Source organism: Juglans microcarpa x Juglans regia, chromosome 7D (assembly GCF_004785595.1).
Source record: "Juglans microcarpa x Juglans regia isolate MS1-56 chromosome 7D, Jm3101_v1.0, whole genome shotgun sequence".
In the NCBI taxonomy this organism is placed as follows: Eukaryota; Viridiplantae; Streptophyta; class Magnoliopsida; order Fagales; family Juglandaceae; genus Juglans; species Juglans microcarpa x Juglans regia.
In genome coordinates, this window is record NC_054606.1 from 22,609,402 (window position 1) to 22,733,331 (window position 123,930).

General features: G+C 36.5%; 8 protein-coding genes across 11 annotated transcripts; 5 read left to right on the forward strand and 3 right to left on the reverse strand.

Annotated features, from left to right (window-relative positions):
- Positions 1–6,710: 6,710 nt before the first annotated feature.
- Positions 6,711–19,510, forward strand: LOC121239158 (protein VACUOLELESS1). Its single transcript, XM_041136299.1, has 15 exons — positions 6,711–7,694; positions 7,772–8,062; positions 9,498–9,637; positions 10,937–11,042; positions 11,136–11,228; positions 12,593–12,682; positions 12,767–12,880; positions 13,070–13,177; positions 13,258–13,331; positions 16,379–16,433; positions 17,127–17,308; positions 17,569–17,698; positions 17,905–18,007; positions 18,945–19,042; positions 19,180–19,510. The coding sequence occupies exons 1-15, from the start codon at positions 6,894–6,896 to the stop codon at positions 19,342–19,344; spliced, it is 2,550 nt and encodes an 849-aa protein (XP_040992233.1). The 5' UTR covers positions 6,711–6,893; the 3' UTR covers positions 19,345–19,510.
- An 880-nt stretch (positions 19,511–20,390) lies between these two features.
- Positions 20,391–21,152, reverse strand: LOC121238211 (F-box protein At4g18380-like). Its single transcript, XM_041135044.1, has one exon. The coding sequence runs from the start codon at positions 21,150–21,152 to the stop codon at positions 20,391–20,393; it is 762 nt and encodes a 253-aa protein (XP_040990978.1).
- A 5,817-nt stretch (positions 21,153–26,969) lies between these two features.
- LOC121238851 (serine--glyoxylate aminotransferase) lies at positions 26,970–31,892 on the reverse strand. Of its 2 annotated transcripts, none has more exons than XM_041135913.1 (6): positions 31,769–31,892; positions 29,666–29,950; positions 28,849–29,133; positions 27,839–28,205; positions 27,464–27,674; positions 26,970–27,284 (listed from the first exon to the last, which is right to left on the reverse strand). In XM_041135913.1, exons 2-6 carry the CDS (start codon positions 29,868–29,870, stop codon positions 27,147–27,149), a joined length of 1,206 nt encoding a protein of 401 aa, XP_040991847.1. In that variant the 5' UTR covers positions 29,871–29,950; positions 31,769–31,892; the 3' UTR covers positions 26,970–27,146. The 2 variants fall into 2 exon arrangements, with proteins under 2 accessions (XP_040991847.1, XP_040991848.1); XM_041135914.1 differs by having other exon boundaries at positions 29,666–29,964; positions 31,769–31,877.
- Positions 31,893–33,328: 1,436 nt separating this feature from the next.
- On the reverse strand, positions 33,329–81,655 carry LOC121238850 (protein CHROMATIN REMODELING 5). Of its 2 annotated transcripts, none has more exons than XM_041135911.1 (31): positions 81,308–81,655; positions 79,537–80,411; positions 79,376–79,443; positions 76,781–77,218; positions 73,389–73,613; positions 73,167–73,250; positions 67,295–67,354; positions 67,080–67,183; positions 66,678–66,729; positions 60,201–60,264; positions 56,008–56,101; positions 55,625–55,712; positions 55,399–55,533; positions 54,414–54,605; positions 54,247–54,314; positions 47,376–47,469; positions 47,145–47,269; positions 46,985–47,048; positions 41,230–41,442; positions 40,229–40,471; positions 39,991–40,101; positions 39,713–39,799; positions 39,313–39,495; positions 38,965–39,045; positions 38,587–38,823; positions 36,996–37,151; positions 36,706–36,883; positions 36,426–36,607; positions 34,871–35,221; positions 34,664–34,757; positions 33,329–34,434 (listed from the first exon to the last, which is right to left on the reverse strand). In XM_041135911.1, exons 2-31 carry the CDS (start codon positions 80,282–80,284, stop codon positions 33,938–33,940), a joined length of 5,316 nt encoding a protein of 1,771 aa, XP_040991845.1. In that variant the 5' UTR covers positions 80,285–80,411; positions 81,308–81,655; the 3' UTR covers positions 33,329–33,937. The 2 variants fall into 2 exon arrangements, with proteins under 2 accessions (XP_040991845.1, XP_040991846.1); XM_041135912.1 differs by having other exon boundaries at positions 81,209–81,655.
- An 11,191-nt stretch (positions 81,656–92,846) lies between these two features.
- On the forward strand, positions 92,847–101,563 carry LOC121238853 (phytochromobilin:ferredoxin oxidoreductase, chloroplastic). Its single transcript, XM_041135915.1, has 8 exons — positions 92,847–93,226; positions 96,196–96,312; positions 97,982–98,076; positions 99,610–99,703; positions 99,826–99,957; positions 100,193–100,297; positions 101,126–101,176; positions 101,257–101,563. The coding sequence occupies exons 1-8, from the start codon at positions 93,020–93,022 to the stop codon at positions 101,440–101,442; spliced, it is 987 nt and encodes a 328-aa protein (XP_040991849.1). The 5' UTR covers positions 92,847–93,019; the 3' UTR covers positions 101,443–101,563.
- Positions 101,564–103,344: 1,781 nt separating this feature from the next.
- On the forward strand, positions 103,345–104,647 carry LOC121238854 (F-box protein At3g07870-like). Its single transcript, XM_041135916.1, has one exon. The coding sequence runs from the start codon at positions 103,392–103,394 to the stop codon at positions 104,514–104,516; it is 1,125 nt and encodes a 374-aa protein (XP_040991850.1). The 5' UTR covers positions 103,345–103,391; the 3' UTR covers positions 104,517–104,647.
- A 2,633-nt stretch (positions 104,648–107,280) lies between these two features.
- On the forward strand, positions 107,281–115,327 carry LOC121238855 (pseudouridine-5'-phosphate glycosidase). Of its 2 annotated transcripts, XM_041135917.1 has the most exons (13): positions 107,281–107,500; positions 107,695–107,806; positions 109,033–109,143; positions 110,008–110,090; positions 111,291–111,350; positions 111,482–111,542; positions 112,081–112,187; positions 112,301–112,378; positions 113,393–113,438; positions 113,533–113,653; positions 113,768–113,853; positions 114,060–114,134; positions 115,059–115,327. In XM_041135917.1, the coding sequence occupies exons 1-13, from the start codon at positions 107,426–107,428 to the stop codon at positions 115,079–115,081; spliced, it is 1,038 nt and encodes a 345-aa protein (XP_040991851.1). In that variant the 5' UTR covers positions 107,281–107,425; the 3' UTR covers positions 115,082–115,327. The 2 variants fall into 2 exon arrangements, with proteins under 2 accessions (XP_040991851.1, XP_040991853.1); XM_041135919.1 differs by lacking the exon at positions 107,281–107,500 and having other exon boundaries at positions 109,004–109,139.
- Positions 115,328–120,353: 5,026 nt separating this feature from the next.
- LOC121239498 (scarecrow-like protein 3) lies at positions 120,354–122,723 on the forward strand. Its single transcript, XM_041136754.1, has 2 exons — positions 120,354–120,526; positions 121,043–122,723. Exon 2 carries the CDS (start codon positions 121,068–121,070, stop codon positions 122,478–122,480), a length of 1,413 nt encoding a protein of 470 aa, XP_040992688.1. The 5' UTR covers positions 120,354–120,526; positions 121,043–121,067; the 3' UTR covers positions 122,481–122,723.
- The last annotated feature ends 1,207 nt before the right edge of the window (positions 122,724–123,930 follow it).

The window sequence follows — 123,930 nt, forward strand, 5'->3', positions numbered from 1 at the left end:
AGCACAACTCTGTTCCTAACAGAGTTCACAGTAACCAAACATAAAACTCCATACCCAACTAGGTTGAGTATGGAGAAACCAAACCCCAACATCACCGACTAAGCGGAGGGGGGACAACACCCTTTGGACCTAAGTCCGAAGGGACAAATGTTTTTGGGTTTTTTTGTTTTCTTGAAAATAAAGACAATGCATAAATAAATAGAGAAAATACTGCAAAAAGGGAAAAACAGTGCACAAAAAACGCCTCGGAAGGGAAAACCGACGGTCGGCCTTGGGAGATCCAGAGTTGCCGGTTCGGGAACTGCCGCGCGTTGCAACGGCATAGAGCTCCTTGGTGGCGCGTGAGGGCCACGCGCTGACGAGCTTCGGGATTTTCGTCCCGCGCGTGCAGGCTACTCTCCACTCCGGTTGGGGCCGTGTTCGGTGGACGTGTAGATCGGCGGCTGGGCAACCTCCTGGTGAGGCGCGTGTTGGCTATAAGAACCCCGAAGACCACGAACGGCGATTCTCCCTTTATTTGGCCTGAAAAAATAAAAAGAAAAAAACAAAATACAAAGAAAAATCAGAGAAGTAGAGGGAAAGAGTGAAGGGGGAGGGAGAAGTAGATCGAAGGGGTCATTGATAACAATAAGATGGCAACGAATCAGTATGAAAAGATAATATATGGAATCAATAAAAGAGATAATATAATATAATATTCTTAATAAACTTGGCTTTGGAACCAAATTAATTTCAATAACATGCAAAATTGGAATTAAAGAAATTATAGAAGCTATATCCCTAGTTTTTTATAGTATTGATGAAGAAAGTATGTCATCAAGCTGCCATTATCAGCAAACCCAATTATCTCTAGCTCAACAGGTCTCTCCTACCCAGCAAGCCTCTCATTCACAAACTTCTTCTCTTTGATAATTAAGATTACTCCAAGATTGTAACGCACCGGTCCAGAAGGTCTGGAGAGTTAACTCATACCATCTAAAATCATCTCTAATAATACTATTAAAATAAACCAGAGTCTCAATGACATATTACCCTATTTGTTCAACACACATATCCATGTTCCTATATAAGGGCACATTAGTGGTGTCTCATTAATATACATAAACTTTCCCACAAAGAGTATGAATATCCATTACTCAATATACCAAAGCCACATACAATATTAACACTACCAAAAGACTCTCCAACAATCATTGTATCCTAAGGCACTTAGTCTTCTATGATCAACAAACTTGCAAGCACTCCCTATTCTGGATTTCCAGTTGTTGCATCAAAATTATCTGAAACATATTATGGAGATAGGGGGTGAGTTATCAACAACTCAGTAAGCAAAGAACATATGCTAGTATGCAAACATAAGCATTTACAGAGTTCAGAATGCAGAACAAAACACTTTTTTATTTTCAAAATGCAGAGTCAGAACATGTTGTCGAAAATATCAGAGCGGAAGTTTAAAATATTCTTATTAGAAATTCCCTTGGCACAGCATAACTGAAACATCATATCAGAATAGGATTCCATGTTTAATCCCCGTGATAGGGTTGTGCAAACCCCGGCGGCCAATTGAGCAGAAACAGAATGTGAATCTTCCCCTTATTATTCTCGAAGCCCCGAGTGTGCACATAGGAAAGATTACGCAGAAAATCACTTTGTTTCCAAAGTGGGTGCACCAGAAACAGAAAAGTTGATACCAACCCAAATAGAGGCCACAATTTTACACATGTGGTAAGGTCAGAACAGAAACAAAATGTCATGCCAGAAGTTTCAAAAATCACATTAAACCATATCAGATTACAGAACATTTTCAGAACAGAACATAATCAGATCACAAAATTATAATTTATGCACCAATTTCATATTCGTTCTCTTTTGCACAGTTCAGAAACAAAATGTCAAAATAAACTCATGTCTATACTAGTCATGTCAAAAAATATTTCTTTGTTATACAGAATTTCATGAGTAATGCAGAATAAATAACTGAGATCAGTTTCAAAATTTCTTTTCATAACAAAAACATGCATATTTTCAAAAAATCAATCTCAGATCATTTTATTTTATACAAAATGTAGCATAGAAACTCCGCTTACTTGGACTCATTAGTCTTTCAAAAATTTTCTTCAACAAAGCCGAACAAATATTAATCGTCGCCTATAAAAATCACGTAATTCCCGTAAATTTTCAAACAATCACGTGTTTCGATATTTAAACCTAAAATGCTAAAAGAATCTATTTTAAAACCTCAAAACCTAAAATTCTCATAATTCGTAAAATACCATTATTTTCTAAAACCATCAATATCCACTTAATCGAATTTGTATCGAATAAGAGGTTTAATCGAACGAGAATTGAGACAATTACAGAATTCAATAAAAAGTAATTTAAAAATATCTAAAGTACCAATGACGCATTATAAATTAATAAAATACTTAAACTACTTAAAAAATCTTATAAATTACGCCATGAAAAACTTCTCTCTTAAAAATAGGTTTACTTCCTTTAGTTAACTATGTTATTAAAATATTTTCTACACAAAAATAATGTTTTATGAGACTTAAAACAAAACTCATTTTAACATAACTAAAAAAAATACCTCTCATCCAAAACATATTTCTGGAAAGTATAGGGGTAAAACTAGTGATAGAACTCAATTATCAAGTTAACACTTTATATTTATAATATATATTATGTACGTACCTCACTTATAAGAATAAAAACCAGATGAACAAACACTACACGGGAATAATACCCAGCATGCAGTGGCAGGGGCTTACCCAAGGGAAATCGTAGCACGCGTGGAGGGGTAAGGCACGACGGGGCTGGCTAGAGGGGCTGTGGTGATGCGGCAGGAGAGCAGGAGTGCTGCAGAGCTTCCGTCAAACTACGCTGAGCACGAGAGAAAGAGAGGGAGAGGTGAGCGAGAGAGAGAACGGCGGGAGACAAAACACGGAGACAGAGCTCGGCTTACCGAGGGTGGTCACGACGGACCTGGGCGTACAACCGGCGTCTTTTGGTTGTTCCCGCTTGATGTTGAGCAGTTGGATGGCGGCGCTAGGTTCACTATGGAGGAAGGTTGGTGCTCTATTTTTTTTACGGTGGTGCAACAGAGGTGGTGTTTACACGGAGAGGGTGGTGGCGCACGGCTTGAGTAATGGACTATGAGAGGCGAAGGTACCGGCGCGAACTGTGTTTGGTAGAGTTACGACAAATGGGTTGGCTTTGGAGGTGGTGGTTTACTGGATGTAAACCAAGCCCTTCGGTTAGTGTTTTACGGAGAAGGTGGTGGCTAGTTGCGGTCTGTACTAAGGTTCACGATGGGGGAGTGGAGACTCAGATAAGTTTAGATGACTGAAAAGTGTGAAGAGAGGGCAGCGGCGCTGAATCTAAGTTGAGGATGCTTAACACATATATATATAAGATATATATAGTAAAGAGGTAAAAAACCTAGAGGAGAGGATAGAATGACTACATGAAAAAGGAAATTGAATGCAAACCGTGCGATAGAGTCTGAAAAACGATTCTACTGACTGGGTTCTTACGTCTAAAAAGAAAAGAAAATAAAATAAAAGAAAATAAAATAACATAACATAACATAACATAAAGTAAAAATATACTTAGGCTCACGTCTTGGACCCTTAACGAGATTATTGCATGGCTTTTATTTAAAGTTTTGAGTCTCTACTCAACCTAAAATAAATACACTTATCCCATAAAATTTTTCTGATGAACATTCACTTGATCCATTAAAAATTTTAAAACTTAATTATCAAACCTATTGAAAAATTATACTCCGTCAAAAATATCTTAGGCCCAAACTCTCTTCTAAAAAAAATTTTACTCGTAATCTTAAACGATTTTTTTTTTTTTAACTATAAACCCAAAATTTTGTAGAACAACTTGACTGGCTCGGTGTTACAAAGATGCTCAAGACTTACTTGATCAAGACTTTTCAAATTATAATCCACATCTTGCGCCATAAAAGATAAATAAAGATGTAGGATCTTCAATTATGAAATCTAGGGTACAATTATTCAAGTTAAATAAGACATCTGGACTAAAATAATTATCATTACTGTTGCCTCCAATGCATCAATACAAAATAACTTTTGAAAATATTATCAAGTTACTGTACCACTTTTATTGTTTTCACCGATGTATCGTGACAAAACAACTTTCAGCGACCATTATTATAATACTATACACCTTTTACTATTTTTGTCAGATGTAATTATCGAATGCACTAGTATAATGCCTATAAAAGGAAGGTTTGCGAAGGGAGATAGGGCATTCAGAAATCTTCTCTCTTGCATCATTTCGAAGGAAAAACATTTCCTTCCTATCTTCTTTAGTAATATCTTCTTCAAGTCCCCATGTCTTCCATTGTTAGTACTCTAAAAGATTAATCTCCTTATAAGTATGTTTAGTTTAATAATAATTTTGTTTACAATTTATTATCTTATTTGCTATGCACCTTTCCTTTTTACCATCATTTATCTTTATACCTCTATACTTATTATTCTATATATTATTATATGTCCCAATACTCATTTTTAAGAAGAGGTTGAGGAAGGAGAAACTACCTTAGAATATGTATATAATTTAGAAGAAGGATTTGTAGAGGATAATGGTGAGACCTGATTATAAGAATGTCATATTGGTGACAGTGATCCTAACATTGTATGAAGTCTTGGAGTTGCAGAAAAATATGGTAAAGGATAACGGGAGATGGTGGTATAACATATGAATATTTGGATTTTACTTAGAGTTTCGAAGACAATATTATTTTCCTTGTAAAGATTCTCAAGAGAGAAAATTAGAAAGAGAATTAGGTTATCCTTTAATATGTTCAATATCTAAATCGAAAATACTTAATACAACATGTCATCTAGCAAATAAATCAATTAAAAGTAAAACTTTTGATTTAATAAATCATTTTGAAATTTAGAAATGCACAATAAAATGGCTAGAATTTCTTTTTTTAATAGTGTTGTAATTCTTTTGAGCATGATTCTAACATTTCGCTGAAATTGAATGATTCCACACATATAAGATGAGATAAAAGTTGAAAGTTAAATAAAATATTGTTATAATATGATATTTTAATATAATTTTTGTTTTGAGATTTGAAAAAGTTGAATTGTTTATTATATTTTGTGTAAGAGTTTGGAAAAGTTATAATGATTATATGAGATAAGATGAGATAGTTTGATTTGTAAAACCAAACCAAACCTTAAAATTCCTCCATTACCAAGGACAAAGGTATTAGTTTCAACAATCTTTTAAATATAAGAAGATAGTCCCTAAACGAGGGAGTTGTTTAACGTTTATTTTTATAATATTTGTATGTTTTTCTTTCTAGAGAGACATATTCGTTTTTAATCTTTGAAATAAAGTTTTATATAATGGTCTAAAATATTAGTAAAAACCATATACATAATTAAGGTTTCCTATAAATATTTGAACTAAAATATTTGATGTTTTTAGTGTTACTTTATTAACGAAGAAGAAATTAACATATTATCAATGTAGACAATTGAAAAATGAGTAAATATCTCATTCACAATATTTAAATTTATTAGAGGCATTTTTTCAATGCCAATTACATGACATATCATTCATAATGTCTAATGAGATTGTAAAAGTTATTTTCTAACCATCTTGTTTATTAATTTATATTTGTCAAATGAATAATACTAAAGAGAACTTTCTAATACACAAATTTAAAATTTGTGTATATCATCACATTTTATAAGAATATAGTGATATTATATATGCGGGATGTTAAAAAATAAAATATTCTTCTTATCAATTACTATTTATTACTTCATACCAATGTTTTGAATACTGTACTGGACGCTGTACTGATCAAGACACTAGAACGAAATATTTTGATATCTTTATTATTTTGTGTACTGTTTCGAGATAGTTGATATATGAATAAATTATATATATAAATATATATAAAAATTATATTCTAAAATAATAGTTTATATATGAATAAATTATATATTTAAATTATAAATAACTCAGTTTGAATTTAGGGTAAAAAAATGAGCTTGTAGTTTGAAAAAATGAAAAAAAAATTAAAAGTCGAAATATCGACCGGTACGGGCTAAAATACAGGTCGGAATATAGGCCGGTATAACCGATACCAACCGGTACTGTCGGTATTTGGGCTGGTACGATACGAAATTTAAAACAGTACTCCACACTCCACATCTTATGAAAAATACTTCTACATTCTATGAAAAAATTGTAAGTATAGAATGTGAGAGTGAATAATAACTGATGAGTAGAATTTCTTTATAAAAATTAGGTGATAGTTGTATATCATTATTTCCTTGCAATTAACCGATGAAAACTCTATGGATAAAATGATAATATAAACAAGGGGACTGAGGGCAAAATACAAAACAAAACAAGACAGAACTATTGTATATTAATAAATTAATAATAAAAAATGCTACTCTTACCGTTATATTCTACCGTTTTATTATATCACTATAATTTTTTATTTTAATTTTTCTTAGAAATATTTTTTAATAATATTATATATTTTTTAAAATATTAAAAAAATATATATTTAAAAAAAAAAACAAAAACTCAATTTGACGTAGCTCCCAGCAGGAGCTGGAAGCGGTGGACGACGTCCCATTAATAATACAGTCGGCATAAAATGTATTATTCAAAAACTATTTTTTTTTCCTCGGCTCAATTTTTCGATTCCAAATATGATTAGAACTCGAGTCCGAACTGAATTTCATCTCTAACGGCTTAAAACACCTCAAAAAGAAGGAAGAAGGAAGCCAGAGAACCGAGAAACCCAATCCATGAATCGAAGCTCTCCCATCAAGCCTTCACCCTAATATTTTCGATCCCCCTTTCCTTTCCTACAAATGGCGAACGTCTCGGTGGCCGCTGAGTGGCAGCTCCTCGGCGATCGCTATTACCGCAAGCCTGATCTCTACCACCCGTTGCGGTGGAAGCACATCGACCTTAGTCGTAATAAGGTCGCCTGCGCTCCCTTCGGAGGGCCCATCGCCCTCATCCGGGACGACTCCAAGATCGTCCAGCTCTACGCCGAGTCTGCCCTCCGCAAGCTCCGCATCTTCAACTCCGCCGGTGTCCCACTCTCCGACACCATCTGGAAGAACCCCGGAGGCCGACTGATCGGCCTCTCTTGGACCGACGACCAAACCCTCGTCTGCATCGTCCAAGACGGCACCGTTTACCGCTACACCGCCCACGCCGAGCCCCTTGAGCCCAACTTCTCGATCCTAGGGCAAGAGTACCTGGACGAGAACGTGGTCGAGTGCGTTTTCTGGGGAAACGGTGTCGTCTGCGTGACGGACGCTTGCAAGGTCTTTTCCATTGCTGATTTTAAGAGCAAAAGCCCGAGGCCATTGAGGCTTGCGGACCCGGCACCGGAGGGGATCGAGGAGCTGCCGCATTGCGTCGCCGTGATCGAGCCCCAGTACACCATGTCCGGGAACGTAGAGGTTCTTTTGGCGATTGGCGATGGGGTGGTGATGGTGGAGGAGGACGAGGTACAGCCGTTGCCATTGCCACCCGGCGATGGACCGCTTCAGAAGATGGTGGTCTCAGGGGACGGGAGGTTTGTCGCGTCTTTTACGCACGATGGCCGAATGGCGGTGTACTCTACGAGGTTCGAGAAGATCTTTGAATACGAATGCGAGGTTCGTGGCGTCATCTTTTAAACAACGATTGTGTAGCTTATTTGAAATCTTTATTTATCTTGTTTTCGTGGGTACAGTCAGCTCTTCCTCCTGAGCAGCTAGCATGGTGTGGTTTAGACAGTGTGCTACTGTATTGGGATGATATGCTTCTGATGGTGGGTCCTTCTGACGAACCGGTGCGCTACCTGTATGATGAACCAATAGTTCTTATCCCCGAGTGTGATGGAGTGAGGATATTGTCTAACTCAAGTATAGAATTTCTACAACTGGTGCCTAATTCCACTGTATCCATCTTTAAGATTGGGAGTACATCGCCTGCTGCTTTACTGTATGATGCTTTGGATCATTTTGACAGGCGCAGTGCCAAGGCAGGCTTCTCTCTCTCTCTCTCTCTCTCTCCCCTCTCCCCCAACGTTTTCAATAGGCAAACATAATGGCTAACTTCATTTTACATTTATTTTGTATGATTTCATTTGCTTGGTTACTATGTTTCTTTATTCATTCACCTCTTCATTGGAAAACAAAGATTTGTCTTCCTTTTATTTTTTGACAAGTAAAATAAAGTTTTAGTAAGGCTAAAACTAGGAAACGCCCATGCACATAGGAAGTATACAGCAAAGAAGAACAAGAGATGAATACAAGGTAATCATGAAAATTGGCCCCATTGAAAACAATAGCATGGCCCCAAGACATAAGGAATGGAAAAAGAAACATCTAAGGTCTTCCTTTTATTTTGAGTTGTCAAAAAATAAAAGAAAGCGTGGAATGATTGTTATGGAGTGGTGCTTCATGTGCAAGAAAGCTGCAGAATCAGTAGATCAACTACTTCTACATTGTGATGTGACTAAAGTGTTATGGGATGGTGTGTTTAGAACATCTGGACTGACCTGGGTTATGCCAAAATCAGTGGTAGATTTACTTGCATGTTGGACTAGAATTCATACTTGCTCTCAAGTGGCAGCTGTGTGGAAGATGATTCATTTGTGCATTATGTGGTGCATTTGGTTGGAAAGGAATGTGAGGTGTTTTAATAATAGGGAATGCAATGTAGAAGAACTCTGGAAATTTTTTATGTGTTCCTTGTTTAGTTGGTTTTCAGCTTTTGTACTTAATGGAGGGGCTGTCTATGAGTTTTTGTCCTCGTTTTTCTAGCATTAGAATGTATTTAGGCATTTCTTTTGTATACATCATGTGTACATGGACTTCGCCTATTGCATTTGATGAATAAAATTTGTACTTATAATAAATAAATAAATAAATAAATTGAAATAGATCACATATAATTTGTCAATACCAAAAAGATGGGCTGTCAGACATAATATTGCTGCTATATTTAAGAAAAAATTTCAGCAGCCATTGTGCTTAATGGAACTAGTGTTCGTGACTTTCTGTTTTTAATTTATGGTTCTTGGAATGTATTTAGGTGTTCTTTTGTATACTTCCTGTGTATATGGGCTTTGCCTACTTCATTCGTATCAATAAAATATGAGATGTTTAAATATACCAAGTTAGACCAATTTTTCTTATTTGCTTGCTGTTGGACAATGTTATGAATGGTTTACCTGTTGGTGCCTCTTTCAAACCTACTACATATGTAATTTCCAAAAGCAATATGTCAATTGATTGAGTATTTAACATTCATGCACCGAAGTTTTACTCATTCTTTTGTCCTTTTTATTTTTATTGGTCTTGTAAAACAGTGTAGAAAAAGAACTAGACAAGCACTTTTTTTATAAGTAGAACCACATAAGCACTTAGGGGTTTATTATATTTTGGTGTGTCTAACAAAGTATTGTTTGCCAGGCAGATGAAAACTTGAGATTGATAAGATCCTCCTTGTCAGAGGCTGTTGAAGCATGTGTTGATGCAGCTGGTCATGAATTTGATGTTTCACGACAAAGGACACTGCTAAGAGCTGCCAGCTATGGCCAAGCCTTTTGCAGGTGTGTTTGGTTTGCTGATGCAGTGGCATTCCAAATGAGAACAGTTTTAGACGTTATTAGCACTTGACATCATTAGTTGACTACCTTGCTCATACTATTGTATCTTGTTACAGAATACATACGTTTCAGCTTTAGTTATAGGGGAATCCACGCTTAGACATGGCTGGATGGGGATATATATATATATATATATATATTTGTGGCATCAGAACTTATAAAAAAAAAAAAAAAAGGAAAATATTTGTGGGATCAGATCAGGTCCTCAGGATATAGCTAAACTAAAATCACGTTTGGGGCAGGTTCAGCTGTGTGATTTCTAACCATGCGACAGTTTGGTTGGAAATGCCTGTCTCAGACCTCTCCATTATCATTCTTAAGTACAAACTTTAAGATCAACATTAATTGCTTCACTGTATTTTTTTTGGCCTCATTGTCGTTGGGTCATATGGAAATGTAAAGTTCTTCTCTTGCACTCTTGCTCCCATTTTGCATCTCAGTCAACATTGAAACAAACAGTTTCAGTGATCCAAATTTACTGCACAATTGGGGTGAGAAAATATTGGGGGGAAGAGGAAGTCAAGGAGTGTCTGAAGGCTGGGACATATAAGACTATGTTTTGTACAGACTCCTGTCTAAACTGGTTTACACGGATTCTTTTTATATATTTGGATTCATGTGAGTGCTGTGTTTCAACTGGTTTATGGAGTAGCTGAAGGCTGGTAGATGCAAACCAAGTTTCATACAGAATTCTGTCTCAACTGGTTTACGTGGATTCCATTACATTTCTTTTCTTGGGGGTTGGGGTGGATGTGTGCGTGTATATATATATGTATATATATATAGATATATCCATAGGAGATGAAATAGAGAGATTTTGTCATATTTTCCCTTCTTGTTCCTTCAAGTAGTTGGGATTTATGGCTTTGTTGAGTTTGTGGTTCTTAACGTGGAGGTGACCTAGGTAGCATGCGAACACATGGTCTTTTGAATGGCTGCTCACATGCTTAATGTTGTTGCCTGAGTTTATTCTCTGTGAAGTCTGTATTTTTGTTTTATAAGTAAGAAGTAATTTTATTAGAAACGGATGTGTGAAGTCCGTATTTGGTGATATCTTACTAGTTTTGAGCATATCATGGTCTCGGTTGCCTGTATTTTTTGCAATTAAGATGAAATAATTCCTTTTTACCTATTAAAAAGTAATTCTTACTCTGTTAATGGCATGTTTTTAAAGTCTTAAAAGAACAAACATATTTTCTGATTTTTTTGCTCTCGGTAATGATATCCAGTTGGCTTTGGCAGCAATTTTCACCGTGACCGTATTCAAGAAATGTGTAAAACTTTGCGAGTCTTAAATGCTGTGCGCAGCCCTGAGATTGGCATTCCTCTCAGTATCCAGCAATATAAGGTTTTCAAAATTTACTGATTTTTGTTTAAAATTTCAGCATTGAACTTTTATGCCATTTTGTTGATTTTAACACTGAATAATTTGCTGCCCCAGCTACTTACACCGTCTGTTCTGATTGGTCGTTTGATTAATGCACACCAACACCTTCTTGCCCTGCGGATATCAGATTACCTTGGAATGAATCAAGTAAGTTAATATATTCAAATAGACTTTATAAATATGATAAATTTGCACTGTTGCTTTTATAAATTAAGATCTGTATGATATGATGTTGTGCACTGGAAACTTGTGAAATTGTGGTAATGTCAAATTGAAGCATGAAATTATTAGCAATTCTATAAGATCCATCTGAAAAGTAGTGAATCAAAGATCTTAACTTATTCTTTTACTAATCATGGTGAAGAGCAAATTTTATTTTTTTACTTTTTGTTGGGGAGGGGCGTGGGGAGTAGTGCTTGCTAGCGGGTGAAGATGCTCTTTGAGAGATGAAGGGTGACATTGGCACAGATGTAAGATGAAGTCAGATGTAAGAGAGATGTGCTGATTGTGAATATGTGTTAAGAACTATGACAGTTAATTAACAACTTAGAGACATGAATCTGTGGAATTATTGTTGAGCATTGAATACTCTTTTTTAATTTTTGATAAATAATATGTAATTTTATTGCTATGAGAAACTCAAGTACACAAGCATACAAGAGAATACCTTTTAACCATTGATTTCTCTGCTGAAATTGATGTCCATCTACCGTGGTCATAAAAGTGTAGTTTGAAAGCAGTGGAGACCTAAATAAATATCTAAGTAATTTGTTTGTAAATTTTAACAGGAGTTTTGGTTTGGACAGTTATTGATAAGCTTCTAGTGTTAACAATACAGTTCTTTTCAGAATTTTATAAAAAATATGTTTTATTCTAAAGTTGTACTTTACTTGAATGAAGTTCTACTTTGAGATCAGTAAAGTAGCCGAGACAAATTTTTGGGGGAAAAGAAGGTACTTGAGGTAGTGATATTGAAGATGTTCTAAGGAAAAAAACTTCTGAGATGAACCTCTTTCTTTTATTCCCTGGAACATTCAGCAGGCTGTGACAAGAACTGTATTATATCCAGACGAAGCTACTGAATTAACAGCACGAGCTTAAAATGTCTGTTCCATCTCTTTAAACTCATCTCTGGCACCTTTAACTACAAAAGCCCTTTCTGAAAACCAAGAAAAAAAAATCTGACAAAATGTTTATGAGATGAGATATTGAGGTTACTGATTGGACGTTCATGTCCTGATTCATATGCCTGAAAATGATAATCTTTTCTATGCAGTGCCAATTTATATACTGAGATAGCATTTGAATATATTTGTATATGTCCATGTTCTTGATGCTTCGTTGGATCTGTTCCTGACTATTGACTGTCATATTCACTAGTGTCCCATTATTATTTTGTCAGCTACTGATTTTTTAACCTCGATATGGTTGCTGCCTTATATCTGAGAATTGAAAAAGCATAAGTCCATGTATATGTTAAATCCTTTTTTTCCTAATTTGGTTTGTTGTAGGAGGTGGTGATAATGCACTGGGCATGTTCAAAGATAACTGCTTCATTAGCAATCCCTGATGCCACTCTCCTTGAAATCTTACTGGATAAGGTTGTCAATTACTCCAAAACTTTACGTGATTTATGTTCATTCATTCCATATAAACATCTTATATCATGTCTTTTTGAGTTGCAGTTGAAATTATGCAAAGGAATATCCTATGCTGCAGTTGCTGCCCATGCTGATAAGAATGGCCGCCGGAAATTAGCTGCTATGCTTGTTGAACATGAACCACGTTCCTCAAAACAGGTTTTTATTCTCTTTCCTTTTCTTTCATTTGATTGAAGTGCACTTGCGGGGAAAGATCTCCCTCTCTCATTGACTAAAAAATCTGCTAAGTTTTGAATACCCCCTCCCCCAACAAAGAAAAAAAAAAAAGAAAGGAAAAAATGCTGCGGCATTTTATGGAAGTTTCTTATTATGATTTTTTCACTTCAGGTCCCTCTTCTTTTAAGCATAGGAGAAGAAGATACAGCTTTGATTAAGGCAACTGAAAGTGGTGATACTGACCTTGTTTATCTTGTTCTGTTCCATATCTTGCAAAAGGTAACACTTCAACAGAAACAAAAAGTTCTATTTGTAGTCATATACTAGATGCTATTGATAGGCTCTTCTATTTGATGCAGAGGCAACCGTTGGAGTTTTTTGGAATGATACAGGCCAGAACCCTGGCACGGGATTTATTTATAATTTATGCACGGTATGTATAAACTATTTTCTGATTTAGTGTATATTTTTATTTTAGTTATCAAAAGTTATATATATATTTTTTGATAAGTAAACAATTGTATTAATAAAGGATAGGCAAAGCCCAAGTACACAAGATGGTATACAAAGGATTAGGCCTATCTAGGTCATTACAGTGGAAACAAGAAAATCCTGAAAATTTAGGCCATTAAAATCAACAGCTAGAGCCTAAAGAAATAAGGTATGGAAAAATAAAGGTGTAAGCTCCTCTAGTATCCGCTCATTACATTCACACCATAGGCACCACATAATGCATGTAGGTACCATCTTCCAAACGGCTTTGATTTGTGGAGCACCATCTGGAATTGTCCAGCTGGCCAATAAATCTGCCACTGAAAATGACATCACCCAGCTTAATCTAATTGACTGAACACTTCACTCCACACGGCTCTCGCTATCTCACAGTGTAACAAGAGATGATCCACTATCTCGCCAGTTTTCTTGCACATACAACACCAATCTAAAATAATTACCCTACGCTTTCGCAGATTATCAATTGTCAATATCTTACCCAAAGCTGTTGTCCAAGTGAAGAAAAGAGCTTTGGGGGGTGTCTTATTCCTCCACAATCTTCTCCAAGGGAAATGCGTATTTGGAAGAGCGGTAAGGACCTTACAGAAGGAACCAACCGAGAAAACGCCCTTACCCACAGGTTTCCACCACAGTTTGTCAGCTCGCAGTCCGTTCAGTCTCACAGAATAAACAAGTCTGAAAAAAGTCTCAAAACTGTCTAGTTCCCAATCTTGAGCTGCCTTATTAAAAGTGACATTCCATTGGACTTGGTTCCCTAATCGAACTATAAGATCCACCACTAAAGCTTCTTGGTCGCATGCCACTCGGAATACGGATGAGAAAGAATCCATTAGGGCCTCCTCCCTGCACCAAATATCTCGCCAAAATTTTATGCGAGCACCCTCCCCCATCACCAGTTTAGTATGGCGAGAGAACAACCCCCACCTCTTCTTATATGCTTCCAAACCCCCACACCATAGCTCCCATTCCCCTTTTTAGTACACCAACCCCCCCAACCACTACCATGTTTGCAATCGACCACCATTTTCCAAAGAGCTTCCGGTTCCATGTTATATCTCCAAAGCCATTTCCGGAGTAAGGCCCAATTAAACGTTCTCAAGTTTTTTATCCCCAAACCACTGGAGGGAATTGGCCTACACACCTTAAACCCAGCTGACTAAATGAAACTTGAATTCATCCCCCATCCCACTCCATAAAAAGTCTCGATAGAGTTTTTCAATCCGTGCCGCCATGCTAGCAGGAATAGGAAATAAAGACAAAATAAGTTGGTAAGTTAAAAAGAGTACTCTTAATAAGAGTCACCCGGCCTCCTTGTGACAAGTACACTTTCTTCCACCCTGCCAATCTTTGTTATATCTTTTCAATAACAGAGTCCCAAACAGATAAAGCCTGAGAGGCAGCCTCCAACGGCAATCCCAAATATGACATAGGAAGAGAAGCAACCTTACACCCAAGTGTGCTGGCCAAATGCCGAGTGATACTAACATTACCGACTTTTACTAGCTTTGATTTCTTCCTTGTAAGTTGTCTTTGCTAGGTACTTTAGTTTCCAAATGTGAGTGAAAAGATTATGGTTATTAGAGTGTTGACACATTAGGCATTAAAGGTTGCCTAGAGCTGCATGCAGGTTGAACTTTCTGAACACATCTTGGAAAAGTAATGCACATGATGTAGTGACACAAATTCTTGGAAATGCACATGAAGAAAGGCCATCGTGGGGGGTCTAAAACACTTTTCAGAAAAAATAAATTCTTAAAATATATTTGTGGAAAAATGAAGATATAACACGCAACTAGTTTTTATGTGGCTTTTAGATTTAAGAGAACGTTTATACCTGCTTTGAGATTTAAATTCTCAAGTCTCAACTGTAGCAAACAGCTGAGCTGAATATGGTAACAGTATTTCTAACAAAGCCCACCATAGAGAGAAGACACCCGTCAGCACTGGGGTATGTGGGCGGGGTATTGTAAGGCATGGCAGAACTTTATATTTGATCTTTATGAACTAATTTGCCTTTGAACTCAAACGTTAAAATAGAAAATTATGTTAGTCTTACTTATTCAAGGATATTATCATTAACCACTTTCAAGAAATTGGACTTTTTAGTTCAGTAGAAAAGATTGGCGACAGGTTTTTGAGCTGATGGAAAAAAAGAAAATATTTTTACTAATAGGGGGGAGGAGAGGGGGCAATAAGGACATTAATATTGACTAGAATGGGAGGGGGAGAAGATGACAATGGATACGATGCAAAATACCATATTTAAAAAAAGGTGAAACGAAATGAAAATATTGGAACTATGCTTTGTTCATCTTTTGTTCAATCAGAGAATACAAACATGTGTGTTCCGTAAACCTTACAGCATGAGTTAGTTAATCGCTGATTTTGCATAATACGCATGTGGTGGAAGAATAAGCAGATTTTAGCTTAAGAGTGCGCTTACTGCTGTGCCCTGAAAATTACTAAAAGTATGTGCAGATGTGTCGTTTAGGCTAGTTGAGGGCATGGCCTCTCCTGATGTGGAGTGAGGCATGTGGGCTGCAACTTAGTATGGATTTTCTAATATGCACTTTTACCGTAGTCAAAATAAATCGTTTGCTTTCAAGGATCTCATTGCATGTTGTCTGTTTTGTGCACATGTTTCTGATGCAGGATAAGTATTTCTTAATTTTTTGGTTTTCCTCCTGACTTTAGTTTCGTGTGTTTTCAGTTTTTCCAATAACTCAAGGATTTTGGTCTTTTACCATAAGATTGAGATTGATGGCATATAGTGAAACAAATTTCATCATTGAATCACTGAATAATTGAGATGGTTTTAGTAAAAGGAGTTTTCTTCTGTGCTCTTTTTCATTGTGTGTTCAAGGATTTAAAAGAGACATGTTCTTCTCTTTTCTTTTGCTTGTGTTACATCATTGAATGTGGTGTTTTGTGCTTGTGCATGAATGCTCACAATGTTCATTGTTTCAGGTGTTATAAGCATGAATTCCTGAAGGACTTCTTCCTATCAACTGGACAACTCCAAGTATGTTTAAATTCTTTGAGATTGGTGATTGATATTTGATCTACACAGACACACATATGTATTAAGTTCTTTAGAGAGTATATCTGTATTTGAAAGGTCGTGTAGAGAGTAGGAATCCTTAGGTCGGTTATTGTATCCTCTTTTTGTGATTACCATGAAAATGGAGTTTGGTGTCAGAAATGGCTCTGATTATTGGATTTAGGTCTTCCCGTTTCAAAATTCTAAAATATATTAATAGGTATGACAGGATGAGTGTGCCATCAGAAAAAAAAAAAAAAAAAAAAAAGGGTGGAATGCTCTAGGTAGCCGTCATTGTCATACACCTCCTGGTTTTACTTGAGATCACTTTATTTTCGCTTCCTTCCTTCCATCCATTTGATTTCTTAGTTTTATTTAGTATTTGTCTTAACACATTAAGGCCCCGTTTGGATAGTGAGATGAGATGAGATGGTTTTAGATGAAAGTTAAAAGTTGAATAAAATATTTTTAGAATATTATTTTTTAATATTATTATTTTTTTGGGATTTGAAAAAGTTAAATTGTTTATTATATTTTGTGTGGAAATTTGGAAAAGTTGTAATGATAAGATGAGATGAAACCATTTCTGTATCCAAACGGGGCCGGCCTAAATTTTCTGATGGTAATCTCTGTTTGTTGGAACATTAATTTTTATAATGTTTTCTGGTTTCAAAGGAGGTTGCTTTTCTGTTATGGAAAGAATCATGGGAACTAGGAAAGAATCCCATGGCAAGCAAAGGATCTCCACTCCATGGTCCACGCATAAAACTTACTGAGAAGGCCCACAATCTTTTCTCAGAAACGAAGGAACATACCTTTGAGTCAAAGGCTGCTGAAGAGCATGCAAAATTGTTAAGGTGAGAAAAGAATAACATTTTTTATTCGCACCACTAGATGCATCAAATAATTATTACTGTAAACCTGCCCTTTGTTGTATCAGGCTTTAAGACAAAGCATGCTATAGTTCCTTATGAGGTCATACTACAATAAATGTATGCAAATAATCACTTGGGGTTTAGACTTGGTTATTTACATTTTACACCACTACTTGATGTATGAAAAAACTATTGTGCAAAATGAAATTATTCTTAGTTCTGATTACTTCCTATTTTTCTAGAATGCAACATGAGTTGGAGGTGACTACAAAGCAGGCCATTTTTGTTGATTCAAGCATTAGCGACACAATTCGCACGTGTATTGTATTGGGAAATCATCGAGCTGCAATGAAAGTGAAAACAGAATTCAAGGTCTGTAAAGTTCCTCTAATGCCTCCTAGGGTAAAAGTGAAAAAGTGTTTCTCTTATGCCTAATTCCATGTTTTTCTAAAGCAATGAAGCTGAGATATTGGGCGCGACGAGATCAAGCAATTGTCAACATTTTTAGTTGTTTACATGCCATCTGTGTGGTCTACTAGATACAATTTGAACGTTACTGATGTTGTTACTTGTCTCAGGTTTCTGAGAAGAGGTGGTATTGGCTTAAGATCTTTGCTTTGGCCACGATCAGAGATTGGGATGCACTGGAAAAGTTCTCAAAGGAGAAGAGACCGCCAATTGGTAAGGTTTCCAACTCCTAATTTAGTTTTAGAAAGCAAGGTAAACAACAATACTGTTATAAAAAAAAAAAAAAAAAAAAGGAAAGCAAGGTAAAGAAGAAAACACATTTCGTTTACTTATAAAAAGAAGAAGAAGAAAACGCATTTAAAGTCTTGCTGCCTTTATAACGATTACGTTGTAGATTTATATTGTCGTTTACATTCAAAGAATATTTTGGTGTAGATGTCAACAATTATTAAGTTTTGCTTCCAATTATGTGTTATTCTGATTCGGGAGTATCTGAATGTTTGTATCTGATAGCTCAACTCAAACAATCAACAAAACATCGGACAACTTTGAATATTTACTATTTAAAATCAGTTTGAGTCTTATTAAATGTCTGCTACTGTAATAAATAAAGGAAAATGCTAGTTTGCTCCCTGGGTTTGACCGTTTGTGCATTTTTTTAAATGTTTAAAAAAGTTACTTTAATGAATGTGTATTTTTTTAATTTTTAAAGAATGTTTATTATTATTATTATTATTATTATTATTTAAAAAAAGGCAGAACTCCCAAAGGTCACACCCAGCGGTAAGTGCTGGGCGGCACAGTAGCATGGTCCAACAATAAATTATCTACCATCCAAGGTCACGTGCAAATTTTAGTGGGAGAGAACCCACTATATCCCAATATTGTTTTCATATTATGAAATCTAATGGATTCAGATTGTTATCACATCATATGCCATATCATTTCTTGGTCTTGAGCTTTTGTATTTTTTTTTTTTTGGTAGAAATGGGGCATTGAAAGTGTTTTGTAGCCACAAATTGCCAAAAACAGAATTCGAAGGCATATTTATTTTCCATTTAAAAGATGAAAAGTAGGTGTAGATCTTTTGTATGTTCTTTCATGACATACTTCATGAATCGATTAGCTAATTGTTCTTCGCTGCAAACAGGCTACCGTCCATTTGTGGAGGCCTGCATTGAGGCAGACGAAAAAGGGGAAGCTCTAAAATATATCCCCAAACTCACAGATCCTCGAGAAAGAGCTGAGGTAAATAAATCTGCAATGAATTCAATAATGTAGTGATATACCTCTGGCCAAACCAATTATTGCTCGCTCTGTGTTTGCATGCGTTTAATTTTTGCATACAACACCCTTACCTTAAGCTCTTGTTTGATATGAAACAGTCTTATGCTCGGATTGGCATGGCCAAGGAAGCTGCTGATGCTGCATCGCAGGCGAAAGATGGTGAATTGCTTGGTAGATTGAAATTGACCTTTGCACAGAATGCAGCCGCTTCATCAATTTTTGATACGCTTCGTGACAGACTTTCCTTCCAAGGAGTTTCTTAAACTTCCAACTTTATTTTTATTTTCTCATCTTCGCAATCTTTTCATCGGGGGCTTTTTTTTTTTTTGGTGCAATTTCTCCTTTAAGTAGTGTATATTTGCGAATGTATGTAGTAGAGACCGTAGTTTCGTTTCTCGAGATGATTAATGCCACTGAAAGTTCAGTCCACCATACCTGTTATTACACACATTTGGTGGAATTTAAGTGACTATTGGTTGAAGTTTAATTATCGAGAACTGTTACAGCCACAATAAATTTACAAATGTAAACTCACAAACTCATAATTTCATATGATATTTGGATTTACTTTATGATAATAAAAGTAATTTTACAATCTAATATACCACATCAAACAACTTTAGTATGTGAGTTTATTTTTTCAGGACGTCTGTTGCTAAAACAGCATAAAGGCATGCGTTGGTTTGAAATGATATTAAAACAACTTAGATTGGGTACAAATGAGGTGTTAGTAAAAGAATTAGTAGTAAATTTATTTTGATAGCAAGATGAGAGGACACAATATATACATATATATATATATATACATTGTATGACCTTCTAATAAAATATGTTTAAAATTATGGCCATTGAATATAAGCCAGAGTTCTTGAAGAGTTCATATGCTGAATTTATGAAAACTAGAAATACTATTTATCATTCCTGAGTATTTTTCTCGCTATGGAAAAACAAAAAGCTAACCTAATAATTGATGATAAGTAATGCAAACATGAGAATAAAGTGGAATGAAAGGGCTGCGTACTGCGTATGACCACAAAACTCCTGCGAGAAAAATACTCCTCTTCACAAAAGGAACTCAATTCCATCACAAACTTGGTCTTCCTCTTCACCATCTCTCCCACAGCTTCACCAAAAACTGCCTTATCTTCGTGATGCTCCTCTCCATCCAAATCACCCACCAACAAATCACCATCACTTTTTCCTTCTCCCCTCGTCACCCCTCCATTAACAGGCCTAATCAACGCAATTGTCACTCCTCTCATGACAATCCCCGATGCCAGAAACTCCATTACAGGCTCGTACCATAGCTTCATGCACGAATTTGGTATTGGAGTCCTCTCCGACAACATCCCCATCGAGTCATAGTAATAATATTCCTCAACTCAACGATATGTTCTTCAGCCATACAAAGCTTCCATTGCTTGCTTACATCCGTAACAACAACCCTTTGAAGCGTGCAGCACTTTGCAACAATCTCTTTCAACAAGTATTGAAAACATTCTTGTTCTTGTTCTTCTTCATCACGTACTTCGTTTCCAGTAGTACTGTTCGTTGATGAAAGTTTCTTCCTTTCAAAAGATGTTGCCCCAAGGATTACGCAACACTTGAGCTCTTCTCCAAATTCAGCTTTCCACTTGAGCAATCTTAATGAATGATCACCACCGTCAAATTCCATGTCACAGCCAATACAAGGTAGCTCTAAATGCAAAGTCTTTACCCCATTGAAGTTTTTCAAAACTCCACAAGGGGAATGGTATAAGAAATGGTTAGGCTTTAAGTTTTTAGCATGTCTAGCAGAAATGATATGGTGAAGAAATCGAACGTGTTTTGTGACCAAATTCTGCACAAAAACCTTGAAAACTTTTTTGGGTAAGCCACCCCTGGGTTTTGGATCAGGCACAACACGAGGGAGGGGAAGAAAAACAGTGTCAATTTGAGAAATAAGAGAAGCAAAACGCTTCGAGACTGAGAGGCATCTGATTAGAGTCTTAGCATCAAGGAGTTTATTGCATATGAGGAGGGGAATTGCATCTGGAAGACGATCAAAATGATCTTCTTGGTTGGAATCCATTGACTTAGGTTATAAGGGAGAGGCATAAAAGATCAAAAGAGTGGGAAAAGTTATATATAAAGGGTGCAAACAGTTTGGTGGCTTTTGTAAGAGAGAGAGGAGACTCTTGTCTGTTAGACCAAAGTCCATGGTACTAGGACACGGTTTTAGTAGGACCAAGTTTCTATGTTGATAGTATTAAGGAAGGTGACACAAATTATGGACAGCCCTGCTAGCCGAAATCTTTGTAGATGTTTTTTGTATTTAGAGTATAGCCGTAAATCATGTTATACACTTTCTATAATTGATTTCTTAACCTTGAATATCTTAGCCATTAAGTTTGTATATTTTCCTTCGATAGAATTGTAGTCATGTATAAACATTGTCCTTGAGAAATGAAACTGATGTGAAAAATTTCCATTGAAAACACTTGCAGTATTATTTCAACCGATGTAATCTCATTTCCAATCTAAAAAAAAACTCATTGGGTAAGGCAAGACAAGCTCATTCTCAGTGCTATTCTTGCATCTACCTCCACCTCTATCACTCCTCTCATCGCCTCTGCTAAAACATCTCATGAGGCGCAAAAAAAAAATGACAAATATGTATGCCAATAGATCGCGTACAAGGGCCATGCAACTCAAGGAAGAACTGACCTTGATCCACGTGAGAATTGCTCGATTCCAGACTATCTTCATGCTGTCAAAGCTTTGGTTGATGAAATAGCTCTCATTGATCATCAAATTTCAGACGATGATCTAACGCTATATGTCTTAAATGGCTTGGGTCCCGATTTTAGGGAAATCGCTACTCCTATTTGAGCAAGAGAGAAATCGCTGGCTTTTAAAGAACTCCATCGTCGGCCATGAGAGTTACTTGCGCTGTATGGAGGTCGCCGCTTAGCAGTTGGTCACTGCTGCCAATTTCACAACCAAAAAATCTGGTTTTCATGGAGGTCACTCGACAAAAGGTTCTAATAGGCCAAATGGGCCATCAAAGAATCAAGGCCCAGTTCGCTCAGGAAATGGCCAACCAAAAGACCAACGACGTAATTCCTCGGGCCGTTCCAAGTCAACTTAGGGACGCTTTCAACCCAAGTGTCAGTTCTGTGATCAGTTGGGCCACACAACCAAGTCTTGTCCACAATTACAATTAACTGAAATGTCAGCAAATTGTGCTGCCACATCAAATGCCCCAGAAACTAAATGGCTCATTGATTCTGCGGCTTCTCATAATATCACTGGTGATCTAACAAATTTGAACGTTCATTCTAAATATGATGGAATTGACAAAGTTATTCTAGGTGATGATACAAGTTTGATTGTCTCACATGTTGGTTGTTTGGTTTTATATTCACCTAAAAAGATTTTTTACCTACATGATACACTCTGTTTTCTCAATATTCACAAGAATTTAATTTCAGTTCACCACTTCACAAAACAAAATAATGTTTTTGTTGAATTTCATCCGTTTTATTTTCTTGTGAAGGATCAGACCACGGGGGCGATATTACTAAAAGGTGCGTGTGAAAATGGCGTCTACATGTTTCAAAACTCGCTGGTGGCTTTTTCATCTAATATGGTTGCTAATGTGCATGAACGAACTTCACTTGATGGGTGGCACAAACATCTTGGACATCTATCAATAAAAGTTGTTCAACACCTTGTTAATCATTTTTCTCTTCCGCTTATCTCAAATAAATTGCCATCTTCATGTACTTCTTTTTCTATTAATAAAGCACATCAACAACTTTTTGGTTCCACTAGTTTCTAAAGTCATGCTCCCCTTGAAATTATTTATACTGACGTTTGGGGACCCGCTCACTACACTAGTCTTGATAGCTCTCGGTATTATCTTATCTTTGTTGATCATCACACAAAATACATGTGGTTTTATCCAATGGTTGAAACCGGTGTGTCAAGTATTTTTTCCCAATTTAAAAATCTTATTGAGACACGGTTCAAGTAAAAAATAAGAAATCTATATTCTGACAATGGAGGAGAATTTCTAAGTTCAAAAAATACTTGTCCCTTCATGGTATAAGTCATTACATTGTTGCTCCATACACGCCTCAACAAAATGGTGTGTTTGAACATCGTCATCGTCACCTTGTGAAAACAGGCCTCACTCTACTTCATGATGCCTCATTACCTTTATCATATTGGCCTCATGCATTTCAAACCGTCACATATCTCATCAATCGTCAACCAACTCCACTTCTCCAAAACAAATCCCCATTTGAGACATTTTTTGGTCAAAGGCCCAATTATCACAAATTAAAAAAATTTGGATGTCTTTGTTATCCACTCCTAAAGCCTTATAATAACCACAAATTACAGCTTAAGTCCACTCCGTGCATCTTTCTTGGATATTCCCAAAACCAAAATGCATATAAATGCATAGACCCAATGACCAAAAAAGGTTGTACCTTTTGGACATGTTACTTTTGATGAAATGCAAAGCCTGATTGCTCCATCCAGCCCAAGCGGCCCAATTTCGAATGGAAGTCCATCTTCAGCAAGTCTTCCTTTCTCTTCCCATTCATCGAATTCGTGTCATCATCTTCTCCATAATGGATCCTCTGCTCCAGTGCAATCATGCGCCTCACCTCAGCCATCACCGCCACCAGAGAACTTGGAAACTGTTGCCATTGCTGTTGCATCACCTCCAGGTAATATTCCCTCTCTCTCTTCTCAAGATTTCTCTCATTCCAATGGTACCTAGGTGTTCATAATTTAAATTCGAGTCCAACTACATCAGAATCCTCTTTACTTGTCATACCCATACATTCATCATCCTTACCGGCACATGCATCAAACCAACCAATTGATTCCATGCGGCGTGCTTTGCCTAAAATTCCATCATCCCAAACGCATTCAATGACCACTCGGTCTATGAATAACATCTTCAAGCCCAAACAGATTCACTCTGTCACTAAACACCCTTTACCATCTACACTTGAACCCACATGTGTGATTCAAGTCGTGTCTCACCCACAATGGTGTGATGCTATGTCCAGTGAGCTCACAGCTCTTATGCGGCATGGCAAATGCGATTTGGTCCCCCCCACCCAAAAAAAAAAAAAAAATTATCATCCAGTGGGCTGTAAGTGGGTAGTTGGAGTGAAAAGGAAAGTCGATGGCTCAGTTGAAAGGTTCAAAGCCAAACTTGTTGTAAAGGGGTATACTCAACGTCCAGGGCTTGATTACAAGGAAACTTTTAGCCCTGTTGTTAAACCAGCAACAATTCGATCTGTGTTAACCATTGCAGTTATGAATGGATGAGATTAAGACAAATGGATGTTAACAATGCTTTCTTACATGGGAAGCTAAATGAAACTGTTTACATGGTGCAACCTCCTGGATTCAAGGACATCTCCAAATCTTATCATGTCTGCCAGTTGAGAAAAGTTATTTATGAACTCAAACAAGCCCCTAAGACATGGTTTTCAGCTCTAAAGCATGCTCTAGTCGAGCTTGGTTTTCAAAATTCAAATGCTGATACTTTATTATTTGTCTATTGCCATGGATCTATTACATGCTACTTTCTTATTTATGTTGATGACCTTGTTATTACAGGGAATGACAAAAGTTTTTTGGCATTTGTTATTGACAAACTTGGTGATCAGTTTTCATTAAAAGATATGGATTCTCATTTCTTTCTTGGAGTGGAAGTCATTCCAACTCGTGTAGGTTTATTCCTATCACAACATAAATATGTTCGTGATATTCTGAAAAGCACCAATATGCTCGGTGCCAAGGATGTTTCTTCTCCTCTCTCAACTAGCACCTCTCTCCATTTGGTGGATGGCACGTCACTACTACAGTTGACAACATTGAGTATCGGTGTGTAATTGGCAGCCTTCAATACCTCTCATTGACGCTTCCAGATATTTCCTTTACGGTTAACAAGCTATCTCAGTTCATACATAAGCCAACAATCACACATTGGACAACCACAAAAAGGTTATTGCGGTATCTAAAACACACAATCTTTCATAGAATTCAACTAAAAAAATACGCTACTCCATCTTTAACAACCTATAGTGATGTTGATTGAGCTGGGAACATTGATGATCGAACCTCAACTTTGGCTGACATCACGTTTCTAGGCTCTAATTGAATTTCATGGAGCTCCAAGAAACAACGTGCCGTTTCACGTTCATCTACGGAAGCTGACTATCGAGCACTTGCAAATGCAGCGTCTAAAACTATGTGGCTTCTAGCTCTCTTCCAGGGACTTGGATTCTCATTCAAGGCACCACCCTCTCTTCTTTGTGATAACCTTGGAGCAACTCACTCAAGTTCTAATCCTGTGCAACATTCAAGAATGAAACATATTCACATTGATCTTCATTTCGCACGTGATCTAGTTCAATGAGGAGTACTCACTATTTTTCATGTCCACACTCAAGATCAACTGGCAGATTTAATTACCAAACCATTGTCAAGGCAACGCACAGAATTTTTAAGGAATAGGATTGGTCTTGCTGATGGAAGCACAATCTTGCGGGGGCGTATTAAGGAAGGTGACACAGATTATGGACAGCCCAGTGAGCCGAAATCTTTGTAGATATTTTTTGTATTTAGAGCCTAGCCATAAATCATGTTATACACTTTCTATAATTGATTTTTGTAACCGTTGTATATCTTAGCCATTAAGTCTGTATATTTTTCTTAGATAGAATTGTAGTCTTGTATATACATTGCCAATGAGAAATGAAACTGATGTGGAAAAATTTCCATTGAAAACACTTGCAGTATTATTTCTTCTATATACTGAGGATGTTGTGGAAGAAAACAACCTTATTCGATTCTATTTTTGGGGAAAAAAAAAATAGAAGTAAAGAAAACGAGGCAACAACAAACTATGGTGCAGCCAAAAGTAAATTAATTTAGTGGATGTGTTGCGTGGCATGCTTATCCTAGGATGCCAAATTAGAAGGTAGATAATGATCAATGGCATGCCCCCAAATTAGGTGCTCTACTGGATATTATATTCGTTAATTGTGTCTGATATCCACCAGAGTTAAACATTATTGATCATTAATCATTTTATTCATTTTTTAAAAAAGATAAGTACTACAAAAATAAATAGATTACACAAAAGCAAACTCACAAAGTGACGTGACTTCATATGATCAGTTAGATCTATTTTACGATAAAAGTAACTTTATAATTTGATGTACCGTACTTCATCAAATCATGTCATTTTGTAAATTTACTTTTATATATTTCATATGTGGCTAAAGCATACGATCTAACGAATGGTTGATGAACAATATATGATGGAAGTAAAATCAGAGTGACATAACTTCGGGAAAGGAAAACCCAACTCTATAATCCCCGTGGAAGAGTTGTAACGTTTCTATGAAACAAAGCTCTATTTCCTTTTAAAGGTTATCTAAAATACATCCCTTTTGCCTTTTTTACTTCTTGAATTCTTGGAAACTGTGATTTGAAGGAAAAAGATGAAAAGAAAAAGACGTAGCCAAACAGACGAGGGGCTAAAATGCACTGCTGACGCCAAACATGCGATGATTAGGTTTTCTGCACAGGAATCATTGTATTGATGTTAGCATGAAGTGATTCATCATTTACTCTCAGCAGCTGGTAAAGCCATATTGCAGAAAGTTAATGAGTTGTAGATCTTGTTTACGCAGTGCCTTAATTTTTACTCCTACTTAATTTTTAGTTAATGAGTTGTAGATCTTGGTAAGTCACATTACTCCTACTTGTAGATCTTGAAAGACATTTTCTAATCTTTTGGCTGGCTTGATAAACGTTATATTTTTAGCCAAGTGAGTTTATAATGAATCTCATGTTCGGAACATAAAAGTAGAAAACATGATTGAACTTAAAGATGTGTCCAAATACAGGACAATGCAAAATGCATTGTGCACTAAATAGGGAACGTGGTGAGCCTCAAAAGAGTGCAAGTAGAGGAAATTATACATTTTATACAAGGAGATCAGCTGAAGCAAGCCATGGAAGAAGAAGTGATTATTACATGGACTCAAATCCTGGAAGGGATGAGTGGGATGTTGTTCTGCAAGTATGCACAAGCTGCAGCTACTCCACTACCTAGCTTAACCGGGTAGCCCACATCCTTGAGTATCATCTCCACACCAGCAAGACAACCCAATAATTGCAACTGAAAAAATGGAAAAAGAGCACCAGATAAAGCAGGGAAATTCACGAAGCAAATATGTGTTATGAAATGTAATTTATGATTGTTTAGGATGGAACTTTTCCAAAAAAGAAAAATATTTAGAGACAGAAAGAAACTGAGATAAGGGTTGTGAAAACAACAAGATTAGAAAATTAAAATACCTCATTCAGATTTCCAAGATGCCCTATTCTAAAAACCTTCCCAGCTACTTTGTTCAGGCCCAGACCTAAGCTTAAATTGTATCTCTTCCATCCCCTTCTAACAATTTCCGAACTATCAATATAGGGAGGAACTACAACTGCAGTCACTGTGTCACTGAACCATTCCTCCTTTTGGGTGCAGTTCTTCAAGCCCCAAGCCTCCACAGCAAGCCTGCATTTTTAGTTTAGAAGGACCAATCGGAATTTATAATAAAAAAAACAAATGGAAGACATACACCACAATGTTTTTCTTGCAAGTCAACCATCACATAGAAAGTGAGATTCTCAAATTATCACTTAGTTGCAAAACTGATAACGATTCAAAATATGCCTCACCTTGTTGCTTTGCCCAGACGGCTATGCCTTGCAATCACATTGTCAAGTCCTTCCTCAAATATGAGATCTAGAGCTGCTCTGAGTCCATACAACAGCTGGATGGAAGGGGTGTATGGCCAAAATGTTCCCATGTTGTAGAACTTCAAGTAGTCCTTCCAGTCAAAGAAAACTCTAACTGATTTTGCAGTTTTAGATGCCTCTAGAGCTTTGGGGCTTGCACAGACAAAACCAATCCCAGTGGGAAGAGAGAGAGCTTTCTGAGATCCAGTTATTGAAACATCTATACCCCATTCATCCATTCGGTAATCGAGAGCACCTATGGAAGACACTCCATCAACAAGGAAGAGGGCCGGATGCCTGTAGTCATCTGAGAGTTCCACAGAGAAAATAAGAACCATCTTATAAAGGAGAAAATCAGGAGATAAGGGATTAAGATATTAAAGGTGTAAAATGACAAGTAATTATATGAAATATCTCTATATAAAGATTTAATTGAAAAGGTGATGCAAACCAATTAAGTATTTATACTTCACGTACAGATTGTAAGAAGGGATCTGGACATACAGACAATTCTATACCCTAGAATTTGGACAAACGTGCAACCTGCTCTGGTTAATTTGCTCCTATCATCCATGAATTCATGAAACGTGCAGCCAGACACACCCACACAGAGAAATATCTATGATCTTAAAAAACATAATGCATCAAAATATGTCTACTCTTCTCAAGCAAGAAGTATCCACTAAAAGAGTTTGCATACTTGACAGAAGAAAACGCTTATCAGTCACCAAAAGTGTTCCAACAGAATATAGGTTATTTAACCTTTTTAAAATATACATTTTGGTTTGGGTTTGAACAATGAATGATACCATGCCAAAACAAAATTATCACACAATGATGCTTTCAGTTTGGCTGATTAAGCAGGTTCAAATGTTCATAACTCCATATGCAAAGGCAGCAATCTTTACAAATAATCTTTATCACAAAGAATTCTTAGATGATACACTTACCAAGGATTTTCCTCACTTTTGCCAAGTTATTAGTAACTCCCGTTGCTGTCTCATTGTGAACAATGCAAATTGCCTTTATGGTGTGTGCAGTGTCTGCTGCAAGTTTTGATGCCAGAATATCAAGGTTGGCACCTTGGCCCCACTCACTTTCTATGACATCAACATTGAAGTTAAGGCGCTGCTGCTGATCTATCCAGAGCAGACTGAATTGACCAATGAGGAAAGATACAATCCGATCTCCTGGAGATAACGTGTTAGTAAGTGCACTCTCCCATGCACCAGTACCTGAACAAAAAACAGCATCAATATTTACATTTATATACAGACACAGTAATCAAAACTCATAAAATTGCGACTGCTATTCCAACCCTGGCATGAATTGAGCGAGCTTGAAATCACCACCGACAATTTTTCTGGGAATATTACAGAATTAAAAGTATGGATTTGGTATTTTGGAAAAGCACATAGAAAGTACATTTCTTCCTTGAAACCAGAACAAATAGGACTTGAGGAAATTAAACAAGTTATTGTAAAAATTAGGTTACCTCTAGGAATGATGTAAACAATCAAGATAGCCAATTTTATAATTGCAAAGATGTCGTCACTCAAAATGAATTTAAATCAAATGAAATGACACATGTTTCCTTCTTTTGAGATATGGTCACGTTTTAATGCATTAGAAAAGTAAGCCAATCTGAAAATAGAAACTCAATCTTCATGCTGATTAAGGAATGCACTTCAATGAACATGAAATCTTTGCAAGAAAACCTTGTGCATGAAAAAATAAAATCTCTAAGGACGTCGATGAACACATTACCTGTGGTGGGGATAAGAAATGGAATCCCACTTGTAGTCTTGAAAATTTTCTTCACATCCTCGAGCAAAGTTTTTGTCAATGCAGGGATAGCTGGAGAGCGGTAATCCTCGTTATTTCTATTCATGGCCCTAATGACAGGTTCCGGAATATTGACTGGCCCCGGAACAAAGAGATGGTTCCTCCCTGGTCCATACACATAGTCCATCTTTCCACTTCTGAAACTTCAATGCAGTGGTATTGAGTGCTCAAAAATTCCTCACGCTTTCGAGCGCCAAAACACTACAACTGCAAAAACCAACCTAACAAATTAATCTTATATATCCTTCCATTATGCATTTTTCTGAAGTCCCAAAACATGCAATCAATTACATGCATAGGACTTTTTGATGCCAAATACCTGATCATCTATGTAAAAATCAACTGAAGGAAATGAAAATGGTCTATTCAATTGTTGAATTAGTTGTGAATAAGTAATGTTAAGAATCGAAATGGTCCTTGTTATTCATAGTTATGGAATTATACTCGGTGTCAGGAGTAATATACGGATTTAAGAAGAAGAAAGGCAGATATAAGAAAAGGAAAAAAGCGGCACAAACCACCCAATATTAGGATACAAGTAGGTTGATGAAATGATAAATTAATATCAGATGTAGGCGTACTCTTTTGAGTCTTTGTGACTATTTGAAGAAAGACTGAAAAATCTTGAAGTAGAAGAGAAGTTGATTACTCTTTCATAATTAAGTATCTGGAAAAATATACATTTGGTGACCCATATAGTCTAAGAAATGGACAGCTGCCTGACTTTTTACTTACTTGGGGGAAAAAACACATGGAGACAAAAAGTTAATTATAGTCGTGAATTTTTGTTTTCTCAACAATTACAAAAATCTCAAGAAATTTTCATATCCAAACAAGCTGACAAAAATCCAACATAACAGTGTTCCTACAAAAATACCCCTGGACTTGAAACATGGTGACAATAGACTGTAGTATGTAGGCAGTACCAAAAATACACAAGTGAGACACATGCAGGCACATACACACACAAAAGAGTATAATTGTAGCATTATAGAGGCCTCTGAGTTTTCCTTCGTCACCTCTTATTAATTAAGCTATTTGAATTCAAGACTGTAGTGGGAGATTAAAAACTAAATATCTCTAAATATTATAAGATCACTTATCACCAATCTTTACACCCAATTTAACTTTCCCCCTCAAAAGATATTAGATTCAGCCAATATGAAGAGACGACAATTGCCATAATATTACACTTGTAAAATAAGGATTGTATCTACGTTCAGCATCCAAAGGTTAATGGTAACAAAAAAATGGAAAAAATAATAGGATTTTAGTAAAGATAATTTTATATTGCTTACTTAATAAGAAAAAAGGATGATTTTATAGACTTCGGGAAGGAATTAGTTTTGTTTCAAAATACGTAGTAAGGGCAAGCAATTTTATGGAAGTGTTTTCCATTGAATAGAATAAATGACCTTAAGCGGAAGTATTTGAGTCACATAGGAAAGTATTAACGGAACTCTTTGTTTAGTTTCACAGCCTTTCAACTGAAACCTCCATTGAATAGATAGAACTAAAAACCAAAATAGATGATCGTAAAAAAAATAACTGAAGGACCACAGTTCAAAATGAACCAGCCCTTAATCTGCTCTTAACTTCTCCATTTCAATATACCAAAGAAAAAAAGAGTAAAAAAACAGCTTTTTATTGGAAAAAACACTGATGAAATTAGAAAAGTCCAATTTCCTCAGAAACATGTTTTGCCGTCCCTCTATTTGATGCTCCCCCAACTTCCTCAATAAGACAAAAAGTGGGAAAAACGTAACAATGTTTTTCTTTGTTTCCTTTTGTTTTTGACATATTTTGGAGTCAGTAGAACCATAAAATTTCAGACGGACAGAGGAAAGACACACAGAGACTCCCAGGTAGGTACTTGTAAATATTGTTGATCCCAAAAACTAAAAAAAACTAAGACCGTAATACACATATACACATGAACATGTAAGAACAGAAACATATATACATATATAACAAAACCCATATATCAGACGAGAATAGTTTGTGTAGAAGAACAAGTGGGATTACCTGTAAGATTGCACCAAATCAGTATGCCGGCCTGCTTTCTTTCTCTCCCTCTCTCACTCTATCCAAGTTTTGCAGAAAAGGGATACTCTGAACCTTACAATAAGGCAAACGTCAGAGAAATTTTGTTTTTATAATAGCGCGGGAGAGCCAATCAACATTGTCTGTGGACCCTACTTATGCTTCTGCGTGGCAGATAAGAGCACCCCGAATGACCTCATCTTGCGGCTAAGATCCTAGAGTGACATACAGACCCTCGAGTCTGCATGGGATTTGCACCTTATGATTTTACTTCACTCCTTTTTGTCTTTTCAAGAATTTCCCATGTGCCCCTGTAATTTCATTTATTTTCTTTTAGTTCTTATATGCACAAGATAAAGGAACCCACAACTTCCATATATATTTTCTTTTCTCTCTATATTATATACCATCCATGGAGATGGTTGTATTAGAAATGAAAAATTATATTTGCAAACTGGTTCTCACTTTTTATATTAGATTTAAAAATATATTTTTACAAATCAAACTTTGTTAGATTAGAGTATGAAAAGTGTGTCTATCCTCACTCTTAACTAATTGAATGTGATAGTTAGTAGTAAACAAATTTTAAAAAAAAAGGAGTTGTAGATTATTCTAAACACATTTTTCTTTAGGGGAAAATAAGCATTACACTGCATAATCAAGGCCTTTTCCTCCTCCTTAATGATTGATCATCCCAAATGGGTGGGATATTAATTGTATTGCTTTAAGGACTAGTGGAAGTAAATGGGTATGGAGATAGGAAAATAGAGGGGCGTCATATAATTTAAACAGAGAGAGAAACAATATGAAAACATTTTAAGTAGTTTAAAGGGAATTGGAGGTTTGAGGTTGGGAAAGCAATGTGAAGGATAAAGTGATAATGGACTGTCAACCACACCATCTCTTGTGGTAACCAAGGCCACACACCACAGCTCTTTGGATTTTATGCACTCCATTGAAACCACGTGGCATGCTTGTTTTCTTTATTCATTATCCTTTTCCTAGGGTCGTACTTTTATTCCGCGAGTGCAAATTATATTAAAAAAATTTTTTTTTTGACAGATTCAACACATCATTGAAATGATTTTGAGCGTAAATAATTGCCTGAGATTTGCATATCCTAAATCTGTATGTAATACTACTCATTCCACAATGATGAAAATTTATGTCTTCTAAATTTTCTATAACTATAATTACAAGTTGACAAATTTTGATGAGTTATTCATTACTTACGTATTGTTAAGATTATAAATGTCTCGAATGAATTAAATAAACTAATTTTCTAGTTGTAAAATGAACTACTTACACTATCTATAAGTTTAATTATTTTTCTCTCTTTTTTTTTCTTCTCACCCTTCAGACCATTGAAGAGATTAATTAGCCATTTATACGTACAGCATCAATATCTCCCCAAAGCATACAATAAAATGCCAGTAACTTTATGGTGATTCCAACATTAATGCTTGAAACCTGAGCTAGCCTCCAACCCTCAGATATTGAAGGGAGCATAAGTATTACAGTCGTAGTGCAGCAAGAGTCAGGTAAAACAAAGGCTTAAATAAAGATATTTAGATTACTAACAACCGCATGTACTGGGAAAGTATAGTTCTCACTTCTCAGTCTAGATCCTGAAAATGAAAATTCTAGAAGAAAATAACCACAGAAGTGTGTTCTTATGTGTATGGCAAAAAAAAAAAAAAAAAGCATGATTAAAAAGTCAAAAATTTCGAAAATTTGATCATGTACACTTTCCAAAGGTATATTACATATAAGATGTTCTTCTCATGTGTGTATATATTTAATGAGGTAAATCCTTTCTGATTATCAGCTATTTACGAAAACAAATTACTCTAACTCATCTTCAGCAGAAGAAAAGAATTGGTGGCAAGACACCATGAACCACCCCGCCTTCAAGAGGATTTTCCCCCCCCTTCCTCGGCAAAACCTTCATTGAAGGATGCTGCAGTCCCATCCCGTGAATACTTTTGGCCATCAGCTGCAAGCAGGATATAGGAATCTCAAAACACTTGTTCCCATGGGCGGAAAAAAAATAAAATCCTGTTGGCTGAAGCACCTTTCAGCAAGTGAGCCATTTGCCCTTTTTCAAATCAGCTGGTCTCTTTCCACAGTACACGAAGTCTAGTCAATACCTCATGGAAAACCTTGTCTTGGAGGGAAACCGGTCTGTCGTATCCTAAAAGGCTTCTCACCACCAAAGCGTCTATTGTCGGATGGTCCAGCCCCAAGAATCCCCAATGAATTTGGATCAGATAACCGAGCACCATTACTCATGGGTCTTGAAGGTGGAGCTTGAACTTGGAAATGATTATTATCAGTTTCCGCTCTTCTCCTTCGTTTCCATGCTTCAAATTTCCCCGTATCATGGCCCTTGTGAACTGGTTCGAGTGTTTGGTAGGTACTCGTACTGTTATACCCTCTTTGCCTATCAACATGGCGAGGGACAGGGGGAAAATAATGGGAATCACTGTCTCGGCCTATAGGACCAGGTAGGGAGCCATTGATATGGGAGGGGCCAACCCCTGCCTCCTCTTCCTGCTCCTGTTTAAGTTTTGAATAAATTTGATGAAGTCTCTCCCCCGAGAGATTTGAAAATGTAGAGACATACTTCCAAAGTCGCATGGTCATCCCTGTCAATCAAATAACCATATTGTTAACATTGTGGTTCTCTGCAATATATTGTTAACATTGGCTTGAATTTGAAACTACGAAAACAGATCATTTTTGGAACTACTATAATATGGAAACCCAATGAACCCATTATTTGAAAAAATAACTTTAGAAAGATTACACTATGCCCCGGGAGGATGAGAATTAGTAACAATAGTAAACGAATCGGAGAAGATAAAAAACACATACTATCTTGTTTATATGGTTCCTCCTCATGTTCTAAAACGATTTGGTCTATTCTTCGCCCCAGAAGCTGCAAGTAACTCCGAATTTTTGTAAGCACCTGAACAAAAAGAAAATGCGATACATCAATTAAAGAAGAAAATAAAGATTAATAACAAGAAAACAGCTTAATAAAATAAATAAGAAAGCCAAACAACCAGAACTAAAATATACCTTCTCCTTCGGAAGATCAGCACTAGTAGTCTGCAACCTCTGAAGACGTTTCAATGTCTTTATTTGGTCAACCATGACATCTTCACACCATTCCATCCATTTTACTTCCTTGAACTGCTCATACACCTCTTCATTGTCCGACATTTCACCCTCCTCTTTTACTAAAGGTTCAACTTTCATGGGTTTCTGAGATATTTCTTTCTTCATTTGAAAATTTACTTTAGGAGATCTAGTCCTCCCTTTCTTGTCCCGGCCGCGAGAGATTGAGGTGTTCAGAAGATTTCCCTTCTCCTTCTTAGAATCTTTCCGACCTGTTTTAGCATTTGCTTTCTTTCCGAGAGCTGCAAGTTCCTGGTGAGAGAAGCCCAAGTCATCACTTCTTGCAATTGACCCCCAAACAAATCATTGAATGATGCAGAATGCAAAAATCACTTGTAAAGGATATATCAACATAAATAGATAAGAAACCAAATAGAAAGGGAACAATAAGTGCATATACAGAACCTCAGCTTTGCACTATTGTTTTACAGAGTTGGACACATTCAAGCATGCAAGAAATAAATAACGGCAAGATGATATGTGTCACTGCATAGTTGTGCACAATTTATCTTTTTGGACTCATGCAAAAGCATGCTATGACAAGCCGTTGAGTCATTCATGCTCACTTTACAACGCCCAATTAGTTCGAGTGGGATGTCAAAATGTCTCTATTTGTACAGGTCTTATTGAATTCTTACATCAGGTGTCAGCTCGGTAAGACCCTCAATTATCAAGGCTTGAACAAGTTAAAAAAAGTGACAAGAGAAGAGTCAACATAATAAATAGCGAATACGTGTGAAAACTAAATAATCCCTTTAATTTTTTTTTTTTTAAATTTGTGATCCCTGAAATGTTAGAAGGTAAAAAAGAAGCACAAAGAAATAATGAACTGACTAATGCCCCATTTGGATAGTGAGAATGTTTCATCTCATCATTACAACTTTTCTAAATTCCCACACAAAATATAATAAACAATTCAACTTTTTCAAATTCCAAAACTATAATAATATTAAAAAATAATATTCTAATAATATTTTATTTAGCTTTCAACTTTCATCTAAAACCATCTCCATATCATCTCTCTATCCAATCCGCACCTAAGATGATTTATCCATGTATGTAATCATGCTTCTGAGACATTCAAAACTTTTCAGTCCAAAAGAACATTCGAGCTTGTTTAATTCCTCAAACAGCACCATGGGTCCATGAAAGCATAAATTCAATGTATTTTCTACTCCCCCAATGATTTTAATCTTAAAAGGCAAGAATCATATGCAGAAGCTAGATGGACATTGCAAAGCTCTAGAATGGGGCCCTTCATCAGCCCAACAGCACACAATTTACAAAACAATAAATTCTATGAACACTTTTTCTCTTTATTTAAAGCCAAACCAATATATCCATGATTGTGGCTCAAAGAAGGTAATTTATACACACGTTTATTTGTTGAGTAAATATGAACGGGACAAGTGCAATAAATGTACAGTCAGACTAAATTGTAGGGGATTTTGCCTACCATTTCCAGAAGTGCATTAGCACGGTCTTTCAAATTTGGGGCACGTGGTAAAAAGGTTTCATGGTGTTGAAGTTCCACTGGAGCAATCTTCTTTAAAAGGCCAAGCCTCTCATCTAACCTTATCTTTTCCCAATTACCAAAACCATGGCAATGTATTCCCAGAAGCAATCTTGCATCATCAACTACAAAGAAGTGAAAAAGAAGGATCAAGAAAAAATAATATTTTCATACAAGGGAAAGAACTCAATAGATAGAAGTACGCTTCAGGAGTAACACATACTCTGATTCCAGCCACAACCTTTGGACCAGGTTGAAGGTTTGAGGTATATCAAAACTCGGAATTGTGCAATGGGATCTTCATAGCGACTGATGCGCTTTGCTAGGACCTGAAGCTCTTGTACACGGGTGAGAAGATCATTAGCCTTGACAGGAACTCCAAAGAAATCCAACAAAGGGCCCTATGAATAATTACCATATAAACTTGTTAGAATACTAGAGTAAAAAAGAAAAAAAGGATGCAAACGTAGCATTCAACTCAATATATATATGACCAATAATTTTAAGACCAACCTTTGGGTCCAAATTTCCTCTTTCAACTGCTTCTCTACACCCATCAATCAAAGCATCGAAGAGTTCAATCTGTGATTCGGGTGGAGCTGCTCCAACTGCACCCCCAACCTCTGCAGCTATTAAGTCAATTTGGCTTTCATTCCCAAATTTCATGACCTAATTTGTGATGGAGGAAAATTCAACAATTAAAGCTCTGCAACAGATGAGCAAATAAATATATAACTTCTAGGGATCATCTTCAAAGATTATAATTACCTCACTCATTGCAAACATTTTAGCCGTGACTGAAATACTTTAATCTAGCAAGAAATTACCAAATTTTGCTACTACCCTAGCAATTTGTGATTCAGGATTGTCATTCCAAAATGTGGTTCAAAAACATTTTTGACGCCAGAAAACCATGCTCATGAGTAGGTGTATATTTTGTCTGTCGTCTCTCCTCATGATTACAACTAACTAGGCTGTCTGCATGTGATAGGCAGCGGTAACTATAACTGACAGATATCACCTCATCAACAAATAACAGCTACAACTAAGTCAAAAAGTTATGCTTTGCCAGCCAAATTGTGCCCATGCTACACACTAGTGCACATAAGAGACAGGCAACGATCCCTGCCCCGCCCCAAAAATCCCAAAAATAAAAAGTCTTGGACACCTGGATCATGGGCAAAAAGGTGGGGCAGGAGTGGAAAAGTCCAGGATTAAGAGATAGGCAAATGGCATTTTATATGTAGAAGTGCAGAGAGTAACTTAGTTTTGTCAGGTAAAAAATCTAAAACTCTGCAACAATAGAACCCCATAAACCCCACACAACCTTACCTTGCACAAACCCCACACAACGCTCTCCCCCACCCCTCTCTATCGTACTAGGAAACAATCAAGGCTGATTTATATACAAGACAATACAATTTAGTTGGATAATAACAAATAGAATTGACATAAACAAGAAGATGAAAGAAGCTCATTTAGCAAGGAATCAATCGATTTTTAATTTAAAGAAACTAATTCATCTGTCCTAAAATAGCAGAAAGTTCACAAATGACACATTTTAATGAAATAAACGGTCTTCCTAAAATGCCTTTAAACAGGCCAAAAAAGGTGGACCCAATTTCTTTTTAAAAAAAGGTAGATTCAACTTAGGTGCAATATAGGAAGTTAAACTGAAATATTTTAATTTTTCACACTCAAATCATTTCATGGCTGTCAGAAAGGAAGGACACCATTGATTGTAAATGGATGGTACAAATATGTTACAGATGGAATTTTAAACAAATAATCAATGCGTTGTTAGCTAGTATATCAATTTATAATAAATTTGTTAGCGAACATTTTTTTTTTTTTTTGAGAAGTAGACGAAGATTTTAAACAAAACGCATAGTCCTCACACATAGGAAGAATACAAAAGGAACAAATATATATTACAGCACATGCTAAAAAAATAAAAGGAAAATAAATCATGAAACTTTTTTTACTGGATAAATCCTATCATATCCTCAAGGAAAAAAGAAAAAGAAAAACTCTAAAATATATAGAATTCTAAGTGGTACACTGTCAAGGCAAAAAGGTAGTAAAAGAATCAATTTAACTTTACCGCACGGGAAAAACGTAATGCATCTCTCTTAGACAAATTCCCATAAGACCATCTTCTCACTTGAAAAGTTGCTCCTTCGATCATTGGTGCTGCTGGGACTAAATACTCAGCTTTACGGCGTTTCTGAGGACGCTCCAGAGGCTCAGGTCCTTTCTTTTTTCTTTTATTACTGGTCTCGGGTTGATGAGCCTCAGCATAGCTTTTGATATTCCTTGCAGCACGAGGTACTAGAGCTTCCTGAAGGGTAGAAAAACATCTAACTGTAAGAGACAGCATAAATGAATAAAGAATTGTAAACATAACTCGTGTAACTCAAAAGAGTGGGGGAACAACCATATCTATTGTGTATTAAGTAATATCAACATAACAGGTTCCTACCTCAGCTTGGGCTATTGCTTCCGGTCTTATCCAACGACTCCAAAAGCTCCCATCATCTTCAGCACTACCGAAATTGGCAACCTGGATATAAACAAATAAATACATAAAACCTTTTGCTCGGATTTAGAAGCACCAGCAAGTATAGATCAACCCACACGCTGCACCCCAATGTTAAAACCCTAGATGAAAGGGAAAACTCATTAAGGGATACTTTTTTATCCTTAAGTTAGAAAAATTATGCCCTCAATGAGTATTTGAGCTAGCATTCAGTGGCTGTACTAAAATGTAATACAGTTACATAACGGCAAAAGACAATTTCATCAACAAAACATGATTTTACAATCTTGCCTTAAAAGCACTCAACAATTCATGCCCCTCCTCTCCACCAGGTTCCTTCTCTTCAACCTTCTCCGCTCTTTCAAGAATTTCATCAATATCCATACTTAACAGTCTTTTCTTGCTTTCTTCATCATTCCTGTCTTCCTTGAAAAGCTCTTCCGCTCCAAATCTTAAGATAGCTGATAGCTCATTCTGCAATCATGAAATATAATATATTAACTGTCCCAAAAGCTGAAAAGTACAGTACGTCCCTACAAAGTAAAAATTTGTAAAATGCCATCAAGGCCCTAAATCGTTTCACCACAAATGGAAGCTTATAAGTGCAGAAATTTCTTTTGTTTCTTCTTTCAAGTTCCTACGTTTAACAATGAAGTTACCCTTGCAACCATATTTTGACAAATGTCCTTACTTTATCAAAGTAACTCCCTTTTTTGGTTTCTTTCTTCTCCAATCTGCCCTCCGCATTTAATTTTTGGATCACCAAATGGTCAAGAACCTAAAAAGCACACAAACATAAGAGAACAAGTAAAATTATTGACCTTGAATAGCCAAAAAATCAGATTCATGAGTAGTGCATTCACATAGGTACAGATTAATATGTTATATATGTTTCTGTATAAACCAAGGCAACTTAAAACCAATAACAAGAGACAATTAAACAAAAACAAACGTTTTTGTGCAGAATACCATTTTTTTCTTGGCTCTCTCCAGGATATCTTCCTCAACACTTTTGCTTGTAACAAATCTATAGATGTTAACAACTTCTTGTTGTCCAATTCTATGAGCTCTACTCATTGCCTAACACAATTTAAAAAAAAAAAAAAAAAAGAGTGAACAAGAGGATAGGTGATCATAAATAATAAGCATGAAGCCCAACAGTGCTAACCAAATGAAAGATAAAACACAGATTCAATCCGATATAGACCTGCAAGTCATTTTGGGGATTCCAGTCAGAATCAAATATTATAACGGTGTCAGCGGTTGCAAGGTTGATACCCAAGCCACCTGCCCGAGTGGAAAGAAGGAAGCAGAAATCATCACTACCAGGAGCATTAAAATGATCCATTGCCTGCTGGCGCAACTCAGACTTTGTGCTACCATCAAGCCTCTGGAACTGAAAACCTCTAAGTGACATATACTCTGCTAGTATATCCAGCATTCTAACCATCTGCAGTCAATCATCATTTCAACCAAAAACTCAATCACTCTGATGCACTAGTGTGAAAATTGAATATCACTCATATAGTCCACATTATAGCCTACAGTATAGCAGAAAATATTTCTGCTATACCGTAGGCTATAATGTGGACATACACATTATAGCACATACATGCATGTATGCACATACTGTAGCAGAAAATATACATGCATGTATGCACATACACACCCAGAACAAAAACACATAACAACTGACACAGTAATCATCAACGAAAAAAGACTCGAAATACAAGAAATTTATATATTATGAATGAATGTAGAAAGCAGCATAGGTATTGAACTTGTTAAGTTTCTAGTAAGTTAACCCAGATTCTAGAAGAACTGACCAAGAAACCAGGCCAGCAAATAACAGGTCTATAGGGATCTCAGGTAAGCTTCGTATCTTAGATGTCTCTAGGGATCTGCATAAGCAATCTGTCTATTATAGGTCACCCTTGAAACAGTTCCGGTACTTGATTAGTCACTTAAAAAAGAATAATCTAATACTTGATTTCCAAAACAATTTAACTAGAATCAAGCACCCACATAATTATCAGAAAAGAAAACATGCACCATTGTCAAAATGGGCCATCCTGTTGGCCAGCCTATGTGCATGCAAAAAGATGAAAGATCAATGAAACAAAATCAGTAGGCAAGTCTGGGAAAAATCCAAATCTTCCTTTTAAGTTCTTAAGCTACATATTCAATGAGGTGATAAGTGAAACAAACCTGCGAAAAAATCAGAACACGATGCTTTGTCTCATGCAATCTAACAAGTAGCTTATCAAGTATGACTAGCTTCCCACTGCTTAAGACAATTCTCTCCAGTTTACTGCTATCATTTGTGCTCGAGTCCCCACCATAACCATGGTCCGCACTCTCAAACAGGAAGGGATGATTGCAGCATTTCTTCAACTCTACTACAATATTTAGAAGTGACACCTGAAAAGGAGAGAAAATAGAAGGTTCCAATATAGACAATCAACAAGAGAAAATAGACGGTTCCATTAAGGTACACAAAATATGTTCTCTCCCCCCCCCCCCCCCCCCCCCCCCCCCCCCCCCCCCACAAAACAGAAAAAAAAAAAAAAAATTATGAGTGCTTAGCAATTATAATGGAAACTTCATATCATAAACAAAAAAAATGTACATTTTTTTGCAATAACAATAAATATTTTTTAAGCCTCAAACATATTTGGGCAATCCTAGTTACGTGCTGGCATATAAGCTCAAGGCTCTCAAGGAGGACCTGAAGAAGTGGAATGAGCAGATTTTTGGGAATGTGGAACACCGAAAAAAGACCCTCCTCGATGAATTACTGTGTTTGGATGTAACGACCCGATCCTATACTTTCACGAATAAATTACGGATAATTTTTTTTTTTTTTATAAGTAAGAGATAAATTTTATTAATGAAAAAGGCCTAAGCCATGTACACAGGAAGTATACCGCAGATCACCTAAATACATTCTAAGAGTGATGAACTAAAGACAAGAAGTCATGAATATTATCCCCAACTAAAACTATAGCAGAAAACCAAAGCAATAAAGTATTTAAAAAGAAAATCTTCAGCTCCACCACTGTACGTTCTTTGTCTTCAAAACAGCGCGCATTCCTTTCCATCCAAGTACACCACATGATATACAGTGGAATCATCTTCCATACTGCTGCCACTTGATGATCACCCTGCAAATTCCTCCAACAGCCCATCAAATCCACCACCCTCAAAGGCATTACCCAAGCGACATCAACCCTCCGAAAGATCTCATCCCACAACAATCTTGTTACCTCACATTGTAGTAGGAGATGATCCACCAATTCTCCATTCTTTTTGCACCGGATAATTTTATTAGGCTCAATAAATGAGTTAAAGCCCATAAAAGAACTTATCGGATAAGTTATATTTATTTTAACCTAGAGTTAAGCCTACATTATTTAAAAAAAAACAAAAACAAAAACTTCAAGCTTGTGAGTTAGGCTGTGTTTGGATGTTGAGCTGAGTTCAGCTGAGTTGAGTTCTTTATGAATAGTAATGAGTTGAGTAGTGGAGGGAGTTATGTGGGACCTATCTAAACTATGTTTAAAGTATGTTTGGATGATAAGATGAGTTTAATACTTTTTATGGAAAATTGAAAAAGGTTGTAGGTCCCACGTATAAAGATGTTTTAAGTTGAAAAATGTTGTGGGTCCCACGTGTAAGAAGGTTTTGAGTTGGGATGAGTTTAATAATTTAAGAGTTGAATGTTTGGATGTTAGACTCATCTTAAAATTTGACTAAACTCAGCTGAGCTTGAGAACCAAACGCAACTTTAGAGTCCAAACACTATTAACATTCTAGATTCCTCTTCATAATAAAACCCCTAACTAATTTCCACTCCCATGCACATGCACGTCTCTTCCATTCGTTTCTCTAGGGTTTTTATCAATTTTTTTTTCTTCTATATATATGCTCGTTACACAGTATCACACACACACCCTCGCGTAAATCACCTTCAACCTTTAGACTAGAGTTGCTGCCGCTCGTCCTCCTCATCACAGAAGGTCAAACCAAGACCTCCACTCCACACTGCAACACCACGTACCTAGTCAAGCCCCTTCTTTAAGCTCGGTGCCGACGATGGGGATTCCACCACCTTGTCGAGACTACATAGTAAGTCTACCTTTTATTTAGATTTCTGCCTTCCCCACGTTGCTTCCTCTTTATCCTAACGTCAAAATACACTCACGCACGCACAACACCCCTTTCACAAACCACCTCCCCTCAACTCTATAGCACACCGAAAACCACCCACCGGTGGTTGCCACCTCCTCTCCTCAAACCAACTCACGCCCCAAGCCGCAAGTCCGCCACTGAGACAGTCTCAGTTTTATCCACCTCCAAACACACAACCAACGCTCACCGTAGAGCAACCACGAGGACACCGCACAACCACACACACGGCAGTGCACCAAGAACCACCAGCCTTCCCACACGCAGCAACCATCACACAACAAACATTGTCATCCCACAGCCCACGTAAACGGCACCAACTACACCCCTATTTTTAGCCCCTCGAAACAGAGCATGCATGTCCCCAATGTGAGCCATTGCACACCACCCTCACCGAGAATTTCCTCCGCGTTGAGACCCCACAGAAACCGCCGCCAAGGGCTGTTAGGCACCCCCAGTCCATCGCAAGCCTCTCATGGCCTCACGATGGGTCCTCTCTCCCCTTCATGCCGTGCTTCTTTCTTCCCGTAATCTCTCTCTCTCATCACGTAGCCTCTCTCTCTCATCACTCTCAATTGCATAGTCGCCCAACTCGCCGTGAAGCACCACCACGCCCCTCCCACTTCCAGTCGCTGCTCATCCCCGCCAGAAGATCACGGCCAAAGCCCCACTGCCATTACCTCTCGAGTAAGGCCATTTCCTAAAGATTTTATATACCTATACAATGAAATATTATGAAGTGTTATGGTAAATTACAAGAGTACCCCTGCTCAATTAGTGTTGATAGAAGGGTGTATTTATTAGTGTGATGGGTTCCTATAGTAAAAACCAAGAGAAAATAGATGTTGGACGACAAGAAGTTTTTGAGTATTATTTCTAAGTGCCATGTTGATGACGGAAATCAAGATAAATAAGATACTTGGGCTTGTATTTTAAAGTTAATCATCTGATAAATTGAAAAATTATGCGGAAGGTAGAATAATTAGAGAGTGGCGATATTTTAGAGTTTTTGAGGATTTTAGGTTTAGGAAATATAGATTATTTTAGTAGTTTCACATGCCGAAAATAGTGATTAGCATTGCAAGGTAAGTAACATGATCATACCCTTACACGTATGTACGGTAAACGGCATGTCTTTCATAAAAATATGATGCACGTATGCCCTCCGTTGGAAGCCCCTTCTTACGTACCCTAATCATGATAAAATTATGAAAATCTATGATTTTATGTGAAGATTTATGCATTAAACTATTCATGAAATTCATGAGTTTATGAAAGAAATTATGCATTAAAAATAGTTATGAAAAGTCATATTTTATGCGAGTCTTATGCATTAAAATAATTTATGAAAAGCCATGCATGATTTTATGTGAAGACTTATGCATCAAAATATTTATGAAAAATCATGATTTTATGTGAGGAAACGTGTATCACAGAAATTTATGAAAGAATGCGATTTCGTTTGAAATCTATGATATGATATGACATGTATGTAAGCGATTTCTTTTGAAATCTATGATATGACAAGTATGCAAGTTTGATTATGATGAAGTATAAATGATAAGATATGTAACGCCCTATGTATGATATGAAGACGGAACAAATGTTATGGGCATATTGCATCGCTAAGTCGTACATGCTGGTAGTGCACCCAGTATGTCTTCTTTATGTATGGATTCCACAACCCGCGGCCAAGGGCAGAATCAGAATCTACTTGGGGTCAATAGTGGGTATCGGCCTATGATAAGTAAAATATAAGTTCATGTTATTTACGTATGTATTTATGACTATGCACATTTTTCAAAGAATCTTATGTTTATTATGTTTATTGTATAATGTGTTGCTTATTGAGTATTCGACTCATTTTAATATATTTTTATGTTTTTAAACCACCCCAGGTGATGACATTTATGAGGATGAGCCAGCAGGACAAGACTTGACATTGGGAGGCAAGGCAGAGGCCTAGATAGATTATGTTATGATTAGTTTTATGGTTTAAATAAATTATTCTGATAAGTACATGAGACTTCTGTATTTTTTTAAATAAGTGCTTCCATAGACTCTATTTCAGATTTTAAGTATTTCTTAAATTTCGTTTTATTTATAGAATCTTTCGCATCTGGCGCGTTGTTAAAAAGAAAAGTTTTAAGTTCAAGTTTAGTAGTAGCACATTGGCGCCCCGAAAATTCTAAAATGTCTTTATTGGGGAGCAGGGTGTTACATTGGAGGATGTGGAGGAGGAAAGGAGTCTCTCAGAAGAAGAAAAGACTCACAAAAAAGCAAGTGACCTCTGATATTGAAAGGATGGCATTAATGGAAGAGATTTGATGGAGACAGAAATCGAGAACTCTATGGCTAAAAGAAGGGGATAAATGTACCGTGATAGGATGACCACCATTGTCCAAAAGTGGTAGAGTTACATTGATAAAAAGTACTCTTTCCACCTTGCCTACTTACTTTTTATCTCTATTTCCAATGCAATGCAAGGTGGCTTGCCGGCTAGAGAAGTTGCAACGAGATTGCCTATTTTTTTTGGGGGGGGGGGGGAGATAGAACTCAAGTTTCACTTGGTGAATTGGGCTACAATTTGTACCCCAATACGTGAAGGCGGGCTAGGAATTCGGAACTTGTTGGTTTTCAATAAAGCTTTATTGGGTAAATGGTTGTGGAGATACCACAATGAAAGGGGAACGTTGTGGAGAGACATCATCGATTTAAAATATGGTGGATCGTGGGGAGGATGGTGCTCGAATGAGGTGAGCAGATCACATGGGGTGGGGCTTTGGAAAAACATAAGAAGAGGTTGGACCGACTTTCATCGATATACACGCTTTGCAATTGGGGATGGTTCTAGAATTAAATTCTGAATGACCTTTGGTGTGGAGACCAAAATCTTAAGGAAGCCTACCCAACTTTATACGGCATTGCACAACAATAGGAGGCTTCAATCGTAGAACTCATGGATCTATCTAGTGGTTATCCTCAATGGAATATCACTTTCATTAGAGCTGCCCAAGATTGAGAAATTAACACATTTACATATTTCTTCAATCTTGTGTATAACTATAAAGTAAATTGAGTAGCTGATACGATGTTGTGGTCACCATCCAAGAAGGGGAGATTTATTGTTCAGGCATACTATAAGTCGCTAAGACACATTCTACAAGAGTATTCCCATGGAAGAACATATGGAAAACTAAGGCTCCTTTAAAAGCTTCTTTTTTTGTATGGACAACTTCACTAGGGAAGATCCTCACCTTAGATAATTTAAGGAAATGCCGACTCATTGTATTGGATTGGTGTTATATGTGCAAGAAAAGTGGGGAGTCTGTGGATCACTTATTATTGCATTGTGACGTGGCTAGAAGTTTGTGGAATGATATCTTTGCTAGAGCGGGGCTCCATTTGGTGATGCCACGAAAGGTTGTTGAAATTTTGGCCAGCTGGCAAGGCCTCTTGGGCACCTCTCAAATTGCAGCTATGTGAAAGATGATACCAATATGTCTATGGTGGTGCATCTGGATAGAGTGGAATGGTCGCAGCTTTAAGGATCGGGAAAGGACAATGGACAATTTCATTGGTCAATTGTAATAGACTTTAATGGCATGAACAAACATGATTTCCTTGTATCTTTAGACACCCATGCATAGGTGTTGCTCTTGTATATGTCCTATGTACTTGGCTGCCTTTTTCAATAAAATTCATATTTACCGATAAGATAAGATAAAAAAAAAAAACCTCAAACATATCAATAATACTTGAAATGTAAAATAACCTGATTCCCACGAACTCCTTTGTTCAAGTCATGGAAGTTGCGTTCCAAAATCCATTTGTAGTACCTAGATAAATGAAACCAACACAAGATGTGCAGATGGTGAACTCACTGACATAATTGGAAGAGTATTACTTAATTAAAAACTGATAATAGCACTTACTGCTTCTGAAGAGGGGACATTTCAACCCGAAGTATACGCTCAATTTTTGGAGGCAATGACTTCTCGACATCCTTTATAACTCTTCGGAGAATATGAGGTCTCAGTTCCATATGAAGATTAGCAAGCTACATCAAAACAACCCAGACAATATTTTGGGTACATATAAATTATATATTTACAAAGACAAGTAGGATATGTAAGTGCATAAGTAATTAAAATTGTAAGTTGCACCTCATTCTCATTGAACGAGCTCAGATTCTTGTAATTCTGAACAAAATCATCTTTACTCTTGAATTTCTCAGGGTCAAGGAAGTGAAGCAGAGCCCTAGAGGCAACAAAGGGTGGAAAATATACAAAAACATGAATGACATATGATAAAATGACAACAAATTTCTACTTTGAATAAGAAATACTGATCTTTCAAAAGCAAATATCATACTGGCTTATGAATGGGTATAAAGAAAAAAAATTATCACACTAATGATATCTAATTCCCTATGCTCAGTCCCAAGTTCCAAAACAATAGGAAGAGGGAAATGAAAGAGGACAAGAAGGAAGAACAAGAATGAAAAAGTCAATGTATTTTATTGATGACCCTACAAGATTTCTAATAGTGGGGCAGGATAAAGATGTAATAAGGAAGGGGTGGATCTTTGAATTCAGTTCATACAACAATGCTATATATCCCCATGCTAGCTAGCACTCCTTTCCCATGAAAGAGCATTTGGAAAACTAAGGCGCCCCCCAACAGTGGTTGTTTTTGTTGGGATGGCCACTTTAGGAAAGACACTCATGGGGAAGATCTAATTAAACGGCATCCTATAGAGGTCTATTCGTCCTGTAAATGTAGGATAAGTGGGGAATCAGTTGACCATTTCCGGCTTCAGCAGTGGATCCCCTAACATGTTGGAAATGGGAGTTTGGGGAGCACCATAGGGAGCTCGTGAAACTTATTCCACCTAACTTAATGTGGCGTATTTGGAGAGAACGAAACAATTGGAGGTTTGAAGATCGTAGATATCTGTGGAGTTTAAGGCCCCTTTCTCTTTCTTGTTTTATAAGTAAAAGATATGTGTATTAATATGAATAGGCATAGCCCAAGTACACAAGGGATATACAAGAGTTTACACCTAGCTAAGAGAGAGAAAGAAACAAGAAAAGATGAAAATTTAATGCATTAAAATTTACAACACTCGCCCAAAGGAACAAAGTTTTAACAAAGAACACTCTTAACTCCTCCAATGTTTGCTCGTTACTTCAACACTCTAAAAATTTTAAATATATTATTAATACTTGTTAATATTCTATAAATTAACAACATTTTATATATATCTTCATCTAACCTATCACTATTAACAATATAAAATCTTAAATATGTTATTAACACTTGTTAATATTCTATCAATTAACTAATAAATAATATCAATTAGTTAATTATATAGTAATTATATAAATTAATAATGTAATTTTTATCTAATTTATTATCATTGACCATATAAAATATTTTTTTTATTGAGTTTGTTACATAATCCACATTAATAAGTCACTTAGTTTAATTTAGTATTTTAATTAAATTTTTTTTATTAATTGATTTAAAAAAAGAAAAGAAAAAAGTAATTATGCCGGACCCTATGGGTGTTCGGTCCATCATGGGACCGGACCGGACCGACCGAATTGCACCCTTACATACAAGGTTCTGAAAAAATCAGCAAAACTGTCAACTTCCCAAACATAAGTCACCCTCATAAAATTCACATTCCATTGGATTGAGTCACCCTATAAAATTCACATTCTTTGCCCTCTCTATCTCCTGTAGTTCCTCCATTAGAGACTTCTTCTGATCGCCTACATTTCCAAAAACTTGTGCATTCGATATCTTGAGATCTCTTTTTAAAGCTTTCAGCCTGCCTACAAAAACAAAACTTGGAGTGCCATGTGTTAGATAGGATGACCACCATGGCCTGATCCTTTCCACAAAACCCTTAGTTTTCAACCACATAATCTTGAATTTAAAATACCTATGCCATCCACAAATACCTCCACAATCTAGTAAGATAGGGAAATGATCTGAACAGAGGCGAGTTAGTCTTTTCTGACATAACTCCGGGAAATGGTTTTCCAAATCTGAGAAGACTAAAAATCTATCCAATCTAGACCACGTTTGATTATTTGACCACGTGTATGTTCCACCCATAAGAGGAATATCCACCAAACCCAGCTCAAATATAAAATCTGTGAATTCCGTCATTGTAGACCGAAGCCTACTCTCCCCTGATCTCTCACTTGGGAACCTAATAACATTGAAATCACCCCCTACGCACCACGGCATGTCCCACCAACTCTGTAACCCAGCAATCTCCTCTGATAGAAGTCTTCTTTAGCTGTCTAGATTTGGCCCATAAACTCCGACAAAGGCCCACGTAAAATGATCTTCCACATTTTTAAATAAACATGTCACTGTATACTTCCCAATGTAATCCTCAATTTTATTCACTACCCTTCGATCCCACATAACTAATACTCCACCTGAGGCCCAAGAGATGCGAGATACACACAATCAACATAAGAACAGTTCGAAAAGCTACAAACAATGCTTCTTGCAATAATTTCCATCTTAGTTTCCTTTTTTTTTTTTTTTTGAAAATTAATAAGTTTTATTACCAAGAATAGGCACAACCCAATTAGACAGGATGTATACAAAGGAAAAACCTACCACACTCTAGAAAGCATGAAAACTAAAACAGAAACAGATTGAGTACATTATCATCATTCCTTACAAAGATCTTAGCACACAAACTCAAAGTAGAAAAGAAAAAAATTATGAAGCTCTTCATAAGAATGCCCTGTCTTCAAAACATCTCCCATTCCTTTCCAGCCATAGACACAACATTAAAACAAAGGAATCATTTTCCATCTGGCAGCTACACATTTCCTTGCCTCAAAGCCATGCCAACATGCAAGAATATCCACAACTTCCTTAGGCATCACCCAATATAAACCTGTTCGACCAATAACTTCATTCCACAAAGACTTTGTGACCTCGCAATGTAAAAAAAGATGATTTATAGATTCACCATCTTTCTTGCACATGACACACCAATCAGCTATACACAAACCACGTTTTCTAAGGTTATCCGTGGTCAATACTTTCCCTAGAGCAACCACCTAGCTAAAGAACGCCACCTTAGTATGTACCTTCACCCTCCAAATGCTTTTCCAGGGGAATACACAGCCAGAGTGACAATTAAGCACCTTATAAAAAGAACTGACTGAAAACCTGAAATTTCCAACTTGGTCCCACAGTAGCCTATCCTCTCTTCACTATATCACTTTTGCATTATAAATTCTTCCAAAAAAATCTGAAACAACATTCACTTCCCAATCATTTGCATCTCTAAAAAAGTCAACATTCCATAGAATATTATTATCCGTACATTGAAGATAATCTGCCACAACAGCATTTTTATCACTTGCAATCCTGTCAAGAGATGGAAAATCTGATTTAAGAGCTGATTCCCCACGCCAAATGTCATGCCAAAAGAGAATCCATCTTAGTTTTCTGAAAGCAAATGATATCCACCCTCCACTCCCAAACATATTTTTTATCCGATATCGCTTATTTTCCTCATTACCCCTCTGACATTCCAAGATACAATCTTCGGCTTCATAAAGAAATTTTCAGCCCCCTTCCTTTGGATTGTCCTTTGCTTGAGCTGCCCTCATTATTAATAGACCATGTCAACCTATTTAGCACAATCTCTTTCTTGGAACCCGACTCCTTAGACTAAGCATGTCCTTCAATGCTTTTGAGCAATGCCATAAATTGTTCCTCAAAGCCTTCACACTCAATCCCCAAACATTTTTGAATTTCCTTCACCTTGTGTAGCACCGAGTCCGAGGAAACTGATTTGGGCTAACGTGGCAGTACAAAATTTATAGGAACAGATTCATCTACCGTCTCGTTACCCTCACTTTGGTGCCCACTACAATTCCATCAAGTCCCCCGTCTCTCCTTCAGAAAACAAAGACCTGCCCTCCTAGTCTTGCTCTTCATTCATAACTATCATCATCTGTAGTTCACCCTCAACCTCATCCCTACATTCTAAACGGTTCTCAACCTTCTGCAGGTCCTTCTCCAGAGGTGTCGTTATCACTACACCGATTGTTACATCAATACTGCCACCGTATCACTCCTGATATGCTGCAATTCCTTCCACAGAGGTAACACCCTCCTAAAATTCCATCGCTAAGCCTTTCCAGCACTCCATCGTCCCCTTCTATCCATTATGGGCCAAGGAACCACCGCTAGCCAATTCTGTGGCTATTAGCAACTCTGGCGACAATTCCTCCTCTATAATTTTCTCCATTTGAATCACCGACATGGAGGTTTTTCCGGCGTGGGTAGTTGGTTCCCACTGTCACAAGTCCTTTTCTGACTTGGGTTGCTAGTTCCAGATGGCCGACGGCCTTTGCAGTTCCTGTAGCCCACCACATAGATCAGGACAAGCCCTGCACTTCCACATTTGCGTGGGTGGATGCCCATTATCATCTTATTTTTTCCTATGTCTCGACCCTTTGGTTGAGGCCCATTAACTCGGCCCACGGTGTTCTTTGCCCTATCAAATCCCAAGTGTTGTAGCTCTTTGTGACTTTGGGCCCTTAGTAACATTTTGCCCATTTCCTCTAGGCCACTGTTCGAGAATTCCATGCCCAAGCCCAAGCCCAAGCTCAGCCTTGAGCTCATTCCCTTTCCCTTTTCTACACTTTGAATTATACTGTTCATTTTCACCTGCAAATCATCCAACTGCATTTTCATCTCTCACAACGTATGACAGACATCCCCCTTTGCCAACTTTCCATCATACTTGACACCACCACCGCCATTCAATTGAGCAGCGGATGGGCCTGAAGTACGTTGTGCCATCATCATGCTTGACACTTCTTTGGTCGACAACTCCGTAAAACCTCCTCCTCCCCTATTCTGAGTTGGGGCCAAAACCGTCAGCTGCTTTAGCACCTTTTTGTAGGAACGATTATTACCATGATGAGCCTCCACCATCGGTGCCAGAGTCAAGTTCCTACCTCCATAGCTTTCCTCCATTTAATCATAGCCCAATCTCCCTCTATTCCTCCCCACGTTGTCTCTAACTTCTTGCAAAATACCCGCCAATTTCTTCCACCCCCTACCTTCCATTTCTTCCGTTATGAACATGACGAAACTTCTTCTACCACCACTTTCATATTCCACTAGTGCCATGAAATGCCCGTATACATTTGAACATCTCTGAGCAATATAGCTTCTATTCTCGGCCCTTATAGATGCATAAAATTCCTTTTTATCGCCTAAGGCACATTCCTCCAACACTTTGATAACCCATTCACATGTATAGCCCCAAAAACATCTCCTTCGTAACTTTCCAGCTCTCCTCAATGATATGTATAGATTTCCCTTCCACCGTGACCGTAAAAAATTTAGATTCTAACCAAACCTGGTTCAATGTACCCATGCTTCTCATTTTCCACACTATAATCTCTCAATACAAGCGAAGTTCACCATTAATTGACCCAAACCATCATCGGAGAGGACATCGTATACAGAAAAAATCATATATGTACCATGGAGAGAAAAATCATACATGTACGTTAAGGCCTCTTTCTTCAAAACCCTTTACTAGGCAGAGGCTCCTAATTGTTTCTCAGAACCCAGTTTTCAATATTTTCCTCTTATTTTTTCCTTTTAAGCTCCTGTTACTTGTGTAACACCCTTTTAAGATAAGTAATAAAAGTTTCATTAATAATCAACGAAGAGAAAATATTGGAAGTACACACAGTATAATTCGGTAAACCTAATCAGAGAAATAAAAGAGACCACAAAACTCTGGAACCTAAAACTAGAGAGCCATAGTTCAGCCACCGTGACTGTCCAATGGTAAAAAGATCTGAAAAAGAAAGCCATGAGGTCTTCCGCAATCCTTGTACTATCTTCAAATTTGTGGTAATTCCCTTTCCTCTATACACACCACATCAAAGAAATCAGAATCATTTTCCACATAGTCTCAGTATGACGATTATCAAACCGCCCTTTCTAGCATGTTAACAGATCAACAATCCATTTTTAATTGAACTTTGGGGGAAAAAAGTATGGAGGCGTACGGAAGAAAAAAAATTCAAAAATTCCTTGATGCAAGTAAAATGTTCTCTTATGGAATAAATCTAAATATTAGTCTTGCAGTTATTTCTGATTACTTGACGTTAGTTAATTTAAATCCTACCATCCATATATTTAAAAGAAAAATCCACTGAAAGTTTAAATTGAATAAAAGAATACTGACCTACCAAGTGGCTATTTTAATATCACTAAGCATTAAACAACAGAGTTTATCTTCTAAGGTTTAAAACCTACATAAGCCCAGGAAGACCTGCCAAGGGTAGCGAGTCACAGGTTTACGGTCTGAACATTCTGTTTGGATCAAAAAGTAGCTTTAGGAGTAAAGCTGAGCAAACTGTTAAGAATCATGGACCTGTACAAGATTCCCAAATAGGACTAGTTTCTGTTTGTTATCCAGGATCAAACATTCGGTTAGGAAGAAAATATTGTGTCCAGAAGATTTTTAAAAAAATGCCCAAATTTTATGAGCAGAAGCACAAGGCAATTATGAAGAAAAACAAAAAAAACTATATGGTAACAAAAAACTTAACTGCAAACAAATTAAGCATAAGTTATTTTCATTAATTAAGTTGTGAATAATGAAGAACAGTTTTGGTAGGAGGAAGACCACCCTGCTTCATGCTAAAGGGGCAGAAAAAAGATGCATGAAAATTTTTGGATCAAGGTTGCAAGGACAAAACATGATAAGCAAACAGTTAGGCATTTTCCCAACGGTCAATAGGACAGGCGTAGGCAACTGCACCTCCACAAGTGGAAAGAGAAGGCGGAGGGTCCAAAAATACAGAGAAACATCGCAATACGTCATGCTATATTTAAAAAGTAATTTCAAAGCTTTGCAGTTTCAGCATATGTGCATTCGCAACAAAAAATAAATATATATATATATTGATATGCAAAACATATATTGATAAAATCAAGAGAAAAAGTCAATACCAGAGCTCTTCCACACTGTTTTGTAAAGGAGTACCAGTAATAAGCAACTTGTTCTTGGTGCTAAACTCCTGAAGAAACAGGTAAGCAATATCCAAAATGAACCAAATTAAACGAAATAATGCAAATAAAAAAGTAATAAGTCTCACTCATTGGAGAACTTTGCATACCGAAAGGGTTGTGTACAACTGTGCCTCACTATTCTTTAACCTATGAGCCTCATCAACCATCAGATAATTCCACTTGATCTTGGAGAGAACGGCCTTATCCTTCAGAACAACTTCGTATGTAGTCAATAGTGTGTTGAATTTTGTAGGCCTGCCAACTTTTTTTTCACTGTAAAATTCAAATTGCTGACAAACCTGCAATCATATAGCAGATAAAACTATGGTGAGAAGTTGATCATAAGCATGCATTGTGGCAGAAAAAATTATAATTCTTAATGCATATATGGATCACATAAAATACAACAGCCTAAGATTTTCAATCATTAAAAGGTAAAGAGAACAATCGGTTTTTATCATCCATCATGGTACAAAAGCCCCACTTACTACAATATTAATGACTACCTGGGAGCTTTGACATTCACGTGCTCCATCAAGCCAGATTATGGGGACCACAACTTTCTCTTGCATTAGATTACCAAAAGATCATGTATTGCATGGCATCCACTTCGTTATTATAATCAGCCACTTTCCCGGCTGATCCGCCATTTAGTTCACTATAACATGTTACAGGAATAAAATTCACAAATTCCCCAAGGCAAGATGGCATTTGGCCCAACTTCGCATTACAGTCAAAAATCATACTTTGGCATACGCAAAATTGAGTATCACTATGCTAACATTATAACTCATATATATATATATATATATATATATATATATATAACCAACCTCTAATGGTTTTTTTTTTTATAAGTACCAACCTCTAATGGTATGCCAACTAAACAAATAACATAAGCATAGTTGTTTATATGAGAACTTTTTTCTTTTATAAGTACTTGTTTATATGAACTACGATTATCTCCAGATAGAAGAACTTTATTTCGCCAAACATGTCAGCACTAAATAATCAAAGACATATCATGTGTGAATATTTGGATCCTATCCTTGTGTGAACCTAAGACAAAAGTATCAACAAAAAATTACTCACCTCACGGCTTGCACGAGTACCAACATATACAATAACATTTATATCAGGAAGCCACTTCCTAAATTCTTTCGCCCAATTTGACAAAGTGGATAACGGAACAACAACAAGAAAAGGCCCATATATTTGTTGAGCATTCTGTAAGAATAAAAAAAAATTATTAGCGTTTAAAACAAAGAAAGATTCTACGGTTTATAATGCATCAGCACAAGGAAGCATAAGAGTTTACCTGTAAAAAACCAAGCATGGAAACCGACTGAACAGTTTTCCCAAGACCCATTTCATCAGCTAGAATGACATTTGTATCGTTTCTCCAACTGTCATATGCAAGAGACACAATTTAGGACATGTATAAGAAGGAATATATTTAGATGCAACCATTTTTTATGTTGTAGAGCATATGATTTTGTCAATTTAATTTCAGAAGGTCACATGATTGGATACGTCTTGTTATTTAGCTTAATCTTCTACTTTTTTTTTCCTGTGATTTTGGGAATGTTGTATCATATTGGCAATCAATTACTTATCAAGAAAAGGTAACCATTTTTGGGTAAAAGATACAAGTTTCAAATTATAGATAAAAACAAATGATAATAACCAGAGGAAATATACCTGTTAACAAGAAAATTCAAGCCCTCAAGCTGATAATCACGAAGCTTTCCTCCCTTCAACCATTCAGGCTGTTCATCGAGCTTCCTTAAGCTTGCTAAACATTAAAAGAATTCAGATTAATGAATATTCTGTATGCCAATCGCAAGCTGCGGGATAGAAAACAATTCTACATATAACAGGGGAGAGAGAACAAGAAAGAGAAGTTAGAAGGATAATAAAAGGACGAAATAATAATTCAATTGGGAAAAAAAATGTTTCCAAAATACTGATTGTGAAAGGAACAAGAGATGGACAACTCTTCAATCACACGAAACGGCGTCATTTTGTTCTTAAACCTATGAAAAAAAATAATGGCAAGATGACGCCGTTTGGTCTAAAACCAAACGGCGTCGTTTTTAGGTAGGGTTAGAACCCCCCCCCTGGTTTTCTCCTTCCTTCCTCATTTCGTAACTTCCGTTCTTCCTCTTCGTTCTTCGCTCTTCGCTCGCAGCCGTCCCACTCCCAGACTCCCTCTCCCTCTCCCTCTCCTCGGACCCGGTGAGTCAGTGACCTGCAATCTCCCTCTCCCTCTCCGTGATCTGCACTATCACACTCTCCTTTCCCGTCAATCCCTCTCTCCTTTCTTGTAGCCAACAACCCACAGCCCTCTCTCCTCTCTCGTCGCCAACGAACCACACGGCCCACATCCCACTGTAAGTTTTATATTTTCCTTTGTAATTCATCTTTTCTGGGTTCCATTTTTATGTTAGTTGTTATTGTTAATTTCTCTGAGGAATTTTTTGGGAGGAAGATGAAATGCCGAATCTTTAGTCTCTGTTTTTGCCTTGCTTAGTAAAAATATTGTGGTTTGTGACATTGTGTCGTGTGTGATGGAGCAATGCTTAGTAGCTTACAGTAAAAATATTGTGGTTTCACTAGTTTATGCTGAAATGACGAAATGCTGTGACAGACAGTGTGTGATAATTGTGTGTGTCTGTGATAGACTTGTGGGCTGTGTTTGGAAATTTTATTTTCTTACCAGTCTTTGAATCAATGAATTTAAAGCATGAAATGTGATTAGTGAACTAAACTTAGATTAGTATCTTAGACTTGCGATGTTTGCTATGTTGCAAACTAGCTGTTGTGTAATACTAAATTACTAATTATTGTGTTGTTTTATAATGTACGTGATAACGTATTAACGTGTAACACTTATGTTTTGTTTTATAATTAGATGGATTCTTCGTCGTCTCCGATTGATGTTGATGCATCAACACCAACCATTAACTTGGGAAATAATGTGAGGGAGACCCAGTCATCAAAACCCCCTAGTGCCCCTACTAGTACAACTTGTCCATTATCTAAGAAACGAAAAGGGAAGGATCCATCTATTGTTTGGGACCATTTTACGAAGGTGGAGGGTTATGCTATAGATGATCCAAAGTCTAAATGTAATTATTGTGGCAAGATGTATGCTTATCACTCAAAGAGGAATCGGACTTCAACAATGCAAAACCATTTGCCTTCATGTCTTAAAAATCCTCACAAACGTGGGTCTTTGGATAGGTACCAAAAAATATTAACAGGTGAGGCAATACCTGAGGAGAGGGTTGGAGAGAGTGATGGTATGTTAAGAAGTCTTGTAACCCACAAATATAGTCAAGATGTTGTGAGGTTGGCGATTGCAGAGATGGTAATTGTCGATGAGTTACCATTTAGAGTTGTTGAAAGACAGGGATTTAAGAAAGTGTGTTGGTCTTTTGAACCTCGGTTTAAAGTGCCATGTCGTGTCACAGTGGCAAGATATTGTATGAAATTATATGAAAGTGAAAAGGGAAAACTTAAAAAAGTGTTAAAAAATGGTGGCATGAGGATTTCATTGACGACCGATACTTGGACATCAATACAGAATTTGAATTATGTGTCAAACTGCACACTTCATTGATAAAGATTGGAAATTGCAGAAAAAAAATCATTAACTTTTGTTTAATCCCTAATCATCGAGGAGAAACTATTGAGAGATATGTTGAGTCATGCTTGTATGATTAGAGCATTGATAGAATATTTACTGTGACTATTGATAATACAAGTTCAAATGATACTGCAATTTCATATTTGAAATAGTTTTTGAGTGAGAATTTGTTGGGGGATAAGTATATGCACATGAGATGTACTCATATATTGAATCTTATTGTGAATGGGGGTTTGAAAGAGTGCAATGACGCCATCACAATGGTTAGAAATGCAGTTAGATATGTGCGTTCATCTCCCGCAAGATTAGACAAGTTTAAGAGATGTGCAGAAAAAGAAAAAATTGATTGTAAGAAAATGTTGTGTCTTGATATACAGACACGATGGAACTCAACTTATATGATGTTGGAGGCGGCTAAGAAGTTTGAGAAGGCTTTCAGGCGGATGGAGAGTGAGGATTATAATTACCTCTTACTTTGATGATGGCCTTGGGTCTGGGCACATGGGGCCTCCTAAAGCTAGGGAGTGGGAGACAGTGAGGGTTTTTGTTAAATTTTTTAATATGTTTTATGATGCCACTAATAGATTTTTTGGGTCTTTATATGTGACAGCCAACACCAATTTTCTGGAGATTTGTGATCTCCAAAATGAGTTGATGGAGTTGAGCGAGAGTCCTAATAGTTGCTTGAGGAGTATGGCCATAAATATGAGAACAAAGTATGATAAGTATTAGGGGTCATTAGACAGGCTGAACTTGTTTATGTTAATTGCAGTTGTGCTTAATCCACGAAGCAAGTTAGGACTTCTTACTTTCCACTTGAGGAAAGTTCATGATGAGTTTCGTGCTGAGGAGTTGTTATCGAGTGTAAAACAGGTATTGAAAGATTTGTATGCATAATATAATGCGGAATTCGGCTCCATCACGAGTACCCAAGAACATGTGCCCCCTCCGACATCTAGAACTATGAATGATGGTGATGGCAAGCGTGAGACCAAATGGTTCTACAAGTGGTATAAAGCATCTTCCGCCATGGGATCTAATATTGCCAAAACAGAAGCAGATAGAAATTTATCAGATGGTTGTGAGGCACTCTCCACATCGTTTGACTTGTTGACTTGGTGGAAAATTAATGAGGCTAACGATTCTATACTCGCGAGGATTGCACGAGACTTATTGGTCATGCCTGTTTCCACGGTTGCGTCCAAGTCAGCATTTAGTACGGGAGGTCGTGTGCTTGACCCTTTTCGGAGTTCATTCGCTCCGAGAACCATTGAGGCATTGATTTGTATTCAAAATTGGTTAAGACATCCGGCAACAACCATTGATATCCGGGAGGCTATGGATAATGTGGAAAGCTTCATAGTAGAATCAGGTAATATTTTCTTTATTTTCATTGTAATTTAATTTTAGTATTTTTTATAAAACAAATTCACTAACATTTGATATTTTATTCTTGTTATTAATATTTATTAATGTTTGTATATAGAGTTGAGCACACAATCAAACGTGACAAGTATTGAAGATTGAAGGTTGACGGCTTGAAGTTGAAGTAGCAAGTAGCAACTATCCAATTTGTTGTCATTTAATTATGTTATATTTTTTAGTTGCATTTTGCTATGCTTAAGACAATTTGTTTTTGTTTTTGTTTTTTTTAATATGTATTAAGTAATACTAAACATCTAGTGAAGTTATGTTTATTTTTTTTAATTATGTAATAAGTAGTAAGTAATAATTAATATAGTTAGTTAGTAATTGTAGAAAGTTATAAATGACATTACTATTAAAATTTAAAATGAAATCAACTCAAAAAAAGCTCAAAAAGAACTTGGATAATGAAATGAGGAAAAAAAAAAGCCCAAAATATTTGTTGAATTGGCCCAATTGGGATAGAACAAAGGCCCAAAAAAGGGCCCAAGAAAAAGCCCAAACCGACCGGAAACAGGCCGGTTTCAGCCCTTAACACCAGTCGGTTTCGATCGGTTTTTATCCTCAAAGAATGCAAGTCAGTCGGTTTAGGTTTCATGAGAAAACCGAACCGATAAAGTAGGTTTTCAGGCCTAAGTCAAAATATTGATCTAGTGCGAAGCAAAATAGTGCAACTCTAACATAACACCACAAAAGGAGTAACTTAAAGCTAACTGTATTCCAAAATACTATAAGTGTAACCAAATATGTTAATCTAATGGATTATGTTTAACACATGTATACAAAGACCCAAAAATATACTAAAAAATAAACTAACCTTTGCTCTTCTTGCGCTGGAAATCGACCATTTTTCCTTGTAGAGCCAGTGCAGCTTCACGAGCCTGCTCACACAAGCAAAATTATGAACCATTATTTGATGTGAAACGCATAATTTATGTGTTTGGGTGCCCGTGCAGTTGTACACATTTGACGTGGTAAAAACAAAGCTTAAACTTCATCTCTCAAAAAGAAGAAAAAAACAAAGCTTAAACTTCAAGGTTAAAACTCACAAGAGAGCAATGAGTAACACTTAGGCCTCGTTTGTTTTCACAACTCCTCTCAACTCATTTCATCTAATCATGACAACTTTCTCAAATTCCCACACAAAATAAAATAAACAATTCAACTTTTTCAAATCTCAAAACAAAAATAATATTAAAAAAATATATTCTAACAATATTTTATTCAACTTTTAACTTTAATCTTAACTCATCTCATTTCATCTCATCTACGAAAACAAACGAGGCCTTAGAAGGGAAGAGAAAAGTGGGAAGAATACACAAAAAATATCAATTGGCATGTGGGTCAGGCATTGGGAAAAGAGTTGGGGGATATTCTTTACTGCCAATTTCTTATCTTCCCTTGAAATATTTGGGTATACCTTTAGGTTCTCCGTTTTAATCAAGGGCAGTTTGCAATGGGGATAGAAAAAGGTTGGTGACTTGGAAGACCTCGATATGAAAAAGGACGAACACTCACATAGGTCAAAAGAATGGTAACTAGTCCCTGAACTTATTTTTACCATGCCTGCAGGTATGCAAATAAATTGGAAAAACTATAGCGCGACTTTTTTTTAATAAATAAAATGGTTTTATAAATGAGCAAAAAGGTGTTTTCTAAATACAGGATGCATACAATATATACACATAGTTAGAATGAAACAAAGAGATCCATCTCCAATCATGTTCTGCTCTAATAATTTCACTTCTCATTGATTGGAGCCGTCCAAAATCAGTAAAGTGTCTGCCACCGAAGCATCCTTAGCCCGGGCAATAGTGAAAACAACCGGTAAAGCCTACTTAAGGGGTTGATTGCCACACCACAAATCATTCGAAACTTTATCTTAAAGGCATTTCTTTTTTTTATGACGTGGAATCTTGGAAACCATGCAAACGCAACATGTCTTTAAACTGAATAAACTCCAATCGTGCAATGCATCCCTATCACACAGATCAAGTAAATCATATCAGCTTTATACTGATAGGACGAGGCCCCTAGAAATTGTTTGCACCCAAGGGTTCAAACCTTAGACCTAGAGGGCACATACCACCAAGACCAAGGCCCTTACCACTTGAACCAACCCCTAGGGACTTCAAGCCATTTCCCACCTTATATCTAGTGAATATCGAGAACTATCTCCCCAACCCCTTCGAATATTCTTCCAGAATCCAACCCCAAATGTCGCATTAATCTCATTAGAGTACCAATCCCCCAATTAACTACCATATTTCATTCCTACCACTTTCCTCCACAAACTCTCCATTCCCATAGCCCCATAACGACATCCAAACAAAGAACTTCCAAAGGATTCATTTTCTACATCCCAAACCTCTATCTAGTATTGGGGATAGAGGTTTGGGCATCAAATCTTGGCTTGACTCAGATGGGGAAATTCTCGTTCTCCACGCCAGATAAAAAATCCTTTTGTAATCTTTCAACAACGTTAGCTATGTTGGCTAGATGGGGAAACAAGGGCAAACGTGTGTAACTTTGACCAACTTTGGACTTATTTGGCTTCTAGGGGAGCTTCAAGCGGAGGTCTTTTAATGTGGGATAAGAGAGTGGTGGAGGCGGTTGATAAGTGTATTGGGAATTTCTCGGTCGCTAGCTTATTTAAAAATGTTGAAGATGGGTGGGAGTGGGCTTTTGTAGGCACTTATGGACCAAATATGGATGGAGATAGGAGAAGACTTTAGGAGGAGTTGGCGGGTCTATCAAAACTCCTTGGCCATGGGAGTTCTCTGAGTTCATATTTGATTTGGACCTCATGAACCTTCCCCTTGTCGGGGGCGAGTTCACATGGTCAAATAGTCGGGGTTGGTCCAGACTAGACAAGTTCCTCGTCTCTCCATCATGGGAGGCTCACTTTCCGGAGTTGTGTCAAAAAAGATTGCCCCGAGTCTACTCAGACCATTTTTCTATCTTGTTAGACTGTGGAGTTGTTCATGGGGGACACCAGTATTTCAAGTTTGAAAATATGTTGCTAACAGCTGAGGGTTTTACAGAGAAGGTCCGTTCTTGGTGGTCTTCTTAGCAGTTCACAGGTACTCTCAGTTTCATTCTTACAGGTAAACTTAAGGCTTTGAAGCAAGATCTAAAGAAGTGGGACTTGGAAGTCTTTGGCAACATTGATGAGGAAGAGTCCAATTGTGACCGAACTGGAGAGGGTGTTGTTGATGGAGGAGACCTCGTGGCGCCAAAAATCCAGGGTACTTTGGTTAAAGGAAGGTGATAAATGTACAACATTCTTCCATAAAGTGGCTAATTCACATAGTCGTAACAATGCTATAGAGCCACTTCACTCAAGTACTCAAGTGCTCTCTTCCCCCTATGAATTAGAAAACCATGTTGTACATTATTATGAGAACCTCCTCAAGAAATCCGCTTGCTGGAGGCCGAAGCTTGATGTTTTGTTGTTTGAGTCTATTGACCAGCAGAGTGCGAGTTGATTGGAAAGATCTTTTGATGAAGATGAGATCCACAAGGTCATTTGCAGCATGGCGAAGGATAAAGCACCGGGTCAGGATGGTTTTTCGATGGGATTCTTTCAAGCTTGTTGGGATATTGTGAAATGTGATGTTATGCAGGTTTTCTTTGAATTTCACTCTTTCAAGAAATTTGAGAAATGCCCCAACGTGACGTTCATTGCCCTCATACCAAAGAAACAGGGGGCTACGACAGTTGAGGATTTCCGCCCCATAAGCCTTGTGAGTGGAGTGTACAAGATCATTTCGAAGGTTCTTGCAAATCGGCTAAGCTCGGCATTGGAACAAATTATTTCTAAGCCTCAAAATGCATTTGTTCAGAGAAGACAAATCCTTAATTCGGTCCTTATTGCCAATGAGTACTTGGATCATAAGCTGCAGGAGGGAGTTCCTGATATTCTATGCAAGCTTGAAATGGAAAGGCTTATGATCATGTGAATTGGAAATTTCTTTTATACTTGCTCGGGAGGTGTGGCTTTGGTGATAGGTGGATTTCATGGATTCGACATTGTGTCTCTACCGTTCGCTTCTCGGTATTAGTTAATGGCTCCCCTGCAGGATTTTTTAATAGTTCTCGTGAATTGAGGCAAGGGGACCCATTTTCTCCTCTACTTTTTGTTATCGTTATGGAGGCATTTGGTCGAATGGTGAAGACTGCTGTGGGTGGTGGTTTGTTATCTGGATTTTCGGTGGGTAAAGGTACTAATGGCTCTATCTTAATCTCACATCTCTTATTTGTAGATGATACTCTCCTTTTTTGTGAAGTGAATCATGGCCAGATTCAAAATTTACGAGCACTTTCGTTATGCTTTGAAGCCGTTTCGGGGCTAAAGTGAACCTTGGTAAGTCCGAGATGGTTGTAGTGGGTGTGGTGTCTAGTCTCAATAGCTTGGTGAGTCTGTTGGATTGTAAAGTGTCATCCTTGCCTATAAAATATTTGGGCCTTCCGTTGGGAGCGACTTTTAAGGCTAGAGCGATTTGAGATGGGGTTGTCGAGAAAGTAGAGAAAAGGTTGGCTAGTTGGAAACGGTTATATTTATCAAAAGGGGGTCATCTCACCTTAATTAAGAGCACGTTATCTAACCTCCCCACCTATTTCTTCTCTATGTTTCCTCTACCTACAGAGGTGGCGCCTAAGATTGAGAAATTATTTCGGGCATTTTTGTGGGGGGGAATAGGGGAGGAACCGAAAATCCATCTTGTTAAGTGGAAGAAAGTTTGTTCTCCAATTTTGAATGGTGGCTTGGGAGTGTGCAACTTGAGGATTTTCAATAAAGCTTTATTAGGGAAATGGATATGGAGGTACCGCTTGGAGGGGATTCACTGTGGAAAGAAATTATAGACTCTAGACACGGACGTACTTGGGGGGGCTTGTGCTCCAATGAAGTGAAGGGGAGTATGGCATGGGCTTATGGAAATTTATTAGCAGGGGATAGCAAAGTTTCGAAAACCATATCCGTTTTATGGCTGGAGAGGGCACCAGAATCAGGTTTTAGCATGATGTTTGGTGTGGAGATTGCGCTCTTGATAGGGCGTTTCCAGATCTCTTTCATATTGCAGCCAACAGGGATGCCTCCGTGGCGGATCTGAGGGAATTTTCTCATGGTTCTCACCAGTAGAATATCCTATTTAATAGGGATATTCATGATTGGGAACTGCACATTGTTTCAGAATTGTACATATTGTTGCTTTGGTTTTCTGCTATTGTACTTAATGGGAACAATGTTCATGATTTTTTGTCCTCAATCTATCGTTCCTAGAATGTATTTAGGTGTTCTTTTGTATACTTCCTGTGTACACAGGCTATGCCTATTTCATTCGTATCAATGAAATTTACCTTTTACTTATCAAATAAAAAAAAAAAAAACTTTGACCAAGTGCTCTTTATTAATTTGCCCTAAGCATGAAAGTCGTAAAACCTCATCAAGTCACCTTTTATTGCATCAAAATATGCTTGGAAAAAATAGCGTTGTATAACCATTCAGACCAAGGGTCTTGTCTCCATTCAAAGTCTTTACTACTTCATGCACCTCATCCTCAAAAGGTCTTTCCAACCAATTCGCTTCCTTTGCACCTAGAGATTCAAAATGCAATCCATCCAACTCATATTCTATTCATTCGTTTTGTTTTTAAAGTAAAACTTTTATTCTATTCAACCATTTGCATATAGTTTGTCTTCAACATAATGGGCAACAAGTTAGAAATTTTCAGGTTTTAATGAGACTTTACTAGGCAGGTGGTGATGCCATCAAGAGAAGAACAGGGTTAATCTTTGGGGAGGGTGGTTGATAAGAAATATGGGGTCTCCAAAGAGGTTACTGTTCTTAGAGCAGCCTATTTAGTTTATTGAAGAAAATTTGAGACTGGGGAAATATTTCCAAGTTTGATAGGTTCAAGCTAGGGGAAGGCACCGGAATTTGCTTGTTTCACCCTATTTTGTATGGTGATACTCTTCCAAACGAAAGTATTTTCTAAACTTCTTTCAGATTACATAAGATAAAGATGCAACAGTGACAACATATGAACTTGTCTACTTGAAAATAACATTGGAAGCCAAGATTTCTAGTAGTGGGAGAAGATAAAGATGTAATAAGGAACTTATCAAAAGAGAGAAAGAAAAAGATGAAACAAGGAAGTAGAATATATCTTTTTAAAGTTGTTTTTGTTTTGGTTTTTGTAAAAGTTTTGGTTAGGTTTTTTACATTTTACTGAACTCTAGATAAATAATCAGATAAAAAGTTGAAACGGATCATTTATTTTTTAATTTAATTTTGGACAGAAGTTGAAATTTTTCTGAAAAGCCAGTTAATCAAACATGGTTGTAGACTCTAGTTTTTTTTACTTGCACACATCCACTTTATTAGGGTTGTGCCTTTTATCGAACTTTTTAAATGAAATCTATTACCTTACGAAAACAAAGAAAAGATCAAGTTAAAATGTTTCAAAACCGTAACTTCAGTTATGGATGGACCAAAAACCACGAATCTGATGACCAGATAATTAATTTTTCGTTATATAGTTGACCACCAGAGTATTTGAAAGACAAAGGCACCCCTACAGGCAATCTTCTTTGTATGGATGGCGTCCTTAGGGAAAATCCTCACACCAGACAACTGGTGGAAGCATCGAATCATTTTCATGGATTGGTGTGTGCGCAAAAATGCATGGAGAGTCCATTGATCATCTACTACTTCATTGTGAGATTGCCATGACCTTGTAGAATGAATTCTTTGCTCGGGTGGGATCGGCTTGGGTGATGCCAAGAACAGTAATTGATCTCCGAGCTTCTTGAAGAAAGAGGCCTTCAGGGCAACTTTTAGATTGCAACAATATGAAAGATGGTCTCAATATGTCTATGGTGATCTATTTTGAGAGATGAACAAAAAAAGTTTCGAAAATCAAGAGCGATCAGGGAATAAGCTTAGAAATTTCTTTTTCAATACTTGACTCTATTGGTCAACTGTAATTGATTTTAATGGCACAAGTTTTCATGAATTTCTTGTATTACTAAACTAGCATGCATAAGTGATGCTCTTGCATATGTCCCATATACTTGCGCTCTTTCCTATTCTTATGATCAATAAAATATACCAAAAGCTAATTTCAATTCAACTTGGGAATAATATATTGCGATCAAGGCATGGGCACTGCTTGTTCCCTCTACAATTAGAAGGCTACACAAAGAAAATAAGCTAATGGATATGTTGAAGATATAACCTTTTGCAGTCATCACAAATTAAATCTAGAAAGAGGATTAGAACACATGATACCTTGTACTCATCAATAGCGTCTTGAGCAAATGCAATATCTACATCCTTCTCCCTAAAACAAAATATAAATTTGAAGTATAAGCATCTCCAGTTTTAATAATCTCAATAAAAACGAACAACCCAATCTCATTCAATACATTTTTTGTTTAATAGGTAAGCTCTACACACACCCAATAGACCTAAAACGCAGAATTACACCCTCTGCCCCATTCATAAGGGGGGAGGAGACCACTTGAGCTACAGCTTATTGGCCAACGTAGCAGACTAGACACCAATATAAATGCTGTTGATACACCCTCCATCATATTTAAAATGAGTAAATAGAGGCCATGATAAGCAAGGAAAAGCAGTAAACATAGCACCAGGAAGACACTCACTACACAGATTTCTAGTCTAGATTACCATGTTGCTTCAGCATAAGATAGTCCCTGCCACTTGACTAAATACTCTGGTATCACATTGCCAGAACTATCTTTATTGATTCGGTCAGCAAATATTCTCTCCACCTGAAAATGCATAAGCCAAACCAATTACAAATCCCTCAAATTGAAAAAAATAAATATTTACCAGAGCAATGAAAGGAAGGAAGAAAAAAGATCCAAATCAGGAAAAGAAACCTGACTGTTCTGCTTGATGAGATCTAAGTCCATTTCCTTGCTCACGTCATTTACCTCAATCTAACAGGTATATACAGAACCAGAAAAAGAAAGGATAAATGAGCTACCTAACACAAATGAAATTGTTATTCTGAATGTAAACCTCATTAGGATAAAGAAACCGAAATATAACTTGAAGATTCAAACAAAAGGAAAAAGCATATTCATAAAAAGAAGCATGTCCGTTCCTTATTATTGCTAGAGAAACAACCTAGGCGAAAGAAAACTGAATATGACATTTTTATGGATAGAATATGACATAAATATGGAAAACACTCACATCAGGATCATACAATGACAAGGAACCAATTATGAAAAGAACTGATGAAGCTACTATCATGCAAAATGTCTCAGTTCTTCTACTCCTAATAACAATAAATTAACTCACAAGATAATCCATTCCCAGCTTTCTATAACGTAAGCAGAATTTTTCTTTAGTCTTTCCAATTGTAGCATCCCAATGTAGATGATTCCATTTTGGAGCATATCCAATCCCATAAAAGAGAAACTAAAAAATAATAAATCTTAGCACAGAAAACAACCTCAATCTAAGAGGTAAGTTTTTCCCAGGTGAAAAACACAACACAGGGAGCTACAAATCTTATGTAATAAACCTAAAAATATTTTTTGATAAGTAAGAAGAAATTTGATTGATATAAAAATAGGCATATCCCAGGTACACCAGAAATATACATGTGAGTACACCAAATTAAGAACTAGAAACTGTTACAAGAAAATCATGGAAGCTAAGACCATTTAAATCTAAAGCAATGGCCCACATAAACAAAGTCTTCCAGAATTAACTCCTAAACTCCCATCTTAAGAGCCGTATCTCCCACCCACACATCATGCCAAAAGCTGATACTACTGCCCTCCCCTAAACACAGCCTAGTATTACTAGAAAAAGGCCCCCACCCTTTCCGTATATACTTCCATAATCCCACACCATATGCCCCTTGCACTCCCATACTTCGCATCAATCACCCCTTTCCATAAGTCTTCCCTCTCGTGATTATAACGCCATAACCATTTCCCTAATAGAGCCTTATTAAAGGCCCTCACATAACGGACCCCTAAGCCACCATCACTCACAGGAGTACACACTTTATCTCATCCAACAAGATGAAATTTAAACCCATCACCTAGTCCACTCCACAGGAAATCTCGTTGGAGTTTCTCAATCTAGAAGCAATGCTCACTGGAAGGGGAAATAAAGACAAGAAATATGTGGAAAGGTTGGATAGAGTGCTTTTAATAAGTGTGCTCCACCCCCCTTTCGATAAGTACAACTTTTTCCACCCGACCAGCCTACGCTCTAATTTCTCCAACACCTCCTCCCAAATTGTCTTAACTTTAAAAGTTACTCCCAACAGAAGACCAAGGTACTTCAACGGCAGCGAAGAGACCACAAATCCCAATATGTTCGCCAACCCCCTAATATTTCTTACATCACCCACTGCAACCATCTCCGTTTTAGCAAAATTTATCTTTAGCCTGGATACCACTTCAAAACAAAGTAAGATAGTCTTCAAAGATTGAACATGTCCTGCATTATCCTCACAAAACAGCAACGTATTATTTGCAAACAAGAGATGAGAAATAATGATAGAGCCATGTTGGATAGGCCCCGCTGAAAATCCAAAAAAAAAACCACCCTCTACGACAACCAAAACCATTCTACTTGGAGCCTCCATCATAAGGACAAATAAGAGTGGTGATAGTGGATCACCTTGTCTTAGCCCCGCAAACTATTAAAGAAACCCACAGGATCACCATTTACCAAAACCGAAAAGCAAGTTGTTAACACACAATGCCTCATCCACCCCCTCCATCTTTCCCCAAAACCACATCGACACAGAAAATAAAACAGAAAATTCCAGTTGACGTGGTCATAGGCCTTCTCCATGTCCAGTTTACATAAAATACCCAGCACTCCCGACTTAAGATTGCTATCTAAACACTCATTAGCTATAAGAACCGAATCCAATATTTGTCTACCTCTCACAAAGGCATTTTGAGACTTAGAAATAATCTTATCCATTACTGAGCTCATCCTATTGGCAAGTACTTTGGAGAGTATCTAGTACACACTGACCACAAGATTAATAGGCCTGAAATCTTGCACCTCTATTGCTCCAACCTTTTTAGGGACAAGTACAATAAAAGTAGAATTTAAGCTTTTCTCAAATTTTTCAAAAGAGAAAAATTCCTGAAAAACTTGCATAACATCCTCTCTCACCACCTCCCAACAAGTCTGAAAAAATGCCCTAGTAAGGCCTGAAGCTTTATCCTTATTCATTTTTCTGATTACTAGTCGAGCCTCCTCCTCCTCAAATGGTCTCACCAACCAAGCCATACTATGTTGATCTATGACCTTAGAAGCTAGATCATCTACGGTAGGCCTCCATGCATAAGGTTCCGACAACAATTGTTCAAAATGTCCAGCAACATGATCTTTTATTACTGCTTGATCTGAAGATAAACCGTCATCTATGGTCATGGACTCTATGGCATTAAACCTCCTATGTGAGTTTGCAACTAGATGAAAAAACTTTGTACATTTGTCCCCCTCCCTAAGCCACAATGCCCTTGACTTTTGTCTCCACGAAATCTCCTCCATTAGAATCAACCTTTCTAACTCTGAGACTACTTGACCTTTGCGATTATTCTCATCTTCTACACCTTCCAAGCTTTGTAATTCTTGGAGGAGATTCTTTTTCTGTAATGCTACATTACCAAATACCTGTTCATTCCATGTCTTCAAATCCATCTTCAAAGCTTTCAATTTTCCAGCCAATACCTTTCTAAGAGTGCCTTGTAATTGTTATGAGTTCCACCAATGCCTAACCAATTCCACAAACTCCTCCATTTTAACCACATATTCTCAAATTTGAACTGCCTTCTACCCCCTGGAATTCCTCCACAATCTAACATTATGGGAAAGTGATCAGAGCATATCTGAGGAAGTCTTTTCTGACATAAATCTGGAAATTGCATTTCCCATGAAGGACATATGAGGAATCTGTCCAGTCTTGACCAAGCTTGGTTATTAGATCAAATATATTCACCTCCCATGAAAGGTAAGTCCATGAGTTCTAGCTCGAATATGAGATCCAAAAATTCCAGCATAGCATGATTTTGTTGCCCCTCCCTCGATCTTTAGCTGGGAAATCTTGTCACATTAAAATCTCCACCAATGCACCATGGAACCTCCCACCAAGTACAAAAGCCTGCAAGCTCATCCCAAAGCATCCGCCGCTCGGAATCCAAATTAGGGTCATAAACCCCAGCAAAAGCACATACAAAACTATCTTCATAATTTTTAAAAGAACACCCCACCGAATATTCTCCCACAAATTCATCATTGTTCTCCACCACCCTTTTATCCCACATAACCAAAACTCCACCCGAAGCCCCTTTCGAAGGTAAGTAGGACCATCCCACATCCCACATACTGGCAACTCCATATACTCCTTATAGTTCTTCTTGTTATAAGCTTCAACTTAGTTTCCTGCAAACAAATAATGTTCATCTTCCATTGTCTCAACAAAGATCTTATTTGGAGGTGTTTGTTGATCTCATTCAACCCCCTAACATTCCAAATTAAAATTCTGGCTTCATTTATCAACTATTTCAGCCCTCCCTTTGTTCCTACCACGGCTTGCACTCCCCTCCTTACCATCATAATTGATAGGCCAATTTAGCCGCTTCAACTCCCTATTTCTTTTTGCCCCTGCTCCTTGCTGATAATGGCCTACCTCAATGGCTACTAACAGTGCCGTAAATTGATCTGCATAGCCCTCACACGAAATCCTCACACAACTCTGCAATTCCTCCACCTTTTTCATTACCCAATCAGGAGGTAGAGGAGGCATAATATTTATTGGAGAAGGGTCCTCCCCTGAAGGCTCCTCACCCTCTGATCTAGAAGGCTCAAAAAGGATCAAAGATCCTTCCCCTTCCACCTCCCCCCTCTCCATCTCATTCCCACTCTCCAAAACTACCATATCTTCAACAACAACCGACTCCTCTCCCTCCATCGGCACGTTCTATGACTGCCTAGCCCTTATCGACATGTTCTGTGGCAGCCCAAGACTCGTCAACGTGTTATGTGGCTCGCTCTGTGCAATGACAAGACTTTTTTCACCGACGTATACCATCCCTTCACCTCCTACGTTATTCCCCCTAACTTCCCTCTCTTCAATTTTCGGCACCTAAAAAGCCACCACAGACACAATCGGTTTGCAAACCATAATTTCTCCCTCTTCCTCCTCTGACGACAGCACCAGCTCCGAGACACTACCAGATGACTCAACAAGGACCCGCGACAATTTCTATGCGAGTGGTGGCGCCGTCAAGTCAAGAGTCGGCGTCGTCGTGCTATACCCCCCCCCCCCCCCCCCCCGAGCCTCCCGATACGCCGAAACTCTCGTTTCGGACCTTAGGCTTCCATACCCATTTCTGGCCTTTCACCAAGCCCGGCCCTCCAACGAGCCCAACCCACTAACCCTCCATCAAACCCATCCCCCTATAAGACCATCCAACGAGCCCATCCCCTTGGCCCAAGCCCATTGCCACTCCCTTTACTCCCTCAACGCACCATTTCGACCCCAACCCTTTAACCTCCACAACTCACCGTATCAAACCCTCCCCTTTATCCTCCTCTACATACCGTATCAGACCAAATATATTGCTCTGTAACTTAACAACTTGAGATTGCATCTCTGACAGAGCCCAAAGTATAGTTTCCTTTTTAAGGCCAACAACTCCCCTATCATCATCCCCACTACACTACGCCCCTGTAGAGACTGCGACACCACCTCGCATGCTAGGGCTAGCAACAGGTCCTCGAGCACAGTCTGTCCTTGGTTTCTGCAGAGCCTCCATATATGACCGCTTCGAAGGTTGAGCTGTCGTCATCACTAGTGGTGCCAACCCAGCAAAATGGCCTTCTCTACCAACCTCCCTCAAAACCTCCACCAATTTTCTCCACCCCCTCCCATCTCTGCCTTCAGGAATGAGAATACAATTTCGTCGACTCCCCTATTTGTATTCCACCAAAGCCATAAACGCCCCTTGGGAGTTGGAACACCTTTGTGCTATGAAGCCCCTGTCTCCTTCTCGGTGAGCTGTATAAAACTCCCTTCTCCCCACCTTCAAGCAATCCTCCAACGCTTTAGAGAACCCCATGCTGTGGCTAACTCCAAGCGAAGGTTTTTCACCAACTTCCACTCCCTTTCAGTAATGTGCACCATCGTCCATCTCTTACGACCTCAAAAGCCTTAAGATCAATAATAACAGCATTCAACATACCCATATCCCTTCCGATACTTGCAAGAATCACTCACTCAAGCTCCCATGAACAACATCTCCAGCCAACTAACGAAAAAATGAAAAAGTGTACGGAGAGGGAATAGGGAGGAGAGAGAAAAAGGTTAGAGATGATTTTAAATAATTTATATATATATAAATAATTAAGATGAAATTGCATGAGAAAATAATTATCTTAGGTTGTAAAGATTTATAGAGAGAGACATATTCATTTAGGGAAAAAGTCAAATTCACAGAGAGCATACACCGTTTCAGAAATTGCTGTGTTTCTCACTGTCACTGGATAAACTCTAATGTCATTAAGAAAACAGCCAAAGATGCTCATGTATTACATATTGCTCACATGACACATTAGTTTGCCCATTTCGTTTCAGGGAAACGAGTCAGTTCAATGCCAACATTCTAAGCACATGATTATAATTAATCTTAGAATGCAAATAAGACAGAACCAGAAAGCATTCTCTCTAAAAAGAACTCAGATAGAGGCAAAAGGCAATATTACCTCTTCGCGTGAGAATGTCTTCCTGTACCGAACATCCTCCATCACTTTTTTCGTGTAGTTTAAAACCTTCTTAAAACCACTAAGCTGAGGACCCACATAGACAAAACCACAAAGCTACATATGTGAGGAAAAATTGAAAACACAGTGCAGCAAACAAAAAACGCCATCCATAAATTTCTCAGCCAATGGGACAAAAAAAACCAAAGAAAAGAAAAGGTATACATGTTGTAGCTCAGAGAATGACTTCCACTGACAGTGCAAATGTGATTGACCTTTCCATTTTATCAAGAATTCCGTCTCATTCCAATCTTGCTCAGTCTCATACAACTGGCTTAACAAAACAGGCTCTGTCGATCTATTGTTCCTAGCAGCATCTTCGGCCATACCCTTTGGCTGATGCCATAGTACCTTCTCAATGGAGTCACCATCTTCTTCTTCAATTTCCTCCTAAAAGATATAATTCAAAAATGGAAGATGTTACCATATCACACAAAAAAAAAAAAACATATGAAATAATTCCAAAGAAAATTTCTGAGTGAACTTTTTTTTATAAGTAAATTTCTGAGTGAACTACCGTATATAAATCAAACTAACAAATGCACACCCAACAGAAAATAATATCATAAGAGAAGAGTCTCGGATTTAATCAATAAACAATGGCACTTCACTAATGAGTGCAAAATACAGAACTAAAATTTCCACTCCAAATAATTTCCCATCAATATCCTTGAAATCTTACTTTGTTGGCAAGGTACCTTCCAAGCATTTCAAATTTCAAATTTCAGCCCGACCACAAGAAAAGATAAGCCCACAAATATATGTGGAATAACTACAAGAATAGAATGAGCAGGTAAAGAGATTTTAAATGGTACACAAGAGCTTTGAAAGTCTAAACATAGAAACCAAGGCTAGTTTATACTAATCCGAACTATTTCCAGAAAGCAGAAGACACTAGTCAGATTAGTAGACCTCCAATAATAATGGTCTATATATTACTTCTTCTGACAACTAAGCTATTTCAGAAACCAGGTTGGATCTGTGATTCATCAGCATTTCTTCCATTTGATAAAATCTAATGCTAATAAAACGTCTTATATTCGTTAATTGAAAAAAAAAATTATTAGTAAATGGAGAAAAAAATAATAATAATTTGACCACTTCTCAGCTAGAAATGCATATCCAACATCTATCCTTCGCTAATTTTATATGTGAATTCCTTTCCATACATTTATTCCAACTAAAGGGTACTTACAGTGGTTATAAAACCCAATTCAGCTGTATCCAGTGCATTCTCATGTCCAGCACATTTCCATTCCTACACAATACTCTTAACACATCATGCCCATTAACCATACCCCATTCTCACTATTTTTTTACAACAAGCTAAACAAGACCCTAAGCAAAGGGCTTCATATGCGGAGGCATTTCAAATTGCCAAATCATCCAAGAAAGGAGAAAAGAGCTAATATTGCACCGCTATTGTACCAACCCAAGTAAGGTACAAGCCACAACTGGGCACATACTCCAAAAGTCTATATGTTACAGTTGGAACCACTTGCAATCATTATAAAGGTAAATAACCTCTCATTCTCAAGTAATGTGAGATCTCATTTATCACCTTTTTATACTCAATATGTGGGGTTACAATCAACCCCCTTAAATCCCTAACATCCTCGTCAGGTCATTCCATCATACATAGCACAGCTCAAGTCTCACACCTCTGATTGAGATTGGCTCTGATACCAATTGTAACAACCCAAGAAAGCTCAAGTTACATCTAGGCCTGTACTCCAAAAAGACTAGTCAATGTTACAATCGGAACCTCTTGGAATCAATATAAAGAATAGGAGCTTCTCCTTCCCAAGCAATGTGAGATCTCTCATTCACCACCTTTTTATACTAGATTTAAGGTATTAAACCTATAGGCAAGAGAAAGTTTGCAAAAGTAGTTGAATGACAAAGTATGCACAAGTTTGTCCGTTTTCTTTCTTTAGGACATAACTGTGGACTATTCACTCAGCACAGCCTTCATATAATCCATAGTCAAACACCAACTCGCATATATTCAAGGCTACTCAAATCTGTTTAACCTTGCCACATCAATCCCTCATCTATTATCAATGGATCCATCTCAGACTCTATTTTCAAAGTTGATAACGCTCACTGTATGCTCAGAAAAATCCACCAGCACAAATTAAAACCTGATCCAAAGCGCAAATGCTAGCATGACCACTGATGGTAATTAAGATGAAGGCTGTGCTGAGTGAATAGTCCACTCAGGGAGACCAAAGTACACAAGGAGTATGGATTAGAAACATATTTTTTCTATACATAGAAACATCATATTACAAAGAATAAGAAAATAAAATAAATCTGGAAAAAAAGGTTGGAGGGACTTAAGATAAGCTGCCATCCAACAGTATAGAGATCTAAGGAATAATTCCTTTAGCTCCCCCTTATTCTTCTTGCATTCTCGAAGCAGCAACAATTCCACTCCCTCCAAATACACCACGACGGGCAAATTAAGATCATTTCCACAAAGTCACACTTTGTAAGCTACCAAACCTACCATTCCAACAATGAAATAGATCCACCACCAGTCAAAGTATGATCCAACTCAACCCAGATAGGCACAATACCGTTTACCAAATAGTACTAGCCATCTCACAACATAACAAGTGGTCCATTGTTTCTCCAACCCTCTTACACATATAACACCAATTTATGACTGTAATCTGTCATCTACGTAGATTGTCTAGCATGAGAATTTTCCTTAAAGCCACCTCCCATGCAAATATCACTGCTCTAAGGGCCCTGCACCGCCAAATCTGTTGTCTCCAAATGTTCTTTCATGCAAATATTTAACACTTCCTCGTCAAATGTGCTAGAGCACTAACAATCTATCAATAGTTTTTTCTCTACTTCATTTCACGCGACTTCTAATTTTAAATCTTTCATGGAAACACGTCCAGATTTGCCAGCACTATTTTGCAACAAAATTAAGCACTAGCCCCCATACCTCAGCAAAAATCAAAACATAACTACACATGTAGGCATTTTTTTATCATAAAAAAGAGAGGACCCATGCATGGAGTACAAACAAAACATGACAAATCTACTTTTCATTATTGAAATACTGAAAACCAAATTACTACTTCATTGAATCAAACTTCTGCTAGGAATTATGATGTAATCTTCCAATGCAAAGTAACAATTTGATTAGCAGCTAAAGAGTAAAAAGAACATCCTAAAGAAAATCACACAGCAACAAGAATTCTTAGGTAATAACCCACTCCCCTTTAAACCCCCAGAAAAGGGGGGAATATAGAGGCATATGCCTATAAGATACTGTGCTCAGCCCATAACAAATCTTGGCATGCTTACAATTATTTTAGCTTTCATTAATGTCAGATACAAACTGGGTTGCCATAAGAAAGAGCCCTACAAGCTATGCTACTCCTAAACTGCCCAGCTAATTGTCTAAAATTTAACCCATGTAAACAATTCAAAATTTAGATCAAACACATCAAGTAAAATAATATAAACATAAGGGAAAGCACGAACAGAGGTCAAATGAATACATGGATTTTAACAATACAATAAGTAGATCACACCTTTTGGGACTTTTTCTTCTTGCCTTCATCAACTTCTTCACTTTCTTCACTTTCAACATATGATACCTTTCGAACGGACCTACTAGAAGTCCGGATCTCACTGTTGCGTCCAGATGTTTTTGTTGACACAGTGGACTGCCCACCATTTTTGCGTAGATTTACACCTCTCCTGGTCATGTTTTTAAAATCCTCATCACTCTCACTGTCAGAGTCATCTGCTGATGACTCTTCCTCTTCCAATGACGATTTCACTCTTCTTTGTCGATTAGATGCACGATATGATATTCGTTCTGTAGTGGACCTTACATTGCGTACACTTTTATCTTGCTGTCTACCCTTAGATTTCTTTGCATTAAAGGAATCATCTTCATTTGACACTTCTAGATCATCAATGCTGTCATCCTCCTCATCAGAATCTTCACCATCCCAATCTTTATCCTATATAATCAAAATATAAGTTACTAAGTCTGCAGAGACATCCGATAAATAAAAGTACAAGAAGGAAAAGAAAATCATGAAACAACTCCACATAACATATTACTATCAAGAAGGAAATATAACATAAGATAAAGCTGACTTATATGAACCCTTTTTAGATAACAAAAAAATCACACTTACATGGCTGATAGCATGACAAGCCAGTAATACTGACTAAACAAGACAAAGTTAGAATTTTCCATTGCTCTTTCTAGTCCATTTTCCACTTTTATTTTACAGCTCACTTTAACAGCTAATTTCAAGGTTTTTGTACTATATTTCCTCAAAGCATACAAAATTCACTGCAAGATTAACAAAATTTGGGAAACAAGAATTATGTAGGTAAATTTTCATCTATAAAACTTGTGCATGTTTTGATAAGAAGGGCTTAAATAACACTTCTGTTAGCAGGAAAACAGGAAAAATATTTTTTTTTTTTTTTTTTGATAAGTAAAACAGGAAAAAGATATTGCAAATAAAGGCAACTGAAATAGATCGAAGTCTAAATAATAATTTTGGTCTTCGACTACAAAGTAGTAGTTCAAGGAATTAAATACTTCAGTCTTTTAATCCTGAGCATAGTTGTAGAAATTTAATAAAACAAACGCACCTGTGTCAAACAATACATTAATTAACATAAGCACCCAAAAGTTACGGAACAAGATGGTAACTGGTTTCATCTTATACTACAGAAGACTAGCTCTCCTAAGTCCTAAGAAATTCTAACAGTATAAAACCAAAAGCACATAATAAGCCCAAAAAAAAATGATACACGATAATGTAAGGCCTGATGGTTGCAGGGAACAACTGCAAAATTCAAAATTCAAAAAATAAAAATTACAAAATAATAATAATTATATTAATAGAAACAAAAATGAAAAAGACCTCAACAATGTCCCAACCATCAGGCATACATCATAAAGAGTCACATCAGATGTTCAGCACATCCCACAAGCAAAACTTCAGAAAACTGATTAAATTAATATACCCCAAATTACATAGACCTATTAGCTACAGAATTTTTCATTTTAGCATTATAGTATTACCAACTAGAGACAGTTGCATAGGCCATGGATATAGCTATGTATGGTCCCTCTGTGCTTAATGTGGCGTATTTTTTTTTTATTGGCACCGGGTGTCTGGAACAACATCCCAACTAATCCCGGAGGTGCACAAGCCCTCGGCAAGGAGTTTTCCGCAAGTGAACCTCAGGTAATTCAAGGGAAAAATCCCTCAGTCCGATGGCCCCTATGTGCTTAATGTGGCATTTTTTTTTTTTTATTGGCACTGGGTGTCCGGAACAGTATCTCAACTAATCCCAGGGGTGCACAAGCCCTCGGCAAGGAGTTTCCCGCAGGTGCACCTCAGGTAATTCAAGGAGAAAATCCCTCAGTCCGATAGCCCCTAGAAATTATTTGCACCCAAGGGGATTTGAACCTTAAACCTAGGGGGTGCATACCTCCAGGCCCAAGGCCTTTACCACTTGAGCCAACCTCTAGGGGTTAGTGTGGCATATTTGGTAATAATGCAATGCTCAAAATTTAAAAGAATGTGAGAGGACAGTGACAAAACTAAAACCCACAAGTATTGAACAATCTCTTTGCTTGATGGCTGCTGCTCATAATAGCTCCCAATTCTCCAACCCAATAGAGATCATTTAAAAGAATGTGAGAGGACAGTGACAAAACTAAAACCCAGAAGTATTCAACAATCTCTTTGCTTGATGGCTGCTCATAATAGCTCCCAATCCTCCAACTCATTAGAGATCAAGGATTTTTGCTCTCTTTTTCATGCAAGAGGGATGTTTCATTTTATATATTTCCTGTGTACTTGGGTTGGTGCGGCATCTTCAATTTTAATAAGATATGCATTACTTATAAAAAAGTTTTAAAAAATAGAAAATAATTAAAAAAATAATAATAAGACTTTGAGGAAAGTGCGGACAATCAGCTTTCACAAAGTAACCTATCGGATATAATACCAAATTCCTACCTGAGATTTAAAAAAAAAAAAAAAAAAAACAAAAACAAAAACAAAAGAAAAACTGAGAAGTAGAAAAGGCCAGAAAAATGATAATGAACTAATACTCGGCAACTACAATAATGCAATCAAAATAACCTTGTTCCCAGTGCGACCACTTGTTACACCTGAATCAGGTTCGAAGTCAGCATCATCAGGATCATCCTCTGCATGCAGTAAAACAAAATGAATTCAGCACCAACTCTGTGAGTAGAGGAATAATATAGCCATAATCTCAGAGAAAAATAAAAAATAAATACCATCTTCCTCATCCTCTTCTTCATAATCACCATCAGCATCAGCATTATTGTCGTCATCATCACCATCATTGTCATCATCTTCATTGTCATTAAAAACTCTAGAATTTCTTTTCACGTGGCTATTGCTGGCAACAGGCTTTGATTGTGGTCTAGAACTTAATCCAATAGACTGCTTAAACCCTCCATAATGCATCGAGTCTCTCTGCTCTTCCCCATCCTGCTCATAATATTCATCAGATAACATCTCATCTGCAGGGACATCAGAATGGCCCCTCTGACGCTTGCCCAGTTGTTTTTGCCTATTTTCATCTTCCGACTCCAATCTATCTTCCCTGCCATCTGATGAATTGTCTTCCGATCCTTCTACCTTTCGAGAGTCAGAACCACTTTTAGAATCCTGCCCAGAATCAGAGCCACCCCTTGTCAAAGGTTGGCAGTCCTTCCAAAAGGTTGAACCCCATTTTCCGGCCATGGCGGTTCTCCTTCCAGAAGGTTGCAAATTCGATGCTCTCATGTTAATACCATCGTCAGCAGCTCCTTCATTTTGCAGCCTATTGACACCATCCAGTTCACCTTCAATTTGATACCGAGCGTCCATGTTCATATCAAATTCTTTTTCCCTTGAAGCAGCGTCTACATCCCCATTCACTACTGAGATCCGAGTTCTATCGATACTTTGTTCCTGGCCTTTTTCTTCCAGGACACCCTGTGAAACTGTTTCATTAGTATAGTTCCTGAAAAAAGCCATCCTTTCACATGGAACCCCAGATGAGCGTATTTAACCCAGTCCCCTTAGTTCAGGGAGTAAAATTTCACGCAGTTAGAGCAGTGAACACCTAGTGCTTCTGTTGTTTCCAGAAATGTCTCTAAAAGGTCTGAGTAACAAGCAAGTAAGAGTCTGGTTAGTATAATCCTCTCTAATTTTCAGGAAAACGAAAAAAAATACATTTCTCGGTCATTACTCCTCGACACTAAGAAATATAGTAGGTGTGTCAAAGCTTAGTAACAACGAAAGCATAGCTATAAGACTCCACGTGGTTGCAGATAAAACTTGACGAAATGGAAGGAAAAAAATACTGGCTCTCATTTATCAGCAGTGAATGACGGTATTACTCTAATCAACTAAGCAGGTAGTTTTATTTAGCTCAGTTCAATAGGCTTCCGAGTTATGCGTCTCAAACAATGATTGATCATTGGCTCAACTCCATTTTCTTGCTTTCCCTACACTTTCTCATCAATCAAACATTGCAATACTTCTCCAAGAGAGTGAAGAATTAACCAACCTTCTTTGATTATTCCTAGACCCAACCTATAAAACAAATATGGTCCGGAATAAGTGCTTAAAGCAGTTCAGATGAAGAACGCCGAACACACTTGAACTTCCACGCATTGCAATGAAAAATTCACGAAAACCGGATCCAAATAATCGACAAATTCAAGAACCCCAAAAACCCAAGGTACAAACAAAGGAAACAGAGCGAGCAACAGATCAACGACCAATTCTCAAAACCACAGGAAATCAATCGCTAAAACACCGATAAAACTTTGACAAAGAAAACCCTAGAGCAAGCACGGGCCCTTAATCGGGGACCCGAAAACCTAATTACACAATCGAAATCAAAATCGCCGACGAAAAGAGAAGCCAGCGACTGAAACCAAACAAGACGCTCACCTTTCCGGTACAGAAAAAGGGATAAAAAGAGTTCGACTAAATAGGTTTAAAGTGAGAGAAAGATGTGGGGGCCGCGCGGAGGTTAATAATCAAGCGCACCTTGTTTAACTTAGACTAGCCGGGGACTAAATCGCCGGCGAAGAAAAACAACGGAATTGGAGTACCCGTTGAAGTATCGGATTCGGGTCTACGGGGCGGATTATGCAATATAGGCGGCAGCTAAGATGCGCCGGTAGATTAACCGTCAGATGAAAGAGGAATGCGATGAGAGGCTGGGTGCTTTGGGATTAATCAAGGACGACGGTGAGGGTGGTGTGCCAGAAAGAGGGGGAGAGAAAATCCTTTTTGTTTGTAGAGAGAGAAGGTATTTGTTTGTAGAGAGAGATAGGGTATTTGGGGGACAATTTTTAGATTCGGAGGGTAAAGAGTCGGAAAAGGCTAAGGGGACTGCTGCAGATTATTTTGTGATTTTTTATTTATAGACTCCCAATTACTTTTTAACCTTCCCCTCCCTCGCTCTCCTCGCCCACGTTTCTTCAAGTTTTATCAACTTTGTGGTGTCAATCCAGTGTGTATATTATTTTTTTTTCCATTATTAAGAATTTAATTAATTACATGTATAAATTTTAAGTAAAAAACGACTCCATCGTGGGCGCATAAATGCAAAAACGTCACTTTTTTTTAGTAGAACTTATTTCTTTTTCAAACGACATGCACGAAATTTACGTACTTAAAATTTATATCATTATTATTCATTAAAAAAATTAATAGAATTGTAATTTCAAATAAACAATATAGTACGAATATGTAATCTTATTGTATAATAATCAAATCTTTTCAAACAAAATTAAAATATAAATTAAGAATTCTATTATTTATTATTATACGACACCATTGCGTTTTGTATAATAGTTGTGTAAAAGTTGTGAATATATTATGAGAAATTATACTTTTAGTCGCCCGAAATAAACGCTGCGTAAGCGGCTGGTGATGTGAAGAAATTTAATCGATACGCACCGTTTCGATTCCACCCTTCCCTCAATATTTTCCACCTCATTCCCTCACACTCTGCATCTGTGTTTCCTCTCCTCCTCAAACTATAACTCTCTCTCTCTATCGTTCCACAATTACAGTACTGTCGAAGACAGCAAATCCATCCCCTCGAAGCGCCTCCGTCGAAGACTCTGAAACAGTGATTCAGACTCCGAAACTACACATACCAGCGAGAACAGCAAGTAGGATGAAATTCTACTTGTTGAAGACTCTGAAACAGTGACCCAACGATGTTAAAGGATATATGATATAGAATTTTTCATTTAGAATTCCATTTTTGTTCAATGATGATAGAATTTGAAGTGCATCCAGGAACTTTCTTCATATATTTTTTTTATAATAGCACTGCACATAAACTCCTGGGTTTTCAGTATCCAAGTCAAAGAGATGCTCTGCAATATATGTACCCAGTTCAACACGCCATGAACAGAACAATCTTCAAGAAGAGAACCTTAGATGGTCCCATTTCCATATTCTTATGGCCTCTACTTCATCAAATATCCCAATTTGGCCAAGAAGATCTAAAGTGTTCCTGTAATTTGGTGAAATATTAAAATGATGGATCATTAAATTAAGATATTAGCGTAGAAGTTCTAGCAACCCGGCTTGGGGTACAAACAAATAATAAACCCACAAATGTGATATCAACTGGTTAGGGCCTTAGAAACCCATACAAAGGGCGAGATATCTAGATCAGATCCTTACTTGTCCATTTAATCCCACTTGATGACCCACATGAAGATATGCTTGAAGACCCATATGAAGATCTGCTTGCAGACCCAAAGAATCACACACTTCGCACACACTGAATGGAGCAAATACAAGGGGAATCACTTCACATCATACACGAAGAAATGTCGTTGACTGAGAAGAGAAGTATTGATCTTACCCACGAAGACGACGACCCACATGAAGACCCATGGTTATGAAGACCAGACGAAGACTTTCTCCTTCAACTTACTCCCACACGAAGACCAACAAAGAAACAAAACAAATGGCACTACTCCCACACGAAGATGAAGACGAGGCAAAAACAAGATCTATAGTTCTTCAAACGCAGACGAAGTGCTTAGCTTGGGGTATTTTGATCTGTCTTTCTTGACTTTTTTTCTTTTTATTTTTCTTTTTTATCGGCTGACGTGGCCCACGCCACATCATCCGATTGCGCAACAACTCCATCTAGCCGCTTGTCCGTAGAAGAACTGATATATTATTATTATGTGGTTTAGACATTTGGGAACTAGTAATTCTATTCCCAAGCCTCTTTTTTAACACACTAGCCACACCATTAGTGTGGCATCCTCGAATCGGGAATAAGGAGAGTAAAATCAAGCAAGGAGAAAACAAACGACCCATACTAAGCATCCTCTCTGAGACCCCTCTTCCATGACCTCTTTGATAGTCATATCACTGACTTTAACCACAACAAGCTCTCTTCTTGGCCTTTCAACCTGCCGGTTGCTAAACAGGATAATGGGTTTTGTAGTCTGGGAGCTAAAGCATGAAAGAAATCAGAGCGTACAGTTGATACAGAGATAAAACATACAAAGAAATAGGGAGGAGAGAGATTTATAAAGAGAGAAGAGGTGGTCATGATGGTGAGGAGAGATGTTGTATAAAATTATACGCATGTATATGTTAGAGTGGGTGTGTGTGTTTGAGCTGGCTTCTAGTTTTGAGACATGATGGATAAATATTCGGGATAATGGACTGGGCGAGAATTCCTTTAAATGAATCTTAGAGGCTCACATGGAGCTCACACAGAGGAAGCTTATCAAATAAGCAACAAGTCTCAAAATAGTGAGTTTTTCGTTTAAATTAATTTGCTTTTATTTCTTATATATTCGTATTTCCATGTCATTTATGACCAATGTGGCCGATATGTTAGAAAATGGATGATCCCTAGCAGAACTCTTAAGGAACATCTATTAGAGAGATCGAGACTCAAAACTATCAACTAACAAAAAGTTATTGATGCAAGCCAAATTTTTTAACACATTGACACACTTATCTGAGTAAGCAACAACTAATCTTGTGGGTACACATATATGTGACAGGTGACGAAAGACTAGCTGTGAGCAAAATCATAACCACGTGGGACTCATGTAATAAAGGGCGATTAAATGATAGACTTATACAAAATGTACCGTATGTGCCCAGAGATAAACTCTAGAAAATTGTTATGCTTAATATGGAAACCTGACTAATCGCATCCCGACTCATCAAAATCTATAAAGATAAGTCCAAGCAAGATACCTACACCAGATGGACACTATTAAAAGTAGAATCGTGCTCCAAAATGTAACATACTAAATTGAGCACCAAGAATCATACCCCTTAAGGGGTCATGCCATAGTAAAACATTTCAACCCTTATAAATAGCCTACAGGGTATGTGCTAGAGGGTTATTTATTCATTAGTCACCAATAAATATTTTTCCTCATCGATTTAAGCATCAGATGCATCCCCCACTAGGTTTTTCGAGTTTTCTCTTTCGGTTGCAAGTCGTTTAAGTACGTTGCTAGCACCGCCAGAATTTGCATCAACAATTGGCGAAGTACGTGGGATATATTGATTTACTTGTGAAGTGAGATGCGGATGCCAACAACCATGCACTCTCATACGGTCCACAGTTAGAAAACAACCACAATAGACAAACATGTGAGATGGAGGAAATGTTGCAGAGGATGACGTTAAGGATGAAGGCTTTACAAGGGAACAACGATGCCTTAAAGCAAAAAGATGGGGGGACTGAAGGGAGCGCAGGCTAAGATCGAAAAAAAACAACTTGATGAGGAGTCTCAAAGCAAGTGAGGCTGATTTCGAGTGACCAGGAAGAGAAGAAGATGATGCATGACAGCATGCGAGATCTTATGGACACGTATGAAGATGTGGCAAAGCAAGTGGGAACGTCATCTTCCAACTTGATCAATAGCACGACCTTTTTATATAGCACAGAGATCATGGTAATAACTTTGCCTCCAAAATTTAAAGTCCTACAAATAAACCTTTATAACGGGTCCAATGACCCAGTTGAACATATGGAAACCTTTAAGGCTTGTATAACCTTACATGGATTCCCAAAATTCATCGAAGCTGGTGACTGAGCATGCCTGTAAATTTGTAAACATCCTCTAACCCTAAAAGGTGTGGTGAGAGGGTGGTTCAAGAATTTACAAGCAGGCTCAATTGCCAGCTTCGATGAACTTTGCAGGCAATTCCTCATTCAATTCGTGGCAACTAAAAGGAGAAGGCGATTAGCAACCTACCACCTCCCAATAAAGCAGTTGGAGGACGAAAGCCTAAAAGGGTATCTTACCTAGTTCAACAAATAGTGCCTGGCAACAAACGGCCAAGAAGAGAAGTAATGCTCGCAATACTTCTAATCGAAGTATGACCCAAATGCCATTTTATGGTGGAACTAGCAAGGAAAATATCAACAACCTTGTGGGAGTTTATGGACTAGACAGATGACTTTGTCAATGTGCAAGACATGTTGCAAGCATTGATAGACCCACAAAATAGGAGATTAAAGATACAGACAGAAAGGCAAAAGAGGTGGCCAAAGGAAGTAAGAGGTGAGAAAAAGAAGAGTGAAAATGAGAAAATTTGGATGTGATGGCCTGAAATAGGGAAGCGCCTCAAGTGTAGAGAGGCAAGCAAGCAAAGGAAAAAAAATGACAAGGGAAGGAACATGGACGAGCATGAGTCTAAGCTTTATTGCTCTTACCACAGAATGAGAAATCACAATACCAAAGATTGCCACAACATTAGGTAGATCATAAAGTATATGCAAGAGAGTGGGAAGGTAGGGCGTATAGTTGCCCAATAGATACTGTTACCCAAAATGTGAGTGGTAAGAAAGCGAAGGGAAAGATCAGCGGGGAGATATTGGAGTGAAAGCCCCAGGAGCACCCCACACTAGCCCACCACGGCTGCACCATCCCTTCGACAAGTTTAGAACAATCAAATGAGGATTCGATGGGGACAATGCATCATTGTCCACCAGGAGAGCCCATGCTAGAAGGGCCTACTATGAAGAAGGTTTTTTTTTTTTGGAAAGGTCCTAGAAGAAAAGTAAAATGGAGAGAAGCTTGCCCCATTTCCTTTTGTGACTAAGATTTTAAAGGGGTTTTGTACCCGCACAACGGCACCCTTATGGTAACCCTCTTGGTCGCCAATTATATCACATGCTGGATTTTGATTAATAACATGAGCTTGGCATACCTTCTATTTTGGGGTGTACTCATGAAAATGGGCATCAACCAAGATAAGTTATAACTGACACCTACACCCCCTAAAGGCTTTTCGGAGGAACCAGCCCAACCCATTAGCTTAATTGCATTACCTATTATCGGAGACAATGGGCCTCGCAATACAACGATGATGATAGACTCTTTGGAGGTAAAAGTCCACTCGTCATACAAAGTCATCATTGGCCACCCAACTTTGAATCAGATGAGGGCGATTACCTCAATTTATCACCTAAAGATGAAATTTCTTATAAAGGCGAGTGAGCAAGTGTTGGCACATGAATGCTACGTGCAAAAGTTGAAGACTGGGAATGCGGAGGTTTGCCAGCGGCGTAGACAGAGTGGGAAAAACTTGGGAGGAACCAAAAGCCTCTAAACAAAAGCCAGGATCACGAAAGGCTACCTTGGGTAAAGGAAGGGCAGCCTGCTCGAACAAGATTCATTGACGATGCAACTGTAGGACTAGCATTAGGAGAAGATGTTCTTATACTCAACTAAAAAAACCACATGCTAATTCTCCAAAAGGTCAGTGGAAGCATCGTCATCCCTGTTAACCGTCGACACGTTGGCTGAGCTAGCAACAATAACATCCGCAGGGACTTCTTCCTTGAAAACAACGATGGGCGAAGGTGCACCCTCGATGGAGATTGCCACCTCAACAACAATCTCATCAATGGCAGAAGGGGTTTCCTCTCTTGGAACAACGACTTATCTAGCATATGCAAGTGGATCAACAGTAACTTCGAAATTCCCTACAGTTGTCTCGAGAATGCTTGGAGTGAGTTTTTCACCACCAACATCCAACACTTCAATAGATATGCTTGAAGCTAAAAAGATAATGAGGATTCAAACTTCTTGTATAATGAATAGGGAAAAGAACCCTAGAAGACGTCAGGAATCATGTCGAAAAACGTGGAACCCAACAACAAGTCCAGATCCTAGGCCCCTTGGACAATCACATCGGCGTGGCAATTAGGCAATCAAAGTGTAATAGTGAAGGTGAACATCGAGCCTCTTGACGATTCCCATAATAAGAGACAATATGAGGTGGAGGACACTTTGTGGTCTCCTTTAGGCAAGCGGGGTCGTGACGAGTGCGTGACCCACCACGAATTCCATCTCCCTCATTATTGGGTCTATTTCCTTTGGAATTCGATGAAGTAGGGCAGACCTCTTGTGCCCACAAGTGCACCTTTGGACACGCCAAATTTGGAATATGATGGCCCACAACATACGATCGATCTGGCATAACCAAGAAAAGATCGACATTCTACAAAGTAAGGACAACCTAATGAACTAATAAATTTAAGATTTTTCCTAACTCATTCAAAGATAAGATCCAGACACTCCATCTCCCTCCTGGTGGGAGCAACTTGGAAGTTACGACCGCCAGGGATGAAATGCCAAAAGGCCCTAAGAGGAAACTCATGATGACTTGCCTTGGCAATGACAAACTCCCAACCGACTCTAGAGACAAAAAAAAAAAAAAAAACTTTTAATCCCAATTCTTAAGATGGGAATAGCGGAATTCCAGGTGTATGACGCAAAAGCCAGTTCATGAACAGAAACTACACTGCTTCCGATCATGTCATCTTACACCATGAACATGGAAGAACTCAAGAACAATGAGGTAGGGTTTTCTCCCCCCGCCGCTTCTAAGGCTTTCCTCTAAATGATACAACAAGATAGTAGGATCCTCGAGATGTTTGAGAACTGAGTTGGAGTCATGCTTAAGTAGTCCAAAATATCAAGAATTGAGTGACACAAAGGGAGCCTCAACTCCATCAAGAACATGTTGGTGTAAAGTCCAACATGTTCGGCGACCTCCTCTAAGTTGATGGTGCCACAATGAGAGCTAGGAAGGATCAGCCTAATCGACTCAGGGATGCAGTACCACTCCATCACAGAGTCCAATTCTACATGGGTGGTGGTAGCAGTCCAATGATGCCCCTCAAAAGTGATAGGCCGTGAGGAGTCAACTCTATTGGAATCGTCTAGTGACTGACACAGACAAAAAGATCGAGAAATGTTACACAAACGGTTTTTGTGAGCCATGGAAGCAGGAGAAGTATGAAACTCTCGAGACAAAAGAGTTTGAAGGCAGAAGAAAACAAGAACTAAGGGAGTACGAAATGCAAAGAATGAGAAATAATGAAAGAAAAAGAAAAAGAATGGTATTTATAGAAAGATGGAGAAGTACAAGAACGCAGACGATGAGCAAAGAGGAGAACCCCATGTGGAGGAGAGAAGGAACCCATGTCGAACAAATACCACATTTCACTTTGCACAATATTTATCAAACGAGTTGTCGGATCTCACATTGCACGATAAGGTGAACGAAAGTGTATAAGGTGAACAATCAAATAGAAGGAGCGCCCAACGAAATAGGTTGTATGCAACAAGGAAAGGACACATGTCTAGGGAAATGCAACTGATTCAAAATGGGGGATGTGGGAAGAAAGGAAATTCCTGCCAACCCATGCAGCAGAAATTTACGAGGTAACTATTGCTTACACAAATGTGACATGTGAAGAAAGATTAGATGGCAAGAAAAGGTTGGGCAAAGGCATAATCATGTTGGACTCATGTGATAGTGGCTGATTAGAGGATATAACTACACAAAATGCAATGTACGGGCCCAGAGATAAGCCCTAGAGAGACATTACACTTAACATGAAAATCCAATTAACTGTATCCCGACTCATCAGAATCTACAAAGATAATTTTAAGCGACATACTCACATCACATGAACTCTATGAATGGCATAATTTTGCTCTAGAAGGTAACATACCAAATTGAAAACCAAGAATCATGCTCCCAAATGGATTAGACAACAGTAGAACATCTCAACCCCTATAAATAGCCTACCAAGTGTGTGCTAGATGATCATTCATTCATTAGTCACGAAGAAAAGTTAATTCCTCGTCAACTTAAGTATTGAAAGTATCCCCTACTGGGTTTTCCAAGTTTTCTCTTTTGGTTGCATGTGATTTAAGCACGTTGTTGACATCTCCAGAAATTGAATCAATACAACCAGTAACCAAAACAAATGCTCTGTTGTCCAAGCTTTTCGCCAAAACCCATTGATCCACTCTTCATCCAACTTATTCACTTTGAAATCAACTCTATTGGATATTCCCTTTTAAAGTAAGGTCTATTAGACTCCAACCTATGAAACACTCAACAAGTTCAACCAAATATTTGAACCTTGGACCTGTTGGAGCATATCACTAAATTGTTTACACTTTTGAAATAGTTCTTTATAAATTGTTTACACCCATGGGTTAGAACTTTGGATCTAAAGAGAGCATATCACTTAAACCAAGACTCTTTCGGCCTCTTAAAGCTTGAGCCAATCTCTAGGAGTTAACACTTTTATGAATACGGTCATTAACGTATGTATCTATTAATTATATAAAGATACTCACAAATATTCAAAACTTCTTTATTAAAATTTATAGATAATGTTTTAATATAAACCATAAAGAATTTATTTTGCAAAATTAAATAGCTTGTGAACGAAGATCAAGTTCGCTCGAACAATAAATGAGCTATTTGTTAACATTAAATATAGTTCGGTGATAAAATGAGCTTGAGTCATTTACTCTCTAAGAAGAACCAATCGAAATAAGGATGCCATGTTACATTTAGAAAAGAAAACAAAACAGGAAGCACCAGTATCAAATTAAATTTGGTGCTTTTGAATTTGGTAATGCGACTATGGCCTTGTTTATTTTTGAAAAACATCTCATCTCACTTCATCATTACAACTTTTTCAAATTCTCACAAAAAATAAAATAAAAAATTCAACTTTTTCAAATTCCAAAACAAAAATAATATTAAAAAATATATTCTAACATTATTTTATTCAACTTTTTAACTTTAATCTCATCTCATCTCATCTCATCTCTGAAAACAAACGAGCCCTAGGTTGAGTTCGAAAGTGGTTATTGTAAAGTTTATTTGGTTGCTGCATTTTGAAAGAGGTAGGGGACGTTTTGGAAAGAGGCGATGATGATTTCTTAACATACTAGATCTGGTCAATGTTCCCAACCAGATTCTCGCTCAACCTTAGAAGCGTACTTATCATATATATATATAACTTTTTTTTTGAGTCAAACTCTATTATTACGTGATGTTTGCGCACTTCACGATTGTAAATATCATTGTTCTTATTACTACTAGATGTTGTTTTCTCTACCTCCACCTGTATCCTTAAACCCGTGGCTGAATTTGGTGTTTTTGGGGCTAATTGAGAATAAGGGATAGTTGGCACCTACAAAGGTATTCTTGTGAAATATTTACAGCTGGTGGTTTGTGAATTTAAAATTTAATTTGTATCGTATCAAATTATAAATGGGTAATTATGAATGTATAATTATATGAGTAAAAACCTGACTCATTTTAATAATGTGATATATCAAATTGAATTGTGTAGGAATTAGAAAATGGTGAATGAGGTTTCACATTGTATGGAGGAGAAGTTCCAGCTCTTTATAATATTTTATCTAACATAATTAACAAATTTCATATTTCTAAGCATAGATTACTCATGAGAAATATATTTTTTAGGAATAAATTACATTAATTATACATGTTTCCCACTTTATTATGACAAAAAAAAAAAAATTTGATAAACGATATCGTGACTCTATTAACAGATTTTCATATTTTTATCACTAAATATATATATATATATATATATATATATATATATATATATGGTTTTCAAGTATAAATTATATGCACTGTACACATTTCCAATTATATTATGAAAATATAATTTGGATAATAAAAATCTGTAGCAAAGTCATAATTACTTTATTTCAAAAGACATAATATTTCTATAGAAAATACTTTAACTACAAAAAGATTAAATAAAAGTAAACCATAAATTGATGTGGCTTGATGTGATACATTTGATTGTAAAGATATTTTTATTGTAAAGTATATCTAATAGATCTTATAAATCTACGTTAATTTATGAATTTATTTTTATATAATTTTTATGTCTATAACAGTCCTCTTAACCCAAGTCCTCGTTAAAAAATCATCCAATTAAATGCATTTAAAGCTCGTTTAGAAATATAATTATTTTCAGATATTTTTAAATTAATTAATTATTAATTATTAATTATTTTACTATTATTCATAAATATTCTAAAATTTTAGGTTCGAAAGACTCAGGTGGCAGATGTGCACAAGCACTCCAATGGGAGAATAGAGCATTTTGGAAGCTTGAATTGGGAAATCTGTACGGTCTAGGAGGCCCACCAGAGATGGAAGATCCAGTATAATAACTTGAAACTAAAATATGAATGTAATGAATTTAATTGGAGTCTGGCATAGATACAATTATTTATACTATTAAAAAAAATTGGAAAATTAGAAAAAGAAAATCTAAATAAAGGGCGATGTACAGCTCTTTAAATTGATGGTCTTCTGCTTATGGATAGTAGATGGTATAAATTTTAGAGTAACGATAGATACATGTGTTCAGTGTATGCAACAGTACAAATACATAATAATATATTTGAAAAAAAAATCTATTATAGAAAATTGAGATTTTTAGCTGATCTCATTCTATTCAAAATGCTTGTAGAGATTTGTATATTTTAAATTTGTGCAAATCATAGTCTTAACTTTTATGAATAGCTGATCATTTCATTTGAAGGGATATTGTCTACTCCATAAAATGATGGTTGAAGAACCACTAGGTCTCATTTAGATAATCCAATAAGATAATTTGTGAATAATAATGAAATGATTTATTAATAGTAGTGAAATAGTTCGTTAAGATGCTTTATGAAAAAAATAAGAGAAAAAGTTGAATAAAAATATTATAAAATTAAAATATTATTAAAATATAATTTTTGTTTTGAGATTTGAAAATTTTGAATTGATTTTTTATATTTTATTTAGAAGTTTGAAAAAGTTAGTAATGATTAGATGAAAATTGGAATTAAAAAATATTTATATATATGTTTTTTGGATATTAAAAAAAAGATGAAATGAGATAGATAAAAAGATCTTGTAATCCAAAGAAGGTTTAAACCCTTCTCGAGAAAATTTTTTTATCCATGAGTATATAATAAATGATATTTATAATCATAGAGTATGCATCAGACACTAATTTTTAAAAAATTAAATCAATATAAAATTAACTCAAAATTTTTCTTTTAATAATAAAAATTATTTTTTAAAAAAAGTTTATCCCACACTTGTACAAATGATAACGGTATTTTACGTTACACCTCGAGTAATTAATCTTTTGAAACGTACTTTTGCCTCTTCGTATGTAAGCTCCCGCTGACGTGGTCAGACAGGCTGATAGACAGATGGTTATGGTCTGGAACCTGGTTATTTCTGGAAGACCAGTAATTGCAAAACCCGAGATAGTGGAACCAACAACGTAGAGTGCGAGTCTGGAGAGAGCAACAGCTATGCTAGTAATGGTGGTTGGGTTGCTCTAGTGGAACTTTTTCTCTCCCTCTTTCGTTCTCAATGGAATCCTGTTCTTCGTTAAGAGGCTTTTGCGTAACAGTAAAGCCTGGACTACTAAAGAGTGTTGGAGTTTCATTCGGAACTCATAGTAGTTGGAGGAGGAAGAGAGCTTTTTTTCAAGTCTCTGCAATTTCTTTCCAGAAGTTCATCCAATTTGCTCTAAACGAAACGAAGCGCCAAACCCATTTGGTTCCTTCTCCTTTACAGGTATGTATGCGTAGTCTTGTCACTAGGCTGACCTGGGTTACTTTAATTTAAGCTTATTTGTTCAATTTTAAAATTCAGTTTCTTACGGTAAGTTCTATTTTTTCTTCAACTTGTTGCTGCTTTGATGCTGGGTTGTTTGTGGAATTGACGCTTTCTAATAACCCGCAACTAGTGGCCACTGTACTAAGGTACTATAGGATAAGTTCTAAGAATTTCCTAATAGTTGGCTCTCTTTCAAGCATTTTGGGTTGTGTTGAAATAAAATATTATGGAAGTGTTTCAGGACTTTAATGTTAGGCATAAGTTTGTTACGCGTAAGCTTGTTAGAAGTCTTAATGCTACGTTTATGGCACTCATTCCTAAGAAGCTAGGGCCAGTTGAGATCAGGGGATTCCGATCCATCAGCCTAATGACTGGCATTAATAAAATTACGGCAAAAGTTCAAGTGAATTGGCGTACGACGGATTTGGTCAAAGTAACTCCGCAGTCTCAGAATGCTTTTATCTGGGGAAGAAAGATTTTGGATTATGGGCTGACTTCTAATGAATGTCTTGATACTAGAATTAGCACAAGATAGTCATGAGGGTTTCTGTAAGCTCGATGTAGAAAACGTCTACAACCATGTGAATTGGAATCCTTTGTTGTACATGTTGAGGAGGTGTGGTTTTGGTAAGAAATTGTGTAGTTTGATTGTCCGCTGTATTTTGACAATGCAGTTCTCATTTTAGTGGATGGTACTCTCATAGCGATTCTTCAACAACTTTGAGGGACTTAGTTAGGTGGATTTTTTCCCCACTCTTAATTTTCTTTGTCATAAAGACGCTTAGCAAGCTGTTTTATGCTACAACCCATTGACATTTTTTTGTTTGTCTTCTCTATGGGGTCCAGTAATGGTTTGTGAGTTGTACATCTGTCATTTGCAGATGCTGCGTTGGTTTTCTGTGAGGCATATCCCAACCATCTGGGTTTATACGAGGCTTATTCATTTTCTTTTATCAGTTTCTGACCTAAAGATGAATCTAGCTAAATTTGATTTGCTCCCAATTGGAGATGCTGAAAATGTGGAAAGTTTGGTGAGTGTTCTTGGATGTATGGTTGCCGGTATACCTATGACCTATTGGTGTTCGTTTGGTAGCTCCTTTCAAAACAGAGCTTGTTTGGGACATTCTTGAGAAGATAGAGTATTGCCTAGCTGGTTGGAAGTGGCTACACACACACACACACATACCCACACACACATCGAATGGGGGTAAGTTTTCCTTGATCAAGACTATAGCGAGTTTCCCTACTTGTTTTTTCTCCTTCCTACTTCCTGTAGGAGTAGCAAATCATTTGGAGAAAATATGAAGGGACTTTTTGTAGGGTGGGGGAGAGGAGTTTTATTTCACCTAGTAAAGTGTTAAAGTATGCCTATCAAAAAGTGAAGTGTTAATGTATGCCCCCCAGTCTCGAAGGGAGGTCTCAAGGTTCTTAAATTGTGTTCCCGTGGAGAAAAGGCTTTGGCATCAAGCAAACGTGTATGATAGTGTCTGGAAATTGGTTGGTGGATGCAAAATATCATATAACTTGTGGGGAGGCTGGAGTTTTAATGAGGTTAATGGGTTGTATGGGGTGGGTCAATAGAAAAATATCGGGAGGGGTTAGGGGGATTTGCTCCTCATACTCAACATGTAGTGGTTCATGGTTCAAAGATGCAGTTTTTGCATGATATATGGTGGGGATCAGTCTCTTAAGGCATCTTTCTTGGAGTTATACAATCTTGCTGGCTTTGAAAGCCTTAGTTGCATTTACTTATTAAAAAAAGGAAGCCCTAGTTGCATTTACAGTTTTCTAGTGATACTCCTTAGTGGGATGTGGAGTTCATTAGAGGGGGACAAGATTGAGAGGTGGAGATTCTCACCTCATTTTTGGATCCATTGTATTCTTTGCGATTGAGAAAGAATTGTGAGGACAAGTTCTGTCAGGCCTTTTGATAGCGTGGGGTACTGAATGTGAAATCTTATTTTTATATGCTATCTCATACTGGTAGCAACCCATTTCCCTTGGAAGTCCATCTAGCAGAACAAGGCTCCTCCACGAGTAGCTTTCTTTGTTTGTGCAACTGCTTTAGGAAAGGTTCTTACGCTAGATGATTTAAATTTCAGGGAATAGTAATGTTATAGTGATGGATTGATGTTGCATGTGTAGGAGAATTGAAGAAATGATAGAGCCTCTATTTTTGCATTGTGAGGTGGCTAGCACTATTTGGAATGTCATCTCTAGTTTCCCAGCTTAGATTGGGTTATTCCTTGCAATGTAGTGGAAATGTTGGCATGTTGGAAATGGAGGTTCAGTTTTTCAAAAAGTGAAGCATTGCAGAAGATGATCCTGGGTCGATTGTTGTGTTGTATTTGGAGAGAAAAGATCGATTGTGCCTTATGGATAAGGAAAAGACGGCAGTGGATTTAAGGATTGCTTTTTCAGAACCCATTAGTATTTGTTCTTTGCTCATTCTGGTTGCTTGATTTCTAGTTTCCAGGACCTTTCAACTCCCTTTTCATTCTCTTACTAGGTGTTTCTCATATATACACCTTGTGTACTAGAACAACACCTTTTGTTCATTAATATAATTTTAACTTATATATATTAAAAAAATTGCTTGTAATGAGGTAGTTGGATTTTATGAATGTTTAAAATTTTTATTAGGATACTTGCAACTCCATGATAGCCATCTTCAACTGATCATTTGTTATAATACAAAAACTAATAATTGTAGCTGCTCTAAGTGATTAATGCTTCTACATTAATATGTGTGTGTGTGTGTGTGTGCTACACAGTTTAGTTGCTTCAACCACCCTATGAGATCTCAAAGTTTTTAAAGAACAAGAGTTTTGCAAGTACTGGTATTGTCAACATTATAGGAGCTAATAGATATCATTATATCACGTCCTTCTTGCTATTCTGAAAACATTTATTTTTTATGTACTCAGGTGAAATTTAATACAGTAAATTCCATGGATGGTAAAACAGAGCTTCAAATGTTATCATTCCAAGCTTCTAAGATTAGACTTCTACGAAGTTTGAGCATTGAGACTGAAGCCATGCAGGTACAATTCTCTGTTACATTTTCAATTTATTTACTTCGATATTGTAAGCTATCAAACAGCTCATAGTCATTTATGACTAATTCTTATGAACTATTTATGGTGACTAATCGAGCTTGTCTTCTTTTGGGCTTCTTTTAAGTTCTTACTGCCACTCAGTACAAGCGTATCCTGTGGTGTTGCTGTTTGTGATCATCCACTTCAGGACTCTAACTTATCTTAGTAAAAGGAAAGAAAAAGAAAAAAAAAAAGAAACTACTTGGAATCGATAGGAAGGTTGGTCAGTTTGTTTACCCATTGAATGGGGTGACATCATCCAGAGTTCTTCAACACAATTTTTAAAGGAAAAATTACATTTCCCCCCTCAAACTATCATTCCTTTTTCAATATGGACAATAAATTATCAAAGCTTTCACTTTACCCCCAACTACTACTCTTTTTTGCGATTTGCCTTTTCCTTTAATCTCCAATTGCGTGGAATGTCACCTATTTTCTTTTGGCACGTCATCTATTTCCATCCATCCCACGGTAAGATCTTTATCGCGGGGTTAAATTTCAACTTATGTTTTAAATTGGGAGGCCGCTAATCATATTGCAAAAGGAGTGGCAGTTTTAGGAGATGGAGTGTGATTTTGCCAAATTTAAATCATCCTCGATTCCTTGTAATGATTTATGATCTTCTTTTTTGATGGGTGATATTTTATCTTCTTTGTTGTCTGGATACATTTAATGTATGGCTTCAAATGCATGGCATGGCTGCAACATCGTGGAGTCATACATATGCGAATGCCCTGACTAGAGCCATCATTTCTTTCTCATCTGCTGCGCTTTTCTGACTAGCTTCATTGTTAACTTGACCTTGACATTTCGGGATTGGTCGGGACGCTGTTCCTAGACACCCGGTGCCAATAAAAAAAAAAAACTTGACCTTGACATACTGCTGGAGTTTGTTACATTCTTGACACTATGGAAGTTCATTAAATATCACAAATTATTACAACAATAGAAGATAGAGATGAACTCTAAAAAAGAAGGGGGAACCGCTTCTTCTTGTAAGAATAAGAAAGGAGTCCAATATCTTTGGTTCAAGACCTATTAAGTGTATGTGTAAGATACCATTAAAAGGAAGTATATGTTGGCAAATGAACCCTTTCTGATACAAACTAGTTGTTAATAGGTTTATTTATTTCTCATCTGAAAAATGTGTTGTTTGCTTGAAAAATGTAGTGTCGGGCTTGATATGCTCCTCCAAAACCACTATTTCCAGATAACAATACTAGATGAAGATAAGTTTGAAATGTAAATACTTGGAAAAACAGTATCACTATAGAACTTGCTGGTAACTGGGAGACTTGCCCAAAATCATTGCTAGAATTCTGGTTTAGGATGAATTAGCCAAGAAGAAAAATGAATGGAACAAGTTGATGAAGCAGAAAGAATAATTTTTTTTTTAAAAAAAATTAAACAAGACAAACCTTCTTTCCCTCACCTGAACTTGGCTGGTTTGATCTTCGTCCTCACATGCAGTTCCATATAAACAACGAAAAGAGGTTAAGAAACCTCAAGCTGCAGGATTTTTCTTCGAACTTTATACTTTCAATATATCATCTTTTCATGTGTGAAGTAATTTATGCGTCTGTTTAGTAACTTTGTTCTCAAAACTCAAATGCAGGTTTTGGACTTTGCTGCCTTTCCAGAACCAGAATTTGATGTGCCCATATTTTGTGCCAACTTTTTTGCCACCACCAACACAAACATAATGGTCTTGTAAGCTTTTTCCTTTCTTTAATTTTCGACCTTTGATAAGAAGAATGCTGCTTATTTACTAGTAAACAAAATTACAAAATTTACATTCTGAAACTTTTTCTCCTGATTCTTTTCTGCTTGAACTGTGAAGATACCTTCCAATGTATCTGTTCTCTGAAGGATTGATAAAACTCTTTTAAAGTCAAGCAAAACTCATTCCCAGTTAACATTCTTTTAATTGAAAATCCTTGAGCAATGCAACTGTTTCCTATTCATAAAATTTCCAGAATGTGATACAAGGTTTTTCATTGGTTTGACAACACTTTAAGCAAAACCTTTTACATAGTGTAGGCCCACCTTACCAGGTTACCGGCAAAACTTTGAGATTCCCAATTGTACTTAGTAAAGGTAAATCAAGTCTCTCATCAAGCATACCGATCCCTCAAGAGATGAATTCTTCCTAAGTAGACTTTTTTCACTTGAACCCAAGACCTACCCTTATAAAGGGCGAGAGGTACTGCTTAGCTAAAAGGGCCAATAGTTAGAAGAGTGAGAGTCTATGGCAAGAACAATCATCCTGGACCAATTCTGGCTAAACTTTAGAATTTTTTTTTTTGTTTTTTTGAGTTTGGACCATCTTCTTTGACATTTAAATATCAGTGCCTTCTGGTTGTTATTTCTTTATTTTTGTTTACTTTCTTTTCAGCCCTCATTTATGCCCTGCAATTTGCCAAGAAGTCATGGGTGATGAGAGTAATCCAAGTCTTTCATTGTTTTCCAGCAATCAATCAGAACATTATAGCATGTTTTTGGTATTTCAACAATTAGTTCAGAATTCTTTTTGAAAAGCAACATAGGTTCAGATTTCAAAGTCTCAATCTTAAATAACTAGGCTTTTGGTTGATATGTACAGTTAAAATCTTGAGAAATGTGGAAAGGCAGCTAATACTGTATCATTTGATGTCACTGTTACATGTTGTGCAAGACTTCTCCAGTGGTCATCCTGATTTTTTCTTCTTTCTCCCTTCTTTCTTTGGATGGATCTATGTCCTGATCCTAGGAAGGGAATTTTTCTATTTCATATTTTCACTTCTTGGAAACTGGTACTTACACTAAAGACCTTTCTTGGACTCATCCTTTAGCAGGTGAACCAGCTTAGTTAGTGATGTGGACCAATATGCAATTCTCTTGATTTCTTTAGCTTCCCCCTCCCACTCCTCTTTGTGACAAAAGACTGAGGGCATGGGGTTGACATGCATGATTGTGCTTGTTTAAACAATTTGATACTGGACTTTACTGAGATCTTGAGATTGCATGTCTATGAGTTCATTCTACACTTGAAGAAAATTTATGCCGTTTCACTATCTCATTTCATTTGAGAGCATATGTTTTTCATTTACTTTCGTGGTCCTATGCTAGGCATGCTGCATGTACGAAGTCTGCTTTTTGTGCATGTCATGCCAAATGACCTGTTAATTTATTGATGCAAGCTGGAAGCATTATATATGGAGAGGATTTGGGATACAGAAACTCACTTTTAATTTCCATTCATAGGGACCTTAACCCTTTGCATGATGTTATTAGTCGAGCAGATTATAAGGAAAGATACTATAAAAGCTTGATGTCTCTTGGTCTCAAGTATTCTGAGGTAAATGCATTGCTCAGTACTTGAATATTAAATAAATTCAGATCTTGTAAAATCTTTAATTTTTAATTTATTGCTAATCCTTTCTAAGATTTATCACATGACTGAACACAGATTTCATGCAGCTTTTACCCTGGGGAGGCAAGCTTACAGGCGAGTCCTTAAAATTTTTCTCACCAATTGTGATATGGACCAGATTTACTCCAAGCCAAGACAAATATGAGGTTTTATATTCTGCATTCATGGATTATTACGAGGTATAGACTAATGAATTCCATGGCCTTATTTATAGTGTGCTTGTCGTAATATTTTAACTCCATTTTGCTAGTTGGAAGAGAATTAACATTTATATGTCAGTTCCTATTTCCATTTTGCTATTCTTGTTAATAAAATCTCTTATTAATTATAAAAACAAAATGTCAGTTCCTATTTCCATGGGTAACTACATACTTGGAAAGTGTATTGCGACCGAACTTTCTATTGCATTTGCAGGCTTGGCTGGGGCTGATAAACCGAGCAGTAGCAGAGACAGATGCGTCCCAAATTATGTGCAATCGTGAAGCACAGCATAGATATTTAACTTGGAGAGCTGAGAAGGTGGTTAATCTTCTTTCCAGTTCGTCTTTCATGCATTGCATCCCATTTATACTAAACAATTGTGATTGACTATATATCTAAGTGACAAAAACTGTCTCTTGGTCATCTATTCGGGTGTGTTTTTTGGGCATTACCATAGTGGGTTTTCAATCAAAGGACTTATTTTCTTATGCTTCTCATTCACTCCTTTCATCTTATTGAGATTTTCAAATGATTAATAGAAGAATGCGCAACTCAACAATATCCAAGTTGTATCCTTGGCAATATTCAGGCATCTTAAAGACGAGTATCTGAAATACGAAGTTCAGGGTAGTGTGGGATTATATTTTACAAATAGTTTATCAGACTGTCATGCTTGGTATTTGTTGTGCGTGGTCATGGTACACTGCAGAATCGTTTTTGCTTTCATCAAAGGCATAAAACAAGTGTTAGAATGCGTATGTGTATAAAAAGATCCCATTTCACATTTGTTCCATGGTCATATTTAGCCTCTGATCGTTAGTAATACAGCTGGACCAGAATGCTATAGTCGTTAATGTTTATATGTAGTCCCATCATTCACATATCGATATAGTCATGTTCCTGGATCAATTTTAAAGTGTAGAAAAACCAATACAATTGGCCATAGATAGAGAGGGTGACGAGTTGAGAAGGAAGCGAGATGCCAAACTTGATTAACTGGTGAAAGATTATTGAAAGCTGAGCTGTGTAACTATCTTTATACATCGATTCAAGCCATGTTCTTATAGATGTTGAGATCCGCAGTCTTAAACCCCATCTGTTGCTTTGCTGACTTACTTATTTGGTTCATGGAAAATTGGAAAGCAGGATCCAGGTCATGGAGTTCTGAAAAAGTTCATTGGGGAGACAATGGCAAAGGTATTTATTCCATGAATTAGTCAAGTAGTTAATGTTTCTCCGCCAATTAACACTGCAACTACTACTCTTGCAATGCACAGGACGTGCTGAGGAACTTCCTGTTTAATGGAATTGATGAGTTAGGGAGCAGAACTTTCCTTGATTACTTCCCAGAGTACCGCCGCGAGGATGGGACAATAAATGAGAAGCGCAGTGTCATGGGAAAGTCTTTTGAGAATCGTCCTTGGGATACAAAGGGGAACTTCATTGGTGACCATTCTAAATAGTATGTGTTTTCCCATCAGTTCCTTGCTTCCATTTTTGCTCTTTTTTCCCCAGGCTTTGTTGTTAAGATCTTTTTTTTTTTTTGCTGTATTTTCTATGTATTAATTTATCATGAACAACAGAAGAGCAATTTCCCTAGCGGGTCATTATCTATGGTCAGGTCAAGTTTCAATGGGAGAATATCCCGTTGCTTGCTAATTGAGTCCAATTTTAAAAATAAGTTGTGAGTTTTATCCCTTAAGTTCATTTCAATGAAATGTGTAGTATTTATTTAATATAAGATGATTATATTTTATTTATTTTACTCGTCTGATATTAAATTCTTAATGTAATTATTTAACCATATCAAGAAGGTCTAATAATGTCAAAATTTAATTATTAATAATTATAACCAAACTTAATACTCTAGTATTTTTTGGGCCACCACTTTCTGCCTTTCTTTTTTTTTTTTAAAGGTAAATGCCAAGCAGTAGTAGACTTCAATATCATACAAATTAAACAATGACCGTCCAGAATCTCATGCACTTCTTTGGGAGAGTGACGATGGATAATTCGATGGAGTTGGAATTTTTTGTTTGGCTTTATATTATAAGGGTTGTCCTATTTGGCCACATGATCGTGAAAACAAGGCAGTACTCGATTTCTCCAACAATCACTTCAAAATAAAATATAGTCACTACAATCATCGTAGTCTACGGTCATGGAACTACAATCTCACTATTAGATTGTATAAAAATCGCCACTTTATACGACTCCCTTTTAGTAGGGAAGGGTAGAAAACATTTATTTATTTTCATTGCCCATTTCTTTTTCTTTTTATATCATGATGCACTGGTTAAGAAAAAGTGTTTGCCTAGATCTCCCTACCCCCTCTACTCATGTATTTTTGTATCCTTTAATTATAATATATTTAGGTTAAAAAAACAATGAACATCCAATCAAGTAATGTGTATATATATATATATAAGTAATACTAGATATAATTATGGGTTATATAGCGACGCACATTTCTTTTAAAAATGAGTAATGTTTATTATTAAAAAATTAATTTTTTTATATATATTTTATATTTATTTATTTTTTTTAAAATAAGTATATAATACTTACGCACTCTATAACTATAAATATCATTTATATATATATTTGTATTGACTTTTGAAGAGGTTTTATATATAGCTACCCGCCTGTAGATCACGTATAAGTCCAATTTAACAACTGATATATTTATTTTCTTTTTCTTGGCCCCACGTACTCATCGTAATATAACCACCAACTACGTAGAGAGAGAATCTTTATTCGGACTCTTCTTGTTTTGGACAATGCTATTATGTCTCTCTTAATTTATATCATTCAATTTGTTTATTTGATGTGGCATCACAATATTTCAGATGATTTATTAAAAAAATTAAAATACAAAAATAAAAATGTTGAGGAAATCTAGAATTTTAACCATTCCTTTATTTTGTTTTCGGGCTAATTTATTTGAAATATATATAAAATAGTATTATATGTACTTGCTGATTTACTTACAATTTTAAAATATTCATTTTGTTAGTTTTCTTTTAAAATTTAAAATTTAAATTTTATGATTTTTAACATATTAATAATTGATATGTAGAGAAGTTAGTTTTTTATAAATTTTTCTTAAGTATAGTTAGCATTTTTCTATTATATATATATATATAGTTTTAAGAAATAGAAAAATAAAGCAATTGTATATTATTGAAATAACTTAGCGACCAAGAGGTTTTAACTTATTATTGTAGCAAACTTATTATTTGTTTCCTTATTAAACTCTATCTCGATCGTCTTTTGAAAGTAATTCTCTCTCTCTCTCTCTCTCTCTCTCTCTCTCTCTCTCTCTCTATATATATATATCCATTGATCAAGCGTATGTAGGCGCTATCAAATTAAACACCCTAGCCAAGCCTCTCCAAGCAAACAAACAAGCATGAGCGACTTCCCTTCAGATATCCTCTTCGACATCTTCTTGCGCCTACCCATCAAATCTCTTTTGCGCTTCAGGTGCGTCTCTCCATTCTGGCGCAACATCATCGACGATCCATGCCTCGCTTACGTGCACCGAACCCGATTTGCTGAAGAATCTAAAGTCTTACTTCTCGATCATCCCAAGCACAAGCCGGACGTGACGTTTAGAGAAGATCATGGGGGCTTCTTGAAGGCTAGTCTGAGTTTAGTCACGCAGTTTGCAACTCTGAAAGCATACTTTTTTGAGGGCTGCTGCAATGGTTTGGTTTGCTTCACAAAAAGCTGCGACGATAGCCTTGTGTTTTTGTTTAACCCTCTGAGGCATGAAGTTCTAGCTCTGCAGCCACGGCCATGTTCTAGTACAGCCCCGACATCTGATCCTCCTCTACGCAAGAGAAAATATGGGTTGGGCTTTGACTGCTCGAAAAACACGTACAAGATTGTTCGAGTCTTTAAAAACCAACGCAATAGTACTTTATGCGCAGAAGTATTCACACTTGGTCGTTCAAGCTCCTCCTCATCATGGAGATCAGCCATTGGCAAAGGTCCTGATCATTGTCCTCTATTCGGAAGGCCTATATTTGCTTGTGGGGCTCTTCATTGGCTTTCGATTGCAACACCGGATGATGATCATAATAATAATAATCTAGAAGGCAATAAGATTGTTTCTTTTGACATTTCAAAGGAGGAATTTGGCTTGATTTCTACACCCAAATCATTTCTGTCATGTCATTTACTTGATCTAAGAGGAGACTTGGGTGTTGTGGATTGTTCATCCGACAGACAAATTGAGATATGGGTACTGAAGGAATATTATGGGAAGATCAAAAAGTGGGTAAAAGAATATGAGATAGGTCTAAAAGCACCAATTGGGGCGGTGGACAATACATGGATTGAAGTTATAGGGATATGGGAAGAGGGAGAAATACTAGTTAGGTATGTTGGAAGTTTTCTTTCCTATGACCCAAAGAGTGATGGGCTAAGGTACATTCATATTCCAGGGTTCAGTCATCATGACGACACAGAAGTTCTATGTCACAAGGGTACGCTATTGTCACTTTCTAGGTTTCAGGAAGAAGAATTATGAATTGTTTAAGCTGGCTTTGTTGCCATCGTCCACCTTCCTCGTCCTCGTCTCCTGGTTGTGTTGTTTTTGTTCTTTAATTTGTTCTTTTTCTTTTTCATTTTTGTATTTTTCAAAGGTTCATAATTTGGGTCCGTTAATTAAAACATGATGATGAATTAAATACAGCAAGATGATTGATATAATGATCAATCATATATGCTTTTGCCTTGCCCTGGCTAGCTGTAATATAATTGGTAATTCTCAGATTAATTGACCATGCAATTAATTTGGATTCTTAGTTATATATATATATATATATATATATATATATATATATATATATAATATGGTGATAATTAAGGCCGTCTCATTGTTTTCGAAGAGAAATGCTTTAGGTCTTGAATTCGGGACCCAAAAGTGTCTCGAATGGATTTATTTTTTACTTAGTGATTAAAAAAGTGTTTTTTAATGATATTGTGAATTTTTTTATTTTTTTAAAAATGTTTATGATGATTAAAAAAATACATGAAAAAAATGAAAAGAAAAATAAAAAAGTAAAATATACTTTTCGGGACATTTTTTCGGGATGTGTAGTGCTGCTCATTTTCGAATTTGTTCATGTCTGTCTTCTTTTAATTTAAAAATTTTAATTACAATGTGAATATGTGATCGATGTAGCTAGAAATAATAATAAAATTCAACGCGAAAAAACCGACATGCATTTCGGTTGTTTCTCATGTCTGACGTCTTCTCTTATTATTCCATTTACGATCTTTTAATGGTTTATTAGCTACCTATTCACACACACACATATAATATTGACATGTGTATTGGCCTGTGACGAAGTATGCAAATTAGGCGGGAAGCAAAACGATGGATGACATTACAAGAAAATTATTTAATTTTTTTTAATTTTTTTTTTTGTCAACAAAATTATTTTTTTATTAAAATTCGTATATTTTCGTCATAAATAATTATTTTTATAATAAATAACTCGTTATAAATATTCATATTTCTTGTAATGACTTGCTCACTCAAGCTGTCTGCTATTTTATATATATATATATATATATATATATATATTTTAGTTTTGATGAAATTTATGACTTGGTGACTCCAACGCGACTAATTTGTTCAACCCAATCCACCAAATTAAAACCAACAGGCCGATCGATGACATATATAATATACAAAGGCATGCATGATGCTGCATTGTGTATTCAGCTTGCTTATATTATAACTTTTGACCTAATTTCTAATTAACTCTATTATTCCAAGTACCGTGACCGACTTATAATCTGTTATTTTTTTAGTTATTATTGTAATTTTCAACTGATAAAAATGAAGCTATTACATGCACCATTAATATATATATATATATATATATATATAATAAGCTAGCTATAAGTTTACTTTCAGTAAATAATATATAGTTAATTATATGTTTCTAGAAAAATAATCGTAATGTTTTGTAGAGTGATGCTAGCTATATATAGTTTTAAGGTGGGCAAGCTTTGTGGACGTATTAATCTCTTCAAAAAAACCGGTATTCACTAAGAAAAAATTAATTTTTTTTTATGCTGATCTCATATTTTTTTTTTCTTCAAATTGAGTGTGTGATCATGTAATTTATAAAATATTCTAAGACTGTATAAACTATTTATTTATTTTTATATATATTTCTCAAAAAATAGTGTATATATAAAGGGTCCGGCTCTTTGGGATTCTGGATTTTTTTTCCTGTGGAAATAAAAAATTTAACAAGAGACTTGTGAGTAAATTATAAATCCTTTAACCCTCGTGCACATGACATGCGAAGTTGACTGATCAATATTTATTAATTTTGTCATGCGTCATGAACTTATTATTCTATGGGCCGTCGGAACAACTAATAATAATTTGTTAGCAGTCTAAGCCTGCATATGCATGCATGAACCTTCCTAATCGGGCCTCTACACACACAGAATAAATTTATTTTTCATCATTTTTTCTATTATATTCTTATCATTTTTGATGTGACATTAAATGATAGATTTATAGATAAAATTTAATAAATAATCTTTAATCATTTACTATCACATCATAAGATGATAATAAGATAATAAAAAAATAGATAATAAATATTATATATATATATAAGCTTTAATTAATTAAGAACTTCAAATCAATAAAGTTTTTAATATATATATGTTTCATATACTATTATTTAAGGGGAATTATAATTTAGTTTTAGAGAAAAATCGCACAAATATAAAACAAAAATTCCTCAACTGCCTCAAGGATAATAATTCTACTACAATTTAGTTTGCAATTAGATAGTATGAGTATACAAAAGGCTAACGACACAACACTTCAGATGTTATTTACAGTCAATAAGTGTATAAATGTCTTTCATTTTTTTTAAAAAAAATAAGTAAATATAAGAATTACATAATAAATAAATAAATTTTTAACGAAAAACCCTATTTTTTAAAAAAAAAAAATTATATTGTATTTGCACAATCTAGAATTATATCTAATATTAATCATTTATCTAACATCAGATAAAGTTTCCCCTTGCCCTTGAGCGAAGACTTTCCAAAGTGTTGGACACATAACAGTTGGTAGCAACTCCTAACGTTTCTAACTCATTCACTGTGATTAAGAGCCGCCAATAAGATTTGATGTGGATAACCTTAGGTTTATTTTCTAATATAAAATAATTTTTTATTAAATCACATAAATTAATTTTTATAAATTGCTAAAATTGTTAATGAATGATAGTTTCCGTTTGTAGGAAAAAAAAAAAACATCAAGGTAGTTCCTAAAATAGCCCTAAGAATTCAGGTAAAGCCGTTTTGATCTTCCCCACCGAAAAATAAAGGCAAGAGAGTGCGAGAGAAGTCGATCGGGTGGGCTTCCTGCACTGCTGGTCTCCTCGGTGTCGAGAAATGTCTTCTTCAGCACTCTCTCGACTTTCCAATCTGCGAGGACACTTCCACCCCACTGACTCAAACAACGACAAGGTCCTTCCTTTCGCCCCCCTACAGCAGTTATCACTTCTAGGTTTTCAAGGCAATGCTTAAACTGATTAAACTAATGCTCAAGTTACTCTTATTCAAAGTGTGGTTATTGATCAATGGCTGCTTGCTTTTCTTCTACCATGATCACTTTTAAATATCTTTCTATTTTTGTTATTATTTTTATTTTTTATATATAGGGTGGCAGTGATGGTCTCGATGGAAGGTTAATCAAGATTTCTCCAGAGGTTTCGGAAGCCTTGTCTTGTGGGCGTGCGGTGGTTGCTCTTGAATCCACCATTATATCCCATGGTAATTTTAGTTTTGGGGTTTACTTGTTCTTGGTAGCTTGATTGCTTTGCGTTTAGAGGATCTTAGTTTTTGGAGAATTGTTCAAGTATTTGATGGTATCTTTTCGTCTTTGTTTTCTATAAGGGGAAGATACCTGAAGGTTTCATAAGGCTAATTATTTGTAAGATACTTTGTAGCGATGCTTGGAAAAACTTTTGTAATGTCTCAATTTATTTTTTTTAAGGTGAACAAAAACTTTATTGATAAATAATAAATAGGCTTAGCCTAAGTACACTGGACTTATACAAGAGAAAGCACTTAGCTGAGGATTAAAAACAGGAACAGTACAAGGAAATCATGGAGACTTTAGCCCATTGAAATCTATAACTATTTCACATATATACAAGGTATTGATGAAGAGACGTCTAAGTTCATCAAATGACCGTTTTCGATCTTCAAAATTCCGATAACTTCTTTTCGTCCAAATACACCACGGTAAGCATATGGGGACCATCTTCCACACTGCTATGACTTGAAGATTGACACATGATCCTCTCCAGTTTGCAAAAAGGTCAACCGCCCTTCTAGGCACTACCCATGCTAAACTTTCCTCATTGATAGTAGTATTTCTTTGTGTTGAATCAAGCAAAACAGAGAGAGACGATAACTGTTTGTATAAATGCCAAAGACAAGTATATTTCTTATTGCTATCTTTCTTATACAGACTATTTGCCTCTTATATAGGCGTAATACAATAACAAACTACAGGCCTTTGGCCAATCATATTGTAACACCTAGCTACCAATCTGTTATGAACAGATTCTAGAATATTCGTGCTGAATATTTCCATGTGTGCTGGACTACTAATGCTCAGCTGAGGGAGTGATGACTGAGGCCTTAATACTTTGTACCTAAATTTATGTGTGGCAATGATTTATTCAGGTGTAATGGTTCCCATTGAAATAGTTGTGTTGAGTTTTTTGGACTACTGAGAATATTTTTTGGGTTCCCTTTGGCATTCTTCTGAGTTGGAAACCATACTATGTGCCAAATTAACTCTTATGACTGACATAACAATTTGATTGATTATGATCCAGAATATACATTTTTTGTATTGTAAGGAATTGTTTTCTGGATTCTTTAGAAGCAAAATCATATGCAATTTTTGTTCATAAATGCTTCGTATGTTTACTGCATGATAAATATAAAATGTTGCAGACTTTGAATCATGTTCTATACAAATTCAGGAATGCCATATCCTCAAAATTTGGAAACTGCAAAGGAGCTGGAGGCAATTGTCAAGACAAACGGAGCTGTTCCGGCTACTATTGCAATTTTAGATGGCATACCATGCGTAGGTGTTTATATTAAACTTATTCTTTTACCATACATGTATGCATAAATGTGCACTTGGAGAATTGACCGTTGAAAAGGTTCAATGAAGTAATCTAGTGTAAGAGCTTGATCAAATGATTGAAGCACCCAATTTTGAACTGTGCTTTGATCTGCCATAATTTTTGGGGAATTCTGAAAACCATAAGCATATTAGATGGATTTCCACTATTTAGTTATGGTGTTTTTTTTTTTGTTTTTTTTATTTTTTTTATGTACTTGTTGGAGTGGGATCACATATACTGTCACAGCTGCCACTTGCTTAAACAGTATGTATTTGTGCCATTAGGACTTATATGTGTATGTTCCTACATTGTACATATTGACGTTGAGAAATGTTTCAACTGCAACTATCACATGGCCCACGGGATTAACAATAGAGAGCAACCATAAAGAGATGGTTCATTAATATGACTCAGTATAAAAGGTTGGAGTCTGCACTTGGTTTCATATGTTGATTAGATCTAGTTTTCCATAAATCAGCCTCATCGAGGCTTCACATTTTGAGATTCTGAATGTTCTTTGGACTTCGGAGAGATCAGGATAAAATAATGGCTCGATTTCATCAAATAATCATATTTTCTCTAGTTTATCTGCTTGGTGGAATATTTGTCTTCAACTTTGTTGATCACTTGACCATATATGATTGGGCCTCACTATGAAAGTTATCAACCGAAATATTAGTAAAATTACTGAATACTTGTCAAGATTGTCAAGGGATTTATGTGTGTGTGTCGTGTTGGGGTGGAAGGGGGATTGCAGACCTTGTCTACTTCTTGGGATTATCTATTTTAATTCTTATTCCATAATGTGAATATATGTCTGTGTAGGCTTGAGTATGGAAGAGTTGAAAAAACTTGCAATTTTGGGTACAAGAGCTCAGAAGACAGCTAGGAGGGACATTGTGCATGTTGTGAGTAGCTCTTAGATTAGCCACTAAGTGCATGCAGTCTATCGTTTGTGACTTATTTTGTTTACTATAAATGGATTGTTTTGGATTTCTCGCTTGGATCAGAAGAGGAATTTTTTTTGTTCCATTGAGTTCGTAAAGGATATGCTGAAAACTCAAAATGTTATTGAATATTTGTTAAATTCTCCAATGGTATCTTTATTTACCATATCGTCCTATACTTCCAAAGTAATTATCATATAGTCCTATAAGACATTTATCTTGAAATCAAGAGGAACATTAAAACATATGGATAAGAATTGTTGCATAATTATGATGTGTCCTAATTTTTTGATAAGATGATGATTGATGTGTCCTAATTAATAGGAGTTTTTGGTCAAACACCATATGTGCTATGGGTACTAAGACTTGACTCATATTGTTGATGTTGTTCTTCTGTAAATGGTATTTTTTTCCTATAAAATCAAGTATTTCCTTTAGGGCATGTCGGCTTGCTGCCAATTAGATATTCAGATTTCACTTGAATACATAGTGGAAGTTGCCCTCCTGTGTTGACCTATTTAGTTGCTAGTACCATGAGGTAGGTTACACCAAGATTGGGGGTCCCAATGGCTTATATAACAGATGAAAATGATATTGATATCTGCCGGTATGAGAAAGAGCTCCCAAAACCAAATATTGTTATGGTGAGAAGCTTCAGAGATGGTTTTAAATGACTGAAACAGAAGTAATTTGTTAAAAGGACTAACGGGAAAACTAGCTGGCTTGGTTGATGATACAGAAGATCAGGATACACTACATAGAAGATACAAAATAATTCGGAAAGTATTGATATGAAATGAATCGAGTAATATCATAGACAAATCATCTCCAATATATGAGGTGTAATGACCAACAGGACTCGTGATATCTGGAGATATTACATGCCTTGAGTAATTTACTCTTCACTACTATTGAAAAAGTTTCTGCCACGAAATATTTAGAGCCTGTATGAGCAGTTTCGATTTAAAAAAGAAAAAGAACACCTTGATGTCTTAATACTTGAGTCTGCATGTTCAGAGGACTTATTGTGTTATACTTGTATATTGGATCATATAGTAAGGTTTTGACAGAAGAAATCCCTTGTTAACAACTACAACTTCTGTTTTTGGCTGTTCAATATTTTTGCTGCTGATTTTACATGCTAAGTTGTGCTCTTTTTAGGTGGCTACCAGAGGTAATGGTGCAACTACTGTTTCTGCAACAATGTTCTTTGCTTCAATGGTGACCACCATATTCTCAGTTTCTCATTGCCTTCCAGTTTTTCATATTCAGCTGTACTGTGGCCTTTTTTTTTTCCCAGTTCTGATATCCTTAATTAGGTTTTGCTAATATTTCAATGTAAACCTTATCAGGTTGGCATCCCTATATTTGTCACTGGAGGGATTGGAGGAGTACATAGACATGGCGAGCACAGTAAGTGTATCTCTAATGATATGCTTGATGCACATGCTGTTTTGGCCCTTTTGGGGTTGCAGAGCCATATTTCATGGAATGTCGTCCTTAGATTTTTTAACAAGTAAGATAATTTCATTAATGAGCAGAGATGCTATCCAAGTGTACATGGTGTATACAATAGAAAGACCTAGGTAGAAGGAATCTTGTCCTTTCTGTTTTAACTGATGCAAACTGTTTTATATGTTGGGTGTTCTGTTTATTCGACAAGCCAACCGACGTGTATGTTATATATTGTGGAGTTTATAGTCCATGTGATGGTCTGGTTTGGAGCATGAATTGACCTTGTCTGTAAGAGACCAAGACAAGGCTTATCATGGTTGAATATATCATTTGTATTTAATTGTTCTGCAATTTAGTAAGAAGGAAAAGTCTCTAATGTGTTGTTAAAAATGAGCTGTTGATCGCCGATAAATTTTCAAATTTTATGTTCATTTATAGGAATGAAATAACCTTATTATTTATGTTGGTATACATATTGGTCATTTTTCCTTTGCAGCAATGGACATATCATCTGATCTTACTGAGCTTGGAAGGACTCCAGTAATGGTTATCTCTGCCGGTGTAAAATCAATGTTAGATATTCCCAGGACCCTGGAATATTTGGTACCAACCAATTTATCTCCAATATCATTAGAAGTAACAGAACTTCAGATTAAGAAGTATAACTTATAGTTTCTTACCTCTCTGTTTCCTTGCATTTCTTATTGTAATTACAGGAAACACAGGGCGTTTGTGTTGCTACTTACAAAACCAACGAGTTTCCGGCATTTTTTACTGAAACAAGTGGCTGCAAGGTATTGGCCATCGACTATTGCTGAGCAATTATTCTTAGAGTTGAATTTTATTTTATAAGTATAAGAGATTTTATTGATGAAAAAATCTATTTGTTGGCTTGGCTAGTGATACACCCAGCATACCGCTAAGTTAAAGCCATCCACATCAGCTAAAATAGAAAAAGTATTGGTATTTTGAATTTTTTTTTTTTAATAACTATAATGGGTCTCATAACAAATAGTGCATTTACACACCAACTTATAAATAGCATAACTATTTATTGATACAAAGAGAAATAGGCGTTGCCCAAGTAAACAAGACGTATAAGAGAAAACACCTAGTTAGAAGTAGATACAAGAAAATTATGAAGGTTAAGCCTATTGAAATCTATAGCAATTGTCCAAAGAAATAAGTTGCTGAAATAAAAATTCTGAGTTCTTTTAGTGAGGGTTCCTTGTCTTTGAAGTTCTGATCATTTCTTTCTCATGAAATGCACCACGGTATTTTATTGATACTTGGAATTTTTATTCCATTCGATGAAAAAGTCGTGTTGACAGTGTATTGTTCTGCTTTAAAAACTCTTTAAGTTCAATTAAAATAGTCATTGTAATTGTTGTCTTAACTCTCAACTATAGTTTCCGCTATTACTCCACTATTAAGTAGGTAGTAGCTAATGGATTGCGTTGGTTAGCCTCTCTGATACGTACGTTCAAGCAGACCATTGTCCTTTTTTCTGTATTTTTTGTATCTCTTTAATTCCTATTGTTGAGTGCCTATAGATCAGCTTCAGAATATCTCTCTCTTGTTGCAAGAAACACAGAATTTATTTGGTGGTTGAAACTTATTGTAAGATTGCAAAGTTTAAGAGATGTCATGATATTAAAGCCTACAAGGAAGAAAAGTAATTATATGAATGATTTCTAAAACGGTAATTTTTTAGACTTGCACAGAAATATTGTGCAAATGTTTCGTTCAAGATAATTTAAGGTATAGCTTAATGTACTGAAGTTCTTTGATCATGACAAAAAATCTAGGTGCCTTGTCGTGTGGATAGCCCAGAAGACTGTGCTCGACTAATAGGCAAGTGACAGCCAACTCATTTTCATCTTTTCTTCATTTACCTTCAAAATATTTTAAGTGATTTCTGTTTCCATTTTTTTGTTTTTTGTTTTAGATGCGAACATGAAACTAAAGCTTGATACTGGAATTCTGATTGCTGTTCCGATTCCGAAGGAACACTCTGCTTCTGGAAGCGTAATTGAATCTGCCATACAGAGAGCACTTAAAGAGGCTAGGTAAAATGTGCCTTCCCTGACATCAAACAGTTAAACCTTTTCCTTTCCCACATGTTTTTATTCTATTATCTTATGCTGAGTACTAATTAGATAAATATGGCGTTGGATCATTAGGGATAAGAATATAACAGGAAATGCTGAAACTCCTTTCCTGCTTGCCAGAGTGAATGAACTAACTGGAGGAGCCTCACTTGCTTCAAGTATCCTTTCTGTGTCATTCTAGAAAATTTTATTAATAGGATTCACATTTAAACATTCTAAGTTAATTGCTTGAGCATATGAATTCAACCATGTGTCTGCATTTCGAATATTTTTATTATAATTCATTTCCTTTTCATTCACTGATGCCATGAGTTGTATATATGTTTTTATTTTATTTTATTTAACTATCTTAACTAATGCTTAGACATTGCACTTGTGAAGAATAATGCTTTTGTCGGTGCAAGGATAGCTGTAGCCCTTGCCCAGCTCAGAAATAAAGGTAGATGCTTATAATCAGAACCATTTTTTTTTAAAGAAGAAGACGGTACTCCAATTTTATTGAAAGCTCTCACTTGTGGCGGAGGAAACCATGGTTACAGCCGGATACTTGGGGGTTACAGATACTCAAAAAACCAAAATCCAGGCATCAAAAACCAAACAAACCCAACCACAATACATAATATCAATAATGTTCAAAGAAAAAAAAATTACAGGACCAAGACAAAGGAGAGAAGGATGAAACAAAAAGCACCTGCAAAAAGAGCACGCAAGCAAATAAGATCAACTCAAATAAAGCTAATGGAACTTACTAGTTGAAACTTATGTGAGCTGCAAATAGAGAAGACCAATTATGTCCATACAAAGAAGACCTTTGAGTTGACCGGTCAGGTTCTCCCTATTACTAGTCCAATCCATATTTAAACTCCCAGCTCCCCGCTTGGCTAGAAAATCCGACACAACAATACCCTCAGGAAAAACATGAGTCAAACGATACTCCAGGCTGCCCAAGAAACCCTGCAACTCTTCCTAAAAATCCTCTTTAAGTACCAAATATTACAATCGCCCTTTGTAATCCAGTTAACAAGTAGGTGAGAGTCTGTCTCAATCTTAACCCGGCCAAAACCAAACTGATAGCACCTACAAACCCCTTCTAACAAGCTTCTCAATTCAGCAAATTAGACCCCTCACCCAAGAACACAAAATAAGCTGCGTGCAACTTACCAAATTTTGACCATTTGCATCTTTGGTTAAGAAATGAACATTAAGATTAATGAATAATAGTGATAATTTGAGGATGCAAAGCGAAACTTCCTCAAAAGAAAAAACAAGTGTCAATACTTGTACTGATTGTCTCCTTGATGTATTGGATATGATTATGTCACCTGTTTTCTCCATGAAGGAGCTCATTTTTCATTTTCAACAGGCGGTTTTGAGTCAGTGCCATAGGCCACAAAGTTTCTCATCCAGATCTGGGCAAATCCAATTCTTTGGCAAGTTGGAGTTTTTGTTCTTTTGCTTATTTTTAGTTGTGAGGAATGGAAACTCTATATCAAATTGTTGCCTTGTGGCTGATGATCCATTCTGCATTTCCCATCCTAGATGGTGTATACTTGTTTTCCCGTAGAAACTTATTAGCCTCATCACTGCCATTACATTTTTATCTTATATAAATGTTATCAGGCGTTTAAAGCATGTTAATGCTTTAGTCTATGAACTAATAAGTGTATATTCTTCATGTTAAGTTATAAACTCAAATTAAAAATAAATTAACAAATAAATCCTTCTGCTGAGTTTTCTGAAAGGAGCTCACCTTATAATGTCAATTCAATTTTTTGAAGTTCTCCGGCTATAAAGAGATGCAAAAGCAAAAGTAAATTTATAAATTAAAATAATTTAATATAATATATCAGATTGATAAACTGAAATAGTTTATTTTACGGAAATCTTCTCAGTATTTCTCTTTAATTTTATTAGGGCCAAGCCTGGAACACGTCCTGTCACTGTTGGTTGCCACATGAATCCACAGAAGTTAAGACAACAGATATTGACCTACTCGGTTTTGTCACATTTATGACACTGCCCTCACTATGTCTTATCTATGGTTATAATGCTTTGTACAGTCATCATTTCCATCTTAAGACTCTTTTTCAAGAATTTATTATTGTAGTGATTATGGGCTCAAATTAAAAATTTCAAATCATTCAGTTGATGTGAACCCCTCAATTATAAGATTCACATCTTGAGGGCCTGAGGCCACATGAATTTGTATAGTAAATTAAACAATAATGGGTGATTTTATTTTTCAATGGATTCAAAGAAAGACAACCCCATGGCATTCAACGTCACCATGTCCCCCACAAGTCTCAAGACAACGAATGACCTTCTAGTCCATGTCAAAAACATTGCATATCAAAACTGCAGTAGCAACATGCCATAATGTAAAGAGCAAGTTATTCTAAATTACTAAATGAGAAAAATACAGTATACAATAAATTATCAAGATTGAAATATTACATCTTTCAATTAAATTGATTGCTAATTAGCATCCTTTGTTAGGATTTGGAGAAAAACTTTGTCATTTTTTTAAATGGGTCGGAGGAAGTGTTTTCTAACTCAATTTAAAAGAAAATTTTGTCAAAAAAAAGAAAATAAAGTATAGGCTACAAGATGCCAGTTTTGCTAGGTTATAGTGCATATTATGAAACGAGAACTGCTACAGACACAAAGAAATTATATAAAGTAAACTTATAAACTGATGTGATTTTTTAAAATCCGTTAGATCTACTTTATAATAAAAGTAACTTTACAATCTGACGTATAACATCAATTCATATCAGTTTGTGAGTTTACTTTTATATAATCACTTTGTTGCTAAAATATTTTCCTTATGAAACGTGTTAGTTAAAGTTTACTTTCATTTTTTTTTTTTTAAGAAATGAAAGTTAATATGGATTGAAATTGTTCGATAAACAAACTAAATTTTTATTTTTTAAGTTCTATTCGTTTAATACGAGTTGAGTTTGTCAAAACTAAGATTGAGTCAAGTTTATAAAATGTTCACAAAAAATTCGAAAGTACCGTTTTTAAGTTTTTAACCCCTAAAATTGAGAATTTATTTCCATAGCCAACATACAAATATATTTTCAAGGGAACTTCAGGAAAATATGAACAAAAAGTTGATAAGTAGCTCACAATTGGAACAATTCTATGGCATGGGTTTTTAGAGTAGAGTTTGGCCATCTCAAAGAGATCAATTCTCTCATAATTTCACATTAATTAATTATAACCAAATAAAGTTACTATAAAGTATACGATTATACCAAGGATGATATTGTCTATCCATAACATGCATGTGACAAGTTGAAATGATATCCATCACTTCAAGGTCAAACAGATCGAGTGGGTGTTAATATTTGCTCCACATAATTAAAAAGCATCCTATTTTAGAACAGAAAATAAAAAATAAAAAATAAAAAAAAAGTACTGGTGCTCCCACATGAAGTTTGGTCCAATGCACCTAATAATTAAACTTCTGCAAATCTATATATATATATATAAACTTTCCATTGTGCAAATATATATAAGAGTAATATTAGATATAGTTATCAGTTGTGCAAACGTTACGAATTAGGTCCACTATTAAAAGTTAATTTTTTCACACGGATCTTATAGTTACTCACTTTTTTCAAAAAAAAATGTACAATATTTATGACTGTAAATATCATTTCTATAAACTACAGAATCTAACTAGCTTATTATGTCGCAACTTACTTATTGTGGACAGCACACCCATTACTGAGGTGCCTCAGAGGATTAAAGTTGATTAGATTCAAGAATTGATGTGAGCAAAATGCTATTAAAAAATAAAAAAAAAATCATGTATGTGGGATGGACTGTGCATTACTAGCTATCATGTATGAAAGTAGACATAGTAAAGAGACAACTGATAGTTAACAGAAATGGTACCATGATGATGTTTCTATAAACAAAAAATAAATAAATAATGGTTAATTGTCATGTCAATATGAGCATAAACAAAACAAAAGCTTCCAATTTGAAAGACACAATTAGCTTGTCTTATGCTTAGTTATAAAGACATTGATCATCCATCTCAGTTTCCAAAGGAAATAGGTGTGATTTTAGACAGACCATGGCCAAACAGACAGAAAAACAGGTATACATTTATCTATTTTTTCAAGAACAAAGATGCTCAATGTTGTCGTGTTTTAAACTTTGTATGATTTGATGTATTCCAAGCATTAAATTCATAAGAGCATTGCTAATTAACCTGGCTGTTTATGATTGGATTTTCACACGTTATTAACATTATTTGGCATGATCAAGCAAATCCAAAGAGTATGGCATGGCCATTAATTAAGTAATTTAAAAATAAATAAATAAATATCTATAATATACTAATATGTCATTTTTTATATGGGAATCTTTGCAGCTTCCGCAACACAATGTATATCATTAAATAAAACTTCGAATAATACATGTGATTAAAGTTAAAAGTATATTATTATAAAATAATATAACTAATTAAGTTACCAATTTTCATTAAAGTTTTTTGAACGCATGGTTTTTTCTCAATTTATATATTTTTGGCATTCTAATAAATGGTTTATGATAGTTAAGGAAATTAAATTTTATTGTAAAATAAATCAAGAACACAAAAGGACAAGGAATGAATAATAATAATAATAATAATAATAAAATAGAGAGAGAGTAATTGACACGATAATTGCTTTAGATCCAGTTTCCTTGGCCAAGCCACAATAGGGATTGCCGGAAATGGAGGTTAGAGGATATATGCAGCCTGAAAGTGAGCAATGCAATTGGTCATTTTGGAGATTTCATTTTTTCATCATTTGGATATTCAGAGGAAAAAAGCATAAATATAATTTGATAGGTAGGATTGAATCATCTGCCTCATTGCCACACGTTAGGATCACGAGTAATACTAAATATAGTTATTGATTATGCAAATATGCGTACTCATTTTAAAAAATAATATGATTCATTATTAAAAAATTTTATTTTCATATAAGTCTCATATTTGCTCATTACTTACATAGTCTATGAGTATGAACATTGGAATAGATAAAGACAATGGCAAAATTTGGCTAAAATCACATGTTTTGTTTTTTGTCTATTCCATTCAAGAGAGATGGGATCACATTAGATTATTCATCTATTAGTCAAAATAATAAAAAATATTTTTGATTTAATAATAATAATAATTTTTTTCATATTTTGCAATTATAGTTACCATATTTTAATTAATAGTTTAATTTATAATTGAATTATTGTTTGCCAACTATATTTTTTAATTAAATTACAATTTAATTTATAATTTTTGTTTAGAGAGAGAGAGAGAGAAGGGCTTCTGTGTCGAGAGAGAGAGAGAGAGTCTAAGTGGGTGGAGAGAGAAATTATTCAATAGATAACGAATAGTAACCATACAAATATGTATAATTAATGTAGCTTGTAAGTAAAAAATTTGCACTTGTCTCTTCTAACGTAGAAAATTTAATGGAATTGTTACTAAATTTTAGTCTGCATTTACATTTAGCTATACCAATACTAATACTCTAAGACCATAAACAATTATATGGGTGCAAGACTGACTCATGCACCAATAATGATGGGATAGAATGGGACAGACATCAGAAATCTAAAGCCGATGAGTCCAAATTATATCATGCATGTGGACGTTGAACATTTGGAACTTTAGTGAAGGGTGATGCTTGTGGTTTGATTAAGATGTGAGCCTCATACGCAACCAATGAGTTCAGCGATAGGTTGTGCCTATTCTAACCCTAGATAGAAGACAAGGAAAAAAAAAAAACCCTTACCTTCTGTAAACATTGCCTTTAGAACTTGTGTGGAGAGGAGAGAGTTTGACAGGTTTCTAAACGAGTAATATTAAATATAATTATGAATTACATAAATGTTGTGCATTACTTTTTTTTTTTTTTTTAAAAAAAAGAAGTGCACGATACTTACCTATTATATAACTGTAGATATCATTTTTTTAATAAACGGATAATAAAAATAGAAATGAAAAATTGGGACCTAACACTCCACAAGAAGAGATAAATGTACTCTATACTTTTTGGCTTTTTGCTTAACTTCATTGCCTCTTTGTCTTACTCCAAAGAGGATAAGAACAATCGTGTGGTCATTGCATTGCCCATTCAAAAGAAAACAAAAAAGAGGGTTTTGGAGGCATCAAATTTTCTTGGGAGGTTTCTTCACTTTCTTGCAATTCCCACACACACCCCACCAGGAAACAAAACTTGAGGGCATTGTTTTGTCCTTGTAATGTTTGGATTCAAGTAACCCACTTTGGGGAAAAAAGAAAGTCATTAGGCCAGCTCTTACCTGATTCCCCAGTCACCTAATGTAAAGACAAGATGCAGACTTTCAAATAAATAAAAGGAAAAAGTTGTAGTTTCAGAGTGAGGAAAGAGAGACAGTTTCAAGAGAGAGAGAGAGTGCAAAGCAAAAAGGCTCTCACAAAGTTCCATATTCCACTTGGGAGTGGGAAGGACAACAAAACAGTAACGACAAAAGGACTCCCCCACGCATTGTCGACAACGTAGTAGCCATGAACAAGTCCTTCCAAACAGACGGAAACTTTTGATCAAGCCAAGTCGAATAAACAGAGGAATCCCCTCCCCCTCCCTCTCCCCCCCCCCCCCCCCCCCCCCCCCCCCCCCCCCCCAAAAAAAAAAGAGAACCCATAAGAACAGCTCCGTGTTCACAGAGAGAGATTGGAGAAGCAATCTCTGGAATTCTCATGGGGCTCCATGTGGGTTCTTGATCAATTCCGAAACCCAGTCAGGATTTGGCTGTTCCAATTTTAGTTGGCTAGTTCTGGTTCTGGTGTGGTTGAGCTGGTTCTGTTTGTCTTTTCTGTTCCATCTGTTACTGCTTGGGTGCTTTTGTTTGCGATTTTGAACTAAATTCATGATTTTTTTTTTTTTTTTTGTATAACCTTTTGAACCTGTTCATTGAACATAGAATGTCTGATCAATTTCTTTAATTTGGACTCCATTGGTAATTTGGTTGTCTACTCTTAGCCTTCTAGTTTTTTGCCTTTTCGCCCTTCCTTGCTTGTTTGATCTAGTTAATTTGGTAGATTCTTTACCCTCTTAGACTTATAACTAAGCCCTCCGAGCACTCTGATTCTGCACTCTTTTGCTTTGTTCTTGTGGGTGGTGAGAGGAACGTAAACATGTTCTCTAATTAAGATTTCATGCAAATCTGGCGCTTGCTTGAACAATCTGATGTTTTGTCAGAAGACTTAGACCCTCTCATCGTTTAGATTATTTTGTGTGGCGAGTGTGAGTCTCTTTTTGTTGCAATTACAGTCTGTCTTCTTTCCTCGATTTCCCCTAATTGTTGTGGTCGTTATAAGGCTCCAATGTTTCAAGAAGAAGGGTCTTCTTCTGTTACTTCGTCACCTCTACAATTATTTTCCATGATGTCCCTTTCTCCAAGCATAGGATCACCATACCCTTGGCTTAGAGAACTTAAATCCGAAGAGCGGGGTTTGTACTTGATCCAGTTATTGCTTACTTGTGCAAATCACGTTGCTGCGGGTAGCCTTGAGAATGCAAATATTGCCCTTGAGCAAATCTCCCTGCTTTCTTCTCCTGATGGTGATACCATGCAGCGTATAGCGGCATACTTCACTGAGGCGCTCGCTGACAGAATCCTAAAAGCTTGGCCCGGTCTTCACAAAGCCCTCAATGCCACCAGAATAACATTGATTTCGGAAGAAATTCTTGTTCAAAAACTGTTTTTTGAGCTGCTTCCGTTCTTGAAGGTGAGCTTGGTGCTCACAAACCAGGCTATTATTGAAGCTATGGAAGGGGAAAAAATGGTTCACATAATCGACTTGAACGCTGCAGAACCTGTACAATGGGTTGCTCTTATTCAAGCTTTGAGTGCACGGCCTGAAGGTCCACCACATTTGCGAATTACCGGGGTTCATCAACAGAAAGAGGTACTGGATCAAATGGCGTATCGACTGAGTGAAGAAGCTGAAAAACTGGATATCCCATTTCAGTTCAATTCCGTTGTTAGTAGACTAGATGATCTTAATTTTGAAAAACTTCGTGTCAAAACTGGAGAGGCTCTAGCAATCAGCTCGGTTCTTCAATTACATTCCTTATTGGCCTCCGATGACGAACTCTTGAGAAAGAGATCCCCACTGGAAACAAAGAATCTCAATGGAATACACTTATCTAGAGTCCTGCAAATTAACCAAAACACACTGGGTGAGCCGCTTGAGAAAGATTTAGCTAGGCATAGCCAGAGTCCTGACTCAACCTCATCATCGCCCATATCTTTAAACGGTTCGGCAAAGATGGATAGCTTTCTCAATGCCTTGTGGGGTTTGACACCAAAGCTCATGGTAATAACAGAACAAGATTCTAACCACAACGGGTCAACTTTAATGGAGAGACTATTGGAAGCTCTTTATTCTTATGCAGCATTGTTTGATTGTTTGGAGTCTACCATGCCAAGAACATCATTGGAGAGATTGAAGGTGGAGAAGATGCTGTTTGGGGAGGAAATTAAGAACATCATAGCATGTGAAGGAGCTGAGAGGAAAGAAAGGCATGAAAAGCTTGAGAAGTGGATTCAAAGGCTTGATTTGGGTGGGTTTGGGAATGTGCCTTTAAGCTATTATGGTATGCTGCAGGCAAGACAGTTGTTGCAAGGTTTTGGTTGTGACGGGTACAAGATCAAGGAAGAGAATGGTTGTGTGGTAATATGCTGGCAAGACCGAACCTTGTTTTCAGTATCAGCTTGGAGGTGTAAAAAATGAGATTTGAAATACTGATCTCCCTGGTTTTAGTACCTCTTCTTTCCTTTTTGGTGTGAAAGAATTCTCTTCCCTGTAAATGAATGCAGTTAAGGGTTGTTCTAATTGTCCCTTCACTTACCAGCCAAAAACAAGGCTGTCTTCTTTTATTACCTACATATAGAGTTTGTCTATTTCTTCTCATTTCATAACCAATGGAACCTTAAACTAACGTTTTGCTTTGTATTATGTGCGCTTGTATTTCAAGTGTTACAGCCTCAAATTGCATTGCTTAAAAGTTTGTGCTGCATCAGCAATTTTTTTTCTGGTCATTGCATTAGACTCTGTGCTGTGAATTGTCTCCTGAGTACATACAACAATGCCTGTATATCGAAAACAAAGAATTGTAGACAAATGGCGTTAAGATTTTCTGAGTTACTGAAAACAAAGAATTTCAGTGCATTTTCTTCTTTTTCAGCACTGAGAAAACTGAGCCCTTGCTTAATTCAAAAGACTTCACCTCCGATTGAATCTAAGACGACCAAACAAACATGAGTATGTCCAATTGTTCATTCAATAGTAAGTCTATCATATTTCTCTTTTATTTGGAAATTAATTGCAGAGAAAGAATAGCTCATTTCATGGTCAATGGACTGTACTAAAGGCTTCAAGACTTTGCAGCCTTCTCCCACATTCTCCTATTAATTCACCACCCCGGAGGAACCTCAAAAGCAGCAGAATATTGGAATTATTAATTGAGGTAATAAAATAGACGAAAAATGTAACTTTACCTGCTCAACTTACCCCCTACACATCATGTATTTTAATTTTTTTTAATTGTTTTCTTTACTTAATAGTTAAAGAAGTGATTATTAGTGTATTGATATTTTTTTATATTTTTAAAAAATATTTTAAAATGATAAAAAAATATAAATAAAGAAATTGGAAAAAAAATTGAAGAAAAATAAAAAGGTGATTTTGGCCTAGCGGTAAGTTGCATCAGACTACTCTGAGCAGCAGAGTAACACCGCTTTAAAATAGAATTGAAACATTATTAAACAAATGATAAATATGTTTATACAAATGAAAATTTTAATGCCACTCAAATAATATTGAATATATTCCAATTGTCCAACATGACTTGAGTGCAAATTTAATCATGTATATATATACTATTATGTTACAATCAATTATATTATTATACATTTCAGGGGTTAATGATAGGAACGAATCTAAGGGTATACTTGGGGCTGCATAAAAAAAGTTCTTTGAGATTTCTCTAGGATTTTTTAATCAATTTATTAATTGTGGTGTCCCATTCAAATCCAAGAAAATAGAAAAAAGAAAACATCCTGACGACATCAATTCAAACCAAAGTTAGAACAATTTCCATCAATAACCTTATAATAATTTCTATGGCATATGCAGAAACTTACTTTAGGTTGCATGAATTATGACTATTGATGGTGATGGG

Bases quoted from the DNA above. Each gene is read 5' to 3' on its own strand.
- LOC121239158 (XM_041136299.1), top strand. From the start codon at position 6,894: ATGGCGAACGTCTCGGTGGCCGCTGAGTGGCAGCTCCTCGGCGATCGC. The intron at 11,043-11,135 runs GTTTTCAAAATT...TTGCTGCCCCAG, and splicing joins TCAGTATCCAGCAATATAAG to CTACTTACACCGTCTGTTCT. The intron at 11,229-12,592 runs GTAAGTTAATAT...GGTTTGTTGTAG, and splicing joins ATTACCTTGGAATGAATCAA to GAGGTGGTGATAATGCACTG.
- LOC121238211 (XM_041135044.1), bottom strand. From the start codon at position 21,152: ATGGATTCCAACCAAGAAGATCATTTTGATCGTCTTCCAGATGCAATT.
- LOC121238851 (XM_041135913.1), bottom strand. From the start codon at position 29,870: ATGGACTATGTGTATGGACCAGGGAGGAACCATCTCTTTGTTCCGGGG. The intron at 29,134-29,665 runs GTAATGTGTTCA...TTTTTTGTTCAG, and splicing joins ATTTCTTATCCCCACCACAG to GTACTGGTGCATGGGAGAGT. The intron at 28,206-28,848 runs GTAAGTGTATCA...TGGAACTCTCAG, and splicing joins AAAAGTGAGGAAAATCCTTG to ATGACTACAGGCATCCGGCC.
- LOC121238850 (XM_041135911.1), bottom strand. From the start codon at position 80,284: ATGGCTTTTTTCAGGAACTATACTAATGAAACAGTTTCACAGGGTGTC. The intron at 66,730-67,079 runs GTAATCTAGACT...ATTTTGTTTTAG, and splicing joins TCTTATGCTGAAGCAACATG to GGAGAAGGATGTAGATATTG. The intron at 47,470-54,246 runs GTATTGACTTTT...TGTTGCCTCTAG, and splicing joins AACAGTGTGGAAGAGCTCTG to GGCTCTGCTTCACTTCCTTG.
- LOC121238853 (XM_041135915.1), top strand. From the start codon at position 93,020: ATGGAATCCTGTTCTTCGTTAAGAGGCTTTTGCGTAACAGTAAAGCCT. The intron at 99,958-100,192 runs GTATAGACTAAT...TTGCATTTGCAG, and splicing joins CATTCATGGATTATTACGAG to GCTTGGCTGGGGCTGATAAA. The intron at 100,298-101,125 runs GTGGTTAATCTT...ATTGGAAAGCAG, and splicing joins TAACTTGGAGAGCTGAGAAG to GATCCAGGTCATGGAGTTCT.
- LOC121238854 (XM_041135916.1), top strand. From the start codon at position 103,392: ATGAGCGACTTCCCTTCAGATATCCTCTTCGACATCTTCTTGCGCCTA.
- LOC121238855 (XM_041135917.1), top strand. From the start codon at position 107,426: ATGTCTTCTTCAGCACTCTCTCGACTTTCCAATCTGCGAGGACACTTC. The intron at 111,543-112,080 runs GTAAGTGTATCT...TTTCCTTTGCAG, and splicing joins ACATAGACATGGCGAGCACA to CAATGGACATATCATCTGAT. The intron at 113,854-114,059 runs GTATCCTTTCTG...ACTAATGCTTAG, and splicing joins AGGAGCCTCACTTGCTTCAA to ACATTGCACTTGTGAAGAAT.
- LOC121239498 (XM_041136754.1), top strand. From the start codon at position 121,068: ATGTTTCAAGAAGAAGGGTCTTCTTCTGTTACTTCGTCACCTCTACAA.